This window comes from Hyalella azteca, unplaced genomic scaffold, assembly GCF_000764305.2.
Source record: "Hyalella azteca isolate HAZT.00-mixed unplaced genomic scaffold, Hazt_2.0.2 contig7483, whole genome shotgun sequence".
Classification (NCBI taxonomy): Eukaryota; Metazoa; Arthropoda; class Malacostraca; order Amphipoda; family Hyalellidae; genus Hyalella; species Hyalella azteca.
The window spans coordinates 1-113,790 of NW_025937608.1; the positions used below are offsets into that span (position 1 = coordinate 1).

General features: G+C 38.1%; 6 protein-coding genes across 6 annotated transcripts; 5 read left to right on the forward strand and 1 right to left on the reverse strand.

The window, feature by feature from the left end:
- Positions 1-4,592: 4,592 nt before the first annotated feature.
- On the forward strand, positions 4,593-49,290 carry LOC108680891 (mucin-17). The gene is made up of 4 exons (XM_018169818.2): positions 4,593-7,894; positions 38,036-38,239; positions 43,459-43,576; positions 48,782-49,290. The coding sequence occupies exons 1-4, from the start codon at positions 5,513-5,515 to the stop codon at positions 49,027-49,029; spliced, it is 2,952 nt and encodes a 983-aa protein (XP_018025307.1). The 5' UTR covers positions 4,593-5,512; the 3' UTR covers positions 49,030-49,290.
- A 4,670-nt stretch (positions 49,291-53,960) lies between these two features.
- On the forward strand, positions 53,961-63,581 carry LOC108680889 (sodium/glucose cotransporter 5). Its single transcript, XM_018169816.2, has 14 exons — positions 53,961-54,057; positions 55,117-55,188; positions 55,415-55,519; positions 57,101-57,265; positions 57,523-57,721; positions 58,014-58,228; positions 58,504-58,747; positions 59,078-59,306; positions 60,263-60,377; positions 60,550-60,640; positions 61,500-61,642; positions 62,213-62,348; positions 62,674-62,833; positions 63,210-63,581. The coding sequence occupies exons 1-14, from the start codon at positions 53,977-53,979 to the stop codon at positions 63,274-63,276; spliced, it is 2,022 nt and encodes a 673-aa protein (XP_018025305.2). The 5' UTR covers positions 53,961-53,976; the 3' UTR covers positions 63,277-63,581.
- A 1,842-nt stretch (positions 63,582-65,423) lies between these two features.
- On the forward strand, positions 65,424-73,647 carry LOC108680890 (sodium/glucose cotransporter 4). The gene is given in 13 exon segments (XM_047881269.1): positions 65,424-65,643; positions 66,922-66,993; positions 67,206-67,291; positions 67,293-67,383; positions 67,785-67,983; positions 68,118-68,382; positions 68,755-68,943; positions 69,289-69,403; positions 69,769-69,859; positions 70,472-70,614; positions 71,409-71,547; positions 71,753-71,912; positions 72,103-73,647. Coding segments are annotated over 13 exon segments (1,698 nt in total). The 5' UTR covers positions 65,424-65,562; the 3' UTR covers positions 72,170-73,647.
- A 61-nt stretch (positions 73,648-73,708) lies between these two features.
- Positions 73,709-84,922, forward strand: LOC108680893 (sodium/glucose cotransporter 4). The gene is made up of 15 exons (XM_018169819.2): positions 73,709-74,418; positions 76,296-76,364; positions 76,706-76,810; positions 77,244-77,408; positions 78,212-78,410; positions 78,720-78,846; positions 79,212-79,299; positions 79,575-79,818; positions 80,166-80,394; positions 80,624-80,738; positions 81,307-81,397; positions 81,662-81,804; positions 82,223-82,406; positions 83,476-83,650; positions 83,960-84,922. The coding sequence occupies exons 1-15, from the start codon at positions 74,335-74,337 to the stop codon at positions 84,024-84,026; spliced, it is 2,085 nt and encodes a 694-aa protein (XP_018025308.1). The 5' UTR covers positions 73,709-74,334; the 3' UTR covers positions 84,027-84,922.
- A 3,083-nt stretch (positions 84,923-88,005) lies between these two features.
- LOC108680894 (sodium/glucose cotransporter 5) lies at positions 88,006-101,192 on the forward strand. Its single transcript, XM_018169820.2, has 15 exons — positions 88,006-88,140; positions 88,581-88,649; positions 88,877-88,981; positions 89,349-89,513; positions 94,031-94,229; positions 94,509-94,635; positions 95,399-95,486; positions 95,788-96,031; positions 96,287-96,515; positions 96,762-96,876; positions 97,246-97,336; positions 97,769-97,911; positions 98,136-98,262; positions 99,718-99,868; positions 100,573-101,192. The coding sequence occupies exons 1-15, from the start codon at positions 88,066-88,068 to the stop codon at positions 100,637-100,639; spliced, it is 1,995 nt and encodes a 664-aa protein (XP_018025309.1). The 5' UTR covers positions 88,006-88,065; the 3' UTR covers positions 100,640-101,192.
- A 720-nt stretch (positions 101,193-101,912) lies between these two features.
- LOC108680895 (sodium/myo-inositol cotransporter 2-like) lies at positions 101,913-110,658 on the reverse strand. The gene is given in 13 exon segments (XM_018169821.2): positions 101,913-102,466; positions 102,832-102,985; positions 103,239-103,368; positions 103,828-103,970; positions 104,466-104,556; positions 104,962-105,076; positions 105,221-105,425; positions 105,610-105,853; positions 106,090-106,310; positions 106,499-106,784; positions 107,598-107,702; positions 109,327-109,398; positions 110,141-110,658. Coding segments are annotated over 13 exon segments (1,965 nt in total). The 5' UTR covers positions 110,273-110,658; the 3' UTR covers positions 101,913-102,399.
- Positions 110,659-113,790: the final 3,132 nt, after the last annotated feature.

Below are 113,790 nucleotides of genomic sequence, written 5' to 3' on the forward strand. Positions count from 1 at the left end.
ATTCATCTCTGCCGGCAAAGTCATTTTCGCAGAAGTGTCTAAGTTGCGACTCTGTCAACTCTTGACCAGCTATTAGCGGTGTATTCATTGCTGCACCTGGGTCAATGAGGTCTTGTTCCTCAGATGTAATATTCATTGTGTTCACGGTAGGCACTCTCAAAACTTAAGAAAACTGACACTGAGATTGCAAGGCAATGGAACACGTCTTACCATAGTGACAAAGCACAGATTTTCTAGAATCAGTTCATTTTCAATTTCCTCATTTACTCCAGATTTATACCAATTTCTTATGTATAACAATGCTGGTATCCAGGATACTTTTCTGATCTACTTATAGGACTCAAAATTGAACTTGAGGTGGAGTCTAAAAAAGTTTTTGCTTTGCCACTATGCGTCTTACCTTGATCACAGTTCAAACGAGACTCGAGTACTATCTTTGACAAAAGTTAACAAGTCAACAAGAGTTACAAGACAACAACCAACTACCAAGTACCAACAAATAAATTCAGAAAGAGAAGAAAAAAAAAACAAAGAAATAAGAGCAAAAAGAAAGGGAACAAAAATTAAGAGAAGAAAAAAATAATAATAATAATAATTAAAAAAAATAAAAAAAAAACTGACTGACAAACCTCTGAGGGAGAAAGCCAGTTGAGTTTTTCCAGGAGCAGACTGAATTCACTGAAAATTATAATTTATTAGGTGTGGATATGATAAGTATTAAGTTTGGCTCACAATGAATCACCGGTTACTTTAGAGAACGCAATTTAACATACGTGCTTTCGCCGTGAACGCAACTGACTTTCTCCCTTGATAGTGATGATACCATCAGTCAATCACAATGATCACACGCCTCACGCTCGCGGACGTTTTTGAAACTCTGCCAACGCAAAGGAGGAATACAACAATTTCCACCATTAATGGCAAAAATTCTGTGCCGCAGCAGTACCACTCCTTCAGCTTCAATACCAATCACTCTTCTAGTAACGGAATACATAACGCGATAACGATAAGCAAAGGACATGAAAACGTTACAGACAAACGAGCCATGAGATTTTTAGAAAAGACCCACTCGCGGCTGTCGCCGGGCGACGCTGCGGCCCGCACTACTGAGGCTACTGAGCCATTGGCCGAGTACCGAAAAATCTTAGTAATTGCGAAGTGTTTAGTTTTATGGTCGGTTACTGAGCCCATTACCAGCCACTTGAACACTGAACAGCCTTTCCATTCGCCTCAAAAAATTTGGCTCAGTCTCCCCCATTATCGTTTTCTATAAGATTCGTATATTATAATAGATGGCTGACTGAAACCTAAAATTTCCTATAAATACGTATATCCAGAGCTGGGCAGCGCTACTATGAAATATAGCGGCCGCTACCGCTACCGCTACATGCTCTAAATGTAGTGGGCACTACAGCTACAATTGCTTAAATCAGTGGTTCCCAAAGTGGGCGATATCGCCCCCTAGGGGCGGTGGAAAGATTTTGGGGGCGATAGGGGGAGGCAGTCCGAAGTCAGAAGTTTGAGCGTTTGTTTGACGATTTATACACAACACTTGCAGCCGGACTCCCAGCGATGGTTTTTTTTTTCATTCAGATCTGTTTTTTTAACCTGCCCTGGGTTTACGTCTTGGACAAATTAATTAACGGCCGGACTCGCGGCCGGTCTCACGGCCAATTTCCAAAATCAATGAACGATAAAGGAATATCTCTCAAACTAATGAACGTAACTCGATGAAATTTGGTACACGTATTCATTAGGACCTAATGGTAATACGTAGCACGTGAAATTATTTTTAATTTTGCGTTCATTTGTGAGTTATATGGCGATACGAGCCGAAATTCACAGCGATCAAGGAGTTTCTTCCAAACTAGTGAACAGATTCTAACGAAATTTTAAATTTACAGTCCTAACTACCAAACAGTAATGTTTAGCTCCTGAAATTTTTTTCGATTTTGCCTTCGTTCGCGAGTTTTTTCAATTTCACCTACATTCGTGATTTAAACGGCAATACGTGCTTAAATTCGCAGTAATCAAGAAATTTCTTCCAAACTACTAAACAGATTTGAACGAAACTTAGTATTTCAAAACCTAACCTCAACAACGATGATATTCAGATTGTTACAATTTTTTTCGATTTTGTCTCCGTTTGCGAGTTATATGGCTATACGTATACGGCTATATACGTAAACGGCTATGGTTAAACCGGCCGGTAGAGAAGCCTGTCGTTTCTCCTATATCTGTATAACTCGATAACGAAAGCAAATTATAAAAATTGTCACGAGCTAAACATCACAGTTGGGAAGTAAGGTATTTACATACAAAATTTCGTTGAAATCTCTTCAGTAGTTTAGAAGAAATTATACCCGGTGCGGCGATAATCAAAATACCCGGCGATGCGAGGCAAATCTAAGGAAGTGTGAAATCAAGAATGACGGTGAAATGAAATAAAAAAAAACTCGCAAACGAAGGCGAAATCGAAAAATTTATTGTAAGTTGAACAAAAAAAAAATCCCCGTTTGGTAGTTAGGAATATTTATTCAAAATTTCGTTCAAATTTTTGCAGTAGTTAGGACGAAATTCTTTGATCACTGCGAATTTCGGCCTGTATCGCAATATAATTCACGAATGAAGGTGAAATGCAACAAATTTTCACGAGCTAAACATCACCGTTCGGTTCTGATGAATACATGTTCCAAGTTTCATTGAGCTGCGTTCATTAGTTTGGGAGATATTCGTGGTCACTGAATTTGGAGATTGGCAGGGAGACCGGCCACGAGTCCGGCCTTAAATTTGCCCGAGACGTCCTAGGTTTCTAGTTCTGAAACAGTTAAAGCAACTGAAATATATATTGGTTTGCTAAATGGGGTTCTATTTTTGAAATACACATTTGTGTTTAACCATTATGTTTTAAAATTACAGCGTACTAAATTTCAAGAAAGATGCGTATGCTTTTATATGTCGGTGGGGGGCGCTAGAAATTCACTAGGGAGCCAAAGGGGGCGCCAGCCTGAAAAAGTTTGGGAACCACTGGCTTAAATGTAGCGCCGCTACCGCTACCGAAAATGTAGCGGCCGCTACATGTAGCGCGCTATTGCCCACCTCTAGACTAACAACTAACATATTGACACTAGTAACAGGCTGAGGTTGACAACATTACACCGAAATCTTTCGTACAGTTTAATGATATGTCTTTTACGTTTTATTTGTAAGTAAGCATTTGCCATTTGGGAGATTTTAAGAGGTATTGATGCTTCCAGGCTCCAGCAATATTTAAACAAAGAAAACGGATTTTTTTGCAACAACTAATGTGTAATTTTCCGATTAAAATTACAATTCCATAAGGTTTTATGTGTCGTAGCATAATAGTTGAGGCATCTGATGATCTGAGTTACGATGATAGGATTCATGTGAGGCACCTGGCAGGCAGTCAGGCTGGCTGGGATTTTATTAAAATGTGCATAATGCAAAATATAATGTATAAAAAATAGTTAAAAAAACTTAAAAAAAACACGTTTTTCTTGTGGACTAAAAAGTAGAAAATAAATTATGGTTCGCCCCAAAAAAACGTGTGTCGGGCAGATTAATGATTAAAGCGAAAAGCACACAACACTTAAATTTTGGAAATTTGATGGTGAACGTACAGCACGACCCACGTTTTTTTTTTGGGGCGAACCATAATTTATTTTCTACTTTTTAGTCCACAAGAAAAACGTGTTTTTTTTAGTTTTTTTAAGTATTTTATTTTCTACTTTTTAGTCCAAAAGAAAAACGATTAAGACTTGATTAAGTATGACTTGACGTACTGTACGTATCGATGATACGCAGCGTCAGCGCCTGCTCGACTATAACGTGAGCGCCCGCACGTCATACTATATACAGTATATATATACTATATATATATTTTACTCAATTAAACTAATTTCGGTCTCTAATTACTAGTTTTTATGATTGTATCTGAAATTGTTAGGCGAAAATAGCCTGCATGCCGAATTTCAGATCTCTAGAACAATCAAAAGTGGGCTAATTTTCGTTGTCAATGTTAACAACAAACAAACAAACAAACAAACAAATAAACAAACAAACGCGAAGCTAAGCTAAGAAAAACGTGTTAAAAATGAACGTAATTATTTGACTGTATTTCTGAGTATAATAAGTGACAGGTGGCAGCTCAAGGTTGTCATGACGACGCTGGATTCAAGTCCATAAACGAGCGTGACAAAACTTAATCGAGAAAATTAATCAGGCGAAATTCACTCTGTAACAATCCGCACAAGAAAATAAATTATCTCCTCATGATTAAGGTTTCTTACAGTTATAATGAAACAAACAGGGGATGATATATAAAAGTTTCAATTTAAATTTCAGCTGTTGTTCATCGCCCAGACGCATTCTTACTAGCAGTTGCATTCCCAGCTCCTCCAACCTCTCCATGAGATGCTCCAAATATTTTCTCTGTGAGATTGGAACGTAAAGAGAGCAAGTGCAGTACCTGCGTACGTTCGTGCGTTGACCGTTACCTCCCTAGAGCCAGCGAGCCCGTTGATCCAACCAGTCATGTGCGGCAGCGGTCTCTTGCAGCGTACTCGTCCAGTAGATCGATATGGTCTGGTGCAGCAACACTTCCCTAACTGTACGGCATCTCTTCTATCAAGTTTATTAGAGGGAAATGATTTTATCTGCGGACAAAGCTTCTGAAAAAGATTGTTGGTACGGGTCCAGCTAATTTATAAAGTGTGGTTGAGGTTCACGTTGCAAAATTCACGTGCTCTCTTTTCATTATTATTTAATTCGAGAGGAACGATTTTAGGAATGTTCAAAAGCTTTTGGTGAAGATAACCTATCAAAGGCCGTGCTTAGCAAAAATTCACTTGTGAATGAAAGTTTAGAACTGAGCGAAAGGAATATAAGAATGAACTGAACTCAACCCTGGTTGTTCAATTCATTACGTCAATACTTAATACGGTGATTTGAGTTCCATTCTGACAAGAAAAAAACTGGAAATAGCAACTCTCATCGTAACTCTGTTATTGTGAATTGCATCGCTCATTGAAGGTTGCAGTGCAACAAATCAAGTGTGTGAGTCAATCGGCGATCACTGCGAGGTGTGAGCAGCGAATTTTACCTGTTAAACTTATCTCACAATATCTCGATAGTATATTCGATGACGTTGCCACAGGTGACACGCGTCACTGAGCGTTATCAAATTTCATTGACTAAGCGATATCATTTGTTGCGCTCAGTAGCGCGAGGTCGGTGTTGGGGTGCGGATGATTCTGTTCTGTGAATCCCTGCATTCCCGTCTATTTATTTTAATTGATTTAAATCAGTTTAAGTCAAGGAATCGAGTTTCTACAACCCCTGGCTAAGCTGGCTTTTTTCAATCAATATAGCCTATATTGATCTACCTATTATGGTAAACTAGTTACTCATGTTGTTGTACCGGCTTTATTAACTCAGAAGTTATTCAGGTAAAAATCAATAATTAGAAAACAGAAAAATATTTACATTCAACATGCAAAGCGCTTCCGGTTATAGTGATTCCATGCTCGACAAGTTACCACTATGGCAGAAGGAATTAATTTTAAGAAAAAGAGCAAATGCACTAGGGTTGACTGCTGCAGCATCGTCAAATACGTCTCGCCAGGTCGCTGCACCGAACACAAGTGAAGCTCAACCACTCACAATAGGTCGTCATGACGCTGCCGCGCCACAACAGCTGGTGGAAACTCGCAGCGGTCCCTACTATTGCTCTGTAAAGGGCCCGAACAGGCAATTGACTGTTCGCGCAGTGAGCGGACACGGAATCCTTCACTACTCCGCCTCGTCGGCCGTCAGTTTGCAGAGAGACACTGTGAGTGGAGGAGCGCGTAGAGCGTCGGCGCGTTCGAAACCAAATGAAAGTGTTGATGAGTGCATGAGTAGAAACTCGTACGTAAAACGTGGTGATAAGATGCACCACAAGGTGTTTCATGATGGTAATTATGGTGACTGTGGAGATGAAAATGGCGCTCTCAGCAACGGAGAGGAAGACTTACAGTATGGGCCCGGTATCGTGTCCAAACTGAAGAATAGATATATGAGCCTCGCCATGAGGGAGAATAAAAGTCGACCTGCTTTGCGTAGGTTTAGTTCTCTTGAAGATCTCCTAGACGCTGAAGATGGTGATCCAGGGATGGCTGCGGCTCCTAGGGGTAGAACATCCAATCTATCTGCTAAAAGGGAAGCTATGAAACGAGCACGTTCAGTTGATTGCTTGAGTGCTGCTCGCAGGGAAATTCCTTCTGAGCGGAGTCCTGCTGTCACCATTGCCAAGAGCAAGTCAGCTGGCGACGCGCTGTCTTCATACTCGCGTGAAGATGTCATCATTATTGAATCATCGCATCCTAACAAACCCGAGAGAAAACCCGAAACTACTGAAAATGTTGAAGATTTAAAACTTCCAATTAAGCTACAGACAATAAAGTCTGTATTTGAGCCAAATGGTCAAAGTAAGTTACATCGTACGAAGCCTGTTGCAACGACCAAGGCTCCAACTCCCACAGGATATAAACCCTTGCCCAAGGCAAAACCTGCTGGCTTGACAGCACGACGGCCAGACTCCATACATGAAGCAAAAGGTTCTTTGAAGCAGGTGACTCCTATTCTAAAAACTCAGGTAAGAACAGCTTCAGTAGGCAGTCCCGATACCAATGGAGTTGCTAATGACAGCGATTTGTTGAAGTTTGGCAAAGATCCATTCACTTCGTCTGTGCCTTCGAAGCCTTCATCTGCTCAAGATTCAATGAGTCCTAAGTCTTCCGTGAGACCTCCTTCAATCGGGTCTTTGCGCTCTGAAAAAAGTATCGAAAACACTAGGGTGCTGCTTGAAAACCGCAAAAATGCTCAAAAGTCTCGGAGAGAAGAGATACTCAAGCCAGAGCCTACGGATTATCTCACTCCGAAGCCTGTAGTTTTAGTGGAGTCTACCCCACCCAAACCTAACTCTGTTCCTCAACTTGGTTCGCCTCCTGCATTGCCTCAAAGAACAAGCATTGGCTTGCCAATTGCAGTTCCTCCTTCTCCACTGCCGAGACAAATCCCTGTCAGCCCAATAAGCTCGTCTCTTCTTACCTCCTCTACTGCTTCTCTCGCGGCCAATCCATCCATGTTATCCCCTACATCAAGTAAACTTTTACCGTCTCTGACTTCCTTCCCAACGCAAAGCTCGACACCCAACTCGGCGGCACCAGCGCCACCAGCCAGGTTCATGAACGGAGTCTCTTCACCCATACTCGATCCGCTATCAACTCCAACGCACTCAAGTGCAGTTAGTTGGTCAGCTTCTGCCATACTCAAGCATAAGGCTCCTGTTTCACCGACTGGGGACATAGCTCCTACAGCGAGCAATCCTCCCCTCAAGCAGCCATTCGTCAAAAGCGTGCCAGGGCTGGAGACCAAGCCGACAGCAGGGCCTGAAGCTCCCAAGACTTCATGTCTCCTCGAAACCGCCGCTGACGCCGTTATTCCAAGTCAAGATCCGAATCAGTCCGTTGTTCGTTCCCCATCTCCTCCTCTTAACCCTAAACATTTTGTTTCACTCAAAGCTTCGGCTCCTAAAGTATCACCAGCTTCAGTGGTCAGTCCTTCAAAGCACATGAGTGAGACCGCTGCCAAACCATCTCATTTCGATCCTTCGCCAGCACGAGTAACGAAAGTCACGACGTTTTCGTCAACGAGCGACGAGGTCACTGAAGTTGTTGAGGCTGTCAATACAGTTAATCGTCCTAAAACCTCAAAAGATAGATGGCATCAGGAACAGTCCAATAGTCTCGTTTTCAACTTCATCGGCAAGAAAGACAACACTCCCGATTACATTGAGAACGACGGCGTTGACATCTCGAAACGAGTTAATAAGGTAAGAACTTGCATCTTTAGCAGGAGGTAATAAGGTTTCAAGGTATAGGAAAAATGAAGGGTGAACGAAAGACAATATTTCTATTGTATCTTTTCCTACCAAGCTTTAACCTTGGTGAGTTCTGATATCACTCGTTAGCGATTTCACTGATATTCAGCGTGTGTTGGTGTGAGTAAGCTGCACATGTTTGCCAGAGCACAGAGATTGATTGACTCATGCCTCTCCATGTTCTGACTCATCGTAAACTATCGTTTATAGTTGATATTCAACAAGCGCCATTTGGTACGCAAGTGTTCTCAGTTTTTTTTTTTCATTTTATATGATATGCAATTATTTAAGCAAACTGAACTCCATTCGAGCATTTATATTTTCATCAATTAAAGAATTTAATCAGTTTCCTCGAGCCTCAAGTTGCTTTTATTTTAAATTAAAACTACCGCTTTTTACTTGCCAACCATGAAATTAATCTTTATAAAGCTTACAGCAATGCACGCTGATCAAAATTTATGTTATATAGTCAACAGGAGTCCTTGATTAAAACAATTCAATTATTGAAAAAATGTTAACAACGGAAACGTTACTTGATGAGTCTGATGTGACTCATTTGCGGAGAGATAAGGAATAATGAAGTTGATATGACGTCACTATATGACTGCCCAGCAGCACTCCATTACCGGCCATTGATAGCACACTTACATCGCATTGGTGGAGGACGGATTTCTATCATGTTGAGAAAATATTCATGTTTATAATTGATAAATAAAATTTGTAGTATTAGCCTGTTAACTGATAAGCAAGAAATACGCGTAGAACGGTTAAAAGTCAATTATTTGCACTAACTTGAATGATGTGTACTTTATTAACTTGGCGTTATTCCATTATTTGCTCTTGCATTATTATTGAAGAAAAACTAAGCTTGCGTACAGATTGTTCATACATTTCTCCATTCCTGCGACATGCAACGTTGTTTGGTAACTCGAAGGAACTCCTAACTTAAGAGTTGATCTCATGAGTGAGCGTTGAGAGCAGATGTCGCTGGTGGTATGTGAGAGCGAGCGTGCTCTGAATGAGAGCACTTGTGTACAGTCGGCGCTTTAACACCTGCCGCATCTGCGCGCTCAACCTGCCTGCCCAGTGCGGTGCGAGCCACACGATGTCCACCCGACCCGCCTGCCCGGTGCAAGGAACACGATGTTTACCCGCCTGCCCGGTGCAAGGAATACGATGTCTACCCGCTTGCCCGGTGCAAGGAACACGATGTCCACCCGCCTGCCCGGTGCGAGGCACACGATGTCCACCCAACCCGCCTGCCCGGTGCAAGAAACACGATGTCCATCCGCCTGCCCGGTGCAAGGAACACGATGTCCACCCGCCTGTCGATGCAAGGAACACGATATCCACTCGCCTGCCCGTTGCAGGGAACACGATGTCCATCCGCCTGCCCGGTGCAAGGAACACGATGTCCACCCGCCTGTCGATGCAAGGAACACGATGTCCACCCGCCTGCCCGGTGCAAGGAACACGATGTCACCGGTGCAAGGAACGCGATGTCCACCGTTTGCCGGTGCGGTGCAAGACACACGACGCGCACCCGCCTGCCTGATGCGGTGTCTGAAATGACGACCACTTCCTTGTACGGCGCAAAGTATACGACACATGAGGTACGGTTGACCCGTCCGCCCGCCCGCTGCGGTATAAGACACCACGCCATGTCCATGTCCAACCGGTATGAAGCACATGATGCATGCGCGGCTATTGCGCGCTTTGCTTATGCGTTATGAGATGCATTCACTGGGCGTTCCATCACTCTGGAATAGTATACATAATAGCACGTTCCGCACTCGCGCTTAAAACATGTGCTGTATGACGCACGTGCCGTACGCACAGCGTCTTCATGCAGTATGAGACGCATGCACTACGCATTCCTACCTATGTGCACTCATAATTCAAGGCAAATCAGCGTTGAGTACAGATATTCTTGAAATAAATTCAGACTATTTTAAACAATTTTCTGACTATATATCATTACCGCGCCAACATTCTTTTTCCATTTGAATCAATAGTTGCTTTTCTCTTTATGTTTATCCCCTAGGAAAATCAGTGCCGTTTGAAGCTAAAAAAGAACGCTGATACTTCTCATGCTCTGAGAGTTCTTTGATCCAGCTCGCGTGCATAAAGTTCAGACTGCGTGAGTTGGGCTGGACACGATAGCATTTTTCCATCCAGGGTATCTAATTTGCCGTCAAGGACTTGAAAATTATACATTTTTCTGTGTTTGAACAGTACTGGAACACGAACCAAGTGATGGTTTCCGTGTTGAAAATATCTGATTTCATGACGTCGTAAGTTTTATTTTTTTACCTCGTCGAGATCATTGACACTGCTTGTGTTAGTCGCCCGCGGTAACAATGTACAGTATAGAAGCTCATGTTAGTCATCCATGTTTCTGGACCAGATCAAAATTCATGTTAAGCGAGTCGCTATCAATCATGTGATAGTTTACCAAGTTCTATTATAACCGACTATCTGTCGCATGTTAGCTTAGTAGATGTCATAGTAAATTTCCAGATGGTCGGGCAAGTTAGGACCGGCCGACCGAGTGCATGACCGCCTGGCACCGACTGCGAGCTTCACCTACAAGGTCATGGATGCCGCGGGTGTGGCTTAGACGCGTCCTCGGGTGCTTGCTGTGCTACCATACTTGCTCCAATTTAAATGATTTTATGTCTTTTGCGATAGATACTTTTCAGTCATATATTATTTATGGTCGCAAAAAGTATAAAGATATTCCATTTATCCATTGTATCGAAAATCGTAAGTTTGACGGACTTCTAAATGTTAGATATACGTACAAAACTTAGAAAAGATCTCGTAAATGAGGATACATTGTGAAACTGACCAGTGCAGTTTTTTTTAAAGTTTTAGTTGAATTACTGGTATTGTTTAGTGGAGGTCATTTGCGTTAATTGTCATTACAACTAATTAGTCTAGTCGCTCATTGGTAGGAGAATTCATTTAGACTATTATCATCAGAACTTCTTTTCTAATGTGCTGTATTATTTATCTGTTGATTTTACAGTTGAATTATAAACAGAAGTTGTCTACTCCTGAAAGTTGTTTTTTGACGTCGCTATAAAACTGATGTTCGACCGCCCCTTCACGCTTGAGGTTGCTCGTGTTGCCCGTGGCGAGTGTTTTAAGGTTCGCATGGACGAGCAGTTTCGTGTTATGCCAGCTCAGATTCTTATAATATTTTTAACTTCGATCCTATACACAAATGACGCGCACTAGTAGCTGGCTGGATGTGGGATTTTTTTTTGCATTTAATCAAACCGGGCTCCTGTTTTCATTTTATCATTTCGAATTGCAGTGGTTGTTTGATTTACATTCCGCCTGCATTGAAAAATTTACACGAAAAATGTTTTTAACTTCGACTTCAAGTAGATTGGATTAGTTTATTTTTCTTAAAGAGAGATCATGAAGCTGTAATCGTATGCACTCACATTTGCTGCAACACGCTCCTGAAAACACTGGAAAATCGAAACCTTGACAGAAGGCATCACAACCAATCATGATTCCCTAATCATGTCGTCTTTGGCATCGAAGAATAATTTTTAGATATATATATACCTCTCCAATACTTTGAACATATATACGTTGACAGATTTGTATATTATTTCATACTGTATGATCTACTATCTCTTTTCGTTGAGTATGCTATTCCAGTTATTTGCCTCACTCGTCGACGTTTTCTCTGACCTGTTTTTCATTATCGTCTATATTTCTGGCCGTGAGAAAATGGATGAAACAACACGTTAACATCTGCAGGTTTTGCCTTGCCACGTCTTGTCGTCATGTTGTGTAGCGTGGGAGCCGCTGCTGCCTCCCCCCTTGCCCCTCTGAATCCCCTGCACCTCTCTGCTTCCAATCTGAACTTCCTCTTAATTTCTTCCCAGTAATCCATACGTCACTTTTTTACTTTCTTGTCATGTTTATTTCCTCTAAGCCTCACTTTGCCTTCTCTCAAAGTCTTCACTTTGCTGTAATCGTCCTCTTGTGTACTCCTTTTTTTCTCCACAGTATTTTTCATAGATCATTTTTTCCCATCTCCCACTCTTCTCTAATTCACTCAGCTTATATAGCTTTTAGCTACATCCACCGTGTTTTCTTTTGGTCTTTATTGTCATTGTTTACGGCCCTTTATTTATATACTTCAATCGTTGTTTCGATTTATGACTTGGACGACGCGACAAGTGTGTCAGTTTCTCGCTCTAGTGTCGCAGCTGAGAAAGCGGCGTCATCTAATGGCTCACTTGCACTGAATCCACTGCCTCATACATGTGCTCAAAGAAATTCCTTGCCACCATCTGCTTCAGAGCATGCTTCGGTTATTGATTATCAAAAGTCATATATCGATGTTGTAGTGAATCTTTAGTATTTTATTTAATTACAATGATATTTATATTCGTCAAGAGGAATTGGAGATCTTGCATTTTCTTGTTCGGTGTATTTCTGTTTAGGTGTATCCTGTTTTGCTACCAAACGTGGGCCTCAAAGGGATTTTCTAAGCATCTCCCAGTAACTTACATAGAAATGCACTGCCATTCAATGTCTCGTTATCGAAGATGCTGGCGATATCTAATCTCGTCGGTTCTATCGTCCTCCTATGGGATTTGTCTCTACGGCTCTCAAACCAACCGATCGCTGGATTTTAAATGAATTTCATTATTTTCGTACATGAATTTATCATCTTCAGTGGTCTTATATTTCTGCTCATGTGATGGCAGTGGCCGCCAGCCGGCTTTCTTAAACTGCGAGTAAACTGTGCGCCGATGTTACAATTTAGTATTTTTAGCGCATTTTCTCATTTATGGAAAAAATGCCCAATTGTGCTCGTCATGTCCGTCTGTCTGTCCGTCCGTCCATCTGTCTGTCCGTCCGTCCGTCTGTCCGTGACTTCACGTTTTCGTCGACGAGAAAATGCGCTCTCTGTCACTCACTGCAGTGAGTACTGAGTTATATTTTTTTAATTCTTCTCAAGTAACTCGCTCCTTGTAAATGATTATGCGTTCCTATTCTGTTTCACTTCCCTAGTGACATTCGAATTTCAGTGGTAAGTATAAAACTATTTTCAAATATTTATTTATCGTGTTTGCATTTTGATTGATTCTGTTGCTGATGAGAGTATTTTAAGTTGTGAGTGACTATTTTCCAGTTGGTAGCATCTGCTGATTCTCACACTTATCAATTCTTCGAAGGCACCAACTTAACGATGTCCACTAGATGATCATCGATTAATTGTTGTGTTTTTTCTCCGACTTTATTCTGAGTCTGCGTTTCCTGCTTATCAGTTTCTAAATTCGCTTGACGATTCCGTGTGGGCGAATTTCTTCCCTTATTTGGTCAGCTGCAACTCGTGTGCAAATGCCTGGGACTCAACACTCGAGAATATTGTAGAGCTAAATTTTTAGACTGCATGTGCTTGTTTATTCAAAGATTTTTGTATTGTGTGTTTGGTTATTCATGACTATGTAATTAGGGCTTTTCGAATTTAAATATACAAGATGACACTACAAGGACTCACTTCCGACTGCAAGCAAGCTAATTAATGTGGTCATAACGTATCATTCATTTATAGGCAAGCACTTGAGGAAATGTGCTCGCATGTTCGGCCGCTTGTGACTCATGCGGAGGACTGATGGTCTCGAGCTCTGCCTGCGTTGCAGTTGCAGTTTGCACTTCTGAGGCTTCTTACTTTACTTTTTTTTCTGCTTGATAAGCTTCGTGTGCGGTTCTCAAGGGCCCTAAAATTAGAGTTTCGCGGCCCTTAAGAGTCCAACTACGAGTAGGTGGCTAATTTGAACCTATATCTAAACTCGACATACATGCATTTGTATTAAAGTTCAATATAAGAATAAGCAGCTACGTCTGGTATCGTTTAGGTTTCAGCTGCTCTTAGTGACCACGACTCTGTGATTGAAGAACTACGTCGTGATTGATGGATTATTTATTAGATTTTATTCTGTTTAGTATTTTTTTGTTATTACGTAATTCTTGTCTTTTAATTTTTTTATGAAACCTAGCTGTATAATATTTATCTTTACTCTTTGTCGGTTCTTTATTCAAGTAATAAAATAGAATTTTTTAGATTTATTTTGAACAACAGGCGACGATTTTACCCTGAAAATTACTACCCTGTGAATTACGTTGCATTCTTGAAACATACTGGCTGGTATCTGAATACTTTTCTGCTTTGCTTCAACATTTATGCGGCAGACTTAAGTCAACATTAAGACTCAATATTACTGACTCAACATTAATGGGAGTGACTCCTTATTTTAATGCCGTCACGTCAAGACGAAGCCATGCTACTTTTAAAGCGTTTCTCCCGAGAAATATCGATGACCGCTGCGACAGTTTCATACAGAGGATCGAATTAATCGCTTTTTTATTCAACGTTTTATCCGCGAATTCCCATGATATTGTTTCTCATTACCATGTCCACTTTCATCGGGTTTCAGGAGTTTCCCCACTCGAGCGCGTTGATGGTGTACGAAAAACGATAGTCTACTTCCGTTACTTTCGTGTTGTTTTATACCTATACCATATTTCTTGACCATCAATTTTCAGCAGCCTAAGTGCTGTAATTATTTCTCACAATGTTAGAGTCAAGCAAATACTAAGATATTCATCTACTACTCTTACTCGTGCAACTTGCTTTATGAGTTGACTTTCTTCGTTAATAAGTCGTAGCTTGTTTATTGAAAATTTGTTGTAAAATCACCAATGAAGGCGCAATTATTCCAACCGGAATATGTACATGTTAAATAGTAATAAGTACAAAAATCGTAAAGTTGTATTCTGAAAATTCGCCCGAGTTTCAGTGGTGTTCATGTCTTAGTTGAAGCATTCGTTCGTCGGTATTCGGCTATGAGAGAGCTGGGTCATGCCCTAGTTAAGCGTACGTCAGTGTACGTCAGGAGCCATACTTTCAAAACTCGCTAAGTGAACGTAAGTACTTACGCTTTATTTTCTTGTCTATGATTGGTGGATTTTGCTAGAAAGGCCGTCAATTATTGGCTGATGAACTTACGATCTCTTAACTTTTTTTGAAAGTATGGGCCCATGCAGGAGGGTAGCTGGGTCATGTCCTAGTTGAGCATACGTCGGTGTACGTCAGGAGGGTAGCTGGGTCATGCCCTAGTTGAGCGTACGTCAGTGTACGTCAGGAGGGTAGCTGGATCATGCCCTAGTTAAGTGTACGTCAGGAGGGTAGCTGGGTCATGTCCTAGTTAAGCGTACGTCAGGAGGGTAGCTGGGTCATGCCCTAGTTAAGTGTACGTCGGGAGGGTAGCTGGATCATGCCCTAGTTAAGCGTACGTCAGTGTACGTCAGGAGGGTAGCTGGGTCATGTCTTAGTTAAGCGTACGTTAGGAGGGTAGCTGGGTCATGCCCTAGTTAAGCGTACGTCAGTGTACGTCAGGAGGGTAGCTGGGTCGTGCCCTGGTTCGTGTTCCTCAGAGACGCGGGCTGTTACGTTTTTGTTGGCCCTCCGCTTATGGCGGTTGTCCGCCTCCGTTATGTCGCGCTTTCACGCGCTGCTTCCGCGATCAGCGTGTTGCTCCCGCGTGTTGACACGCTTCTCATATTGGTGATCCCGCGTGTTGCTGCTCCTAAAATGCGTGTGATTCCTTGAGTTTTAGTTCTGCATGAAGAGGTAACAGAGACCTTGCATTGTTAACCTGATATTCTTTCGCCCAGAGGAGGTGTGTTTTTTCCTTTAAATAATCTTCAAAATTTGAGTGCAATGCAATGATTGTCGAGAATTTTTGTAATAAATATTTTGAAAATGTTATTTTATCTCGAATTAAGGTTAACCTGGACATCAAACTCTTGGGCTGATTTGTCTGTCTCAAACACGCGCGCCAGACCGCATAGGTGTGAGCTGTATTTATAGGTGTACGCATTTGACTCGAACTGTTTGATTTTGTTTAACAATTTACCCTATCGCAGTGAGTATTTTACCTTGAGTTTCAATATTGATAGTTTATTGATATTTTTGTTTTAGTATTCATTCGTTCATCATCTTTTGTCATACCGCCGTTACCTACCCTAGAAAAAAATGAATAAATTCTTTACTGATGGTAATCTAACTCCAGCAGAGACTCCTTGATACTACGGCTATACTTGCTCCAGGTATCGCCTTATCTATTGTACGCTCATACGTACGCCTTATCTATTATTATTATTACGCCTTATTATCTATTATATATCTATTAATATTATCTATTATTATTATTATCTATTGTACGTGCGCCTTATCTATTGTACGCCGTGTGATCAGGCTGCCGGTGCGGCCTTGGTTATTGTCAGCGACTTTGTTTTGTCTTTTGAGCAATCTAATAAGGCATTATTTAGACGGTTCCTTATTAGATTTGTCAAAAAATTTTTCTGGCGTCTTATTCACGAATTTTAGCACACTATTGACATTAATCTATTTTACCACGTTTTTCTTAGTTTAGCTTCGTCTCTGTCATCAAAAATTCAAACCTTAATTTAGAGCGCTTCTGAAGATCCTAGAAACTTGAAATTTGGAATGCCTGTTTATGCTGCCTAACAATTCAAGATTTGATCATCAAAAGGAATAATTAAAAAAATATATTTTTTTTCATAAAAAACCCTAAAATTCACGGCTGGGAATCTAGTTTTTTTTGTTGCTAAATTTTACAATTGCTAAACTAAAAGGTAGAAAATAAATAAATATAAAAAACCATTTTCAAAAACCACGTTTTTCTGGTGGTTACAAAACTAAAAACAATGAAATAAAACAGAAAAAAAGGTACAAAAAAAACATGTTTTCTTAAAGGACAAAAAAGAAAAACATTTACTCTTATATAACATTACATAACATCTTACATAACTTTAATGTTATGTAAGAGTAGATGTTTTTCTTTTTTGTCCGTTAAGAAAACGTGTTTATTTTTATTTTTTTTATTTTATTTAACTGTATTTTCACTTGAGATATAATCTATTTTGCCCTATTAATAGCTCAGTGGACGATTGCATATGTTGGTAAGATTCATGTTAGCCTATAATTTTTTTTTTTTTAAAGGCCTCCCACACTCACCATTCCTATAATTTTTACTCCTGGATTTGAGAAAAAATATCTGTGACTTCATATTATTGCCTTACTCAGTTTTTGCTCGCGGATTTTTACCTTAACACTTCAAATGAATTGCCTATAAGAAAATAAAATTAATCATAATGTCGTCTAAAAATACTTCATCATCTTGGAGTCCAGTCAAAATGCCCCAAGAACTTTCTCTTCACGATTTCTCCATAGCTTTCTATGTTAACTAAGAAATCAAAGTAAAGCTTGCAACCATTATTGTTTTTATAGAAAAATCAATAGTCTGTATAGAGCACGAATACAGTCAATCAGCATAGTATTAGCAACAATTCTAACATCTCTGTCCGAGTGAAAAGTGAAACTCGCGTGCGGTGTTTGTGATGCTCACACGTTTGCTATGCAAACTACCATTAGAATTCAGCAGAAAAGTTCGTACTCAGTGGAAACAATAGTGAAAAGTTACAAACAAACTTTCTTCGTTCACTTTTCCTTATGAACGAATTTTTGTGCTCGGTTTATTATAATTTCCAATTTCTCTTTGAAATGAATTAGGGATAGCTTTCTGTTTCCTATCGATGAATTGTTTGGAATGTAATCAGTGCGCTGTTGAATGACTATAGTGTAACATTTAGATTATGAAATAATGCACGCGGCTCATCTAAAATAGTGGCTGATAAGGTTATACCGTATATATGATAAAATTATAGGATAACAGTTGAATATTAACACCTGGCGTGGTGTGCTTCAAACCTTTTCAGTCGCACTCGTAGCCATATTTTTTTATGAGAATTTACTTACGTTAAGAGCACCTTGCCGCAAAATTTTGTTAAGCAGGTTATTGGTTATGTGAACCAGGTTGTTGAAGCGTGTGAGCTTGATTAATATGTCGGATTTATTTAGATTTCGTCCCATTTATGCCGAAGAATTTTTGTGGATGAGGATGATGCTACTGTAATAGTTACACGAAATCGCCGAACTGCGAAATGGGAACTGTAAACTGTGTTTGCAGTGTTGTCTCTGAGAAAGCCTAAAGCCCTGTTATTGTAATGAAAATGCTGGAGATAGTTGTCAGGGGCGTACGTGTTATGCGTGTTTGGAAAATGTGATTGCATTGTGCATTATTCTGACGCGGGCAAGGTTCGTCCACGCTTTGGAGCTGCCTTGTATGGAAATGAGGCCTTTAGGAATTAAGGTGGACTAACACAAAGGTGGGGATTAATGAAAAGGTACTCTTTATATTATTTTGAATATCTTGATGTAAATATTTAATTTTCGTCCCAATATATGCCAGTGAAATGAATTCTTTTATCGGCCCCAATGTCCGCTGTGCTTCCCAAAAAACAACGTAGTTATCCTCACACATGATGAACATTTGATATTAATTATTATCTCAGTATTAAGCAATCAAATGATAGCCGGAAAGAGATCCTAGATTACAGTCTAATTGCGGCTCCTTTAAGTTTCCTTTGAATGTATTAGTGAAAGATTCAGGATTAAGTTCACGGAAGCTTATTATTGACCGAGAGTCGGCATTATCATAAGATAATAGTAACTGCTCAATGTGATGTGCGTTATTAAAATAAAAGCATAGAGTTGTGAGGCGGCCACGTTGTTGCGTGTAAATGTACGGGCAGTGGCGGTCCGTATCAAGATTACGGTGCTATCGTTACACTTGACGAAGCTTGCTAGGTCCGAGGTTGTCTTCATCTCCGCACTAAAGTCTTCCCTAAAGTAGCTCCTTGCTGTGCTCTATTGTGGCCCGCAATGCATTGTCTTGAGTTTTCTATGGCTTTTGCAGGCATCCGTGTGAGTGCTAGACCACTCAATAGGGAATTCAGTTGTGGCGTTTGTTGTATTTATTGTTCAGCTAACGGAATCAGTTGTGTATTTGTTTTCCTTAGTAAATATTCCTGAATATCGTCGTATATGTAAGTATAAATATACTAGTAACTTGTTTTTTACTTTGCTTATATCTGTTTCTTACTAATGAGCTACAGATGAATGAAGGATGCCTCGATTAAGTTAATTATTTCTGTATTGTAGTAAGAAGCCTCTTCAAGCTTATATGAGCGAAAAATAAGAAATTAAAGTCTTTCTTTGTATTTTTCTTAAAATATTCGTATGATTCATCGTAATAAACGAACGACATATTACATCGTGTGTTAAATAACTTCAAGTTATTTAAACTCTGGAAAGACAGTTTACAGGTCCTTAGCATGAGGATTTTACATAGTGTGTTGAATTCAGTTTAATGTTACAAGAACTCCCGATCTGCTCGCTATCTGTGACTGAATAATTTTATTGCTCAACAGATTGAATATATCACTGCGTATCTTCCTTGATAATCTTTATTGCTTTATGACCTTAGTGAAGGCTAACGCTAAATTGGATGATGATTTTGCTGCGTAGGTACTTTCAAAGAGAAAATTCACCGGAGGGAAACAATTTGAAAAAAAGTCTTTCATTCCTAAAATATTTTCGAAATGATTGAGACCTGACCTACCTGAGGAATAATGCAAAGACTGTAAGGTGTTTCGTGGAATTGAGTGAAGTCGGTGGACGACTCACTAAAGAAATGCTTTCAGGCGAGCCCAAGTGAGTCATCGGGACTCGCCTTGTATCTGAATGTCCTACAAAGAATCCAAATCACAACTAAGTATGAATTCTGGGCGTCATTATTCTAACGGTTTTGTAAAAAGTAATGTTATTGAAGGATTCTCGTACAATACATGAATTCAAATCCGAAGTCAATAGATTTTAGAACAGCCCATGTTCTGCAGTTCCTTTTACGCTCGAATTAATTAGTTAAACTTCTTCCACGGATCGTTCAACCCTTCGTTGACCTTCGAGACTTCCCAGACTCACGGTGCACGTAAGATCATCTCGCTTTGTTTTTGTCCTTATTCCCCACTCTTTTTTTTTTTCTTCGACACAATGGATTTCTCAACAGCCTTCAGTATTTAAATAACGCATTCTTATTAGTGACAATAGAGGCTAAACGTGCGTGCATTACAGACAATACAAGGGTTCTAAAGATTATATTTACATCTTATAATATATAGGGGCATATTTACATCATAGTCCAATTATTATTAAGTTCACTTTTCTGGTTACAGTTGTGTCTTAAAACGAGTTTTAGGTTATATTGTTTTGTGACTAGCTCCATGATAAATCACTGATAGTAAAGGTTCAGTTGTTAACTTGCAGGCCATAATGAGAGCAGCTAAGCTCTTTGCCAATATGGAACAGCCACTTCGCGTTAGCAAGCTCAACCGCGTTATGCTCGGTGCTCCGACCTGGCTGATCGCTATCTGTAATTCCCCTGTGTACAAGGAGCGCCGAGTTCGTGTCAAGTACACACTAGTAAGTCAACTTTTGCTCGGTATAGCAATTTTCCTGCTGGTTTTCGCGAGTTGAGCTATACGCTAGGCTAGACACACGTAAATCAAGTCAACAGTTCGGCTCATGCCTCAATAACCTACTTACTTCAACTCCATTGTTTACGCCCGGTAGACACTACTTCATCCATGGGTGAAGCCTATTCTGCAGCTGCAATCAATGAACCACGAAACAATTCTAGGTCGATTGAGCTGTTGCGTTTTCGTGAAAAATTCCGTAATATGCTCTATGAAGAAAATTTTAGTATCGTCAGATAATATTGAGAATGAGTAAATTTTTTTGTTTCTGTTATTGTTAGTCTGGACCAAAATACCGTGTGATATTTGTAAAATATTTCCCATGAGTATCTTCATATCTAAAATGGCCCATATTAGGCTAACATTAAGTGATGCAGTTGGCGAGGAGCTTAATTAACAGTGCGAGCTTTTGCTCAGTCCAAACAGAGTGCAGGCTGACATCGAGCTTGACGAATTATATGGTTCTTTAGGCCGTATAAATATTGTTGCATTTTGATGAATAAGTTCTGTATTCCTTGCAAGGCCCTCTACGTCGATGAAATATCAATAAACCATTTCAATAAAGTTAGGAAGTCCCGTCACAAAACTCTAAAGCAACTATACTGCCTCTGCTGTACATTTAAATGTAGAAATATCGGCTCTTTACAAATTTGATCATTTAAGAATTCGCTGCGACATATTGAGGATTACAACGCAGTTTACTCATTTTGAAATCTATATGTGAAACGAGCTCCTCGACAGTAAACTTTTTCATAAAGTGTACCGTATGGCATTTATATGTTGTTTAGAAATACTCTTGCGTGCTCTACGGAAGACGTGCGAGGGCAATTTATTGGGCAGTGTGTAGATACTTGCAAAACATGTGTTGTATTCTATTTTTATTAATGACATTCTTCACTGGTGAACTATTGCCCTATATACTGGTTATGAACTCGACTGTAGGTTAGTTATATATTTTATATTGCAACATCTTGCTCTGTTTGTGACCCAAGTCGTGTACAATGTATATGGTATTACAGTGAGAGAAAGAGAGCGCGTGTGATGGAGAGATGATGGTTGCAATACCAGCGGTCAAGAGGCTCCACTAGAACCTTAGAGATGCGTGGGCTGCGTTATAACCTTTAAGTCAATTAATGAAAGCCTGTTTTAGTGTCAACCATTGATATCTTTCGATGCATCACACATGAAGGTTTGAGTTACGCTAAAAATTCTTATAGTGAATGGTTTTTCACACATTCAAAACGCAATTATAACCCATTGCTGAAGCTATCTGACACGAAAGACGCAAACAAGCCATAGTTACCCTTACGCTTGCAACCTTCCAAACTTACCACTATTGAACTATTTTTTCATGTATTCAAAGCCTTATTATAGCCTGTGTAACTGAAACAACCGGCCACAAATGACACTAACGAGCTGCAGTTATCCGGCGTGTGCGCCGTGGCAGGCTAGAGGACAACTGCTCGTTATCATGCGCTCGTCGGAGCGCACGGTTGACCTCATAAGCTTCATCTCTCATGCGAGTCTCGACCGCTCGGCGATCTGACTGTGTCGTGAGCGACCGACCTGCAATTTCTCCAGGTAATGACCTGCTGGAATAAGCGAGGTTGTGATCAAAGTTTGGAACGGACCTAATTTGTTGGCGTACAGCGAGGTTCAAGCTAAACCTTCCTATATAACAGTCGTATCATCACGGTGATTTACAACATGGGACGTGTTGAAATGTATTCTACGACGTTCGACTCGTAACTCAGTCAATTTTCTGGTACACGTTTGTGAGGATATTTAAATTATTTTGTATTTCACATGTGGATATTTAAATTATGTAGTGTTGGAATTTTCTTTTATATCTGCTGCAGAAATTAAGAGTCATACCTATATTAAAATTTTGAGATAACGTAATAGGCCTTATTGGCAAGACTCTCAATAGTAAGAGAATCATTAAATAATGATCCTTGTGATGAACTTGAATCAGAATTATTTTTTCCCGTGAACAATTGTCATGCATATCATGAATTTTATCATTTACAGCCTCCTCGTTATATTCATTAGCTTATGAGGTGATTTATGCCTCCGTTTTTTGTTAGTTCGCATTCGGCTATTCTGCTTGCAAGACCTTTTCTCGCCAAAAAGTTTTTTTGAACAGTTATATAATATACATTCCACGTTATAACTGCGGAACAATTCCTGAAAATGTGGGTTCGGCAGACAATTTTTTCCCAGTCCTATTTTTAACACGTCCTATATCAGCTTCTGGACTCTCATTTTATCTTTATTTGTACGTGGTCACTCCTGCGTCGATTTTTGCCTCGTGCCTCCCTCGCCTCGTGCCTCCCTCGCCTCGTTCCTCCCTCTCCTTGCCTCCCTCTCCACATGTTGCTGTACGCACGTACATACGTCAGGAAACGATGCGTCCAGTTTCGAGTTTGGCCGCTCGCGTTTAAAAGTCGTCAACTTGAGGACACCAAGGACGTCAGCTGTGCTGGAGCGAGAGCCTCGTCTCGCCTAACAAAACTAACGGTTGTGCAGTTAGTTGTTTAGTCTCTTTAGTAGTTTGTTAGTTAAAGCCTCAGTGGATGAAAATTTGCAAGAAAAGCACGCTGCACGGCTAGTAAATTGTAATTAGGAAACTTAGGAGCAGGTTTATACGAGATGGGATTAGTGGTCGGATCTTAAATGTAATCAGCGTTTGCAATAATTTTCACTTTTTGCTATAATTGTGAATGTCTGAGTACGATAAATGTAAACAATTATTAATTGAATATTCCGGAGATGTAGATGATTACTTGATTTTTCAATCACTTTAATGTCCAACGCATTTATTTTCTGCTTCTCTTGAAATTTTGAGTACCGTATGGAAGACGAATAGACGAGAAATTTTGAATAGACGATCTATGATAAGTTTTTGTGTCCAAAAGATAATTTATTTTGTTGATTACGATATTAATTCTTGCACAAAGAAAAGATGATGTTAGGCGATTACTCAAAGTCAATATTCATGATGTAGCTTCGTTGCTCACAAGCAGTGTCATTACTTATTGTCAGAAATGAGTAAACTCAATTACAGTCAAGAGCCTAATACTTACAATCAGCTTCATGATCGGATGTATGGGAGATGTAGAAAGTGATTTGCACGGTGTAGAAAGAATTTATTTCTTATAATTTGTATATTGTTTATTAACACATTTTAGTGCTTCAACAGCTTTAATCAAGTGTAAATATTGAAAAACTACAGTTAGAGTTTAATATCTTCCCTAAACTAGTAAAGCGTTTGTAATTTTTTAACTTAATAAATTCTAATGTATTAAAAATCGGTTGTATCGAACAAAAAACAAATAATTGAAGAATACAAAATGAATCAGCACTGAAACAAATTTTGAAATCGGTAGGTCATTAAATATATAAGTAGTGAACGAAGGTAGTTTTATATTTTTAATCAATTCTATCCATGCACCGTTTTGAAAATTCTGGAGATAAATTTAGAAATTTAAAAAGCAGCATTAAGAGAATTGCAGATATAGAACACGTGCACATAAACGCTCCCTATAGCCTCTCACGCATACAGTTTTGTAAATTATAACTCTCATTAAACTTGAATGCATTTAAGTATCGACGTGTCGATGACAGTTGGGCTGGATGGAAGAGCTGCGCGCTGCCCCCCAGGCCCCGTGACCCGACGCTCTCCAGAGCCTCGCATCTTCCAGCTCGCCCCCCGGGCACGCTCGGGACTTGTGCTGCATCGCAGCGATGTAGCGGCATCCATACACTCCGCTGCATGCATGCGGCACTTACGGGGCTCTCAAGTCTGCTTGAGGCTTAGCTTGCTTTTATTGATGTACCTGCTAGACAGTGGATGGTAATCATGCGAAAAACGGATTGAAAAGAAGCCTTGGATAGCTGAACTCCCGTTCAATAGTAGGGCCATGGCAGAAACCTAAATGACATTAGCATGTATCATTTCTCATTAAATTGTTTCAGTTCATTTTGTTGACTTGGTGGCTTCTCGCTCAAATTACTAAAATTGGATATCATGAATTAATTTTGTGGCTTGACTAAAGTACACTTATAATCTATCGAAAGATCAGTAATTTTCTGTATTCTTAAGTAACTTCACGGGGTTAATTTTTTTACGATGCATTATTATCTTGATATACAATTAACCTAATAGTAATATATTAATCCCAACTCGCAACTCCGTTCATCATTTGTTTGAGTCATCACAGGATTACAAGCATCATCTGTGAACGACCACGACAATTCATGTGAAATTACTCAAACTTAAAGCGTGATTATAACAACGAAAAAATTGCCGCTTATGTGTTTTATGGTTCATAGCGCATGGCTCAGCGTTTCCGTGACAAAGACGCCGTTACGCTACCGTGCAAGTAGCCTGTCGGTTCGCCTTAGGGCTTAGTGCAATGTTTTACAGCAGCCCTACAAGGCCGTCTTGTGTTCACAGCCTCATGTTTGTGTCGAGGCTGTGACGACGCGTCTAGCACATATATCGCCGTCATCCTGTTGTTCATGCTGTGTCAGGCGCATGAAGCATTTAATTCCTTTGGATTCCACTTGAAAGCCTTCATAATTTACGGTATACGAGCACAGATGGTTATTCCACGGTCATTGCAACGCATACTTTTGAAGTTCACGTATAATATAATTGACCATATTAGGTCAGTCTACTGGTACACGAGTTTCATCGAAGAATGGTTTCAGGCCAATGAGTATCTCCACTCGACTGGGACAACAGTAGGATTGATAGAGATTTCAAAATATCTAGAGATTTACATTTTGTAGAGATGGGGTTCGGTATTGTACGCAAAACTTTTGACGGTAGTTTTGGAAAAAATCGGGAACATGAATGCATGAATCGGCAAGAAGATGACAGAGTGTGTCTTGACCTTATAACTAATCTAATTCTACCACATGCCATGTATGAGGCAAGCGGTACTCTGTTTTGCTAACACAGTCCTCGCTTTCACATTTTGTGTGTCGAGTTGAACGCTGGTGTCCGGAAATTCACCTCTCTAGCGCGAGCTCTGGGAGATGGTGACGGAAGTGCGGTTAACTGATATACATCAGCGATGTTTGTTGACGATGGAAATAACGAACAGCCGTTATGTATCGCCAGAGGTTCACCGAACCTGCTCGATCTACGATTTGGGGCGGCGGGGGGAAGAAACGCTTGTGATTTTCACTCGTATTTTTGTGTACCTGGAAATAATGCGTATAACTTCCATTTTCTGTCGAAGGTAGAAATTTTGTGAGATTGTATCTCCAATATTTTGAGTTCGAATAAGAAATTTATCGTTTTGATGAACAGTCTTGAATAGCTGGCTACTCTTAGTGGCTGTACAGATATTGACAAAGTCATACTTTGATACGGTGCCTCCCTCACAAAACCGGGCCGCCGTACGTAAATAGGGCATCAGTGCGAGTTCGAAGACAGAGCCTTGCGTTCGAAGACAGAGCCTTGTGTTCGAAGACAGAGCCTTGCGTTCGAAGACAGAGTCACCGCCCGAAGACAGAGCTCCATGTACGTGAGCAGAGCTGCCGTTCAAAGACAGAACTACTATATGTACGTAAGCAGAGCTACCGTTCGAAGACACAGCTACTATATGTAAGTAAGCAGAGCTACCGTTCGGAGAGCAAGCCACGCTGTCGTCCCACTTTCGGCATCTCGAGCCACCAGCTCCTGCAGTCCTGCCTCAGTCTGAACCTGTTCAGTCGACACCATTACCAGGGACAGCTCTCCCTCTCGCGCTCGTCTCAAATAACGGCCTTCGAATTTTTTGTTATGGTGTAGCTCTGCCATAACGTTAAATTTTCATCGCGTAATTGCTTGTTAAGAATATTGTATATGTTTCAATTTTTTACGTCTTGGCAACTATGTAGGATTATTCAGGGAAATTAATGTCTCCTTGAAACATATTTTTTTATATTTTGACGATGTGAGTACGGTATATGCGCACACTTTTGCTTACGTGATATCTTTTTATTTTCATGAAGTACCAATTTTTCTTTTTTTCATTTTTTGAAATCCATATGATATATTTTTTTAATTAATGTGGTATAAGGAAAATTACAATACCACTACTTGTGGTGGGATACGTATGAATTATATCTGGAAACAAAAGAGGGAGCGACCAGCACCCGCCTGCTTCTGACGGAGGGAGACGTTTGATGATCAACACCCTCTATACTTGCCCTCTCCGAATGGCTTTCCCCTCTTCCAGTTTTTTGGGCGAACCCTTGGTTGATTTCTTATCTCCTCCATAAGGTTTATTAATTTATTTCAGTGTGATTGATTTATTTCAGTGTTTTCTCTTTCATCATGTAATAAATTCGTTTTTTCTATTGTTTGCGTTTTTTAAACAGTGTTAAAAATAATTTTTCTATTAGGGTCTGATATGAGTGGCCATAACTATTTCCTCTCTGATTGGTTTGATTGGGATTCGGATTAATATGCAAAAGAGATCGAGCCCTATATTATTTCTAGTCATCCTAAGAACCAAAACAAAAAATTATGAAGCTTCCTTTGCCTTTCATTGAACTAGGATATTTCTTTAACAGACGCAATATTATTTTTTAAACTAAACATTACCTGTTATCATTGTTGTAATTAAAAGAAGAAACTATTTATCGATCGAGTGTCGCATCTCTCCCGTCTTACTAAGTGAGATTCTTTGGATCGTTTTCAAGCGAGCTCCTTCTTGGCCGCCTCTTGTTCACGAGGGGACTTACCCTCCGCCAAATCCTCTTTAATGTTCTCCATCTTGCGTTCCGTTTCTAAGTACCTCATTAGTATTCCGTCTGTTCTAGTGCTACCCTTACTTGATTCTATTGTGTCACATCTTTTCGTTACTGTTCTTTCAAAAGTTTCCCGTTGCAATTTTTTCGTTTTATAACGATTTTTTCAAATAATTCAAAGATTTTCGACACTTCTTTTTGTAGATCGATTTAAAAAAGGTGTTTCAGCGTATTATTAAAAATTGAACAGGCTTCAATTCTGTTCCAAAGAATATCAAACTAGACCAATTCACCCCGAGCTCGTATTTTTCATGACCAACATCAATATTTACGAGAAGCTGAATCTGGCAAAGTGAACCTACAATCTCTGTCCTTACAGCCGTAATGGATGCTACCGCGGGATCAGATATCAAGAATGGTCTATTATTACTATTTACTCACATTCGTATATAAATAAATAGCTTTGCAGCTGCGGTGTCTGGCAGTGAAGTCTCGACCGACGCGTCTGTCCACCCCCGCCCGATCGATGAAGTGAATCATCGGCGGAGAGCTGCATGCCTCCTAACAAACCGTCCATGCACACATATTAAGGATGTTTCAAATATGCGTCAAAATGATTGTGTTGTCAATTTATTTCTAAGATTTTTCAAGACTATTAGACGCCATTCTCGCCTTTTAATTTACGGTTCCGTATCCAGTAAGATTTCTTTCGTATCTTACTGAGTTTTTTTTTGTAAATACCATAATATGTATTGTTTTTTTTTTTATTTAGGTGTCTTGTGCGCAGCGGAATTCTGGAAAGTAAGTCATTCATAACCCCTCTCAAGTTTACTTTTACGACCAAACAAGAGCTTTGAGGCGCCATTCACATGTAACGAATTCCTTGAGATGCTATCCAGCGGCGCAATAACTTGCATCTCTTGGCACTCGTGCAGCTCTCGGAGTCTCCATTTAAAGCGAAACAAAGCTGGTCTTTAATATCCTTGAGACGAATATTGCCTCTACACTCGAGCGCTTCTAACTTGCGGTCGCTTTTTGTATTAAATTTAATGGACCGAGCGGCGAACAGGGAAGTTTAAGAGAAATGAATCGACTTAATTTTTCTGCATTTAAGGGTCTTTAATTCAGGGTTACGGTTTGATTATTCTTTCCCGCGCCAACTTCATTGAAGGTTAAGTCTGTTCAGTTATATTTTTCCATGATATTTTAATTTTTACATTAAGCAAATTTCTTGACAAGGATATCTTTTGGCGTACTATTCCATGATATTTCCATTCAAAATGTTGATAATAATTTTCTCACTGGTTTTTAATGAACAGTTCCAATTAATAACAGACTATATTATGAAAATTGTCTTCAAATGATGCTGTATATAATAGGAAGTGGCGGCCTATAGTTAATAATACTATCATGAGCATTATTCACTAATTGATTGCCGGGATAAAACGTTATTGCCTTTTCTTGACAAGAAATGAAACATCGTTTTTAACGTAGTCCTATTCTATATAAGGCTCTACCTACCGTGCTGATATTTCCTTTGTGTTTTTGAACAATTTGTTGCGATATTGAGTGCAATAGACCGCAAGCCTCTTGCAAGGACCGAGCCCGTATCAGCAACGAGCGGATGGCCGGGCATCCCCTGCAGCACGGGAAGCTCTGTGGCTTCACGTTGCACTATCAACAAACCTTCTGGTCAACAACTCCTAGCTTGTCATCACTTAGATATTTAGATAGGTACTTAGATATTTTGTCATTATTCCAAAATTTATTTGGCTGCTCCGCTGATGGCCACGACAATTGTGTGTCTACCGCCATGTATAATTCTAGGACTGCTCTTAACGTGTTCATAATCCAGCTTAAACTATTTGCTTTCTATTCAGGCACATCGTTCAAATGAAATTTTTCATTATAATTGCTACTATCGTAATTTTAACTTGTTAATTCATTTAACAATTTTAATGAAAACCATACGGTATACAAGTATTTATTCTGGGAATGCCTAAGAATTACAACAATGATCTGTAATTGCTGCATTTTTACCAATGCACTATTCTAGTCTGTTAGAGATGTGTTTATAACAAGAAAACCTTTCCTAGCAGCAAAAAACAGTTCAATTAATAGACTCAATGCCAAATATCTTGATTAATAAGCAATATTATTCACAACATTTGGGTGTGAAACATGCATTCGATTCAAGTGCTGCAAGTTCATGGTTGCGTGCGGTGAGAGTTAGCGAGTGTACGAGAACACTAAAGGTGTTACCCGCGTGCTTGTGAGAGCCTTGTTCTTAATTACGCTCATTTGTTGTGGATCAGCGCCGCCACCTCACCGGCAACCTTGCATCTCTGCGGCGCTGCCTAAAGCGAAGGAAACAGCGCGCTCTCGCCTCACCTCTAACCGGGACGGCATGGTCGTTCGCCTTCCATTAACAATGATCAGTAGGAGACGAATATGGTCAGTAAGAGACAATGATCAGTAAGAGACGAATATAATCAGTAAGAGACAATCAATGATCAGTAAGAGACGAATATATATACAATGATCAGTAAAACGATCATTTCGAGTTGTAAATTTTCTGGATGTTTCCTCCGGTTTTTAGCGCATTTTCTCATTTATGGAAAAAATGCACTATTGTGCTCGCCATGTCCGTCTGTCTGTCTGTCCGTCTGTCTGTCCGTCCGTCCGTGACCTCAAGTTTTCGTCGACGAGAAAATGCGCTCTCTGTCACTCACTGCAGTGAGTACTGAGTTATATTCTTGTTCTTTCTTTGTTGCAATAACAAAACTGTCGCAATACCAAGGATACCGAGTAAGAATATAGTTCTCTTTACAGAGTATTTTTTTTTTAAATTAATGCAATAAATTGACCATGACGGAAGTGCTCGGCCGCCTTCAGAAAAAAGCCTGACTTGAGAATTCTCGAAAGTTTTTCGAATTTGTTCAAAAAAGTTCCATTGTAAAGACTTACGGAAGTTCTTTTGTTTCATCTTGTCGAACCTGACTAGTGATGCACATTAAATTTTCGACAGCATTCTACTGGGCATTGCAGTGATGAAGTCCCCACATTACAGCAAATCTATTTTGTGTGAATATTTTCTCTAAGAGGAGGGCGTCCAAAATCAACTCCGCCGATGAATGATGGAATCACCCTGAGGTGAAAATGGAGTGTCGGTGCTTTTATTGCCATAGCTCCGGTTGCGTTTGTTTCGCCGTGTTACAATACGTACATTCGTTTGAAGAGTACATTGAAGAGTACATTTGAAGAGTGCATTAGAAGAGTACATTCGTTAGAAGAGTACATACGTACATTCGTTAGAAGTACATTCATGAATACCTTTACCTCTTCTGATCACATTCGTTTGAAGAGTACATTGAAGAGTACATTTGAAGAGTGAAGAGTACATTTGAAGAATGCATTAGAAGAGTACATTCGTTAGAAGAGTACATACGTACATTCGTTAGAAGTACATTCATGAATACCTTTACCTCTTCAGCTCGTCATTTTGCAACTAATGAGGGAATGATGCCTTTTATTTCAACTGCTCTTGATTGAAATGGCACGATCTTGTTGTGAAATGTTATTTGCCGTCTTGCGGAGCCGTCACTAAAAGAATTTCAAGCATCTTGGTTGGTTTTCTTGATAGCCGAATAGAAAGAGCGCGATAACAATCATGATTTCAAATTAAATTTTATTCATCATATCTGTCGTACTAAATTGCTGACTTTCGACCTCTGCACCCGAAATATGTCGCTGTTTTATCCACCATCATCTCTTAACGGGATCCGTGAACCATCAGGAGTGTTATTTATATTTCCGGGCCTCGCGTTGACAACGTTAAATTCCAACAAACGAGGTTGGTCTCTCAGGAGTGTCTTTGATCGCTTCAGCCATAAATGCTGCTCTGAAGATTGCAGTTACAGCCAAGGTATGCCGTCAACTTTTGATGTTTCGTACGGTACTACTTATACTTATTCGTACGGTACTACTTATACTACGATGAAAACCGGAGACAGTGATTGTATTTATAGTGCATATGTACACGACTACTATAGGTATATCATTCCCGTACTAGAATAAAAATTGTTATACTTAAATCATGACTCTTGCTTGCATGATTTCTGCAGATATTTTCAAGAGAATGTTGGAAAGGAACCATAATCACATTATACCTTTGTCTTACTCGAAAAATTATTTGTGTAGTATTAGCAGTAAGAGGATTGAACTTTTAAGCTCTTCTGCAATTGTAAAATACGCTCTAAATATCTCGCCTCCGGCTATAATTCTGGCCCGCGTGTTGATTCTTCCTCGCCGGAGCGTGAATGAGCTCAAGTTCTGTTATCTCGCAAGATTTCTCCTGCTCTCCTCGTAAAAGTGAAGGGTTTTTAAGAAACTTGTTTAATTACCCCGAGCGTTAACTCTTTGTATAGGTTGGCAAGACCAGCTTTGAGAAGCCTAACTGTCATAAACGATGTCATCACTCTTTGAACTCGTTAAAAATATCGCTCGAGTTGTGTTTAACTGTGATACTCAAAGCGTGTTGCGGACTCGGTTAGGTTATTACTAAAATTAGTATTAAAAACAGCAAGATCGATTGTTTAAACTTATGTTCTTTTCCGTATATTGATTCTGGTGGAATGATTATTTGTGAATGTTTGATCAGATTATGATACATCGGAATAAAAACTGATTATAGGCGCCTTGGTAACGTTTTAACACTGGTTTTGATAAATATTTTTGCATTGTACTTTTTATTTACGTATTCAGCCCATTAATTTAGGTGTGTATTTTGACTGACAAATAATTGACTCTGTATTTTATTGTCTCAAGTTACCGCTATTTGTTTATCTGAAGTATTTCTTAAGTGTGACTTGAAGCTAAAACCTGAAATTAATGATTCATATGTCGCCGGTCGAATCTCCTTCCCTCATGATAGCGATCTCGGAACCATGAAAGCGTGCAATGTGGAGTGCAACTTTCAGATTCTGGTTCTCGAGTAGGCGGCGAAAAATGCTTTTGGGTTTGTGTTGCTTAAATTTGTTCGCTCCGTATGGTGCGTGATGAATCTTTCCAATTTAATTAAGTTTGCATCGTACCCAGTCGAGCTTTACACGACTCTAGGGTTCTTTATGCATCAGAGTCCAAATGAATTTTTCAATGCATTAATTACATTAAGAAGAGATGCGAAAAACTCCTTGAGTATATTTTAGTACCTACATTATCATGATTTTAGCAGAACTTATTACGCCAGTTCAATTTGAGATCTGCCATAGATTGAATCCCCCAATCAAAATAATTGTCTTATTTTAAATATAATTGAAAACACGCGTTATTGCGTGCTCGTACACCCAACGGTGTACTGTATCATAGAGATATATTTTTTACTCTATATATATAGCCTTGTAATGTGTTCGTGAAGGAAGAGAACGGGTGTTCCTAGCTCGTGCTGCTTATCTTTTTGTGTGACAAGCTTAACGTGTGCGCCGGCAGCATTGTGAGCCGCGTGCGTGAGTGGTACAGGTTACATTTTATTGCACTTTGAAAACTTGCTATATATGCACTCAACATCCTGTATAATGGGAAATTTGTTCGTGTGAGGATCTCTTTGGAGTGGAAGTCTTGTAAACTTCTTATTTACTTGCCATATGCCTGAGGAAAAACCGGAAAAACAACCATTTCTCATAATTCTTACTTGTACAAAAAGTCTTTCCGATAGTGTCGTTGTCCCGTGCAAGTGATGGAGATAATCGGGACATTAAATAATTTTATTCAAGATTATTCTTGGGTCAAAGTGTGTTTCGGATAATTCCATTGACAAATTTCAACTCTTTGTTTGAGGCCACTATTTTTTGCAAACGCCCTTTAGTGTTAGAAAATTTTGGCGTTACATTTTTTTAATTAACATTGGGACTGAAATAAAGGATGACTGTCCGATAATAAAAATATTTTTTTTTCGAAAGTTTTAAAATATTTGTTTCTTAAAATGTGCGACTGCACTTACATTGTTGTATATGGAAAGTTTGACAAAGCGCTACACAAGCCTCACCTCGTGTCAGCTTTTGCGGTGCGGTGAAAGCACTCAAGCTTGCCTTTCTGGCCGTACTGCTGGGTTTGTGAATGAATGTCCTTTGATTTCTGCTGATGTGACAAAGAATTTAAGCTGTGAGCATTGATATTTTTATCTTGCTCGCTTCTGGTTTCTTAATAGTATTCAAATATTGCCTTATAAATAAATTGAATTAACAAGCAAACAAAACGGAAATTCACCATGTGTTAGCTTGAATTACAAGACAAGCGTTGTTCCCATGATAATCTACATACACCTTGAGAAATAAAATGAGAGGTTAAATTTTTAGCTCTTCTCTGAAATATATTATTCGGAAAAGTCAACAATCATGCTCCAGTAACTGTACGTATTGTGATCTGATTTTGATTCGAAGTTCATCTCTGGTCTGGAATATTTTTCTTATTTGAGATGACAATTTTGCTACCAATTCTTTTGTTACTAAATTCTTTCGCTGGGGTTACCGAAACCGCGGATATTTTTCGTCACTGAGTTGGAGCTCATTATAACCGCGCGTGGCAACGCATTAGAACTCTGCTCAACCACAGACATGGAGCGTGGCGTAGCATAGTAAGCCTTATATCCCCTTTCCTAACTGACCAAAAATAAAGTATTGTCAGAGTTGGCACAACATTGAACGCGGTTTAGTATGATCCTACAATCGTCATGGTGTATGTCGTCGTGATGTCTTAAGCGTGCCTCGATTTTAAATCGTGCCTCAATTTGGGATCATTGGTATATAACTCTTTGACACTTGTGTGTCTTAAAATCGTTGGTGCAAGTCTCCTGTCTCTCGAATTTAAATCTGTTTGCAATCTTTTTTCGAGTGAAAAATTTTGCGGTTGGTTTAAGTTTATTTCATCGTGAAATTTAATTCTCATTCTTAAATAAACGATCATTAAAAACTTTGATCTGCAAACGGTGTTGAATTAGGAATGTCTTCAATCTCCTAAGTCTCAATATATAGGCGTGAATTGCTCTTCGACATCATTGTCGAAGGACAACACAACAATGGACTATCATGGACAACAATAGACGAGTCTAATTGTATCTGAAGCAATTTGACATTGCCTACAATTTTCAGTCAATGAAAATTGTTTCGTTAATTATGTAATGAACAGTAAATGAATGGCCTAGTAGCCCAGTTAGACAGAACGGAAGTACTTAGCCTTGACTCAAGGTTGGATGAAGATCATTTTATTAACAATCGAGCGATATTACCAAAATTCAGCGTCTTAATGAGGACACTTATCTTTCTTAATCAGAGCGCTGTTTTCTAGTGATCTAATTAGCCTCTATTATAGAGATATCAGAGCTGAGAGTCGTGCAAAATCTTATCGTGTTCCAGTTAGCTGCAGTTCACGCCTATTATATTCAGGCGAGCAGCTGGAAAGCTCGTATTATAACATCAATTTACGGATTCGCAAACCCACCTCCTATACCTACTTTAATTATATTTACTCAATTACCTATATGTAGAGGTGATATATTTTTAGATGCAGTGTATATTTTTCCATGTAGTTTAAGGCTATTCGGTAAAGAGTAGGTACCTACTTTAGGTTTGCAGAATTTCGTCACGAGTATGTGATAGGGAAAATTAAATCTTTTGCTGATTATTTTTTTATCTTGACAGCCAGTTTTTGCTTGAATTAATGTGAGATGTACCGTATCAATGATTACTGAACTAACTTGTAAATTCAGTTGTTCAATAGAAAATTCTGTGATAGGTTTAGTTCTGAAGCCCCTAGTTCGATGCAACGAAAGCTTTGGAAGTCGTGAGACAGTTCGACAAAACTGCAACGTGAGTCTGACCGTCGCTCTCGGCGACTTTCTATGTGGACCTGGATAAAGTTTCGTAGAGGTAACCTCAATGTTTGTCTAAACTGACTTATAGACAAAACCTTACCCTAATTTTTGCCGCAGACACGATACAGTTTTAAGATGACCGGAATCTAAACCACAATCGCTTATCAGTGATGACTGCATTATTCCCGGCACTTTGAAAGGGGTTGTTAATACTTCCCTGATATTTCCTTGCTGACGAACCTTATTTGTTGGAATTTAACGTTGTCGTTGCGTGGCTCGAAAATACAAATAATTTTTTTTTCATTCCCTTTGTTCCGGCAAAGTCTCCAAACATAGACCCACACTTGTTCTTTTCGATTTAACTTCATATGACAAAGAAGTACTAGGAAGAGCTTGCCACTTGTGTGTATAGCGCAGGCAAGCCTTACAGCTGTGCGCACGTGAAGCTCTGAGTCACACTCTCGTACATTGCCACGCATGAATGTGGAAAATACATTGATAGAACTAAGAAACTGAGCTTGTATTCTGTGAACGTTTTGTCGATATTAGTAGCATCATCATCTATAATGTCTGGCATTTATAATCAGTGTTGTTGACATGATACTCGAGATTGCCCTTAATCGGCAGCGGTATGAGTTCGAACTGCATAGCTCCTCGTATCGCATAAGCATTGGATAAGTGATAGAAGTGCGGTCTTCATTGTTTAAGTAATGACAAGCTCTCGCGAAGTTCAAATGTGAACGCTACCGTCACATTACGGCACTAAACTCATTCCATTTAGTGCTGCATGCAGACACGCCCTATGTGGAGCTTTCTAATTCACAGAGACGGGCGTGCTAGAGAAAGTTGGTCGCATTCGTTCAGGTTCGAGATCATCATATTAGTGATGAAGTGGGGTCGTACATGCAAATGTCTATTGAGTTGCTTACCTTTTCGCTTAATTTCGGCGAGATTAAAACTTGTGAACGTATTGTTTTTGGTAGGTTCAAACTGAAAAAAAGTTAGCAAGTAAAAAGTTATCGGTCAAACATAAAATTTAGAAACGACTCTGTTGCAAAGAAATTTAGGACGCGATCACCGCTTTCTGTGTCACTAAATATTTCTGAATATTATATCAATTCTCTTATAACCGACGAGCAATAACGGTTGTATGAGAATCTTGATCTAATGCTGCTTCCAAGTTTCAGTGATATGACGTTAATATATTTATACCACTGTACTTATGTCTTCCTCACTATTGTTTTGTTTTTAACGCGCGACTCCATTCCCTCACCGCATGCATGCCATGTAGTTATGAAGTTAACCTCATTTCTTTTGCGGTGAGAACGTACGATGCGAACATTCACGCAGACCTATTCTTCTACAGCCAAAATCTCTCGTGAATAATGACATGGTAATTGCATGACCTCGTAATTCATCCTGCGCCTTCAAGTCTTTTGCATGGAAGTTACAGATAAGTGTAATACAAAAGATTGAATCCAGAGTAACAAGACTTTGTACAGTGATGCAGGATTGTTCTTGGCAAGTATTTTGGAGCGAAGCTTCATTTTACGTTTTGTGTTTCCACTAATAGAACGGTTAAGCAGGACAAGAGAGATATGAACTGATATTATTTTGTATATTTTACCGCACTGGGTAATATGTTGTATTCGCATGGGATTAATATACATTCGATGCTTTTGATAGCTGAGAATAAAAATATTATTCATATATAATTCATTCCCATTATATCATGCATTCATTCCCTGCAAATCATGTTCTGGTCATTGATAAGAATATTTTAACACGATTTTCTGACTAGCACGATGTGCTGTCTAATACATAGCAGCGATGTGCGCTTTACTCCCCGAGCTTCCTGCAGAGCCGTATACTATATGGCTCCGGAACGATGGCTCTTTCATCAACACTACCACTGTGTTGCAATAGCCATTGTTTGCGGCGGTCGCATGCGGTGCTGCAAGCTCTTCAGAGTTGCTCGGTCGAGAGGAGTTCTACAGTCTTACTCAACTTCTGGTATCACAGTACTAGATATCAACCGTCTTTAATAAACTCTCGATGGTTCATTTCATATTTACGATTTACGCAGGGATCAACGAATTATTATTTAATAGTAAAGTATCCTGCGTGAGAGTGTTGTTTCGTCATTTATTCCTAGTGAAAGGTTCATCTTCGAAGTTCATCTTCGTTAATTCCTATTTCAAACCATTTTAAAAATTTATTACTCGCTCACTTGAATTTTTTTCTGTCCAAGTCTAGTAAACAAGTTCTCATCTCTATTAGTTTGCATACTAATATTATTATGAATTATATTTTGATGTACTTGGCACATTACAGCTTCATTTATCACGTCATATGATACATTTTCATGCAGTAATCATATCGTAACAAATCCCTCTTGCTCAAGCTAATCTCTCATTTGAGATCTAGAGCTCAGGCTATAATGATGCTATTGATGGGACTTGTTCGAGTTCAAATCTCAGCTCATGTCAATCGTATATAATGCTGATAATAGTCATCCTTCGAGGTACGAAGTTAATTAGCCGAAGAAATTTTTTTGCCTAGAAAGTAAAAATCCCAAAGGGTCTTGTGTTGAATCGAACGATCGGTTGAGAGTCCCCTAAACTTATATATTACCTCGACTGTAATTAACGATTGCACGTGTCATCGCAATTGATGTGACGAGTTTTTCACAATCAAATCTATCCTCAAGGCGATCATATATTATACGTTTTTTTATTTTTACTTTTGCACTATAATCGCAGTGGACGTGAGCTCTTCAAATTCAAATCTCACCGCAGGACAGTCATATGTAATACTGTTATAATTGACCGTTTTTACTCTAATCACAGTGTATGCGACGCTAATAAGGTCAAATCTGACGTTTTTTGACGTGTGGAATCTAATGTCAATCTAGGCAGTTTAAAATCCCTATCTGACGTGATTGTTTCTAAAATCTGACGTTGTTATGTCGTGTGCAGAACCTGCTTGACTCCGGCTACGTGCGGCTGCCGGGGTACGACGACTGCGACTCGTCAACGGACGACTGGGACGACGAGCTGCAACACTGCCCGTCGCCCCTGCGCGCGGGCGAGACGCCGCCGCCGTGCCCTTTCGAGTTTCTGGGCGCCGCTGTCATCATCAAGGGCAGGAGTAACCTGCAGCGCCAGCCCAGGAACAAGAAGGTTCGTTATGCTTGCGTCTGTGTCATGGAATTTTGTCATCATCTTTCCATGTTTAGATGACGCCTGGAGATAAATAACGACGGGACTGAAAATACTGTCGGTTGATTTGAAGCATGGAATTTAGTAATTTTTTTAATTATGCCAAGAGATAAATAAAGTTCGAAAAGTGATTCGGAATTAGTACTTGTTCGGTCATTTTTATGCGGAGATTAGTCGTTCAATGGACGCTTTTGCCTGGGTAAATTCTACGTTTTAACTAATGATTGAATATAAATTGTAATACTTGTTTTGTTCATTTTTGCGGCTAACGCATGACGTCAAATTCATGAACTCGTTTCTCGTAAAATTAGAAAAGGTCTTCAATTGCTCGGGGATTTGTCTTCAGTTGAGGTTGGACCAGAAAACGTCTCACAGGCAACTGCAGCAGCTGCAGAATCATCTTCATAGGTCACACCGCTCACAGGCTGAGGTCGCAGCAGCGACTATAAACTGGTCGAGGTCACCTCAACACCGTTCCTCATACTCTCTTATAAGTGCCTGCAGGAGTGCTTGCGCTTAAACAGCCTGCGCACTCTTCGGCTAGTTTATAATTTCAAATGATTGAAGCTGCGCAGGATTGCTCTCAATATATTAGGGTTAATGGTGCATGACTACCGGTAGACGGATTAGCTCAATATAGGCTAATGACAGTGCTCATATGACAGCTATAAAATTGGAAACATTAGGTCATTCAAATTTTATGTTGATTTACTACACGATTTGCAAGGGATGTTCGTCTACGTACTGTCACTTTTAGTAATTTCTTGACAGCCTGTTTCTCGTCTCAAAATCGATGGGCATGAATTTAAAATCTCACAAGTTTTACTCGGCTGCAGTAGAACGTGGCCGCAAAATAACCTTATAATCGAGGCACTCCTGTGAATTTTCCACTTCCTTACTCGTGCATTTGTGCCGGCACTGTGACGACCCTAACATCAGATCCTGTGACCTCGCAGGCACAGAGTTAAGCAAGGATCTTCAGCTGCGTTCATGCCATGAGGTCAGGTCACGCTTGCACAAATTGCTACGTTGCTTCATGTCTTTAAGGGGATTGATTTCCATCGTTCGATTTTTTGAGCAGTGAGTGGGAAATTTTCGCGCTCTGTTGTGTCTGATCACTTTCCATTATGGCGAGGCAATGGATTACCCTGTGCTAGAGAATTATTCCTCTGTACATGCTTAAGGTCATGAACCGCTCCAAGACCAGTTTTTACTGACACATGACCACAGATATATGTAAGCCAGCTTGCTGTCTCCTTAAAGAGAGCAAAACTTGCCGATAAATCGTCGTACGCGCGTAAGTTGCTCATTTTCTTGACAAATGACAGCAATAGTAATTATTCCACGAGGTTTAGTCCCACAATTTGAACAAGATTGCATTTCTCAGTGAGCCACCGATCCTATTTTGCATTTCTCGCTATTACGCAGTTTTAACAGCGCGACCACATGTACAGACCTTGCATCCTGACGCTGTGATCAGTCGCCTTGCGTATCTTATCTGCAACATCCGGTGCAGGCAGGCTCCTGCTCTTAGGCATCGGTGCTCTTTATTTCTCAGCATTTTATCCATTTATTAGAAAAATATTATAAAGATATGCCGCCACTCATATACTTAGTGATCAATCAATTACTCGAAACTACCATAAAAAACCTGCTTCGTTGTAAATGGTTCGTTCTGTGATGTAATTGCATGACTCAAATGAGATTACCGACTTGAATTATCATTCAATTAAATAAATAATAAGATAAGTAAAGTTAATGTTGTGTTAATTTCAGCGCTTCTGTTAATATATGGATGGATAAATTGGATTGTTTTTACGTTAAACGCAACCATATATATGAGATGCTATATTGCGTTAGTTTAGTCTTTCCCTTAGCTTATCGCGTTCTTTGTGATTAGGCGAAAAGTTTCATGTCTACTGTTATTACGAGGCTATTTTTTCCGTCCGCTGGTTTTTCTTATTTATAATATCATCGCCTCCGTGAACAATATTATTCACTTTCTATAACTTGATTTAATTGAATTGTCAGTAGAAAAATTGTCCATCGTCACTATTGTTATTTATTCGCATTTTTCTTTTACACGCGTCACTTTTCAGTTCCTGAACCTTACAGTTTTCTTTCTCAAATGTCGGCGCTCATTAGTTATATTGTCTATATTGAAAAGATGAAATTTTAAATGGTTTTTCTCTCTTGCGTACTTACTTTTCTCGATTACTTTATTGCTTAAACTGCTTCCTGCTGTACTTTGTTCCACCAGACAATTTGCCCGTCCAATGACTTGTGGTTTCTTTCTATTCGTTCTTTTGGATTGCTAGACGGATTCATTTTTTCCGCCAACTCATCGCCTGAGCCGCGTCTTGGATGAGGTCACGTTTGGACTGTGCGGCGTGGAACAGCAAACCTCCGTTCCTTGAATTTCTCACCCTATACGAAACTGAAAAGCTCCGTACTGCATTGATGGGAGACTTGGGCCGTTGTGGGGCGGCTGTTAGTATGAACTTTGGATCCGTTCGTTCATTCCGTTATAAGCGACTTGCTAATAACAGTTTATGCTCACAAGCCCGACTAAAAAAATGATTGATGACAATATGTCGACTGTAGTGCAATCATGTGGATCTTTTTTTTCGGTTATTGTCATGTAAAGCTAGTACTTTTTAGGATTCTATTGAATACTTGGATGTTCTCGATAGAATGCTTTAATTCCAAACGATAAATGTTACGATGTTTTCTTGCTTCCATCCTTTCCTCTGCTTCCAATGAGCATTTTTTAATTGATTCAGTTGTTTAGTTAAAACTTTTTAATGCGCACAACCTTCGCGGTGACGACGAACGTGAGGTATTTTTTTCCTCTGAAGAGTTTTACGTTTCAATTTCTGCGATCTCATTCCTTGTTACTGTTATATATTTTTCTGCGTATTCTCTACCTCAGGCTTTGAAATGTAATCTTCTCGCATATTAATTAATTTTAATTTTCCGATTATTTCATTTCTTCTATTTGTAGGCTCATCATTTAGCGTGGTTGATTCCGTCTCAAGTCTGGCCGCGTTTTTCCTTGACATCAGCATTATCAGTTTGCCGTTCATGAGATAAACAATCACTGTTATTTATCGAAATATCTTGCATCAGCTTTGTTGCCACATTTCGCTTACGCTATTTAATATTATGTATATTACAATGGTCTGCAAAAGAAAAATGTATGAAATCGGCAAAACATGCTCGTATTCATTAAAAAATAAAAGTTTTATCAGTCGTGGAATTTTTATAATACTCTTATAATCAAATGTGGCAAGCCATCATCAACTGTACCTACAATGTATGTATCTTTCATCGCTGATGTGTAGGCATAATTAATTATATTTCTCTGACTCGAGGAATAAGTGCGGGAATTATCCGCCGCTTTATGACATAATTCCCACATTTTAGTGGCTTGCGTTCCAGCCATGTCTCACGGAAGCAGTATCACCATGAGCGTTCTTACTGACTGGCTCCTTATTATATAAAAGTGACTTGTTCATGATTAGACTCACGATTATTCTCATCAAAACTTGAATTATTTTTGGTTACTTGTTCATTTATTCATTTTCGCTGTAATATTATTTTGGTTTGATGAAGACATGCAGTTTCTTTGGTTTGCGTTGTATCGATCGTACATATATAGACGTTTCCCGCTCAGGATAGATTGCGTGAGTCTTAGATAACGAAGAATTTGTGTTACCAAACATGAGGGAAAGACGCAGTTGTGCTGTGGCTGCTGCTGTAGACTTCTCACGCTGGTAGCACGTAATTCGCTTCTTCGAAGCGCATGTGTGAATTGACTGATCAAGCGATGATCTTTATCGTTCATGAAAGCCTATTACTATTTTCCAAATTTTACTTTCGGGAAAGATCGATGTTTTGCAGTACGTAGACAGCCATAAACCGTTGAAACTGCAGTATTTAAAATTTGTTTTTCGTGCGACTTCTCAAAGACATATCGAACCTATTTATCTTTTGAAGTATCAACTTCTTTATATTTTATTATATTTAAATAATTAACGCTTCGCTTCATGTCGAACTACCTAAATTGGCAGTTGTCGCCTTTTTTTTCTCTTCCTTTCAAGTGAGGTCTCGCTTCATCCGTCATCGTCAGTTTCGTCACTTGCCCTTCTATCTATTTTGAGGGGACCATTTTCGCTTTCGTTTTCGTGTCTACAGCTGCTTTTCGTTTTCTTATTCCATTAGCCAGAATGATACCGCTGCGTTTTAATTCGTTATCAAAAAGAGACGATGTTTTTCAATTCAATAGTTTATTATTTAAATGGTATCTTTTTTCCTGTCTAAATACTAAGCTTGCATAATTGATATGTACGTCAAATGAAGCATTTAATGATTATTTTATACTTTAAATTTAACAATAATTGGAGCCGTCTAATTGTGCGGCCATGTTGCTACTTTTGCTACTCGGTCGTATTTATTCGTTGCCTGATAGATTTAGAATGTCGATTTGATCTCTATAAAGTAACTTAATTCACTAACAGTAGGTAACTCTAAACTTAATTTGATGGTTCTTATTTAACTACCAACTACCTCTAATACTTAGTTTGTTAAATTAAAGTACGTATATCCATTTCAAAATCAATCTTAATGGAACCAAATATTTTTCGATTTGAACATATAAGGTGCCATAAGAGCGTGTATAATAGAAGTGGTTCTGATGTAATTTATGTTCGTGGCCTGAGCTGCGTGTGGCCGGATTGCTCACACCGGAACATCGCTACACGCAACCTATCGCTCCCCGCCCTGACTTTGCTCCTTCCCCAGCCTCGGAATAATTTAATATTTTGATTGTTTACAGAGTGCTTCTTGTTGGTGTTTATCGTTGTTTATTTCAGATTTTTATTGTTTTTTATTCTGTTTGTTGAAAATAGGTTTATGGGAGGACTGGACAAAAAGATGAACCCTATTGTTATATTTTCTCTGAAGAATTAGTTCATGCTCTTGTGGTATTTTGCCGATAAGCAAAATTTCACTTATATACTGGCTGAGCGCAAAACTGTTCATATATTGAGTGGAGGGTGGATAAATTTTCTTGCCACTGCATTTCTGTTTCATTATTCATCATATTATTGGCACTTGCTTATGCTGGCTACATTGTCACGTGTCTATGTCTATAATTAAAAGCCAACTTTTCTGTGCAGTTGTGCATTTCGTTCGACGACAGCGCGACGAAGACGTTCGAGTATCCCAGCGAAGCTTCATTACTTGAAGACCCGGTCGGTCCGCAGCCCTCGGACGCAGCAGTTCCGTCCACCCTCGGTGGGTTCAATGCTTGTGGCTGCTCAATCTTTTTTTCCTGTCATAAAAAGTCGGTAATTGCCTATAAAATACACATAAATCCCATAAAAATTTCTACAATCAGTAATGTTCAAAATGTACACATTTAATCAAAGTAACTCTTGAACTGTAATAACAACAATGTTTTTTATAGATTTTTTTTATTCAGCATTGAAAATGTGCTTGATCTTTTTCAGTGTGCGTTCTTGATATGTCCGTTAATAATTATATGGCGACGAACTTAATGTTTTGTGTTAGATGTAATTTATCATGAAGATTTGTTGTTCCGTCATTCAGTGTTGTGACGCAGACCTTCCTATTCCCTCTCCTTCTTAATCCTTTTCGTCTCAATTGAGTTAATAGCTTCTTGTATATTTGTTTCTAAATGATCGGATATATTTATATATATATTTGTTTCTAAATGATTCTTGTACTTAATTACTGTTATAGTTCTTTAGCCATTTAAATTCTCGTGAATGTTTTAGGGTTTTTGAGCAAAATGCTAGAATATGCTTAGAAGACATGAGCTCTGCGCCATATCTGTGCCTAAATGTTCTCTGTAATAGAAGACAATATTTCGTTACTGTATGTTTCTGGGCTAAATTATGCTAATCGTCGACGAAATAGTTAGCGGAAAATGCCGTTTTAAAGAGAATGGATCTTTTGAGGAATCATTTTTAGTATTTATATGTATAGTGGGATAAAAATCTGTAAAGGCTAAGTGACTTATGGGTTGGCCTTTAAGCACATGCAAAAATTTCTTCTGTTGCTTTCATCTAAAACAAGATTATTTTATAACAAACTTTTAACGTCTCCCTACAGACAGCATGGCCTCCTTGCCCTCTTACCCTTTCCATATCCTGCCTTATTGTCCAGTTCCTGCTCCTAGTTCTTCTAATCAGGCATCATTGACGTCCTTCTCCGCATCATTTTCTTCATTGCGAGCTCCCCCTACACCGCCAAACGAGGCTTTCCGTGCCCTCTCATCAAATTCCCTAAGAAAATCTATAAATTTTGCCTCAGCGCAAGCATCTTCATGTACTCAGTCTTTTCCAAAATGCAACCCAAGTTCTTCTGATGATAATTCCAGACGAGCTACTCTACCAGATCGTACTCTTTCCATGCATTCTATTCGTCCCATCTCAATACCCGATAATTCATTTTCTAATCCATGTCCTAGTTTTTGTCCGATGTCTAGAGAAGCGAATTTGCAGCACTCGGATCACCTTCTACCCACGTCTTCCATACCGCATAATTCAACTCCCACATTCGTATCTCATTTCAAAAATGATCACGTGAATTTTTCCGCAAGTGGCTCTCAGGCTGACCAAGTCATCAATGTTGTTGATTCATATGCGCATCCAGGAGCAGAATTACACAACTCTAATAAAATTCCCAAACGTCCCAGTTCCCTACCTCTCAAGAATTCGTTCACCCTGCAGCCTAAGGTATCAGGCTCTTTCATGATTTCCTCATCGAAATCTTCTCCCAAGAGTTCTCTTCACGTAGTTATTCCAACTATCAAGTCGGTCACGTCAAAATCTGCCACCTCATTGTCCCCACATTCTGCCATTCCAAGCGCGCCTCTCGGCGCCAAGTTCTATTCTCCTACGAAAACCCCGTCGCCTCGCGTCCACGACTACCATCCTTCTGTCCTCTTACCTTCATCTCCATCCTCTCCTCGTTCTCCTTTATCCGTTTATTCTCCTAGTCTCTCGGTTTTCTGTCCCCGCTCTTCTGACCAATTCTCAGCCTGTACCGCTGCTTCTACTAGGCGTAAGATTCATTCCGATGCAAGCTCTTTTATGGATGAGTCTTCATTCTCTACTAATAATTATTCTTCCTCGCTTATATGTAATGATGCTCTTTCTTCCTTTAATCCTCCTCAGGAAGCTGATATTTTGTATGACAATCTTGAATGGATGCCATGCAATGTTAATTCTATAAGTACAACAGCGTCTACTGTTAATGTTTCATCTTGTTATTTGTATCAGTGTGTACCATTCGTATCGTCTAGTCAACCTGCAATTGTTGCTGTTACCAGCTTAGCATCTTATTCCACCGATTCATCAAAGATTTCTCCACCTTACACTCCTTCAGATTCATTTGCGACACGCTTAGTTTTCACTTCGGAGTATCAATCCATGCAGAATAATAAAGGAATTTTAGTTACTGCTTCAATCAATGATAGTGATATATTCCTCCCTAATGCATGTCACAGTGAAAGTAGGCTTGAAATGTCATGCCCGAGGAAAATCTATGATTTTGCTTGTGCTGTTTGCACAAGAGAAATAAGCATGCCATCATTTGAAATCGCGTCTTCTAACTCTTTCACTCTTCAACAACCACAAATGATTGGCGCTCTTGGAAAGATTTGCCTCAGTAACTCTGGATGTATCAAATTTGCTAAAAGCCGCAAAATGATCCTAGGCTCACAAGGGTTTTGCAGTGCCATTGCCCCAACTCCGGATGATGGTCGAATGATTTGCCATCCGTGTACTGTCGATGACTTCAAAAACAAGCTGGCGTCGAGATCGCCTTGGTTTTGTCTAGACAAATCGCCCAATTTGAGAAAAACGTCTAATTCTAAGTTTGCTTTTCGAAAACCCACTTCGTCTAATTCATCTAATGATATCCATCTCCTCAAGAATGAGCAATCATTAACTGGCATTAATTCTTATGAATTGGAGCCACGCAATTCTTCTAACACTAAAGTCGATGATCAGTCCGATTTATTTTCTATTCGAGGTAAAGAAGTACTGACAAACACTAGGGAGTTATCTCTACATGGATTTTCTTCAATGTCACTTCCATTCAAGACAAAATATCCAGACCTTTTGTTAGATAATAAAACCCATAATTCTCGGATGGCTGCGCGTAATTGCAAGGCAAAAGTGAGTGCCACCAAGAAAGTGAGATTTTTGTCTGACAATCTTGCTGGATTTCCATTGAAAAGCCGAGAAGACACATCAGCACCTTCTTTTGTCCCTACTCGTAATGATCAGACGAATAAAACTGGAAACTTCCCTCAAAAGTCGATTTTGTCTCGTACTAAGCTCCCCTTGTCGCGAGATTTTCATATCTCTTTAGTAGACTCTACTGAGAATTATTTGAATATTCAAAACGAGCTCCACAGTGTTGACTCGTCGATAATAAATTTGGATTCAGTGTCTTATAGGTCTCCTCGCCCCGAAAAATATCCATCCCAAAAAATCGTTTGGCGTTCACGCCAACACTCGATTTACGTGTAAAATAGTTTTAACATGTCAAGTAGGAAAGGATAGCTTCCACTAATTATTAAATCTATAAAATAGAGCTGAGCTCCAGTGATTAAACTCTGGCCTTCTCCTCTGCTTTTCATGTAATGAATTTCACGTCATAATCTCATCATCCGGTGTCTAATTTGTTGCACGTTTAATCTTTACTTCTGCTGTGCAAGCGTAGTTAGAAGAATGATATTGATTACTCATTTTTAATTTGCATTGTAGTTCGATATTTGCCCACCTAATGCTTGTACCAGTTATAAATTGTATCTTGTTGTCAATGGGTATTTAGTGCCTAGGCGACGCCTGGTAGTTTGTCGGTTTCGCTACTGAGCTCGTTTTGATTTTTATTTTGCCTCAGCTGCCGGCCCCGCTGCAGGAGTAGCTCTGGCAAAAGGTGTCCAGCAAACTGACCTGTAACTGCTGCGCATGTTGTATGTGGTATATTCCATTCAATTTTTTGTATATTTGTTCACTTTCTGAGTGACGTTTTCTGTACTTTTTTTTTCATGGAATAACCCTGTTTTGCTTGAGAATCTTCGAACCTACGCTCGCGCATTCATTGAAACTTTTAACAACATGAAGATTGTGTGTTGTATTTGTGTTGGTTTGTAATGCTCGCCGATGAGAGAAGTCGATTGTACATATTTTTTTTTTAAAAGGCCTCCCACACTCACCATTCCAACAAAAAAAAGGAATTGATTTTTGGCGTGACCGCTTTTGGCGCGCTGTAAAGATTGCAGAATTGAATTTTGATGTCCTTACTGCCCTAACTAATATTTCTCAGAGGTGGGCAGTAGCGCGCTACATGTAGCGGCCGCTACTAGCGGCCGCTACATTTTCAGTAGCGGTAGCGGCGTTACATTTAAGTAATTGCAGCGGTAACGGTAGCGCCCGCTACATATTTAAGTAGCGATACGAGGTTTTGCCGCTACAGCGCTACCGCTACATTTATAGATAAAGCCTTCAAATTTTACTTAATTGTATTAAATATTATTTAAAAACCAGCATGATGCATACATAATATAAATTACGGAATAAAACTGTACGAAAGATTTCGGTTTAATGTTGCCAACCTCAGCCTGTTACTAGTGTCAACATGTTAGTTGTTACCAGAGGTGGGCAGTAGCGCGCTACATGTAGCGGCCGCTACATTTTCAGTAGCGGTAGCGGTCACGGCGCTACATTTAAGCAATTGTAGCGGTAGCGACAGCGCCCGCTACATTTAGAGCATGTAGCGGTAGCGGTAGCAGCCGCTATATTTCAAAGTAGCGCAGCGGGCCGCTGCCCAGCTCTGATGTTTCTTTACCATTCGACATTCTTAGTTTCCAAACAAACTGTCAAATGCCTCCCTCCATAGTTCGAAGGCATTTTATCTATTTCTTTATCATTAAACAGCATTACCATCGAACACGTTTCCTGGTAATTCAAAATCTAGTGCCTCGTGCTTACGAAATATTTCCGACAAAATGATGTTCAATTGCTTTCAGTGCTTTGCAATTTTGGCTCCTGTTTATTGCTTGTCTTTTTCCTTATACCTTGGCTTTTTTCATGACATTCTACCTGCGTTTCTGTCATTTCTTGACGGACATACAAAACTTTTCAGTGTGAGTTGGTTTGCTTTGAATTTTTAATTACTATATTATGGGTTGGGTTCGTATTTCTTGCTTCCTTTGAAACAAATCTATTTATGCTGGAGGATATATACTATTTATTGAGTCTGTCACTTATTATTTGTCATTTGTTACTGCATTATTTGGCATGCCTTCTCGGCATTTTAGTGCACAGTCATTTTAGTTTTACCCTACTCAACGCGCACGAAAATCATTGGGCGTTTTACTATTAATGATTTTCATTCATTTTTAGATTAAATGATAGTATTTTTATTATTTCATTCGTGTAGTGATTAATTTTCTTGTTACAGGAGTCGGTTTGGCTAGCTACACACCTAGCAAGCTGATACTGGCTAACACGTTTGAGCTGGGCGTCTCCAGAACGCTGGGTTCTTCTCCCCTCCCTCCAACATCTAAGAGACTTCCTCCTGAAGGTGGCGAAGAAGATGCCGTCGTCACCGACAAAGTCGCTCCTGTAACAGAGGATTATCTGAGGCCTGCTGGAGAAGAAGAAACTGTCAATTGGAGTGCTAGCGACACTTCTGATTTACTTTTCTGAATTTTTACTGCCTACTTTGTACCATTTTTTGTGTTCTCCCAAGCTTGGTCGATTTGTTTTAGCCCTTATCTTCCCACGTGTGCTCAAGCTCTGACTTTTTGTGCATCTGGCGAACTCCAAAGTGAAGTTTTTATTGTCTGTGACTTCGACGATTCTATTTTATTTTTTTTTTTTTCGATGACTTACGATGTGTGGCCAATAATAACTTTATCATGGAAATTTTTTTTCAATGCAGATAATTATGTGCGAAAATTTTCAACACTTTTTTCGATAAAAGTGTTATTATTTTCGTATTTTTTTTTTACTTTACGCTCAGTGCAAACTGATCATCGAGGCCAAATTTCACGGAATGCTTCCCTCCTAAGTTTTGCTATCATTATTCGTCTAGATTAAAGTTCTATTGTTTTGTGTACATGAGTGAGCGACCTAAATCTCCATAATTGGGACGACTGAAAAAATAATGTTTTTATGAGCTCCAAGGGGAATGGTTTGAAACATTTTTGTCCAATACGTCGTTTTAGCTCTGTTTCTCTCCTGCATATCTGGCGCTCTCAGTGTCCCGGGAGTAAGTTGCTAACATTAATGGTTGAGATGTACATAGTGAGGATTATTTTATGTGATTTCATTAGATCCTAGGATTTATTAAGTGAAGATATACACGCTTTGTACAGCAAATCATGCGAAAAGTTTAAGTAATTTTATCAAATTGAAGCGTCCAAATTTTTTACCACTTTTGCAAGACTTATAGTATTAATGCAAATAAACGATTACGTGTCTCGAACTTAAAAGTAGCTTTCTACTCTCCTTCCAATATTCTAGTGTTGATACCATGTGAGTTATTCTGAATGATTAGTATAGTGTAGTGACATTGTAGGGTCTGTGGCTACCATACTAAACTCAGACAATAAGCTTACATCTGACCAAGACCGTCTATTAGTGAATAGATTAAGTGAAGTCTTACTCGTTTCGTGGCCATTTTATGGGTAGTTGTGAATGAAATTTAATTGCGCAATTGTGCTTGTGACGGACCAATATAACGATTAACCTCTGTGTTACGTGGCGGCAAATTTGAGTATTTTAGATTCATTTCATGCAATATTTTTACCAATGTTTACCGTGGATAATACTCCATTGGCTGGTGTATAAAAGACGACCAGGGCTAAGACAACGTGTTGAATTTCTTCATTTAATCGATGATGATCACCCCGTCGTGCAATGTGTATGTAGTGATTTTATGTAACCTCTCATGAAGAAGTATCCAATTTTTACAAGCCTTTGTAAAACTCATAGTTGGCACATATTGTTTATTTCTATCCTTTACTTAATTTTAAAATCTTGCCTGGTTATTGCGACCAGACGTGAAAAAAGTGCGGATTATTTTGAACTTTATGTGGAAAATAAGGTCTATCGATTGTCATCTTGTGGTCGTATTATTTTTTACACATATATTAGTTAATTTGAGATGGTGGCGTATATCGATAGTGAATTATATTTTTACCTCTACTTGTATTGTTCGTCCTAACTACGTCCTTGTGATCAAGAAATGCTTTGCTGTTGTTGACTTCTGCGGCGTTTTTGTAAATTTTGTGTCTGCTGGACGTGAATTGAGAAATAATTTTTATAGAATTTTTGTACCATGAAGTTGAGTTGCGCTTTTATCGAGTGTTTTTCTATTGAATGAAAACTCGACGCTACATATCAAGTTCATCATAACTTTTCGTTTAAAAATTTAGTTTAATAGTCTTTTCGCAATAGCCATTTTTCCGTCATCGAAGGAGATTTCTTAACTTGCATGTTAAGCCTTTAAGTTAAGGTGCTCATGTGTTATAAGGAACGTCCTTGACGTCTCGTAATTGACTTGTCCTGTACGGAATTGTCCTTGAATGGTCCCTCGGACCGCCACGAGTTTCCAACTGGTGATACATTTTTTCATTGTATTGTTACCTTTATGGGTAATTTGGCCCTACGTGTTTGGGTTGATCTGTTTCGTGCTCCAGGGATGCGCTGTGTCAAGGTCGCCAAAGATGTTACTTGTATTGACGTAAGTCATTGGGACGAAGAATGAAATCCACTTCTAATCGTGTATCTCGGCTCTTAAGTGCGTTTTTTGAGATAATTTATTTAGAGTCGCGATTACTTGACGAACGTAATTGCCACCTGTCGCTTGGTGTTAAAATTGAAAGTCTCATGACGATTATTTTTCTTGTTTCCTTTCATGCTTGTTCTCGTCTGACCAACTGAGTTACGTGTGCTTTTGAACCAACTTCTTGACTTAAAATCTCCGTGGGACTTGATAATACTTGTTATTCTTGTACATTTTTTTTCTATTCATACGGTCATCGTTGGCTTCACCCGAGTTTTCCGAATCGTCAAACGCTGATAATAATCCAATGATCATCGTGACTTGAACGGCTGAATGACGAGAATTGTTCAGTCTTGATTGTCTAAAGGTTTTGAATTACCCAGCACGTGGAATGATTAGCCAGGTAATTGTGCGGAGATACAAGTGTATATAGGATTAACTGGCTCTGTTTATCAACTTAACTCGGGCTAAAAAAAATCGCGTTTGTTTGGAACAGTTTCCAAACAAACCGTGTGTGGGTGGGTGATGGTTCCTTCATTTTTATACGCCGTGTTGACTCAAATGTTCAAGTGATCAATAGCAATACGCCATTGTTTTGTGCATACTAAATGAAATACAATTTTACTCAAACACGCTGTTTTTTCTTAACACTATAGCTCACTCGCATAATTCTCGCCATCAAATCCCTTAAACGCTCCCTCGAATTATGAAGCCTTTCGTGCAGGGTGGCCCAGTGGTTGAAGTTCAGAGTACCAAGATTGGAGCAGATGGGTGTGGGTTAGTTCGCTGCTCTGTGCGCCGGTTTCTTGTCAGAATCGGCGAGGAGGCCGGGCGGTTAAGCAAAGCAAAATTGAAGCAGTGAGTTGCGAGTTCAAGCCCGCAACAAGCTGTGGATGTTCTTCAATGTTAAAGAATTGGCGGCGACAGGCTAAACTGTACGTTTAAGTTCGAAAGCAGAAGTGAAGTACTCTAGAAATAACAATTAAGAAAGTTAACTTACATATGAACTCAAATGCAACGATCAAATATGAAATGAAAAATAATACCGGTGAGAAATAGGATTAGTGTCACTTTCATGTTGAAATATTAGAAGAGTGTCCTCGAACACAACATTTTATATACCGTACGCCGAGTGGTTGATAACGCCATCTACCTGGACATGTACACACTGAAAAGCGGTGCAGGGTTAGCTACATAATGGCATATCTCGATAGATTCAGTAGATTATTCTTATTTTCAATATTACATTGAAATGATTAAAAAATAGCTCCGTTTATTTTGTTCCTTGCTGGCCAGAAATGCCGATACTTGCCATATAACTCAAAAATATCGCGAACTAAAAAAGAAGAACCCTTCTGCAACGTGTAAGAGCGGCCGAATACAAGATAGTGTTTTATATTGAGGTAATCCATCACATTCATCCCGCCCAGGCCAAGCTACTCTTTTTACGTCTCACCTGGTGCGGGATGGGGTTTTGATATTGAGCAGTTCCTCAGCAAGCGTCCTTGAGAAAGCATCCTCACGTGGCTGCTGGCGAGCTTTTGACTTGGAGTTCTGTTGTCCACTTGAAAAATGTCTGAAATGCTGTCGATAACTAAATTACAGCTTCCAAATATTTTAATGAGTTGGATTAAAAAAACAGCATGTTTAGTATTCGACATCATAGCTCACTTCTTCATTTAACTCATTCATTCCAGACGAGCTTCATTGCCGTCAACAGTTAGTGTACTCGCGGAATGTCAATTTGACCTTTTTTCTTTTGATGATTTAATGGTTAATTCTAATGGAATCCATACTTTTCTAATGAAATCTATCAACATTACCAAATTCGCATTACCAAATAGACGAATTTGTCGGGGCAATAATTTGTGAGCGTATTATCTCGGTGTAAACGAAGATTCAATATTCAATGGCCAATATTCATGCCAAGTACATTTATGTCTTCAAATTAATTCAATTATGATTCGTGTTAACGCCTAATTCGATATCACTGTGGTATAAGAATTTTTATCTTGAGGCATCAATAGACGGAAAATTTCTTCGGTCTGCCTAATTTTAGCAAACCTGTTTCGTTAAGCTGAAAAATGCGGCGATGACACGAGCAGGAGAGTCGACTTCAAAGGCAAGGTCCGCCAGTGCAGTCGAGTACATGAAGATTGTATCGTATAGCTCAGAATTTAACAATTTAACCTGTTCTTCCTTTGGCCCATGTTTGACGCGGACTGGCTGCATCTGTGAAGTATGAAGACTCGCAGCAAACCTTGGGGCGATAACGAGAAGACGAATTTCATAGTCTTTTTGTTCTGTGCTAATTATTTTTTTACTGCTAAAAGAATTTATCGTAAATGGAAAAGTTTTCCACACGCTGAAAGGTTGTTGATTGAATTAGTTAAAACTGAAAGCTTTGAAAAATATATTCAATACCTGGCTGGGCAATGCTTTTTCAACTTTAACGTTAAATTAAGAATGTGTTGTCAAGGAAAAAATAATATGCAGTCATCTTTTCCATTATTCATACATTAAATTGTTTGATTAACAAGAGATTTATGGTAATGTATAAAGCCTGCATACTCCTACAAAACTAATATAAACAATGTTTCCTGTAAATTGAAAATGAATGTTGATACATTCGAAATGTCGTTAAATATATAAGTACTTACGAGACCTGCCTTTTGATCTATTAATGTCATTTGAAGAATTTTTCGACTCCCTGAAAATTGGAATATAATGCATTCTCTTGTCAATCGATAGTACGTGTTTCAACAAGAACATTTTTCCTTTTAATACTAATTACTGTTGTAACTGTTCACGAAGCTCTTCTAGGGTAAGATTTTATCACTAACTGGAATACGAGCTTATTTACAATGACGGTTCGGAGTCTCTCTTGGCTGGATTACGTGGTCATCGGAGGCTACTTCGTTTTCGTATTAGCTGTGGGGCTAATTGTGAGTATTATTTATTCCTGCTTGAATGCTTATCCATAACAACACGTTGAATTTATATGTAATCATGCCACCAGTCTGCATTTGAAAATTATATCCGGACAGAATAATTACTAAGAAAGTTATTGTTGCTCATTTATTGGCAGGAATATCTAATTTCAGTTCACTTGGAATTCGAAAAAATTATTAATTATTACTGCAGTGATGATTTTTATCACCTACCTTGGCACTGAGGTGAAAATCACTAAAGCTTTTTCATGCAAATTTATTCCTTATAAACCGCAAATTTCTTTTAAATTCGCGTGTGAAATTATTTACTGCTCTCTATTATAACTTTAATAGAATAGAGTTTTTTTTGTTTAATGGTTTATGTAAATTTTTTGCCAAATATTCTGACAGAACTTCTTTAATTTCTTTTAAGATTTTTATGCGATTTAAGAAACTCTGAAGTATATCACTATTATCTACTTGTAAATAGTTTTGTTAGTGATAAACCGAGGGTCTTCATGAATAAATAATTTTGTTTAATTTCTTCGGTGGCTTGCGTTTCTGATTACAAACTCAAGATGACGGAGCATCGAAACTTGTCCCATTGACCGTTACTCAGACAGCTCGGACTGGGCTATAATCAGGCGGGCGAGATTAATGTGGATAACTGTTATTACTTATCGCTATATTTCTATTTTAATGATATTTTTTGAGAAATTCTGCTCAAGACTCTCAGAGTATTGTCTTCAACTATGCCAGATACTCCATAAACATTACAGAAGCTGCCAAGTCATGAGCGGGCATAAATCAATTCAAAATGATCAAGACTTTATAATTGTGCGAGACAAAAAAGATGATACCGCGAAAAGAAAAGACACACACTACAACACACACGCACGCGAAAAATTACACGCGGATATTTTCCTAAACAAGAAGGCCAAACGCCCAAAACAAACCAAAAAAAAAACCGAAAAAAAAAACCAATTGCCAAAAATAAACAAAAAAAAGAAAAAATCTTTAGAAAAAATTATTAATTTATGCTTACATTTATATTTTTCCTTTCAATTTTTACAGTCATCCCGACGAAGCAAGGGCGACAGCATCAGCGGGTACTTCCTGGCGTCGAGAAATATGCACTGGATTCCGGTCAGAAGTTCAATAATAATCCAGCTTTGCTTTGTTGAAACTAATGAAATACTTGAAACATATACACGCGCATGTCTGCACTGCACAAATAGTAATTCAGTTCGTAATATTTCACCTAAAGGTCACTCACCATTGCAAATCACATTTAACTGAAAATTTTATGATGGTTCGTACAACGAATTATCCATCAAATATTAAATTTCCCCATCATTTGTTCGCTCTCCAGGTAGGAGCGTCGCTGTTCGCAAGCAACATCGGCTCCGGTCACTTCATCGGCCTGGCAGGCTCCGGCGCCGCGTCCGGCATCGGCATCGCCGCCTTCGAGCTCAACGTAAATTTACCCACATTTAATTAAAGATTAGCGTAACATTTTTCGATATTATTTATTTAAGAAAAACTCATACTTGTGTATGGTTAAAACTTTTGAGAGAACGACTGTTTATTATCTTAATTTATTTATTCAGTTTCACATGACATGTTTTGGGTTAGCTAGCAAATTTACTCACAAGATCTTTAATTAGACTTCCTTTAATACCGAACTCTACGTAGATTTACCATCTTAAAGATCAAGGCCACAGAATAAAGTTTGAGTTGCAAATGTTGTGTAACATTTTTATTGATTTCATGATGTGGTAAGTTTTATATAATCACGACAGACACGTTAAGCATGACAGACTTTTAATGAAGCATTTACTTTACTATATCGATTTCGGCCTTTGACTATAGAATTGAACTGAATGCCGCTATTAAACTTGGGCAAACCTATCGACCGACCAGAGTCGCGGATGACGAGATGTGCGTAGCTCGGATGTGTTCCTTGTTGTACTTAATGTGTATACATTTCAATCACTTGTTCGGGAAGCCCCAGCCAGGAGTTGGCGGTGCCAACGAGTCTGATGAGTTCCATATAATATTTATGCTGTGAGCGGAAATGATGTGCTGCCCTAATACCGTTTCCGAGCGTCTGCCAACGGGCCCAACGATAAGTGGCAAATATCGGAAGACTTTCGTTAGTCTTGCTGGAACAAGAAATATATTTAAATACGTCAGCTCCTGAAGCTGTTTTACGATCTTCGGTCCTATTAACAATATGAAAGAACTTAATTATTCAAACAGGCAAAATATGAGATTAAACTTGATAATTTATATTTGATCTGACTGAAAGAATATCACTCCCAACTTAGAAAAATTTTGTTGTTATATCTTAAAATCGAACTCACTACTTTCCAGACTCAGCTAATAGTCGTGTAATGCTACCGAATATTTTCAGTAGGTAGCATTGAAAAAAAAATAGCATTGAATTGAACACCTTTAAGGCTCAAAATCTTTGTATTAATGTTTCACATGAACAAATTCTCATTTCAAAAGCTCGAAATTTTGTTTTCTCAACAACTGTCTCGCGTGAACTTTATTTCCAGCATGCTCCTTATCTTCAATATAGACTAATTTTTTCTACCTGAGCTACAGGTGTCATTAATTAGGCCTATTTTAAGGGTGCTTCAGCCTTCATACGATATATTTAAGCCCCTGAATGATTTTATGTTAATTTATCAAATTTATTATTTTTACAGAAAATGCCAAAAGTTTTAGCTAATGTGGCCTGAATATAAGATTATTTATCAATCACCATAGAACCAGTCATTATTAACTCAAAGATGTTCATAAATCTTNGTTCAGAGTACCAGGATTGGAGCAGAGAGGTGCGGGTTCGATCCCAGCTCTGTGCGCCAGTTTCTGGTCAGAATCGGCGAGTTAGGCCAGGCGGTTAAGCACAGCAGAAATTGAATCAGTGAGTTGCGAGTTCGAGACCGCAGCAAGCTGTAAATGTTCTGCGATGTTAAGAATAAGCGACAGGCCTACGGCCTAATAAACGCTGAAACCGCTATATATCAAATAAAATGATTCCTTCTAGGCAATTTATGCCCTGGTGCTTCTGGGATGGGTGTTCGTGCCAGTGTACATGAGCTCCGGCGTGTACACAATGCCGGAGTACCTAAGGGAGCGCTTCGGCGGACAGAGGATCAGAGTTTACCTCTCCGTCCTCGCTCTCCTTCTCTACGTCTTCACTAAAATATCGGTGAGAACAGAGAGCGTGACAAACGCAATTGATAATCCTAAACATAATAACGAAGACAGAAACACTCTAGTTGTCTTTATTAACTACAGAAACCAAAGAGAAAATCAACTCATTCATTCATTTTTATTTCGCCTTTATTTTACCGTAAAGTATACATTAGCAAAAAATATGTTGATTGAAACATTTTATTCAAAACAAGAAGTGCAGATGAGCTATTACTTTTAAAAAGTTTACAGTTTATTTTAATTTATCAACAGGCAGATCTATATGCCGGTGCTCTGTTCATACAAGAAGCTATCGGCAGAAACTCGCAGGAGTGGTTCTACCTGAGCGTCCTTATTCTGCTGGCGATATCCGCGCTCTTCACGATCACTGGTGGACTGACCGCCGTAATATGGACAGATTTCGTCCAAGTGGTCCTCATGGTCGTCGGGGCTTTCGTTCTCATGTTCAAATGTGGGTTCTACTGTTACGGGGTTTCAAGTAATACTCAAATACTGAGCTATTCATCTAAGTCATTATATAATTCAAAACGATTTGTTGTATAGGATGCCTATTACATATTTCAAATTTTACTGTTATATTAAACTAATTTCCTAGAATTCATTTTCCGTAAGAGAAATTTATTTACATCGCGTTGAATCTTTTATTCGACAATTCATATAATTTGTTAAATAAAAAAACAAGCATTCAATAAAATGCTTAATTAGAATGCTGAATAAACTATTTTTTCTCTGTACTTATCCAGCATTCGAAGCTGTTGGTGGCTACGAGAAACTACCAGATCAATTTTTGTACTCGTCTGCCGCAAACGTGAGCAAGCAGTACGATTCCTGCGCCTACCCCCCGTCCTATTCCATGAACTTCTTCCGGTCCGCTACTCCGGGGGAGAGCGACTTGCCCTGGACGGGCTCCATCTTCGGTGTCGCTATCGCTTGTGTATGGTACTTCTGCACGGACCAGGTGATGGTTCCAGGTTTTTCGAAGACCAATCGGCGTTCTATTACATACATTACTAACGTTAGTTACTTTATAAATACTATTCGACGTTTTCATGGTCGTTCACATCTTTGTGTAGGTAATGTTCGTTAAAGTTGGTATTTTGATATCGTTCAGGAGAATGTTCTCGATGCTCCATGATGTGTGGATCGCTGTCACTGTTTTCTAAACGACTGAGCCATAGGCGTTTTGATTCCATTGTAACTACACAGTCTATTATTCTGTCTTTCATGCTATAGGTCATCGTTCAGCGAACTCTAGCGAGCAAGACGATGGTGTACGCAAAGAGCGGCTGTTTGTTGGCAGCTGCGTTGAAGTTCCTGCCACTGTGGCTGCTGGTGTTCCCCGGGATGGCAGCTCGAGTTCTCTTCCCCGACGAAGTTGCTTGTGTTGAGCCTGAGAAGTGCAAGAGCATCTGCGGTAGCGAGGGCGGCTGTACTAACATCGCATACGTCAAGCTTGTCCTCGAACTTCTGCCGAACGGTAATGACTAATTCGCACACACAAAAAAATAAAAATAAAATGATTTAAAAAGAATCCGCCACATTCTTCTTTTAACTTCTGGAAACTTATGATTTTTGTTCATGACGGTGAAGCGTAACCAAGTTGTGGAGGAATTAGGCTCGTGTTCGATTGGAAGTTCATTTTGATGTTTACAATCATGTAACTTATGATTCACCGAAAAAATCTCCTAGAACCACTTTCAATTTTTATAAACTCATAATTATTTACCGAAAAGGAAGATTAGATAGATATTTTTACGTTTCTACCAATCAATATAAAATCTTTGCCTGCGGCACTTCTTAATCCCAGGTTTGCGCGGTATGATGCTGGCGGTGATGATGGCCGCTCTCATGTCCTCCCTGACGTCCATCTTCAACTCGGCGTCGACCATCTTCACCATGGACATTTGGATCAGAGTCCGCAGCAAGGCCTTCAAGAAGAAGAGCCTCCGAGACATCGAGGTGGAGCAGCTGATCGTTGGGCGCGTCTTCGTGCTGGCGCTCGTCGCCATCTCCGTCATCTGGATACCCGTCATTCAGTGAGTATGCTTCACAGATGTTATTCATATTGAATGATGAGTGACAATTTTTCAGGTTTCATGAGTAAGAAAATTGTTTTCGATTTTGTTGTTGCCCCTACTTGGAATTGAAATCACACACAAAAAAATAAAAATAAAATGATTTAAAAAGAATCCGCCACATTCTTCTTTTAACTTCTGGAAACTTATGATTTTTGTTCATGACGGTGAAGCGTAACCAAGTTGTGGAGGAATTAGGCTCGTGTTCGATTGGAAGTTCATTTTGATGTTTACAATCATGTAACTTATGATTCACCGAAAAAATCTCCTAGAACCACTTTCAATTTTTATAAACTCATAATTATTTACCGAAAAGGAAGATTAGATAGATATTTTTACGTTTCTACCAATCAATATAAAATCTTTGCCTGCGGCACTTCTTAATCCCAGGTTTGCGCGGTATGATGCTGGCGGTGATGATGGCCGCTCTCATGTCCTCCCTGACGTCCATCTTCAACTCGGCATCGACCATCTTCACCATGGACATTTGGATCAGAGTCCGCAGCAAGGCCTTCAAGAAGAAGAGCCTCCGAGACATCGAGGTGGAGCAGCTGATCGTTGGGCGCGTCTTCGTGCTGGCGCTCGTCGCCATCTCCGTCATCTGGATACCCGTCATTCAGTGAGTATGCTTCACAGATGTTATTCATATTGAATGATGAGTGACAATTTTTCAGGTTTCATGAGTAAGGAAATTGTTTTCGATTTTATTGTTGCCCCTACTTGGAATTGAAATCGTGGTGAGTTTAGCGAAAAACAAGATAAGGCTCTCTGATCAGTGCCGTTGCACATGACATTTTATTCGTTGTCGTAAACATTTTTTGAAGGTATTTAGCATTAGTTTAATTTATTGATTATGGATTATTGTGTTAAGATTTGCATGCCATTGTGCCCATATGATTCATGAAAAACTTTTTCAGAGGGTCGGCCAACTCGCAGTTGTTCATGTACATCCAAAGCATTTCTTCGTTCTTGTCACCACCCATCTGCGCCGTGTATCTCCTCGCCATATTCTGGAGGCGCACCACGGAACCTGTGAGTCTTCAGTGGCGAATGATATTCTGGTATTCAGTGGATGTAGCTAGTCAGTGCAACTAGTTAAATGAGAATGCAAGAAGAATATACTTAGCTTTGCAACATGTTTTATATAAATTTAATAAACATTAAATTGTGCTACAAAGAATTAATGATGAACGTTAATTGTCAGGGAGCATTCTGGGGACTCATGACGGGACTCGTGGTCGGAATCGTTCGATTTACGATGGAGTTTTCGTTTACGGTGCCTCCGTGTGGATCGAGTAAGTCCATGCATATAGAATTCTAAACTACAGGATTTTTCTTACAATTAAGTCTCTCGATGAGGATTTTTCCAAGTGTTTTGTTGACTTTTAAAAAATCCTTGTAGGTTTAGATTTGAGCTTGATGCAGACATGAATAAACTTATGTATTGTTATGCGTGGTATTATATAACAATTTAATTAGAATTGCATCATATGACCAACTAGTTCTTGTTCACAACCACTAATTATTTTTCTAATTTCCAGTTTTTTTGTTAATTTCCAGTTTATAATAAAATATATACATTATTGATGGCATACATAGGCTGCAACCACCTGGCAGGTTTATTTTACTATTTTGTGGAAAATTTCGCTTAATAAATGCAAAATAATTTTAAATTCATTTGCTGATTCGTGTGAAGCCTACACGGCATATTTAATTTGGTTCCTATCTGGGAACAAGACAAGTCATGGGAAGAGCACTCATTTAGAACTCTGACGTTTTTGTAGAACTATGGAAATCTTCTATGCAAAATCGGTTTCAGCTGAATTCATTGGGCTCTGAACGCCACTACCAAGCGATTCGAAAATTTTTTAAGATTAATGAAAAATCCAATGTCATCTGAGGAGACCCTCGGATGACTATTGGTACGTAGAAGTGTTCAAATATATAAGTCTAAATGTTATTTTCAGGGTCGCGCGAGCATTGTTATAAAAAACTCCAGCACTAATTTCCCTCCCTCTTAAGCCTGCGCAAATAAAAAACGACTCCTACTACCCAATAAAAACTGACGATAAATATTATTACTATATAATTAATAATATTAATATATGTTACTATACATATATTACTATATACATAGAATTCAATTTACCGCAGTGAAGCCTGACCTACGTCCGGAAATTATCAAGCTTCTTGTAGGAAACCTCCACTTCCTGAACTTCAGTATCCTACTGTGGGCGCTAACCATGGTGGTTACAATAGCTGTATCCTACCTCACGGAGCCCATCCCAGAAAAATGCGTGAGTCATAGTGCAGGTACCATAAAGAAAAATGAGTTATAAGTATAATAAACTAAATAACTTCTCAAAAAAGAAACGTTTACTCATACGAATATTGCCAACTGCAGGAGCCGAAAAATTTAAAATTGTTGTGAAACTCATATTATCAGTAACAAACTCATCCAATCTGCCACAACATAAAACAAGCATGATTTTCTTCAATTGAGCTTAATCCAAAAATATATTTTTGAGACTTTTTTCCATTTCGTCTGTCTTTAATGTAAGCAAGAAATTCTTTCCCTTTAAATTTTATCAGGAACTAGGGGAAAACAACACGCATTTTTTTCCACGGTTGAATTGTGATTAAAGAAGCTTTCAAATTCACACAGTATTTTCATCTTTTCCAATTTAAACTTCCCTTGAAGTATTTTCCTTGCATTTTTTTTTTGTTGAATCTAATTGAACATAAAAAAGTTACTAATCATATCCATATATAAATTAGAAAAAGCCAACATCTTGAAATTGAAAGTAATAATATACTCTCGCGTAGTAATAATATACTCTCTAATAATATACTCTTTTCCCGGCTAGTTGCCGCGCCTCACGTTCAGTACCCGACGCAGCACGGAGCCCAGGGTGTCCATAAGGATGGTCATGGATGAGGAGGATGCACAAGATAACGACCTGGCTGCGAAACTGTCGCAGACAGTTTCTCCGACACTTAAAAGTAAATTATTCTCCACCATTTGTCTTCACTGTCGTGAAGCTTGTGAACATAATTAGCATATAAATAGTTTCATCTTCTTTTCACGCAGACGACTCATTAATTATTAATTTGTGTACATTTTACCATTTACCATATTCAAAAAATAACGAGCAAAATAACTGAATGAAATCGAAAGCAAACATCTATGACGCTAACATACGTTTCATTGAAAGAAATACTGATTTTTTCAAGAAACGTATTGGGTATTTCAATATAAATACTTTATGAGCTTGTGACAAAGATTTTGGTATTTTATAATCCAAACAAAATGGGTTTGCTTTTTCAGAAGAATCTACGTTGAAGAAGTTACTCTACCGTATGTGCGGATATTCAGAAACAACGGCAGCCACGTTGGAAAACGATAACGTAAATTGTGAAAGCAAATCCGAAGCCGAGAGAATTTTGGAAGCCGTCAAATTTCTGGAAGAAGAACCTACTCAAAAATTGTGAGTTAGTTATTTTATGAAAAATATTTTAATAAATCTGTGCACCAGAATACATTTTAATGGTAAACAACATCTCTGATGAGTGTGAAAAGTACATGTTTTTTGACCGAATAAGAGGAACTAATGAATTAGAGAAAATATATCTTTTGAATGGCTTTGCGTTAGAGCATTAATCATTTCAAAAGTCTTCCATAATATTGGAAATTGCTGACAACCCTTCATCACTGCATGTCTTTGAAAGTAGCATCGAATGTTAGACACACACACACACATTATAATTTGCACTCTTGTCTCCAATAATGTTAAAGGCACATTGAATGCACATTCGAGGCTGAAGGTTATAGCAATCTGCATCTAAATTCAATTTTCTTTTCAGGATCGTGAATGGCTTGGCGATATTTTGCATGATGATGGCGTCGGGGGTTTTGGGCTACTACGCGTGATCCACGGCTGCAGATATTTTCTTCGATCTTATATTTTGATCTATTGTTAATTGCCATTCGCAAACGGACCTTACACACTAAGTAAATTCTTTTAGCTGTGTATACAGTGAGACTGTCATGGCTCCCGGTTTCACATCAGAGATTTAGAGTGTTTAACTTAGAAAGCTTAACGTTTTTGTAGCATATTCGTTTGCTTGTTGATGTTGGCTACCTACAGCATTGATGAAGAAGGTAGAGAAAAATACTGCACCTTTTCTGAGTGCACAGTTAACACCTTGTGAACGAAATATATATGTTTGGATATAATGGATATCACTCTTTAGAATTTTGAATTTGTGTATAGTTAATGCATACATTGAGTTAAAAAATTACAATCTCTTACACTATAGTTACCATTAGCTTTTACCTGATAAAGCTGGTCAGTAAAACCATTCTTAAGGAAGCGTTTCCAACTTATTATAACCTTCAATTTTTACTATTGGTTGCTATATTTATGGCCACATCGTCTGATACGAATTTCGTGGACGGTGCTTTATCAATCTATCCGTAGATAAAGGGTCAAATGGTCGGCCAACATCCGTTATAAATGCTTTATAATACTGGCACGAATGCGGTAAGCATTTGAATGTTAATGTAACTTGCATTTCAGTCTGCACAACATTTATGTGTATGACGTATTTATATTCTAACTCAATGAATATTTTGGAGCGAAAACGATAGTTAGATAGCCAGATTATTCCCACCACTGTTAGACGCGCTCTGTAGTAATGCACTATGTTTTAAAACTGACATGCAACGTTTCCATCTGGTCATTGCAAATCAATCACGTCGTAAACGACATTAAGAAAGCGGTACAGGAGTTGGTTATTAAAAGACATTGAACAACGAATTTATAAATATCATGCTCGCAATTTGTCTTTGAAGCTATCGATACCCTCAATTCTCTAATGAACCATTCTTTCCGTGAGTAAGTTTGATGAAACGAGCTCACCATAAAATTAATTTTCTAAAAATACAAGTAACGCATATTTCTTTGTTTGGATTTGTTCCTCTTTATCAGTATTTGCTTTTCAATATTTAAAAATTCCCAGTTTTAGATCCTCATCAATTATAGTTGTTCAAGCGTCGAAATCTTGAGAAGACGTAAATAAACACAAAGCTGCTAACTTGTTTTAGAAGAAAGTAAAAATCCGGTCTCCAAAAAAAATGTTTTTCATCATGAACCAACGAGCCAAGAAACCTTTTGATGGAATATATACTTTTGAAAAGCAATGCGTTCATAAAGCGTGTTAGCTTCTGCTCACTGAGCCCATCTCTCTTTTGATACTTTTTACTTGGCCAAAATGAAAATGAAACTTAGCAGTGATGCCAACACATCCAATAATACAAAATTTATAGAACTCGATGGAAAGGCAATAAAATACTGCGGGCCTGGCAGACAAAAGATATGTTGGCGTTAAATCGTTTACATGATAAAGCTCATTAAAATTTATGAGGTTACAGTCTGAGGCGTGAAGACCGAGGCGAACTGTATGATCGACGGTAGATTTAAAATCACTTCTAGATTTCACTTGGCCAATATACATAAAAGACGACAAAAATTAAACTTAACTGTGATGCAAACACATTCCATATTACAAAATTTATAGAACTCAATGGAAAGGCAATAAAATACTGCGGGCCTGGCAGACAAAAGATATGTTGGCGTTAAATCGTTTTCATGATAAAGCTCATTAAAATTTATGAGGTTACAGTCTGAGGCGTGAAGACCGAGGCGAACTGTATGATCGACTGCCACTTGTTCAGTAGCTCAGTGATGTGCACTACGGGACTTCCATCGTCTGACGTTTTCAAATATCATATCAGCAAATATAATAGAAGTAAATTCAATTTAAATAGAAATATTGTTTGGAATATGAGGCTAGAGTGAAAATATTGTAAATTCTGTCTCGGTGGAAGTCAAATTGCCACCGAAATTGATACTGAAACAAGTGATTGAAACCCATCTAATTTTCCACTCTAAAACATATAGTATTTGAAAAAAAATTACCAGCCGTGCCAAATGTGAGGCATGACTTTATTTCAAATTATATAATTACTCAAATTTTATTTTTTTTTGCATAATTGTAGTACCTACACAGTAAATAAATATTTTTACTTAATTTATCCCAGTTTCCATTCCTCGTCGACTTCTAATTGAACGAAACTCGAAAATCAGGCGTGCAGAATTAAGGCCTGCACTGGCGTGTTTCATTGAATTCGTTCGATTCAAAATAAATTGTGATCATGGCGATGTCTAGCCTGCGATGGCCCGATTACGTCGTGATCGGAGGATATTTTGCTTTTGTACTCGCTGTCGGCCTAATCGTGAGTATTAACCAATAATTTTGGTAAAAGTATCATATATTTATTTATCTCTGTAAGCTGTAATCTAGAACCCATAACAAGTATGAGGCTCCTGATGAGGGTATGTAGAGCAGTTGACTAGCCTTTATTCAATTTATTTATTTATATTTATTCAACTTTAATCTCCACTGTTAGGTTATTACGTTATTCACATGCTTTGTTTGCCTAAATATACATCAGAACTTGAACAAATGTAATACGATGATAGCATCGTCTGTTGACGATTCAACCGATAATGTCTATTATTTTGCACCAATAAAATTGATATAAAAATACCACTTGAAAGTGTATTAAGGACAATGAAAATACAAACAAGTCGGTATGAATGGTTGTGGTGGTCAACAGTATTGTTTCATCAGTCGAAGAGAAGTTTGAATTGTGGAAGCGTCCTCAATAATGCATTGGAAAAGGAACCCATAAATATTGTCAATGAATACAATGATTGAATCAATAATATATAATTACTTAGAGTAAGGTTTCAAGAGAAAAGCTTTAAGAAATGTCCTCAATGCCTGCCATTAACATCTACCTTGTTGTTGATCTTAGGCAGGCGTGCCCAGATTTTAATCATCACGAAACAAAAGATGGAAGTTGATACTCTGACAAATTTAGCTCCAGAGTCATGCGGTTGCATGACAGCGGTATTTAATTACGACCCATGAACTCACAAAACATTCTTATAGTAAACATTATCTTCATACATGCTTACAGAAATTAACTGTCAACTGAACCACGAAGAGAAAAAAGTTAATTCTCTCAGCGGATGTACATATGTGCACGCAAGATTTTTTCACTTGGGAAATAGGTCAGAACGTTCTTTTATGATTCATGATAACACTATCCATCTGCAAATACTTTCTACTTGAGAAAGTTATGATAGTAGAAGGAAGTTTGCCTAAGTGGTTTAAGTGTCTTACAATGTTTTCAACGAATGACTGCGTCACAGATCTTTGAAGCCAATAAATGCGGCAGATAAGACATATAGCAATAAATTATACATTACGTAAGAGTACAAAATAACTGCGCAATTGTTTCAAGGCATCGGAACACAACCTTTAAAAATATTCCTATGAATTGTAAGTTTATCACTATTCATTCAATGTGGCAAATAAAATTATTAACTATAGTTCCATGTAAATGATTGTAAACTATGTGTAAATATTGCAGGCCAATTATATATTTACATCAGATAATTGGCCGTACAATAATGATTGACTCTTACGGTACATTAATTTTCAGTCTTCCTGCCGAAGCAAAGGTGACAGCATCAGCGGATACTTCCTGGCCTCCAGAAATATGCACTGGATTCCTGTACGTAACTATTTCAATAAATCAGCATCGGCAAATTTAATTGCTTAGATTTTGTACTACTTGTACTAATTTGGTTAAGCGGCGGAGAAATGTCGTATCCATTTGCAGCGCAGTAAAATTTAACATTACAAATTTCAGAATAAGTTATAATAATTTGTAAACTGGATCATACATCAAAAATTAAATTTCTACATCATGTGTTCACTCTCCAGGTAGGAGCGTCGCTGTTCGCAAGCAACATCGGCTCCGGTCACTTCATCGGCCTGGCAGGCTCCGGCGCCGCGTCCGGCATCGGCATCAGAGTACCTGAGGGAGCGCTTCGGCGGACAGAGGATCAGAGTTTACCTCTCCGTCCTCGCTCTCCTTCTCTACGTCTTCACTAAAATATCGGTGTGTATCAACTACGAAAAAATATTTCTGAATAAATATGTGGGGGTCAACTGACGACTTTAGTATTATAGAATTTGAGGGGATTTTTTAATGCAACTAGCCAAGTAACCATGAAGTGAGGAAGATCGGCTGTTAACTTTGAGAAATTTGAAAACTGCTCATAATTCGACATTTACAGGATTGCGAATGTATGTGATTTGTAAGTCATCAATATTAATAACAAAAATATAATTAAAAGGAATAGTTTATGAAACTTCAATGAATTATCGAGTCATTAGGCTATCGAAAACTTTAAAAAAGTAGGATCTAAAGTACTTTTTCTCATAATTAAATTAATAAAACTTTGTGAAGCTATAACTTTAAGAAATAAAATTCTTGAAACAGTTTGTATCCTTGTGTAGGCTGATTTGTACGCCGGGGCGCTCTTCATCCAAGAAGCGATAGGACAAACCTCCCAACAGTGGATGTACCTGAGCGTCGTCATCCTGCTGGGCATCGCTGCACTTTTCACCGTCGCCGGGGGCTTGACTGCTGTCATTTGGACCGACTTCGTCCAGACCATCCTTATGATCGTTGGAGCCTTCATCCTCATGGCTAAATGTAAGGATTTGAGGACTATTAATACGTTTAAGTTCATAAAGTATACGTCTTTCTCACGTCTTTCTCTATTTCTTGTAGTATATACAGTAAGTTCACATGTTATTACTTACCAGAGTTGTTGCTCGGATTCCTAGCATTCAGCGCCGTCGGTGGGTACGACAAGTTGGTGGACGATTACTTCTACGCCACGGCCACCAACGTCTCGGAGCAGTACGAGTCCTGCGCGTATCCTCCACCGTACTCCATGAACCTCTTCCGTCCAGTGGGACCGGGAGAGAGCGACCTGCCCTGGACCGGCATGCTTACCGGGCTTACTATCAACGCCGTATGGTACTGGTGCACAGATCAGGTGAGGGGACTGGTGCACGGATCAGGTGAGGGGACTGGTGCACGGATCAGGTGAGGGGACTGGTGCACGGATCAGGTGAGGGGACTGGTGCACGGATCAGGTGAGGGGACTGGTGCACGGATCAGGTGAGGGGACTGGTGCACGGATCAGGTGAGGGGACTGGTGCACGGATCAGGTGAGGGGACTGGTGCACGGATCAGGTGAGGGGANCGTAGCAATTCAAAATGAATTATTGCTGAAATAATTGCACAGACCCGCTACTAGAGGCAGTCCAGCGCAGATCCTCAAGACGTATCCTTGGGGACTTCAGCTCACTGTCAAGCGCTTCATTGATGGTGTCAAAATTAGGCCTCGAGCCGCTCGTGCAGAGAAGAGTAGCAAATCATGCAAAAGCTGGTGGACATGAACGTCCCACCTGGCAGGCTTCAGCTCGCTGTCAGAATCACCAGAGATCACCATCAGAAGCTCATAGTGCCGGGCGCAAGAACGGATGTATACCGCCATTCATTCTTCACTTCCGGTACCAGACTGTGGAAATCCCTCGCCCAGGAGACCGTGGCAGCTCCTGACCTGACTGCCTTCAAAGCAGCAGCGAAGGCCTGGCAACAGCGGCAAGGACGGGAGCAAATACTTATTCAATTTTAAACCTTTTACTCTGTACTTATGAATCGAATGCATTATCTCATATATGTGGCAATGTATGTTTGTGTGTGTGTGTGTGTGTGTGTGTTTGTATGTATGAATGTATGTACGTATATATATATTTTTTTTTTAATTAAACGGGGAGCTTTTCCTCGAGTCATTAGGGTAATCACTTTTCTTCAATAAAAAATAAATAAATAAATAAATACAAGCACATTGAAATAATGATTAGAGTCTTTGGTAGCACATAGTATGACTCTGCTGCGAAACCAGAGGGAAGCTTTCCGTTGATGCAACTAATCGCTAATTTGCAGAGGTTCATCAAGCTCTCAGCTCTTCGTGTACATCCAAAGCATTTCTTCGTTCCTGTCACCACCCATCTGCGCCGTGTACCTCCTCGCCATGTTCTGGAAGCGCACCACGGAACCTGTGAGTCCCTGATATGAATAATCAGGTAGCCAGTTCAATAATATCAATCTAATAAATTCAAACAACCCATTATAGATATATAGACAAAATTCCTCTGCATATTTGCGGCGGATGCAGCTAAAACAGTTCTATAGTGTTGAAAAAAAGACTCAAACAAAAATCGGAAAATGCTTTGATGAAAATTTTTTGCGTGCAATGAGCTGTTAGAGGGTTTGGTTTCATGAAACGCGCGTGAGAAGATTCCTGAAGTCTGAATGAATTCCAATTATATTGTTAGCTTTTTAAATTTAAGTCCATGAAAGTTATGATTAATTTACATAACTTCTGTTCTTGAGATGGAAATAATCTTCTTGTATTCGTTGTAGGGCGCGTTCTGGGGCTTGATGATCGGCTTGATTATCGGACTCATACGCTTCGGGCTGGAGTTTGCCTACAGCATCCCACCTTGTGGATCATGTGAGTTAGAAATCATTATAACGATACTAAGAAACTTTCATAAAACATTGGGAGTACGCTAGTATTTACTGATGCACTAAAGAATTCAAGAAAATGACAGTCACTTAATGGGGTAGCAGGGAAGTTTAAGTATAAATCATTGAAGCAAAAGATCGTTTTAGCAATCTTGGAAGCTGCAAATTTACTACATATTGAAGGCAACGACGGAGATTGCAAACAAAAAGCAGTGGCCTCGAGCCACTCGTTAAGAGTTTCCATCGTTTAAACATCCCACTGAAATTCGTCTAACCATCCATTTATTTATAATAGCATTCAAAGTTACTGCTAAACGAGTCATTACTCGTCGACTTCAAGGTACAAAATTCCTCTTGCTGTGAGTAGTTATTGATCCTTCAAATGGACCATACAATTAAAGTTTTGATCTTTTTCGTGTACATTTCATTACATTTATTAATTTCCTGTGAACCTGGTCACCCACTGACTATTATCAGGCCGTTTGATGATTCCTGGCTGTATATCATGCTGTCAACCTTATTAGATTACATCAATAATATTAAATTATTCTTTAGTTCTTGATATTCTACAACATTAATGCTTGGACTAAAATAACAGCGGAGCCTGATCCACGTCCCCAAATCATCAAAACCCTCGTCGGTAACGTCCACTACCTGCACTTCGGCCTCCTGCTGTGGGTCATCTCGCTCGCCGTTGCCTTCTCCGTGTCATTCCTCACTCAGCCCATCCCTGAGCAATGCGTGAGCAACAATATTGCCCAACCCTTATTTCTGCAAATTAACAGAGCAACAATAACACAATAATAACCCCAATTACAGATATGTGATTATTAATTAAATTTGTATCAACAAGCATATACTGCCACAATTCTAATAACAGACCAGTGCACTTATTGCTGGGACCAGGCGATTGGGTCGGATTATTAATTTTCATTTATTAAGTTCATAAAATAAAGAAATTATTAAGAAAATCAATTATTTTATTACAATCATTGATAAAATTATTTATTAGCGTCATTTGTTTTGTTTATATTAACGTTTAAGTTATTGTTATATATAGTGTTTTACATTAATTCTGCCGTTTATTGGTTCTCTTTGATGAGATTCGTTATTCGTATAAACCGTCCCGTAAGTCCACACTAACTAAATGCGAATTTTTCGATTAAATTTTCTCATTGAATGAAACGGTCAAATTTTTTTAAACTCGTTGATTGCGTATGAACTAGAATTTGAAGTTTTAAACGTAAATGCTAAAGCGATGATCAATAGTCCACTCATACCCCCAACTCATGCTACGAATGTTTAATTTTAAATGAGGCCTTGACGAACTTTCATTGTTTTTGCATTAAAATTTATTCTCCCATTTCACAGATGAATTTTTCATGGCAGATCAAGACAACGCAACTCACAATTTATTTTTCAGAAATAATTTACATTACTAAAATATTAAAACCGCGAAAACTCTAACTGTGAAAAACCGAAACAAACCCAAGTTTCTTCCATTGCTTTCACAAAGTTGTTCGATTGCTCGGCAGTTACACCGTCTGATGTTCAGCACCCGACGCAGTCTCGAGCCCAGGGTGTCCATCAGGAAGATTACGACTGAGGTCGACGAAGACATCTTAGCCGAGAAACGTTCCCAGCGAAATCCTTCTGTTGTATCTTCTTCAGATAGTGAGTGGTTAATTGAAAAATTATACATCGACATTTTCTAATGTTTGATTTTCTTCAGTAAAAAATTAACAACTTTTACGAATCATTTGCAGTCCACAGCAACAGGTGTTAGGCTATTTTTAAGAATGTGCAATTAATAATGTTTCAGGCTTAAGTTTATTATACACAAATTTCATTCACGAATGGTGGTTGTTTATTCTTGTAGATAAGTCTTGCCTGAAGGAGCTTCTCTACCGCATATGTGGTTATTCTGAGACTGCACGCTCGGTGACTCAGGACCAACCAACAAACGTCGACGTTAGAACTGAAGCTGAACAAATACGAGACTCTGTCGAGTTCCTCAATGAAGACCCCAAGCAGAAACAGTCAGTGGTTTCAAATGCTACATTTGTCTTTGATATTTTCAACTTCAAAATTAAATATTTTAGATATTGACGCTAATATGCTGGAATTATTTAGAAATCTGTTCAATATATTTCACATTTTTTAAATTTCTGGTAAGTAATCTTTCAGTTTGTTACAGACAACTTTTTAGCATTGTGTCATCATTTACAGGTTGGTGAACGCACTGGCAGTGGTTGTCTTGGTGATTGCGACAACTTTCTTCGGATTTTACGCATAAATCAGGATTAACGCATTAGTTTTTAGAGTGTTGAACTTATGCAAGAGAATTGCACATTATATTTTCTTATCTATAATTTAGCATTAATATTAAACTTTGCAAATATGATATCATATGCATTAGAAATATTCCAGAAATAAGTTATATGTCATAAGCTATTTGTGCTGCATTCACCAGATATGAACCGAACTCCTCTCATCAGTAACGTGTTTAAAGAGCTTGAATTATGGACGTATGGTTTTCTATTACATTTAAAGCTTACTAATACGTTTCTTCAATTGTAAAGCTGATAAATTAATTTAAAAAATTTCGTGAGGCGGAAAAAGCACAGCGTTTCTTCAACCAAATTAGGTAAAACAAATTTAAACTAAGATAAATTAAAAATATACAAATGCATTGATTGAAATTTTTACGATCAATCCTAAAATCTCTTCCTTTACTAAGCACAAATGAACAAAACTTTTACTCCAACCAAAATTTTCCGCGAAACTGAGTTTCAGGGAATACGGGTACCTCTGAGCTATTAGACCGGTACGCTGTACATGGAGTTTTATTTTATTTATTATCAATCCAGTTATTGGAAAATGAAATCCCAGTGAATGTTTCCTTGAACATTAGACGATCTGGTTTGAGATAAATTTTGAAAATAAATAAATAAACGCGCTTTATTCTTTATTAGTAGAACTTTTTTTATATACGTTGGATTTTTTGCCGTAATTGCACTGTCCTGTATCTGTATAAAGCATTTGATTTTAAATCTAAATTTTACTACATTGTTTTCATATCAGCTGGGATATGAAACTGGAGACCGTGATATGTTTAGCGAAAGGGAATAAACTTATTTATAAAATTTGCTGGCGTACTAGAAATCAAAACGAAGGATTTGAAAGACCAGTCTTTTGTAAAATCGAGTTAACCTACTTTTACTTCGGGTTCGCTATGCACTAAATTCAAGAGAGCGAATTGAAATTTAGATTCTGCTTTGGGTCGACCCCGTTTTAATGTTGACCTGTCAAGCTATTGTTATTATGAGGAAGTCCTCTATAGACTATAAACATCTAAGCCTTCAGGAAGAAGCTTTGAACCATTGTTTCTTGTGAATAGAATATGCGTTGCTTCATCGATTTAGAATTTGAAATGAGGCTCTGCAGAAACTTCTTAGCCGGCGTAAAATTTAAAAAGATGCTACATAAATCTGCTGGGGCACAACACGGAAGGTGTTACGCCCTTGGATTCCTGCTAGTAAGTTTCGTCGATTTGTTCTTCTACGATAACAAATTCTCAGGTTATCATCAGAGCTGTAGACAAACCGGTGAAATATGGAACAAAATTTAAGTATTACAGTGACTCTTTATAAGTTTGCGTTGCGATGTGTTAAGAATTAATAGCGACGATAAATAAAGGCTAGGATGAGGGAATTACACAATTGACGGTAAAAATATGCAAATTGTTCAGGAACGCATTGAGTAAAGCGAAAATAATTAAATCGGTTCGTAGGAAAGCTAAAGTCATAATTTTTGAGCTCAGTACACCGGTCGTAAGCTTGTCGAAACTTTAAGTATTACTAGAGTATTAAAGATTTATCAATAATTTTCATATAAGGCAACTTTACGTTAATGATGCCGATAAAAATATAGTTATTTAGAGCACAAAAATGATTGAAGGATAGTGGTATCATGATTAAATTATTTAGTAGCTGCAATCGGTTCAATGGCTCAATTACATTGATTAATTCTTATCTTAGAATGTTATCATAAAATGTTTGAACAAATACATCTTCTCCTCATTGCTAACTGGAATCTTATCCTTATGAAATTTATATCTTCTTGAACTAAAAGAACTAGCTCCTATCCCAGTAGCAAAACACGATGACCTGACCGCTGCGTATGCCTGCACCTGATGCGCTCAGGTCAAACCCCGAGAGTGGCAGACGCGTACAGGTGCTCAGCCTTGGCGCTGCTCGCAGCCGCTGGAAGAAACAAACCTGCTGTGCTGCATCACGAGCAGTGTTGTGCGACGCTCTAGCGCGCCTGGTGGTTGTAACCTTGCACTTCAACATCAATATCTCTGTGGTGTCACACATGCACAGTGCTAGGGCATCTACCTAACGAATAATTACAAGTTTCAGTAAGCTGTTTGTGCCTTGAAAAGCATTAAGCATCGTCATGAGTGCGAAGAACTATTTAAGTTGGCCAGATTATGGAGTCATTATTGGGTACTTCGTTTTTGTACTTGCCGTTGGATTGGTGGTAAGTAGACACCAATCACTACTTTACTACTAACACTACTTCCGCAGTAGTGTTACTGCTGAAGTGTTGTTAATTCGTTTTATCTCCAAGATTCATTGCATTGTGTAACCACCATGTCCCTGTTTATTTTTAATGTAGTAATGCTTGAACTACGGATTGAATAAAATTCGGCTGGCGTTAGTTGCCAATTTAATTGTCCTTATACTCCCTCTTGTTTAGATTTTAGGCACTAAATAAAGCGATAGCCTAATACACGAAGCTATATTATATACTTGAAATTATCTCGGATCATATTTTCTCCGTATAGTTAAATTATCCTTATGTTAGCCGGAAAACAGAAAAAAACTTGGCGCATTTTTTTCCGGGCGCCAGTTCTCAGAAGTGCCCGGATGTGAGGATGTTCGTTTAACCAAGCACAGCGTGAACCTCTGAGCGACTCGATTTGACGAAGCTAATTTTACACAACATAAGTTCAGGGAAATTTTAGCGTATCAAGTTAACTTAAACTATATTTTTTCTATACCATTGGAATTGAAATTTAAGTGATTCTTATATCCGAAATCGGAAATGAGAATTACTTAATGGCCATGCTAAGCGTAGTAAGCGTACAGCAATTTTCGATAATTATAGTGTAAATACACTTATGAATACCAAATACAATGAAGTCAAAATCATCGATATTGTTGTTAGGGTACGTAGTGTAATAGCGAGTTTTTACAGTTAGACATTTGGATTTTTGGTTTTAAGTCACCTCGGACGTGACCTCGTTCTGATAAGCACCGAAACTTGTTCATTGCTATATGATCCACCACGGAGGTACGCGTTACTTTATCATTTGATCTTTTTATTTTGTGATAATTTTCTGTTGCAATTCAGTGATGATGTTTAGATTTGTTCATGATTATGATTATCAGTCTATAATTTATTTATCTGGCTTACGTAATATTCTTTTGTTGCTCAAATATTGCTAGTTCTAAATTTTCGCTTATTTCTTAATTTTAGAAAGGCTCCGAATCTTGAGACCGAAAGTAAGAACTTGAGCAAAGGGAACACACGGTTATATTTTGTCTTCATTTGTATTTGTCGTTTGCTTATTATAGTTTTCATTTATCGTTCTTATTAATCCTTTTTACCACTATACCCACGACATTGTTTAAAACTATAATAATTATAACAATGTTTATAATACTTCATTGGATTCATAACAACTCACTGAAATATCCGTGAAGTTATTCTGAAATACAAAAATTTGCGATGAGATACCATAATTTGAATGGTACGATCAAAGTATTTATTGATAAGATGCATGGTGTTCGAGATAATCCTTATACACGTTGATTCTCAAAAGAATCGAGACATTCAGTGTATTTTGCTGCGGATGCCAAGTGAATGAGATGCAAGGACACACGCGTGTCTATACGAGCTACCATCCCCCCATTGTTGCTCTATGTATTGTTTAAACGTGCACAGCTGCTGTAAAAAAAATTATTTTGAAGATGTCATATAAATTCAATCGGATATTAATTTTCAAGTCGGTCTCCGTAGTGCAAAGTAAGTTCTAACTCCGAAAAATTATGTCTAAGACAATATTCAGTTATGATTGAATTGTTGATACGCGCTGTATTCCAAAATACATACCTCTAATACTGTCTATTAAAAACGCCGAAATAAACAAATAAACTAAAATGCATGAAGTCTTACTTCTATTTTAACATCAAAGCTTATGCAGAAAGATGTGCTTCTATGGGATTATTGAGATATTAAACGGAAACATTCTACATTCGGTAATTTCACATTCAATAGCTAATTTCGAAAATCTTATTTGCAAGCACATAACGCAATTAAATTTTAAATTTGATATTTCCTTTTTTTTCTAGTCGTCAAGGAAGAGCAAAGGTGACGTCAGCAGTTTCTTCATGGCATCTCGAAATATGCACTGGATACCAGTGAGTAAATCACGAAAAAGGAAGTATTTTGGATTAAGCTATTTAAAAATTTCGGTTTTAAAAATAGCTTCTTAGGAACTTTTCATTAACTTGATCCAATGTTGGTTACAGCCGCACCTTGCCAGTTGCTCGATCGATAAGTTACACCTGTGCAATGACACTTTGTTCATGTTTTGACAAGTGTTTGTAGGCTTAAACATATTCAGAAGGAGCACTTGACTTACTGCCTGCGTCGAATGTAAAAGCTTGTACATTGAATGTCTCTATAAATCTGAAAGAAATTTCATCTTTTTAACATACGATGATGTCTAATTTTTTAAAGTATTTAACTTATTATGCAGGTCGGGGCGTCGCTGTTTGCGAGCAACGTCGGTTCCGGTCACTTCATTGGCCTAGCAGGCACTGGTGCCGCCTCCGGCATCGGCATCGCAGCCTTCGAAATAAATGTTAGAAAATTAATTAGAAACAACACTGTAATGTTCTTGTGTTTAATTATTAGTTTAATAATACTTTCGATTCTACAATGTCATTGGATTATATTCTGGACCTAAATTAATGAAGCGTGGTGAGCACAAACTCAGCAAAAATTTTGCCCTTGCAAATGCTTCCAATTTATCTCTTAATTGAAAAAGGAAGAATTCATAGTGACTAAATTCTTTAAAAGGGCGATGAATGTTAAAGAAAGTGATTTTTAAATCGCTTTGAATTAATTTTAAATACATATTTGGTTCAAAAATGAGTTGGGCAGAGCATAAAATTTGAAAAATTCGCAAGGAATAATATTCTGGAACTGTATATTACGGAACAACTAACTTTTTGTTTAATATTAGATACTGATTCAAGCAAATAACAATAAAGCATTTATTTATTGTTGCACAGGCAACATTTGTACTACTGCTCCTTGGATGGCTCTTCGTGCCAGTGTACATGAGCTCCGGCGTGTACACAATGCCGGAGTACCTGAGGGAGCGCTTCGGCGGACAGAGGATCAGAATATATTTATCAGTTCTCGCTCTCCTCCTCTACGTCTTCACTAAAATATCGGTGAGATATTAACAGATATAGATATGAGAAGGTAGTTCAAATCACAGTAATATTCTCCACAGATAAAACAGTACGTTAAATATAACCGGACGTGGATGTAAGAAACACATAATCGTATAAGAAGTCCCCTGAATGGGGAAGATGTGGAATAAAAGAATTATTTAACCAGAAGCTCTCAATGATGGCGCTAAGTAATTTGCGGTAAACAAATGCGGATGCTGCTTCTTGGGAAATTAGTTTTCTCTTACGGCAAGCAGTACGGAAATTTATTTATAATTTGAATTCAGCGATTGTTTCCTTTTCTGTCGTATTTTCTTAAAATGGGTTTTCTTAGGATGGGATTCACTCCTTCTTTTAACGAGTTACTGTTTAAGCAACTCTATAAAATTTATAAGGCATCATACCAATTATGGGCGTTTTTTACATAAACTATCAAACAGGATTCCCGTGCCGGTGCTCTCTCATAATAATAATATATAACATAATAGCGGTTTCAGCGTTTAGTATGCCGTAGGCTTGTCGCCGATTCTTGACATCGCAGAACATTCACAGCATTTTGCAGTCTCGAACTCGCAATTCACTAGCTGCTTCCCTTCCAATTCTGCTGTGCTTAACCGCCCGGCCTCCTCGCCGATTCTGACCATCAACTGGCGCACAGAGATGGGACCGAACCCGCGCCTCTCTGCACCAATCCTGGTACTCTGAACTGGAGCCACTGGGCCACCCTCATAAGCATTCAACACCATCTTCGAGCTTGACGCTGTCATTGAATGTGTGATTTAAAACGGTTAACAAACGTGCAGGCAGATCTGTTCGCTGGCGCTCTTTTCATCCAAGAGGCGATCGGGCAGTCGTCGCCTGAGTGGCTCTACTTCAGCGTGCTAATCCTGCTCGCCATCGCCGCCATCTTCACGATGGCGGGCGGTCTGACGGCCGTCATGTGGACGGACTTCGTGCAGACAATCCTTATGGTTCTCGGTGCGCTCGTCCTCACCGGCATCGGTACGAACACTCCTGCAATCCTCCTTTAATTGTTGTCGTCAATTAAATGAGTAATTTGTTTTTAAATGATACCAGACTTGGATGCATTAGTAAAAGCCGATAATATTTATGAAGAATTTGGGAGGATCTAGCAATTTTTTTTCCAAATCGATCTATCAGACGGAGCGTGCTGTTGATTTACCTCAGAATCTATAGGCAAGCAAATTGGAACATTTTCTTTCGATATGCGACATCTTGTTTCACATATCATTAATTTATTCAGGCATTAGGCGATGAAAATGTTAATAGATGATTATTTGTCTATGGCAGCATTCAGCAGAGTGGGCGGCTACGAGCAATTAGTGTACAAGTATCCGCTAGCGCTCCCTTCCAAACTTGCTTTCGATACCAACAACAAAACGTGCAACGCGCCTCCACCATACGCATTCAACCTAATGTGAGGAATACAGGACTCCTAGCGTTCTGCAATCTTCTTCTTCTTCTTCTTCTTCAATCTTCAAGAACATTGAAGAAGATTCAATCTTCTTCTTCTTCAATCTTCTCAGCTAATTTAAAGAACCAGAATTAGAATATTCAAATGAGGGCTCGAGAAACTTGAAAATATTTTACAACGCACGAAAATAGACAACGTGGAGTTATGTTTACTTAAAGTTTGGAATGCATTTTATAAATCACGATTTAGATTTTCAAAAAAATATGTATGCTTTGACGATTTGATATGCATATCTAGAAAAGCGAGCATTTATTTGTATGAATAAATTTATAATTGTGCCAAGAATGCAAATTTTCTTGTGATTGCAGGCGCCCCATCGTGGGTTCCGATCTACCGTGGACGGGAATCGTGTTTGGTCTCACGATCCTCGCCATCTGGTGCTGGTGCACAGACCAGGTATGTATAAGGCATTCTTATTTTATGTGAGTAATTAAGGCTTCGAGATATTGCAGAAATAGTTCAAAGATAACTAAAATGCTGGAGCTATAGAGCTATAGATACTTGATATTGGTTCTGATTATTTGTTATGATTATGAATATATAAATTCGCACATATTAATTCAAATGATTGTTATTAATTATTATTCATAAATTGTTTTAGAATATTGACTAATTCGTATGTGAAAGTAAATTCAGAAACGTAGATCATTTAACCGACCTCTTACGACCAGGTGATCGTTCAGCGAACACTGGCCAGTCGCAACATCATCCACGCGAAGGCAGGTTGCATCCTCGGCGGCTGGCTGAAGTTCCTGCCGCTGTGGCTGCTGGTGTTCCCGGGGATGATAGCGCGGGTGCTTTTCCCTGAAGAAGTTGGATGCGTCGACCCTGAGACCTGCAAGAAATTTTGCGGATCAGCTGCTGGCTGTACGAATAAAGCATACGTCAAGCTTGTGCTCGAACTCTTGCCTGACGGTGAGAAATCCTTAGAAATTTTAGCTGTTGTAAATAAATTAAACCGCCGCCTCGATGCTGAAGTTTCTTCTAAACTAAATGAAAATTTTGATAAACTAATCCGTATTTAAATTTCACAACCCTATGGGTATGTTTAAAATGTTTAAATAATTTTGCAGTGTTACCTGTAAAATTAAATCGAAATTTAATTTTGCTTTTTTTCAATTTTTTAGCTATTAAATACGAGGGTTTAATATTCATCTGACGGTGAACTCGAGGGTTATTTTAGACGAAGTATAAAAATTTTCTAATTAGAGTTTTTCGTTTACTATGACAACAGATAACTGAAAAAAGTTTTTTTGCGACAGGTTTGAGAGGACTGATGCTGGCTGTGATGATGGCGGCCCTCATGTCCTCCCTGACTTCCATTTTCAACTCATCGTCCACGATCTTCACGATGGACATCTGGGCGTGCGTGAGAAGGAACGCATGGAAGAAAAGAAGCCCGAGACTTGTTGAGATCGAACAACTGATCGTGGGCAGGATATCAGTCCTGGTGCTCGTGATCATCTCCGTAGTGTGGATACCGGTTATTCAGTGAGTTCACAGAGCTGAATTGGGATAAATTCGCCTGTTTGAACTGAAATTTCCAATCAGAACAACATTTTATCGCCATTTACAGGCAAATAGAGTAATGAAGACCATAGTAATTCAGTGAACAATAATAGCAATAATAATATTATTTGAATCGTTTTGTGAACAGATGTTTAGGGATTAGTTCAAAACATATAATGGTTCTAGCCTATAGTGTTGCCAATACTTGCAGAAACTCGACGAGCTCTCAGCTCTTTGTGTACATCCAGAGCATAACCTCCTTCCTGGCGCCTCCGCTCACCGCAGTCTACATCCTCGCCGTTTTCTGGACTCGTACTAACGAGCCGGTAAATAATTTCATTTAATTCCCATTCATATTTTCAAAAATTTTGCTTTCTCACCGTCCAAAATAAATGAATTATATGCATTATATAACTCTGTTAAAAGTATTCGTGATCGGCATAAATTCTGTATGCTTTTTTAACTTAAATATCATATTGTACTTCGATGAGGGCGGCGTTAAGTTAGTGTTTTCATTATTTTTGACTTCTTTACGCAATTTTTCTCTATCAATTTTCGATCTACATTCATTCAGTTGTTCTATCACCGCACTCCTGCTTGTATCGCAGGAATTATTGCTTTTCAAAACAGGAATTGAACGCGTTCCTGAGTGTGCATTAAGGCTATGGTTCTTGATGATGATTGATAGATGAACGAGCTTGGCACAATATCGCTGCGTAGAATCAGGGAAGTTATCCTATAGAGATGCCCCTGTACTCTTCGACCTTGGAAATACTGCAGTGGGATCAATAGTGCAGTAGTGTTCTTTGGATGATATGATCAGTGTAGAGAATAATTACTCAACTATATGCAATCAGCAACTTAGTTTCCTCACGTGTTATTATTGAATTTTAGGGTGCCTTCTGGGGCCTCATGATCGGCCTGGTCGTCGGTCTGCTGAGATTTGTGCTGGAGTTTGCCTACGTCATCCCTCCCTGTGGCTCAGGTGGGCAGTGCGCATGCTCGAGTATAAATCTATCTTGATGCATTCGAAAAAACATTTTATAATAAATTATTATAAAGTATTGGTTGTTTGCAAACATTTTCATGTGTAAATGTCCAATTTTACGAGAAAAATTAACATGAGATGCCACAAAATCTTACGTCTTAGTGTGAGTGGAACAATTTTTGGGTGTTGAAAAAGACATTGAATAAAAATAAGTCTCTGCATGCTCTCGAAAATTAAATATGTGCACAAAATACATTTCAGCTGAACCCGATCCTCGTCCCGAGATCATCAAGAGGCTGGTGGGCGACGTGCACTTCCTACACTTCAGCATCTTGCTGTGCGTCTTCACCGCCATCGTCACCGTGTCGGTCTCGCTCCTCACGCAGCCTATACCGGATAAATGCGTCAGTAGAATGATGCCCGTAATACTTGATATATTTCTTAGATTAAACACGCCTAGTTTGCCAACAAAATTTCTACGACAAATAACTCTATCAAAAATAATTTGATTGAACAGCCACTTCGAGTGCTTGCACTTGATGAATCGTTCTTTTAAGTTAACGATTTTTTCAAACAAATTTCAATGTTTAGATTAACTTATCAATTTTAATAATAAAATATTTATCTCGCTCAATGAATGTTTTGTTCTTAATGATTATATTTCAGTGGACAACTAAGCCATTAGTTGCTAAATCTTCTCTCATGGGGGCACACCTTACTAGTTACTACATAATGTAATTTTTCTCCGTTTTGTAAACGAAATACACCTGATTCTACTACCTAATAATATTTATCAAAAATATTGCAAATTTCATGCATCAGCTTCACCGTCTGACGTACTGGACGCGATTCAGCGACGTGCCCCGCGTGACGACCCGGGAGTGGCGGGACGAAGAGCGACTGAACGCGTCCCACGAACCTGCGGTCAGCTACACCTGCAGTAGCGGCGAGGCGGTCAAGATCAACGCCAAGTGCGCTGAGAACCTGCAGGGTCAGGCGCTTCCTGGTGAGACAATTTCATGTGGTTGTGCGTGATGATCTTGCCACTGAAGATCTCAGTCGTTAAATCGAAAGTAACATTCTATCACATGTCTCACTTATGATACGAAAAGTATTTGTATGAATGATTTATTTGAATTAAAATGGGCGTTTACTCGGAAATCGTAAGTAAAAATTAGCAATCTTTCGAGTAAGCGTGCAAGGGAAGTCCATAGTGCACTATTTAAAAAAAATTTCAAATGAAAGTATTTTAAATTAATAAAATAACCTACTAACAAAATTATGAATTTAAGGTTGAAAATTATTCGAACCAGCAACTAACATGGCATTCCTAAAATCTCCCTGAAACAAATTTAGCAGTTATGGCAGAAGTGAGAAGTATATTTCAGGTTTGGAAATATGGCTACAGTTATTCATAGTTTCTCACGGTTTTCCATGAGTTTCAGTAGAGCTGCAAGGCATCGTGAACTCGTTCCTAATAGCAAATGCTGTCAATCATGGCATCACAATTCGATTGTTGCGTGCAGCGAACTTCCTGTGAGCTCGAGTACTCGTGCTTCCGGATAAATCCGAATGCAGTGGCTCGAAAATATCGTCGCTTCGCTCGCTATGTTAGCTTACATGCGGATAGAACAAAGCTTGATTAGTAAAATGGGAAACTAAACAAGCCATTACTTAAGTTAGTAATTTTACTTTTTCCGTAATCTATCATAACATAGTGATCTCGGCGCTGCAGTGTAGGCCTGATGTGGCCTGTAAATGAATACCATACCAACCATATTCATATAAAATGAATATGGTTGAAATGCAAGCTCTGCAAACATTCCAGGCGGTGACGCTCAAGAAAATTTTAACAATAATTTTAAAATAAGCTTTATTGCTGTCGTTTCGATGAATTTTAAAATTCGTCTGTTTCACGACTTGTAATTTTAATGCAAATAGTACCTACTGCAATTTTCTACTCAAATGACACATTTATGGAAATTCTTCATGTATATTAGAATCCTTGAAATTCTAAATTTCGAAGGAGTGATCACAACGTGCAATGGCATCCGACTAACCGAATCGAGTTTCAGAGGACACACCGCGTTGGCTGCAAGTGTTGGGCAGACTCTGCGGTGCAGGCGCCAAGGAGGCCGCAGAAAACGGTAACTTTCCGGCCACAGAAGCACCCGAAAAGGTCAAAAATGCACAGCAACAGCAGATAGAAGACGCGCTAAAGTCCATTAGAGAAGAGCCAAGACAAAAAGAGTAAGTGGAAAAAGTTCTATGGTAACGTATTTTAACCGAAGCGTAAAAAATAATTGTCTGAATAATTGTTATCAAATTGTAATCGTGAATCAGCTTCAGTGAATAGTTGTAGGTTAACTTAAAGGCTGCAAAAGTGGCACTTATTTATTAATAATCCAGTATTTAAATGCATGAATGAATCAAATTCTGTGTTAATAAGCTTTGAGTCAAACAAAGTATTAGAATTTCTTATTATATTTTTCGCTTCACTCATTGAGTTTCAAAAGCATGTACTAATGTTAAATTAATCCTTCTCTTTCTTTAATGCAGATACGTGAACTTTGCCGCCGTGCTGTGCATCGTGGGAGCAACTTTCCTATGGGGTTTCTATGCATAATTTCTGAAAAATATAGTTTTTTAATGCCTACAACTGAATTAATTTCAAATTTTATTTTATATTTCTACTTCTGTGCATAAGTCTTATGTTATTTAAAGCATTGTGTAACATCTACTTAAAATATCCAGAATTTTATGTTAGAAAAACTCACGTGAGTTTTTTCGTTGCCAGATGCACTCAGGGTATAAAAAGGTTTAATTCTGTCACAAATTTATTTGTATGGTATTCGTATTGGACCAGTATTATATTCTTAGATCGTTCATGAGTACGCGACTCAATTACAACTTATACCTTAGAAAAGCGATTTATCAGCAAGAACGCAAGCATTAAAAGTTTCATAGCGGTTCATTTGGTTCATAGCAATGCCCGAAACCAAAGTGAAAGTAGATTAAGATTTCTTATACTAATTTACACAGATGAAACCATATTAAACATTTTTGAATAACATAACATTGTTTTAGTATCGAATGCATCATGTTCGTCACGAGCAATTATATACTTATGATGGCGTTAAAAGCTTGCTACTTCATCGAAGCATACATTCCAGTGCGAAAATCTTGCTGAAGTTGACAGCCATGAGCTACGTAATTGGATTTAGGCATCATGAATCGACAAAAAAATCTTCTTTTCATGTTATTGAATAAGTAAAATCACCCAAATGATTTAATATTGTGATGGAACTCCAAAAATTCCCAAATTAAAAATCGAGACTCTCTGTTAAGATTGTAACTTTTGTCGACGGTCTGCTTCTCGAGTCTCCTGACGATGACGGAAGAACGATGCACGATCCTTTTGCGAATAAATAAAATTGTTGAACTTTATAAACGAAGCAAGGTTGGAACTCGAGTTTATGTTAATGACATATTCTCAAGATGTGTTTCAAAGTTACTGATAATAAAAAGTCAATATATACGTGCAATAGTCTTACTTTCCACGCGCCCAAATACTCACAAAGTATTGATAGACTAGAATGATCTAATTTCATTGCTTCTTCGAAATAAAATAAATAGATCTAATGTATTTATACTACGACAGTATAATAATTCATAGTTCCGAAAATGGGAAGTCTACTATGCATTGAATGACTGATTGAATGACTGACCAGTTTCATATGCCAGTTTCAGACTGGCATATGAAAGTGCTACTCATTCATTCAAGTGTCTCAACTATACCACGATGGAAGGCGCTACGCATATTCTTTCATTAGATATTCATTAATAACGTAAATGACTTATGAAAGAAAAAAAATTACCTGCTTTAATCAAACGAGAACTCACTAACGAACAGCTCATAGATCAAACTAGACACTCATTGCTCGTGACTCAAGCTTGAAAGCTATGCTTATTTCAAAAGCGCTCGTAGTATCGAAACAGGTTCAGCCTGCAAGTAGATTAAACAATTTCCCGCAAACGTAGATTATTATTAAATTTCATTTTGAATTTTTATTGTACACAAATTTTTCGACTAAACTGATGCACTGGCAGCATGATCGTGACAATTTTCCACAGTATTGATATGACTTTATACGAGAATAAGAGAATACTGAGAATATGACGAAGCTCAGAGATAGAATGACCTCTCGGGATTCTATTCAATACATCAGAGATTGAAAGATTCAAGTGCTAGTTTATAGTTCTTTGAACGACATGCGTACGTGTTGCTCGAACAGTACTATGAATAAGACATTGTAACTCAATGACAGATGATGCGTGGCACAGAAGCCGTCTTTCTTCGATCTAGACCTCGGACCAGGACTTGTACGCAGTCTAGACCATCGCACGCAACTCTTCCTTCTGGAGCTGCCCAGTCAGCACGCACTATCCAAACATCCTGAGATCAGAGTTGTTCACATAGCGGAATATGTCGTTATATGTATATTAATAACACTAATAGAAATTTTTCGTAAAAGTGAGAATTCTATTGTTAACAGCTGCCCGTAAGTGAGTCAACTGGGTGTGTCAGAACAATAGCAGCCATCTTTTCGACTAGTTCGAGTGGGTAAAAGTCAGCAAGAAATTATTGCTACAATTGTAAGTGCAAAGTTATCGGTATCTCTAGCTTAACATCTACGGTTATCTGGCTTACTTAGATTACATTTTATTGGCATATGAGCTCGTACGTGACATCCTTAGGTCATTGAAAATTTCGTCCCGGATCTAATGCTTTTTCGTTGCGATGTTGTTCTTCCATAACTATAAAATTTGAACATTCGAGCGATGTTCACGTTGTTTTTAACAACTAGAACGGTAATAAAATTGTCCTCGTCAGTCTACTTCAGCATATTATTACGAAATTAGGATAAAAACTTCCATTGAATTTATAAAATCTGATTTAGAAAATTTGGAGTAAAAAAATTCTCTATAGGAGAAGAAATAACATTTTCGTGGTCATTGTAGCCTATATTTGTTCTAGTTACTACTAATTTACTCAGAATGCACCATTACTTCAGAGTTATGTTAAAAAACTTGACAAAATTATCCTGTGAATTTAAATTTTAATTCAAGAAAAGAACATTTAAATGATTCCTTAGATTTATGTTTCAGGCAACTAGAAAATATTATTCGTGTCTCATACCGCTAACCCGCGTCAAAAATGCTTAATGAAAAACATCCCTGTGCTCAGTTTCATTGTGATTAAAAAATTTTAGTCGTTTATTCGAATGCTTTATATCGGATGTGGACATTTGTTGCATCGTCGCTCATGAGGACGCATGTTTTGCAACGCGTTCAAAGGACAGAAACTATGCATGGCAATATCAACATTATTTCATTTATCAGAAGAACACATTAACATGAAATGTGTAAAATTTTCATCATTTATATGAATATGCGGCGCTATAGGCATTCCGCCATTCTACCTGCTAAGTCATTGCTGCTTAGAGGTACCTCGAGAACAGGTTTCACACGTTCAGAGCCTGCAGGGTTACGGGATGTGAACGTTCGTAGTGAGTGGCGAACATCCTACGTTCAAGGTTGTGGGATTGACGAGCGGTTTTTCTTATTCTCGCTGAAGAACAGATTTTTTTGTGACGGGAAAAGCACTGCTGCAGATTATAACACATTTAACGCCTTAAGCGTATTTTCATGTAACTAATCTCTATTTGTGCTTGCCATGTCAGATAGCTTAGAGGATGAACGAATAAGCTACACTTCTTGCAAATGAAATTCTGAGCTAATATATGAAATTTTTTGCCAAGTTTAGACATTAAGACGAGAGTACTCGTAGTGACAGCCTTATTCGTTTGTGAATTGAACATGATAAACACAATATATATATTTACACTTCATATATTTTCTGTTGGTTATTTTTAACTTCACACGGACATTTTCTGTCAAAATCAACATAACGTGGAAATGTTGTCGCACGGCGCCACCTGGTCTGAGCGGCCGTCCATTAAATCCTTACATATTATGCCAAAGATGTTTGTCACTGCAGCCTGGCACCTCATATATATTGGGGCTAGGGGGGCGCAAACCCTCGATACATATCGAGTCGGGGTTTTGCCTGGGCCTGAAAATCAATTTTTTAATGAGAGATTAGTAAGGATTGCAAAATTTCAGCGGAGAGTTCTATATACCATGTGGCTTTTAATTGATTGGCTTGTATTAGTTATATTATTAATAACGGGAATCGGGAAGATGAAATTCGGGACAAGAAAAATATAAAATTGCAGGGATTATTGATCTCGAGCAACTTGTGATTTCCATGTCGCAATCAGGAGTCTTAACAAGCTGATTGATGTAGTAGTAAGTCCGATGTGATGGAAATATCGGTGCGTATTAGCGACACAAAATGTTTGCGAGCCCATGCTATATGATACACTTTAACTAGAATAAAGTCTGACTAATATTCGTAATCGTTAAGTTCTTTCAAATATAGTTTTCTCTCATTCGAATATTTAGCAAACTTTAACTAAATAACAGTTCGTTGCAAAATACCGCATCAAATAAATAAAAACTTGATCTTTTTTTACTAAAGTCTGAACTATTTTTACTAGTAAAAGTCTGAACTATATTAAGAAACCAAAAAAACTTGCGCCATGACGACGCTAGTCTGGCAAGACTACCTCGCCATCGTCATCTTCGTCATCTTCGTCCTGGGCGTGGGACTCTTCGTAAGTATTCATTTCAATTATTATATCAAAAATTATTTGTTATAATTATTTTCAATGTTATAGAAGCATGATTACAATTCTCGCAAAAACATTTTATCCTTTCGAATTTTTGATCATATGATAATACATGAACACCGAGGTAGCTAAGGCAAATAAACATAGTAAGACAAATAAACATAAGTAATTATAATTCCTTATGTTTATTTGCCTTACTACGTTTAATATTTACAAAATATTTCTTTATATTTAATATATTTAATAAAAATAATTCTTTGAAATATGTAAATAATAGATGCATAATGAAAAACAGAATAGATGATAAATTTTACGCAAGATGAATATAGTATCTAGACTCAGCTTTTAATTTAATTTCATTCGATGATTTTCACGAGGAACCAGTGATTTAGTAAACATTTTGGTTCTTCGATATTTTCTTTCAGTCTTCGCGCCGCAGCAAAGCTGATCTCAGCGGTTATTTTCTGGCGTCAAGAAGCATGCACTGGCTGCCCGTGAGAGATGTTTCCTGATTAGTTATTATGAAATTAAATGATTTATTATTAATCGAATATAGTATTAATTAACAAACAACGGAATTTAATGTGAGCTGAGTAAAGAGAATTGTGTTTAGTTATATGAATTTAATTCACTCCAGATTAATAATTCTCCAACCTTATATAATATAGAGTTTTTTACTTTTTGAATCCTATATACGTAATTCTAAATTCCTAACTTTGAGGTCGGGGCATCGATGTTCGCGAGCAACGTCGGGTCTAGCCTCTTCCTTGGCGTCGCTGGGAGTGGGGCCGCTGGTGGAGTTGGAGTCGCAGCTTACGAACTCAGCGTAAGTCAAAACTTTATTCAAATCAAATGCGTTAAAGTGAAATGCACGACAGGAAAATTCGGATTATGAATCAATTAACAGGATTTTTTGTAGGGACTAAACTTTTGAAATGAAATATTTCTGCATATTGCCGTTTCAAATTATAAATAATATATATTCAGGAAGGATGTATGTACCAGTTTTATCGTTTTTCAGTCACTTTATGTAGAATGAAATTGGAAAATTAGTGAGCATGTGCTCAAATTTGAATTCCTATTATTATTACCTATGCCATGACATCGTTCATCGGAGATAAGTCATTATCTTTCTAGCACTATCATGCGGCTTTAACTCACTTGTTGACTCAATTAACTGTTGACTTGAGCAGGCAATCTACGTGCTGATTTTTCTCGGGTGGTTTTTCGTGCCTGTGTACCTGAGCTCCGGAGTGTTCACCATGCCCGAGTATCTCCGGCAGAGGTTCGGAGGTCAAAGAATCAGGGTGTACTTGGCAGTGCTTTCGCTGCTACTCTACATCTTCACTAAAATATCTGTGAGTTACGTGATTAGGTAGGTGTTGTGATGTTTTTTTTCTATTTTAAACTGTTTATAAAAGATAAGCTGTTATAAACTATTTTATTTTTATGAACAATTTTTATCTATTTTAAATTGTTTAAACAGGTAACTGTATCTTATCTATTTTATACTGTTTGATTGAAACAGTAAAGAACCCACTGAGGCATGAGTTTAATATACATCCGATCATTAGGTGCTGCCGACCGTCACAAGAGAACGTAATTCTAAATAACAAGTGGACTTTACAGTGCATTTAGAAATGGAACATCAAGACAAATTTGATTCAAGAAAATGTCATTTTTATTAAAAAAAATTCAGAGTTTAGTTTCCCTCTTGTCTAATAAGTAAAAATGGCATTAATTTGAATCAAACTTGTCTAAATAAAGGACTCCGCCCTTATTATACGAATGGAACTTTTATATACCTTCATTTCAGAGTGACATATTATTTATTGGAGGCTTTTACATTCTCAGTATTCGAATTCGAATTTCAAAGGAAGCATTGAAACTTTAAAGGCAAATCATTTGTTACCGTACGTCAAAGCAGGATCGTAACTTGTTAACAGGTATTTGAGTAAATGTCTTTGTCGTATTTTGCTTTATACCGGATTTGTTCACATATGATTGAATTAGAATATGAAATTATCACTCCAGAAAGTTATTAATTTTGATACAGTTTATGCTTAAACGTGCTTGACGTTTGACAGCCATTCTGCACATTTTTGTGGGTGACTAGTACAATGAGTAAACTTCATCACACAATGTCCACAATATGAAAATTCAACGACGTTCATGTTCGGTTCAGTTGATATCATGAAACTAATCTAATATTTGTTGAATCTCCCTCTATAATAGATGATTTTTATACGCTATTCATGATGCTCGAAAACGATTACTGGTGAATAAGACGATGCAAACCGAAACTTATTGACAGGGTTCAATTATTTGTAAAATAACTATTTTCTTTACAAGTATTTCATTTCTGGGTAGTGAATGGTCACTTTTTGGCGTTTGCCGCACAAATATTTTGCGATGGCAATGATTACTTGGCTCCGCTTTGGTGTATATTATCTGTGGTTGAACTGGAGCGCCAGGAATTTGTTACACATCAGTGTCCCTCGGAGAATTTTTTTGTGCCCAGTCATGGAGAATGCAGGTCCGACCGAGACATTAATAGCTAGAATAGATGAAATAATCGATAATAAATCAATTAAAAGAATACCCTCAATGGGGCGGCAAATCACTGCATTCCGTTGTGGTTGACCTTTGGGTATGCCCGAATGAGGTTTACTCGTGAAGATAATAATTGATAGGTAGTAAAGGACTGTTTGCGCTATCCCACTTATAAAACAAAACTATATTCTTAAATTTCAGAGGATTCGAGATTAGCTAAATCGTTGAGTTGTTTATCGTGTTGGAGAGTTTACTAGAAGCGTTCATGGTCGCGGTATAATATCTTTCGCAGTATCGCTCCGTCGAAATTTCCTTTCACTGTCATTTCCAAACTTAATGTAATTACGATTATTCTGAGTAAGCGTCGTCCTATCAAATGAGGTTTCTTTGATACTTGATGCCTAATGACATCATATTTTTTTTCTGACAAATTAAATTCAGCTTTTTTGAAATAGATTAATGCTGTTGAGAATACGACCTTTGTTATGCTCTCCCCAAAAATTTCTGATAAGAGGAGAGCATGCAAAATAAAGAAGAAAACTCAATTTGAAGATGGGTCAAAAATAGACTTTTGCAATTTTTCGACCAGAGAAGTTGACTCTATTCTATGTTTATTGCTTGGTCTTCATACCCGAGCTTTAAGATGAGTGAAAACGTACGAAAAAATTACTGAAAAAGAATCAGGTTCTGAAGACATTAGGTGATGATTCCTACGTTATTCTGCTATTATTATAATTTTCTACTTGCTGCAATGTTAGATGATCACACTCAAGACCACGAAATATCGATATCAGTTTTGACAAGGTTTTACCACGATACCAGTATAACATATTAAAGGGAAGAGTAAAACTTAATTCTCTGATATCCTACGCTACTGTGGCGGGAGTGACACTTTGAGGCGGGATCGCAACTTGTTAACAAATGCTCGAGTAGAATTCCACAACTTATTTTGCTTTAAAACGATTCATTCAGAGCCAAATTAGATTGTAATCTGAATTTTCCATTACAGAAAATTATTTATTTTGATACATTTCATTCTCATACACGCATGACATCTTACAACATCACCGCATATTTTTGTGGGTGACTATAACAGTTGAAAACTCCATTCCAAAATATTTTGATAATAATTCAACGACGTCCATGTTCGTTTCAGGGGAAATCATGAACCTAATCTAATAAACGTTGAATCATCTGTCATAACATTATATCTATGCATTATTTATGATGCTCGAAAACTATAGCCGTTGATTAAAACGGTGAAAGCCGAAACTTATTTAGAGGGTTCAACGTTTCTGAAGTATTCGAGGAATACCGGATATTATCTGCTATATTGGCCGTACGAATCTTAACTGTATAAAGAAAACGAGGCATAAATTTAATTACAGAGCACACACATACGTGATGTATGTGCTCTTTGTGATGACGGTTAATGAATATATTTACTGTCGACAATGATGGCTGGAGTTTGGCTGCTATTGTGAAATAGTTTAGTCATTGCTCAAAAACACTCGACAGCGCGCATGCTCAGTCCTGGTGGGTCGGGGTGCACGCAGCTGCAAGCTGCGTATGTTAAGCGATCGTACCGCAGCATACCATGTCGTAAAATATTTTTTAAGCTCACTGCACCTATAACTGAAATGATAGGTGGGGAGCTGCAGAAAAGTATTCTGTAACTTGATAAAAGTGCATGAGCGTGACCTTGGACTACGAAGTCCTAAACTCGTCATAAGGTCATCATTTGCTCTAAATTATGAAGCGTAGAACTATTTATTGAGGCAAATGTATCAAAAACACATGAAATCTTGTCATAATATATAATGGTAATTCACGGAGATGTCCAAGCTGCTCACCTGCATAAAATGTGACGTGCTTGCTAAGTTTTCTCACAGTCACAATAATGATCTGTTTTATCCATGTAGTATAATAAGAAAGACTTGGCAATCCAGGCTATGTTTGAACAAATGACCAAATATCTGGAATAAGAGTAACAGATATCAAATACTAATTAACTAATTGCAACTTAAATATAATCAACAACAGAAACAATATAAGACTGACTTATAATCAGTAATGTACGTGGCAGGGAACTTACATTACATGACGGCAGTGGTTAGAACCTTTCAGCTCGACGGAAACATTGTGACTGATACGGTGTTGAAGCCAGACCATCTAACGTCTCACGGTCATCTGAATATGAACTTTATTAACTAATTGCAACTTAAATATAATCAACAACAAGTGTTGAAGCCAGACCATCTAACGTCTCACGGTCATCTGAATATGAACTTTATTCATGTAGAAATAAGGCGTGTATTACAACATTCATCCCACCCAAAATTTGTCGCTTACTTTAACTGGATATGACTTGATACACATAAAAATCATCAGACACCATAAAAATACAGATCATCATCAGATACATCATAAAAATACAGATACCATACAATATACCGAATTTGTCAGAATTTGAGTTGGTTTCCGCAATAATTTTTGGGCTCCAATTTTCGACCATTAGCTTTTTTATATGATTTTGTACTTATGTCCATCCAAATTCCATCATTCAATGCGTCTTGCACCTTAATGCTGAATGTTTATACATTTGAAACGTCATTAAAATATCATTCGGAAACCTGAATTTCAATTTTCAATCAACCGCTTACGAAAAATTAAGTTCGATTTATTTGAAAATTCCGAAAAGAGCCGTAAAAGATTAAAAGGAAGAAAATTAAATTTGAAGACTGGACAGAAATAGATGGTTTATAACCTTTCAAGATGAGATATCTTTAATCAGTGCACTCGTGATTACAGAGTGGCCCAGTGGTTACAGTTCAGAATACCAAGATTAGAGCAGAGAGGTGCGAGTTCGATCCCAGCTCTGTGCGCGTTTCTGGTTAGAATCGGCAAGGAGGCCGGGTGGTTAAGCAAAGAAAATTTGAAGCAGTGAGTTGCGAGCTCAAGCCCGCAACAAGCTGGGGATGTTCTGCAATGTTAGGAATCGGTGACAGGCCTACGACAGGCCTAATAAACGCTGAAACGGCTTTATTATATATTGTAACTAAGACTTCATAACGAAGCTTTATTATGAGTGAAAACATGTACGGAAAATTTACTGGAAACGATTCAGGTTCCCACGGCATTCAGTAATTCCTATGTTATTCTGGTAATCTGAATAGTTTCTCCATTCTGACATGTTCGATGGCACCATTAAGACCACAATACATCGATATCAATTATAACATGGCTTTACAAACTATACCTTTTCCAGGATAGTTGAGTGACGTTACATTTACTACCTTGAAGTTAACTGTGGGCTTGCCAGGGCGACCTTTTCGCCGGGGCGTTGTTCATCCAAGAGGTGGTGGGCGAGTCGTCGCCCACGGTGCTCTACTCAAGTGCTTTGGGCATCCTCGCCATGTCAGGCCTCTTCACTATTGTAGGGGGACTCACTGCCGTCATGTGGACTGACTTCGTGCAGACCATCCTTATCCTCATCGGAGCGGTTGTCATCATGATTCTTTGTGAGTCTCATCCACGTGTTTTATTTATCTACTATTCACTTAATTCTGTGATCTTCTGAGATATGTTCATCAGACGTGGAGACCAATAGAAGCTCAGTAGGTACTGTTTTGTAAATGTGTCATAAATATCCAAAAAAGAATTTGTTTCAATGGTGCAAAGTTGCTTGACAGCTCAAGGGTAAAAGCAGCCAAAACACTAGAAAAAAGTCTTAATTAAAACTCCTGCAACTCTTCTTTCATAAAACATCTGACGATCGAATGCCTTTTTCAATCTGCTAGCGTACATCCGCATCGGAGGTTTTGGAGCGATCGTCGATCAGTTCCCGTACGCAATGCCCAGCAAGTTGGTCTACAACTCTGAGAACCGCACTTGCGGTCTTCCGACACCGTATGCTTTTCATCTGCTGTGAGTGTTGTGACTTCATCTAATAAAGCCATTGCAAGGGACGGAAGTTGAAGAAATCAACTACAAAAAAGTTATTGCAATTCAATGTTTTTTTATATCAACCAAAAAAGAAATTAAGTACTTTAATCGATTTGATTTTAAACTTTAATTAATAGGATTATTTTATTTTCAAAGCGAAAAAAATATATTTTCTACTCTCTCTTTTGTTGTGTGACTAGGTTTGCTTCGATTAGTTTTTCTTAATTTATAACGATTTAATAAGATTTTGTATGATCTAATAAATTATTATATAGCAGTCTGGATTCGAAGCAAGATCCGAGAACCTACTTATTTTGCAGTCAAAATAATTTGGTATAACTATTTATTACTGTTACAATAAATGCTCGACCAACCTCATTCCGATATTTCCCACAAGCTCAAAATTATTTATTGATGTAATCAATGCCTCTTATTGATGTAATCAAGTGACAAATCAAGGCTCCTCTCGTTGGATATTTGCTCTGACGTCAAATGTCCCGTATAACGTGTTATTTTCTGCTGGGATTAGGATCCAATTGCATGAATCCGAAAACGAGTTTACTCGTTCCTGAAGAATCCCATGCATTAGTCATCTGACGTCGATCATGAGTTGATTGAAACAAGTAATCAGTTATATTTTGGCGTCAAATGATTGGTAGGATAGCATATCAAACCTAAACTGTAAATAAGATGCTTTTTATTGGCCCTGTAGTTTGCGCTAATAACGTGTGGTCCCATTTTTTAGACGGCCAGCTTCTGATTCGGACTATCCGTGGACTGGAACAATTTTTGGTATCGCTATATTGGGTACCTGGCATTGGTGCACCGATCAGGTAGGTTTATCGGTCGTGTTCCTTTTGCAACAACCTACCGTAACTAACGCAAACATTTGCTGGCTCAAATTTTTAGGATAATATATATGTTATAAGATAACATCATGCGAACTACTTGCAAACCTAAAATATAAACAAATTTTGTAATGTTGTTATAGAACAAAGTACATTTCCATTTCTTGTGTTATCTAATATTTTCTTCAGATTCAAGTTGTAATGTTTGAGTGACTTCACTTATGACACAGCACTTTTTGTTAAATTCCAAAGCTATGAACCTGGAACTTATGTCCTTATAATTCAGGTGATCGTTCAACGAACTCTAACGAGTCGCAACATCATCCACGCGAAAGCTGGATGCGTCTTTACGAGTTGGTTGAAAATTCTGCCGATCTGGCTGCTGGTTTTCCCGGGCATGGCCGCTCGAATTCTCTTCCCCGACGAAGTGGCTTGTGTCGATCCTGAGGAGTGCAAGAAAATTTGTGGGAGTCCAGCAGGCTGCAGTAATCTTGCCTTCATCAAGTTGGTCATGAATCTTCTTCCAATTGGTAAACTGAATAATATATGTGAAAAAGCGTGTTTAATGCTTCAGGACAATTAAATTGCAATAATTTTTTAATTTTAAGTTTGCTTATTCTAGTTTGTAAAATGGTGTTCAGTTCTAAAAGTGAAAATATATTTACTTCACAATCGTGTTCAACTGAATACCAATCGAGAAGATTTCGTTATCAAGTAGAAACTGAGATCAGAATTGCATTTATTATACCAGGGTAAAAAAAATCCTATTGTAAATCATTTTCCAGGCTTCCGAGGCTGTATCCTGGCCGTGATTCTGGCAGCAATCATGTCCTCGTTGACGTCCGTATTCAACTCCGCTTCAACGATTTTCACAATCGACATTTGGGCGACGCTGAGGCGCGGCGCTTGGAAGAACAAACCGTCCCGGCAGGTCGAGATCGAGCAAGTCATCGTTGGAAGAATGTCCGTCTTCGTCGTGGTTGTGGTGTCGGTTCTCTGGATTCCTATAATTCAGTGAGAATAATACTGATGAACCGGTCTTCATTCGTGTAATAATATCTATTTAGCTTTGGAATAACCATTTGGGAGTATTCTAAACTTGTGCTGATTTGGAACAATCCACAAGATATCCGTTGATTATGAATGGATCGCAATTACAGTGTGCAGTGAGCAGAAATATTCATATGTAATACAACGTGTCTCAAAGTAAATGTTTTTTATTTGTCAAGATGGTTAAAATAAAATGATTCTCTTCGACAGAAATTTCTCCAACTCGCAGCTGTACGTGTACGCGCAGAGCATCACATCGTTCCTGGTGCCGCCCATCACAGCGGTGTTCTTGCTGGCCGTCTTCTGGAGTCGCGCTAATGAGCCTGTGATGATGAAATCTAAATAATTTGATGATTTCCTACTCTCATTTTCAGATAGAGGAGACATTTGCCTTAAATTCAGTAACGATTAATTATTGTATGATTACAGTAATGATCATTTCATTGGGAGTTATTGACAGAAAATTTTGCAAATTATTGTAAAACAGATTTTGAAGAAATCTAAATAAGCGTGTTGTTTAAATGAAAAATTCTGATTTATGAAATGAAAAAAAAAATCGATTTCATTGTTCTTTAATGTTGATTTATTTTGTAACAGATTAGCAAATTACGGTAGCTATTATTTAGTTGGGAAAACATATACAAATGTTCAAGTGAATTAAAGAGCATTTTTATAAACGTGATTTTGATGCTAGGGAGCGTTCTGGGGCCTTATGTTGGGGCTGGTCGTGGGGATGACTCGCTTCATCATGGAGTTCGGCTACGTCATCCCGCCTTGTGGTTCAGGTATTCATTTTTCATTAGAAATTTGTAAGCAAATGAAATTCCACAAAAAATCACCATTTCTTAAAAAATAGCGTATGGTGAATTTTTGTGAAATTTGCTTTACTTTCTTTTAACTTTCTTATACATACGCGATTCATCCAATCGAGTGACGTTTATATTTGTTTTTCATTCATTGCTTACGTAGGATCAATATACATCATAAAATGAAGGTATTCACCAAAACCTACCCCAAGACGAAATGTTGCTACAAGGCAGCATATTCATCTTCTTCTGTTCGCTTACAACACTTTTTATAATTAAAAAAGTTCACATAATAAAGTTTGTACGCGGAGTTGAAATTAGTATTGAATTTCATTTCAAGAAAACCCTTCAAATTTCTCATCTCAAAATTAATGCTGCGAAGCCGCATTAAATCCATTTTTGTGTTTGCAGGGCTTCCCGACCCTCGGCCAGACTTCATAAAAATTATTGTGGGAAATTTTAATTTCCTGAACTTCAGTATTTTGTTATTTTTCTTAACGCTGCTCACCAACATCGCCGTATCCTACATCACAGCGCCAATTCCTGCGAGCTGCGTGAGTTTTATTCCATGGTTAATATATGATAAATACTATAGATAACCATGACTCAAAATGAGCTATATTTTTCAACAGAAATGACCGTGCGTAAATGATGCTAGAAAAATCAATCGACAAAAATTTTAGTTCTTTATACTTCTGTTCCGATTCATAATAACATTTGAATTATACTAAATTTACAAGTAAGTTACATACCTAAAAACGAGCAATACTTCATGCAGTTGCACCGACTGACGTACCAAACAAGGAATAGTCTCGAGCTCCGAGTTCCCATTCAGAATCTGCGAGACGGGGCTGAAGAAAGTTCGGACATTACTAACAACCAAACACCAGATTACGACAATCAGGGTAAGGCGTATACTAACTATCTACTTTTACTAAGAAGATATTATCACTGTGCATTTGTCGAGATGGCTTTTAGATAACAAGCTAGTAGGGTAGTAGCTCACACTGACAAGACTAAGTTGATGCTTTTTACTCCTAGACCCGTTTCCGTCCTACGTGATATAACCTTTAATGGCACAATTTTACAATGGTCGACGAATTTAGATATCTTGGTTTAATCCTCGACAATAAGATTTCCTTCAATAAGCATATCAACTACGTCTGTCAGGGGCTGAGTAAAGCCCACGGAGTTTTGCGTGCATTATCGAGCGTCCTACCTTTTACTTCGTTAAAAACGCTTTTCTGCGCATTGTCTGTTTCTAAACTAGCAAACACTCTGGTAATCTGGGGGGTGTACCTTTTAATACAAAGAAGCGGGTCATAACGCTAGTTAATAAAACATTGCGTTCCATGCTTAGGGTTAAGTATGGTGTCAATAATATTCCTTTGACTCGCACTAGCGTATTATATAAGCAGTCTAAAATCTTGAAACTCGACGATATGTATAAATTTGAGCTTTTAAAATTCATGCATAGGGCACTTTTCCATGATGATCGTCTTTTTGAGTCTGCCTTCGCCTCTCTCGTCCCTCAACATTCCCATAATACCAGGGGCGTAGGATTTATGTTGCCAGCGGTTCATCTGGAAGTAGAAAAAAGCGGTACTGTTTTTAACTGCGTCAAATATTTTAATGAATTGCATGAAGATTTTAAAAAAGATTGTTCCTAGTTACTTTTAAAAACTAAATTCTGTAACTTTATTCTTGACCAGTATTAATTCGACTCCGTTTAATGTCATGCAGGTTCTGAATATTTTTGACTCTATGTTTCAAGTTTTTACCCGTCTTTAATCACTGTTATATTGATATTGCTTTGTTACGCTTTATTTTAGTGACATCCGGTTAACTGTTTTCTTGAGTTTTTTTCCTTGTATGCGTTTAATTTAGAAACTTTCTGTTGCTCTTAACTTCTTTGACTTATCATTGGAATAGAGTTTTAAATCACCTCTGTTGCCTGCGAAGCCTATCTGCTTATGGGCATTCACTTGGATGTCTCTATTATTTTATAAATGTTTTTCTTTTCTCTTTTGAATTTTAACTAGAGCTTTTTTGTGAATAAAAATCAATCAATCTACTCTTACTAAAAAGATACTATCTACTCTCTTACTAAAAAGATCGCTCGTTCCTTGTACATTATTTGCTATGTTGGCCTATGATGGAATCCAATTGCGAGCTGTTTTGCTCAACTACTCGTGAAATGACATAATGAAGGAAAATTATGTTGCGAATTTTAATATTGTTGTAATAAACAGAATATCATTCTTCGTAGGCACCTTATGATCAAGGCTATGATTAATTATCGACAAATATCAAGTGAAGGCTAATCAAACAGTTACGTTTACTGTGCACTTCTCACGCAGGAGAGACGTCTGCCATGACCAGCGCGTTCGTTCGGCTATGTTGCATGCATAAGGAATCAAACGCGCAGGCAAAAACAGTCGCTGTGGAGACTCACGAAGAGCACATGACTAGAGTAAAAACATTCATGACTGAGGATCCAAAAGAAAAAAGGTGAGAAATGTTAACATTTATTTCCTGTGCTCTTTCAGTTTCTGTCACCGTACGTGATTTATTTCGTAGATTTTTAGCTTCTATTAGAGATTAGGGAAAGTTTGCGTGTTTAAGATTTGAATGCTGGAAAAATTTAGATGTAGATCGAACACATCTATTCGATGCCTATCGGTTATAAATAATACTTTGGAATAAAGTGTTAGGTCTGAAATTTAAATATGAGTTTGAAATTGGTTACCATATAATTGTACATAATGATAAATTAAAATTTCAAAACAGGACTTTAATCGAGTTCTTGCTCTATAAGGCTTTAACCATGTCTTTTCAATTAATGATCTTTGTTTTCAATTTAATAATTGGATTCAGTGCAAAGGAGCTAGCGATTCAAAGTTGCAGAGATAATCTATCTTCGTGAATCTCAAGCGAACATCACTTACGTATATGTTAACATTTAATTCATATATTTTCAAGTTGGGAGAATATAAAATATTCAAGAACGTTATTTTCCAGCTTCATTTATTTAAAAAAATTTTAGAAATCGTTCCAAAATGTGTTTGTACTTATTTATTGAATAATGAGTCTTAGAGACTTTTTTCGATACGTATTAATGTTAAAAAAATCGTCGATTAAATTCATCCCTGTGATATGAAATATAAGATTCGGCAAAACATGAATAAATAAAAATAAATTCCATTTCATTTCAGGCTCGTGGATATATCGGCCGCGGCCGTTGTGCTCACGTGTACGTTCGTCTACGGATTTTATGGCTGAATTATTCACAACCTGCCAGCCATATAACCCTGCCTTTAACTTTATCAATTCTCTCGATAGATTCTTTTTTTGAATGAAGAATCTATCTAATATCTATTCCCTTAACCCGTAGAATTTGAAATCGAAGAAAGATGATGTAGAGTGATTGTTATTTTGTCCATAGGATGAACATGGAAACTTCGGGTAATAGTTGCAAGAAAATTAAAGCGAAAATTACAATAGTAGCCAATGTAATGGTTTGATGTATTGAGGGCATTCAAGTTAAAAGAGCTGGGAGAGAAATTCTCGTCGAATAATAAATGTGCATTAGTCCATGCTATTAACAACTTAATACAACTACTTTGTGAATCAAAATACCTAATTTGACCGGTACGTCGATCTTTTTGAAATTTATAACAATATTTTAACGTTATTGTTCAAACTGAATTATGAGAATGTTGTTTAATTGACATCAAACCTACAAACGAAAATGTAAAAAGATTGAAGTAAAGATATATTCATTACATTAGATTAAATTAAATATATAAATATCGAGAGTTACTTCGTCGGCTAATGGATTTCAGAGGGAGATCAAATAAAATTAAAAGTATTCAGCCTTTGACCCACAACATAAATATATGCACAGCTGAAAAGTTACTCGCTTCGAAGAATTATTTAACACATGGAAAATAAGTTCCATACAATATCTCGTCCATAAACGGGAGTTGAAAGCAAAATTTAAAACTGAGAACACCTCTGCATGCGGAGCTTATGGCTGGACAAGATAAGGCCCTAATTAATAAAACTGCCATTTCTGAATACACGTACGTTGCGTCAAATTAAAATAAATGCTACACCAGTTTTGATAACAATGAAGAAAACAGTTATAGACAGGAAACTGTGTTAAAAATAAAGAAGACGTGTTGGAAATGACATAACAAGTACATTACATCATAGTTACTGTGTTACTGTGACATAACAAATACTGTTGAAGTTGAAATACATTACATCATAGTGTTATATGCTTCGGTTTTAACTGTACGAGATCTTGATGATAAATTCTTCGTCAAGCATTCTAAAACGAACGCACATATTGTAGGTTAGATTTTAAGTATGGCAGAAACAATGAGACATGCAATTGTTTAATTGAAATGAGCAAATGAAGCTGAGGTACACTATTGCACAACCTTTTATAAAGTTTTCTTAGGTTAGATCATATATATTGAAGCAACTACAAAACTCTCTTCAAGCAATTATATTTATTTATTATGCATTAACTATATTAAATCGTTACTAAATAAAAAATAATTACGAATAAAAAACAAAATAATGATTTTAATGAGAAATTCTGCATCGTAATTCTTCTTTGGCTTAGCCTTAATTCAGTAGCAAAAGACTGAACTTTATTATAAACGCCACATGAGTTCAATATGAACACTGCCTGGTACATCCTAAAGAAACCATGAGGTAGCCTAATAATCATAAAAACCTCATAGCAATGATGCAGCCTCATATTTAATCAGGTTATCCACATAATCAATGGGGTAGCCTCCTGATTATATAATCAATGGAGACAGTCTCAAAAGGAACAGTCTCATTATCAATGGCTTCGGAAGCCTCGTATTCAAAAGGGGCATATCTCATATCACTGGGGCATCCTCATAATCAATGAGGTTCCCTCATAACGGAGCCACCTCATTATTAATCAATGTAACCCGTTTCATTATCAACGCGGCCGCCTCGTTGCACATGCAGAGGTGGCAGCCGTGGCAGTTATCCATTTAGGCGTAGAAAGCGTAGAGGAACGTTGAGAGGGTCAGGCAAATAACAGCGTTGATGTTGACGAACCTGGAAAATAGAAGCATTTAGGTTATTTTATTATATATCCATTAAATTCGGGGAACATTGTTTGAAAATTGATTATACGGTGTGAATGAATTTCCAAGAACAATCGAAATTGCAATTAGACTTATGGGCTCATTTAAATGATAAAAACTCTCGATTTTCGTAAGTATATCAATCCAAGCTAAGAAACGTGAAAACCTGCTTTAACCGTATGTATTTATGAAGTTTAATTACGCTCTTCAACGGCTTCTAAGGTAAAATTCGTAGTCTGCTCCAGTAGAAGTTGTGATCATCAATGGATTTTTAAGTTAACTAATGCAATCAGCTACGAGCGACACAGACAGATCTAGCGATGTTTTTGGGCTCACTTTTTCCAGAAAGGCTCTTCATTTAGAAACTCGGCAGCATCAACGGCCTTCTGCACGTCGCTGACTTGGGCCTCTGAGGGACCGCCGCTGTTCTCGACGTCCCCGGTCCTCACGCAGCACAACTTTTTCAAGATGTTCGGAAGTGCAAGTTCTTCTGGAGAGAGAAAAAAAATTCATTTTATTTACAGTTTTTTCTTTCAAATGCATATAGTGAGGAAACACGTCATTTTAATAGCAAGAAATATAACTGTGCTCAGGGAAAATATACCAAATAATCTTATGGTTTGTTAACAAACAACGTAATTTACAAGAATAAATGGTTTACAATGTAAAATGATCTCTGATAGAATAAATTTTGGATTTAATAGACAATACATAGGGTTGTTGGATCATATGTAAACACTCACGCTGTGAGTCCTGAATATCCAAATCTGAATAATTCTCTCTGATCGGCTGGCCCTCGCTCGCTGCCCTCAGTTTTGAGATGCTCGTCCTGACGCGAGTGTCCTTCCGACTCGACCAGGTCAAGCGGTATAGCTGAGAATGTACATATTATTTAATATATTTCTTATGACTTAGCAGCAGATGACTGAATTTATAAGCTTATTTTATTCATGCGTAGTTTTTATGAGAATTTTAAAAGATAATACTGGTGCTACGGTGCAAAAAGGACGAAATTGTGAGTAATTTTGTCTAATGCGCGTTTATATGCTTTTAATTATTAATCTACTAAAGTCGCAAGACAATCAATAATTTCCAAGCAAAGAAAAAAAAACAATTAAATTCATTATAAATTTATCGCAAACGTTTTGGAGACCAGCTGAAGTTTTTGAACTGACAATGTAGCTGGTCTCTGAAAGGTTTTTGTTATGGAGAATTTACATGACGTTTACTAATCTTATAATTTTTCGGAACATTAGTTCAACAGACTTACACTTGAGATATCATTAATGCCTGCTGCTTATCAAAGGTACAATAGATCATAGGGAAACGTACACATTGCGAAGGTATTGGTGGCGTGAGCAGCGACACTGCGATCGTCACGCCCAGTGTGATGAGCCACAAGAAGCAACTGAAGTGAAGGAAGTGAACGTTCCCGACGAGCTGCTTCACTATTTCAGGTCTAGGGTCTGGGAGACCTGCGACCAGACAATCGGAATCAGTAAAATGATATACAGATGATGCGAACTCCGGTCCTGAATTTGAATGAAGCCAGACTACCGCGACTTGAAAACCGATAACATCAATGTCCAAGAAATTCTGACGCTCGCGAGAATTCTTGTCAATGTAACTCCAAAATCAATAAATAATTTTACGGATGACGTTGGTTTGCAAAATTTGTAATTCGTAGGTTTGTTAATTCGTACGGTAAAAGAAGAATCATGAAAAAGATGGCATCGCGCTCGTACTATACAACATAAGGGTTTCATCACTTCATTGAGTCTGTTATGTAAAGAGTAATGTGTGTGTAAGTATTGCTTTCTTCATCTTACACCAAAAATTACTTATTATTTATTATAAATTACTATTAAAAATTACTTATTATTATAATTACTACAAATTACTTATTTACAAACATAAAGTAATATCTGCTTTTTACTCATAAGGTGAAGTTAACCTAAACAATAGATCACCTGCCCCACACGCAGGCAGCAAATAGGCGAACTCGATGCCGAACCTGATGAGTCCCACCACCAGACCCACCATCAAGCCCCAGAAGGCACCCTGTGTTGGGACAGATACAAATAAAGAACCATGTTTGACCAGACAAAAACAACAAATATTGACAAAATAATTGTATTATTGGCAGTAACAACAAATTTTTAACGCACGTGTTTAAGGGCTTCATGAAGTATGACGTTAATTCGGCGCATACCTTGCAAAATCGAAAGTTTCATTACTTCATGAACTGAATTTTTCAGGTATTTCAGGCTCATGCTGCGAACCGTCCACATCAAATTTTGTCAACAAGGCCCAGCATTAACACTAAGCTCATAAATTTGTGAAAAATGTAATAAAAAAATTATCACTTTTGACTTTCAAATACTGATATTGGTATTTTACAAATACCTAACTAATAGGCCTTAATTAAGCTAAACAAACAGTACATGAATAAATATCTGTTCTAACCGCTTCGTTGGTTCTGTCCCAAAATAGAGCCAATAAATAGACAGCACAGATCGGAGGAGCCAAGAAGGAAGAGATGCTCTGGATGTACTCGAACAGCTGTGACGTCCCCGAATTCCTGTACAAATAATGCTATTAACTGAAATTTCATTAAAAATTACATTAAATATTTTTAAATTCGTGCTTCTATTTGTATTGATTTAATGATAGAAACTTTTATTTTAAAAAAAGATGAGCCGTCCTTTTTTAATCGTAAACTTACTGTATGACAGGAATCCAGATGACAGAAATAACGACGAGCACCAAGACGAAGCAGCGCCCGACGATAATTTTTTCAGTTTCTGAGGCCCGTGAACGGAACTTCGACCAGACATCGATGGTGAAGATGGTGGACGCCGAGTTGAAGATGGACGTCAGGGAGGACATTAAGGCCGCCAGCATCACCGCCAGCATCATTCCCGCCAATCCTTTATAGGCATGGATATTTGTATGAATTTAAACGAAAGAAAGCAGAATTTATGACTGGAACGATTCAAGTTCCGGTCTTGATTCGAAACGGTGCGTCAGATTTTAAAAATCTCACGAAATTGATGAAAGAGGAAAAAATATGCGCATGTACTCAGGTTTATTGACACAAAATGCACATCTCACCGGTCGGTAGGAGTTTAATAACCAGCTCGGCGTAGGCAATGTTGGTGCAGCCTTTTTCACTGCCGCAGATGCTTTTGCAGGCCACAGGATCCGCACACGCGATTCTGTCAGGGAAGAGCACTCGCGCAGCCATGCCGGGAAACACAAGCAGCCACAGCGGCAGGAACTTTAGCCACGCGGCAAGTATGCAGCCACCCTTGGCGTGGATCATGTTCTTGCTGGCTAGGGTGCGTTGCACGATAACCTATCGGAGGGGAGAGATATGGAATGAAGAATGAAAACCTAATTTGAAAAAAGTTTCCAAAGAAAATGCAACATCCTTCCATTTAGTCGTTATTAATTTAGAGATGCTTCAGAGCAGTTCAAAACTAAAATCATCAAACTGCTTTGAGCAGCTGCTATAAGCTATTTTTCCACTTCTTTGTAATAACTATTACTTTTTGTAGGTTAAATTTTTTATAGACACGCAAGCGTCCTCACCTGGTCGGTGCACCAGTACCAGATAGAATTAATGGTAAGTCCAAAGACCATGCCGGTCCAGGGCAGGTCCGACACTCCAGGTTCTACTGAGCGCATGAGGTGCATGTAATCCGACGGCGGTTCCCCGCATTCGTTGCCTTGCAAGTCTCGTGCCCGGATCTTTGCCGTCGCGTAAGGGTAATCTTCCACTAATTTATTGTAGCCACCAACTTCTTTGAGCGCTATAGAAGTGCAAACAATGTTATGTGCTAAACATTGACGTAAAGTAAGCGGAAAATGAGCTATTTTGTAGTGCAGAGGCAAATTTTATATATGGGTGGCTAAACGAACACATCGGATCGAGATAGACAAGAGACATTAAAACGTATAATCGTACAATAAATATTAGAACTAATCTTTATCTTCTTACATATGATCATGAGAACTAAGGAGCCCAGGATCATGAGGATGGTTTGGACGAAGTCAGTCCAAATGACGGCAGAGAGTCCTCCAGCGATGGTGAAGAGCGCCGCCACCGCTAGCAGGATGAGGATGCTCAGGTACAACCACTCCGACGACAGACGGTTCAGAGACAGCTGGATGAACAGGGCACCCGCGTACAGATCCGCCTGCGAATTTATTGAACAAAATGAAATTAGTATTGTCTAATCTGTTGAACGCGTATAAGCGTTATTAATCAATATCGTCAACCACCCCTGAAAACATGAGATTATGAAGGTTCGAAGCATGGCTGAAAACAAATGGTTATTAATGATGCAGGTTGGTGAAGAATTAGTGTTGAATTTCTGAGTTGTAATTTTAAGAAGCGAAGCATCAAATTCTCATTATAGCTAAGGAATGATGCAATAATTCATTCAATATCTCAAAATTTTGTATCTGAAAATACAATGGTTTTATTTTCATTCGAGATCGCCCGTATTAATAATAATATTCAAAGATCAGTCAAAATACGAAATACTCTCGAGTCTCATAAAGTTGACATTCCATTGCAAGACCTTAGATCTATATATTCTGCTAGACTTCGCATGGAGACGGCGCAGTGAATCAAATAAGACTCTAGGGCCAGTTTTCTGGTTTCTAAATTTGGCACTTTATATCTTGAATTGAACTGTTGAATTGCAACCAAAGAATATAATCACAGCAGAGAAGGACTTCATCGTTCAACCATTTCATACACAGACAAGGCGCCCGTATCATTAAGAAGGGAGAGCTCCTTCTCGCACAGATAGACTGAATAACTTTTGAATAAACTTGTATCACATGCGTGAAATAAAAGCATAGAAAAAGCAAGTATCGAACGATATTGAAAACATATAAATAGTTATCGTAAGTTTTTCATTTATTCAATTTCTTCAACTGCTTCGGATAGAACCCCGAAGCATTTATTGTTTTCCGAAATAACAGTCGCTCCTACACAGGGATGGTTTCAATAATTGTTTCCGCTCATTTGACCCATTAAATTTGTTACTTATTTGTAAGCGAGTGCAGTAGCTGATAACAATATTTACGTTGAGCTCGAAACCCGCAACGCCGATGCCGGACGCGGCGCCGGAGCCTGCCAGGCCGATGAAGTGACCGGAGCCGATGTTGCTTGCGAACAGCGACGCTCCTACCTGCGGTCGACGTAAAATTAATGTTAACCATGCGATACAATCAGATTCATGTTAAAAATAGGCTGATTTTGTTGAAGAATTAAATAAATATATTTTAATTCTTTACTATTTTAACCTTCAACATTATTGTTCGTATGTGAGTGAAATAAACGCGAAATATGTAAAGCTAACAAATGGGTTCAAAAATATTCTCAATACAGAAAATTAGGCAGAATTTTCAAAACTCATATATAACATTCTTAAAGTCAGCCTCATTTTTACAACATTTCTCTTTAACTTCACTTCTTGTTTGTTTGTTTGTCTTTCTGCTGCAAACTTATAATCGATATTTAACAAACTTATACCTCTCAAGTCGGAGACAATGCATGAATCAATTGACAGAATATATAATTAAAAAAAATTTAATTTAAAATATTTGAAAAAATAATTTTGTCTTCTACAAATCTTATAATCGATATTCAACACACTTCTACCTGTTCAATCGATCTGCAATTTTGCACGCTCGCGTAAAGTCGGAGAAAATGCATGTCTCAATTGCCGCAATAAATAACTTTGAAAATTTAAAATTTTCTCTTATATAAAAAAATTTAAAAATTAATTTTTTTATATGTGAAAATAAAATTAGAAATTCATTGTAGATGTGTAACATCGGAGACACTGTATTCTTTAGGAGTGTTGTCTTTAAAAAGTAATTTTTAAAAGCATAATATTATTAAAATTTACCTCATAAATTGGGATCGTTTATTGCACTATTTAAAACGCAACAACAAATGACTGAGGTAGAAACGCCACAAAAAGGCCTTATATTGGCGTTATTACGGCATAAAATCGGCATATAAACAACATAAAAACAGCATAAAATGGCATTATAACGTCATAAAAATGGCCTTGTAATCAGTGGACAAAGTTAAAATCTACAGCGAAGGTGGGTGGATGACCAGGCTACTAGGAAATGCTCTCCGTCCTAACTAAAAGGCGGAAAACTTGTGCAGTGTATGTATGTAATGAAGTGTTGCTGCAAATTTCCCACTACTGTATGTCAGACTACGAAGTTTAAGTAGGACCGACTCTGACGTCGGTGTTAAGTTCAGTATAGCCGTCAGATACTATGCCGATCCCGACTTGCGTCCTGGTTGTAGGATTTTGACTCGGACGCCAGGGTAAGTTGCTGCTTTGGTGGTGAAATTTAGATTGGAATATTTGATGGAATATCGTGATATTTGTGTATATAACGACTTGTCATGCGTAAATATTTACTTTCTGTTTTCTGTTGTAGAAACGTGCGTTTTCTCAGATCTCAATGCTCCAGCTCTCTCCTCGCATTTTGCTCCTCGCACTTTAGCTTCCTCCGCATTTAATTTGTTAGCGTTAAATTCATATGCCGCACCTGTTTGATTTGTTTAGTTCCAATTTGCCGTTTATCTTTAATAAACAAATTTAAGAAAGTTTGAGTTAATATCCGCTCGGTCCAAGCTTATTGCTGATTAGGCCAATAGGGAAGTTGCATTCAATTTCCGGTCATTGGTGGACTTGACAATTAGACCATCCGAACTTTGAGGTGACGCGATTAATTAGCTATTATTCAAGATTAGTTCGTCACAATGTATATATATATGTCACTCACGGGCATCCAGTGCATGTTTCTTGATGCCAGGAAATACCCGCTCACTGAGGTTCCTTTGCTGCGACGCGATGACTGCAAATAGAGAAAAATATTCAAATATTACATTGGATTTTAGCAGACAAATTAGTGCCAAAGTTTGGCCTCTTTAAATTTTGCAATTATTTCAATTTTTGGTATCACGGAACTCAGTAATCCAATTATACGATAAGAAAGATCATAGGCTGGGCAAATTTGTGGAATCCAATTTTTATGCGCGAAAAGGCTTTGTGATTAACATCAGTAAAAGCTTCTTCCATAAGTAGGAATGGATATTGAACAGAAAAAATTAATTACGTTTCAAATTGATTGTTCGTTACTTGAAGAAACGCGTTATTTTTTATTTGCTTGCTGAGAAGATAAAAATCTGTACAAATACTTGCCACAGAAAATACCAAATCATAAATGCCATCTGAACTCAATACTGACATACCATCGCGTAGTTCAAGAGATGAATGGAAATTCTGAAGCTAGACTCACACTCACAGTAATACTCAGGCATTTGAATTCCTAATGAAGTTCGTGTTGTGATTCAAGTCACGTAACGACCAAGGTCAGAGTAGTTACCCACAAACAACAAAATTTCTATCACTATAAATTTAAGATGTAACCATGTTACATCATAGATAAAGTTAAAAAAGCACAGGAAGAATCACTAGTACTAAGACTGACTGTATATCGTTGTCTTTGCACCCATGTTTTTTACGAAAATTCGAGTTAGCAAACCTTTTCTGTACGAGCCGAACAAACTCTTCAGAGCTCCGTTGCAGCAACTCACCCAAATACCGACGCCGATCACGAAGCTGAAGTATAGCAATACGACGACGAGATCAGGCCATCCCAAGCCTGCGTATTTCTCTGTGTCGTCTTCGAAGGGGGGAACTGTGGTCGTGGCTGCGCTGCCTGACATGTTAGATGACGAGCGAAGGAATGTTCGCGGTAAAGTCTCGAATAAATAATGAGAGCGGCACAAATGTAATTAGATTTCGTCCTGATTTTGATATAACTTTAGAGTATCATTGTTTTCTGGTATGATACGGATGCCAATTTTTAATATAACCAAATTGCTATCGACGTAGTAGGTCACAAGCTACGAAATGAACATGAATAATTAATATTTGATTTCATCAATACTCTCATTGTGCTAGCACTACCAACTAGTATACTGTCCCTTTGTTTGAAATGAAAAATACAATTTGAGTTTCGTTTGCGTAAAGCAAGACAGCTCATAAATTTTTGATAGGCTTAAATTCTCTACAAAAAAATTGTCGCACGTCGAGTTGTGTCTAAAATCACATGAGATTCGACACTGGACATCGCAGTCAGCGGACAGTCCGAGTTAAATGTATGGTACGCTCAACGTCGGATTTCCGCTGTCGCACGCTAAGTACAGCTGCGGCTGGTTTTTCCGTCCTGCCTTGTATGAGAATTGTAAATTTGCTACTCAAGTCTCGAAAGATGAAGCGAAATATCGCTGTGTCTTATCGGTTGCTCACGAACAACCCCAACGTGAGAAAACACTCCTTCATCTCGGGTGTGTGAATTAATTGCCTTCTCAAAACTTGAGCGCAGCTTCTTCTAAGGAAACGGGCAGGAGTTGAGCGTGGGTACGATAAGCGGTTTTCAGTAACATCTTTAAATTCTCTGGAATGAGTTGTTATATTTTATGCACGGAGATATCATCGTTGTCTTTACCATTGTAATCAAAATGGTTGTTTTTGTAGTAAGTAACTGAATTAAATCGAAATATTTACGCGCAAATTCGAGTTATAACGTATAAAATAAAAATAATGTGAGGAAACATCTGATATCAAGTTTTTCTTTATATTCAGAAAGCAAAGTCCAGAAAAAAATGCAATAGTACGTTGAGCTGCCATCACTTTCACTACGACTGTGGGAGACGGGCTTCCAAACTCGGAGTCAAAGATGCTGGTAGCATTTGGCAAGAATTCCTGATGCGATATGAATATTGTTGTTTTCTCACACAAGCTTAGTGACTTTAGAAAAGAAGATAATTATTAAAACTTTTTTCGAGCTCAGTATGATACTTAGCATTTACACGAGAACAATTATATTAACTGATAGAACGGAATTCTAAAAATTTGTTAATAAAAAATTTCAAAGGTTAGATTTTGGGACGGGAGTTCCCTAGTAAAATAGCAACAGTATTAAAAAAAGTTAATCAAATCGCCCGACAGTTCCCTTAAATTAATCGTAACCTGTGTAGCCACAGGCACGTCATCGTAATTGCAGAGTTCCATGAAATTTGTTGTCCTCTGCGATCCACTCAAGGTCATACGCATTCCGGCAGGCAGAATGCATTGCCGAATGGCCGTAGTAATTGCGGTTGGTTCCAGTCACAGCAAACGCATTTGGTAACATCAGCCATTGAATTGCCTACTTCACAAACAATCAGTATGCCTAGATACATGCGAAAACTTCTTGCATTTTAAAGCAATACATGAGAGTAAACAAAAAGAGATTTAAATACAGTTTTTCTAACATCGTATTTGACACACTGGAAAAAATCTTGCATCGATCGGCTCATTCATATACGAGATATTCAATAATAAAAAATATTAAATGAGGTTAAGACTTTGTCATAAAATAGCTAAAGTACTCAATTGGAAAATTATCGTTTATGATGCTTTAAACGATAAGCATTAGGTACTTTGACAGCTGAATGACACCCTTCATGACGCAACACACGCAATTTGTTATAAATTCGTTCACTTCATCGAAAAGTAAAATAAACAGGATAAATATAGTTTAATTCGTACGATACATAAGTAATTAATTCGACTTTCGCTATTTGAATCGTACTTCTATGAAAGAGTATCTTGAAGTCTACGGGCAGTGACAAACAGAGAACTTCAATGCGACGCACGACCTCTCACTCAGCCGCCAGGAGGTCAACTGACCAAACAGGCTTGGGTCCTTGGGTTAACGTTATGATCGGCATTATGGGCTCCAGCAATGCATTTGATTACGCAATTCTGCAGGTGAAAAAAGCAAGTAATTCTTCTTCAATGGTACTGTTTAACGCAATGCGCTTCTATCAAGAGTGTTTAAAGACATGACACTGGAAGTGAAGTAAAAAATACGCACTGATGTTCCGTTTATAACGCACACTTGAGTACGGTAAGCGAGTCAACACAGGTGTGCTTATTGCACCGCACGGAACATCGTAGGCAAACTACATCGACACACAGAAGGCGGCAATAAACACGAACATGGCAAGGGATATTTGACAATAATGCTGGTTTCCTGCAATCGTTTCCAACTATTTGACATAATATTCACCGTTTATGAGGAGTTCTATTTTATATATACATTACAAGTAAACGTTGTGTGCGAATGATGTAATGAGGGAGATGATAGTGATGGATGTGCACATCATGTATTGGACTATGTAGTCAATGGCTGATGATAGTGTTTGATTTAGCTGCTATAACGTAAAAAATAGGAAAATTTATCGAATAATTAAATATGAGAGCGCAAGTGAATGTTTTGAAAGTGAGGAAGCAATAAATAAGAAGAAAGCAGCGCTCGAAAGTTGTAAAAAAATTAAATCTAATTTAAATGTATTGTAGCAGTGATGAGTGAACTATATTCTGTGTGAGAAGAACGAATGCCAAAATTTACATGGTCCTTTCGCTCTTAAATCTTAATATTTTTATTAATCGCCCATAATTTATTGTTGTACCGATACCTGTAGCGTATACGCATCTCATGACGATGCTGATGAGACCGCATGATGATGCTTCCAGTGCACGACGGGTGATTCATACTGTAGGTTACAGCTTCAAGTAGTACAAGTTGTACTCGATCAAAAGCAGTTTTAATATGTTTCCGCGAAATGTGCATTCTTCTTGCGTTCTTGGAAGAAAATTTAAAGAAGACGCTGCTTTCTTGTAAGAGTCCCAATTTCCCCCGCCGATTATTTTTCATGACAAGGTTTCATATTTTCGGCTTATTTTAGTAGATCAAAAGTTTGATTTGGTTAGCTACAGTTATGATATTTTCACAATTGACTGTAGGAGTCGTTCGTCTGTGACGTTCCCGTTTGATGCTGTGTCAGCTCGGTTCAGGCGCGATCACTCCTAGCACGAGGGCGCTGTTAGGGTTCGTTCAATAGCGCTGCAAAATTTGCTTATTTTGTATAGAACCTTTCTGAAATTTGTAGTTTTCACATATAAACTTTATTGATAAGCAAATTATCTCCTACTTGCACCAGTACTTGAGGGAAAATGCGACTTCATTCAATTTCATAAATGAACTGGAAAACTGAGAAGCCGCTAATAGTCCCGAACTGCGAAAAAAATATACCGTCGCCTTACCTGTAACAAAGCTCAAGCTTGTAAGAAGCTGTAAAAATTAAATATTTCTCGAATTTTATGTACATCCAACACATGTTTTTTGGATTTC

What these genes read in the sequence shown, in the direction of transcription:
- LOC108680891 (XM_018169818.2), top strand. Translation starts at nt 5,513, where the DNA reads ATGCAAAGCGCTTCCGGTTATAGTGATTCCATGCTCGACAAGTTACCA. An exon ending in GCCAGCCCAGGAACAAGAAG is followed by an intron (nt 38,240 to 43,458) that starts GTTCGTTATGCT and finishes TTTTCTGTGCAG; the next exon opens with TTGTGCATTTCGTTCGACGA. An exon ending in AGCAGTTCCGTCCACCCTCG is followed by an intron (nt 43,577 to 48,781) that starts GTGGGTTCAATG and finishes TTCTTGTTACAG; the next exon opens with GAGTCGGTTTGGCTAGCTAC.
- LOC108680889 (XM_018169816.2), top strand. Translation starts at nt 53,977, where the DNA reads ATGACGGTTCGGAGTCTCTCTTGGCTGGATTACGTGGTCATCGGAGGC. An exon ending in GAAATATGCACTGGATTCCG is followed by an intron (nt 55,189 to 55,414) that starts GTCAGAAGTTCA and finishes TTCGCTCTCCAG; the next exon opens with GTAGGAGCGTCGCTGTTCGC. An exon ending in CCTCGAACTTCTGCCGAACG is followed by an intron (nt 58,748 to 59,077) that starts GTAATGACTAAT and finishes TCTTAATCCCAG; the next exon opens with GTTTGCGCGGTATGATGCTG.
- LOC108680893 (XM_018169819.2), top strand. Translation starts at nt 74,335, where the DNA reads ATGAGTGCGAAGAACTATTTAAGTTGGCCAGATTATGGAGTCATTATT. An exon ending in TCGCAGCCTTCGAAATAAAT is followed by an intron (nt 76,811 to 77,243) that starts GTTAGAAAATTA and finishes ATTGTTGCACAG; the next exon opens with GCAACATTTGTACTACTGCT. An exon ending in GCTCGTCCTCACCGGCATCG is followed by an intron (nt 78,411 to 78,719) that starts GTACGAACACTC and finishes TGTCTATGGCAG; the next exon opens with CATTCAGCAGAGTGGGCGGC.
- LOC108680894 (XM_018169820.2), top strand. Translation starts at nt 88,066, where the DNA reads ATGACGACGCTAGTCTGGCAAGACTACCTCGCCATCGTCATCTTCGTC. An exon ending in ACATCTTCACTAAAATATCT is followed by an intron (nt 89,514 to 94,030) that starts GTGAGTTACGTG and finishes TGGGCTTGCCAG; the next exon opens with GGCGACCTTTTCGCCGGGGC. An exon ending in GAGGATCCAAAAGAAAAAAG is followed by an intron (nt 99,869 to 100,572) that starts GTGAGAAATGTT and finishes ATTTCATTTCAG; the next exon opens with GCTCGTGGATATATCGGCCG.